General features: G+C 39.7%; 3 protein-coding genes across 3 annotated transcripts; 1 reads left to right on the plus strand and 2 right to left on the minus strand.

Annotated features, from left to right (window-relative positions):
- Window positions 1–520: 520 nt before the first annotated feature.
- LOC308437498 (large ribosomal subunit protein eL29-like) lies at window positions 521–988 on the plus strand (the record flags this gene model as incomplete). The annotated part of the gene is made up of 1 exon (XM_080938575.1): window positions 521–988. Exon 1 carries the CDS (start codon window positions 542–544, stop codon window positions 986–988), a length of 447 nt encoding a protein of 148 aa, XP_080794701.1. The 5' UTR covers window positions 521–541.
- Window positions 989–14,154: 13,166 nt separating this feature from the next.
- LRRC69 (leucine rich repeat containing 69) lies at window positions 14,155–95,507 on the minus strand (the record flags this gene model as incomplete). The annotated part of the gene is made up of 8 exons (XM_080938635.1): window positions 95,319–95,507; window positions 83,850–83,976; window positions 82,612–82,684; window positions 80,509–80,704; window positions 76,784–76,855; window positions 35,696–35,797; window positions 31,301–31,480; window positions 14,155–14,265 (listed from the first exon to the last, which is right to left on the minus strand). The coding sequence occupies exons 1-8, from the start codon at window positions 95,499–95,501 to the stop codon at window positions 14,155–14,157; spliced, it is 1,044 nt and encodes a 347-aa protein (XP_080794761.1). The 5' UTR covers window positions 95,502–95,507.
- Window positions 95,508–107,867: 12,360 nt separating this feature from the next.
- OTUD6B (OTU deubiquitinase 6B) lies at window positions 107,868–122,952 on the minus strand. Its single transcript, XM_080938711.1, has 7 exons — window positions 122,789–122,952; window positions 122,041–122,192; window positions 119,755–119,835; window positions 114,957–115,269; window positions 113,118–113,179; window positions 110,767–110,873; window positions 107,868–110,020 (listed from the first exon to the last, which is right to left on the minus strand). Exons 1-7 carry the CDS (start codon window positions 122,868–122,870, stop codon window positions 109,936–109,938), a joined length of 882 nt encoding a protein of 293 aa, XP_080794837.1. The 5' UTR covers window positions 122,871–122,952; the 3' UTR covers window positions 107,868–109,935.
- Window positions 122,953–144,179: the final 21,227 nt, after the last annotated feature.

The following is a 144,179-nucleotide window of genomic DNA, read 5'->3' on the forward strand; positions in this document are numbered from 1 at the left end:
TGCAATCAGTCATAAATAAAAACAAACATTTAAAGCTAAATCTCCTAATTTGACTTTGAAACTTGATGGTCCTGTACCCTTTGGGTCAAGATAAATTTAAAAACAATACGGAGAGCTAATGCTTAGATAAGAATTTCAATAACTATTTACTTGTGCCAATATTTTTCTTCATTTTTATAATTACTAAATCATCAAATAATGATCATAGAATAAATTTCTGAAACATCAGAGAAGTATTGAATAAGAAAATGTGTTCTGTGTTTATGCTGCTAATTTCAATTTTCACATGCTATCCTTATTCCTTTTGTAAAATTTTTTTTCTTTGCATAACTTAGGCCCCATGTTCCACTTTGTGTGTATCTAGTAATACATCCAAAGGTTACAGCATCAGCAACCTTCTTGCTCAGAGATATGCTTCTCTCTAGGAATGGACAATCTAGTCACCAAGATTTTTTTTACAACTTTATTTTTAAAAAAACAGAGATACAGTCTTTCTCTTCCGGTTCCAGGGGCAGCGGGAGCCGCGGGTTACCGTGCAGACATGGCCAAGTCCAAGAACCACACCACCCACAACCAGTCCCGCAAATGGCACAGGAATGGCATCAAGAAACCCCGGTCACAAAGATACGAATCTCTTAAGGGGGTTGATCCCAAGTTCCTGAGGAACATGCGTTTTGCCAAGAAGCACAACAAGAAAGGCCTGAAGAAGATGCAGGCCAACAATGCAAAGGCAGTGAGCGCACGCGCAGAGGTCATCAGGGCCCTAGTGAAACCTGAGGTCATCAAGCCCAAGAAGCCAAAGGGCCCCAGCCGCAAACTCAGCCGTTTGGCTTTCATCGCTCACCCCAAGCTTGGGAAGAGGATTCGAAGCTACATGGCCAAGGGTCGTAGGCTCTGCCAACCAAAGCCCAAGGTTCAAACCAAGGCAGAGGCCAAAGCTTCAGCTCAGGCTCCCAAAGGTGCCCAGGCCCCGGTGAAGGCTCCGTAGAAAAGGCCCCTGCCAAAGTGAAGACAGACGGACAGACTGCCATGACACACCCACCTATACACTATTGCAGATGACCAGTGTCCTATGCTGTTTTTACAAATAAACTTGAAACAAGAAAAAAAAAAAACAGAGATACATGTACAGATTTTTTAAAGTATTTTGGCATAAAACTATATGAATATATTTTTGTCAGTACTTGATTTTATTAAAGGTTTGATAGTGTGCATTGAAATCTACCAAGACTTTTATTACTATAAATACCATTGCGGGAAGGTCTTGGTGTAAGTTTTAAACCCATATAAAGGATTCCTTCCTTATAAATAAATTGCTTGAGCCCCAGTGCCAACGAACCACTCTGAATGATGTCATTTTGAGGCAGCTACTTATCTCATGATCCAAAGAGGTTTTTCTGGATCAAATTTTACATGAGTCCAAATCTACAACAAATCCATCTTTTGTGTAGTCTTACCTTCTACCTCTGTACATTGAGTTAAAGGTTCAGGATGTCTAAGCTTTCTGGACTAATTGGTTACTTAGTAAATGGATGTAGCACTACAGTTAGACTTTGCTGAAGCCCTAAAATCAAAAAATATATATATTTATTTTTTCTTTGAGCTTGTTTTTACTTGGTGATTTCGAGTCCACAATTGTCAACATAAATCAGATATGAACTAATTCTCCAAACGATACTTAAAACAATAACCAGGACACTCATCCTTGTCTACAGAAGCCAAACTTCTGTAGTGACACGAAAGTGATATAAAAAGGAATGAACACAGTTATAGTGGTTGTTTAAATTCACAGGGCGGGGCAGGCTGGAAAGAGGCATTAGCAGTTACAAACATGCACTGCTCTCCCAAAGGAACCAGCTGTTCTCCAGAACACACTCGAAGCTTCTGACCTCCACAAGCACCTACGTGGACATGAACTTACACAAGCACATACACATCTACATAAAATTAAAACAATAATCGGTGAATAAAGCTTTAAAATATAGACATTTTAAGTTCGATAAAAACTCAATACATTCAAGGAATTTTAGATCTTGAACAAAGATTTTATTCATTTCCATCAGTGAAATAGAAAATAGGTAAAGCACCAGATGTTTTAGTCCCCTTATTAATAAATGGCACAACTGAAATTTACTCTAGCAATTTCAAAGTTTGCATTGCATGTGAGGGGCAATATTTATTGCCATACCCCATGTCTTTCCTGGTAGTGAAAATTCATCTGCTCAGGCTATAAATCAACCTGCAAGAAACATCTCTGTTTGTTTGTGTCAGAAAGAGCATACAGAAAAGAAATATTTGAAGTGTTATGTTATGGAGCCAGACTACCAACTAGTACAGCTTTGGCAAGCAAAGCTAAAACTAAATGCCAACTTCTCAAGGTCGTTGAAAGAAACATTGAGATAAGAGGGCACCAAGGACAATGCCTGGCATACAGGAGTGGCACTGATAAATTCTGTTAGCTATCACAAATTTCTTTCACTGTTTGCTAAGGTAATTTGAATCATGTCTAAGATTTTCAGCGGTTTCAAAATGCAACTTTCATGTGCCTTTAAACATTAATACGTAAACATATAATACCATAAATGTCTTATTTACCGTTATTATTCAATTAGAAAGAAGTCCTTTCTTCAGCTAGGGTGAACAATCTTACCTAGCTTGTAATTTTCTGTAAACTTATCTAACTTAGTCCCCGAAGTTAATGCCGTCCCAAATATATTTCCATCTGAGTTAATGCAGATAAATTTGCTCTTAAGCTGGGAAACAAAAATACATGATGCTAGATAAATTCTAAAACAATCACTCATGTTCAGTTTAAAAGATCTGCATGAACACATTAAAGGTGTCTGGCACAGGAATTAGTGGGAATGGCCACAGGGGAGTGGTGTGAATTTACAGTTATTGTGCTGAGTGTTTTAATTTAAACAATTGCCCGCGCAGAAACAGTCTCTTCCATCTTGTCTATAAATCACTTTTAACGAATGATGAGTCTCTATCCAATCTGGGGGAAATGGCAGTCTAGTGTACTTTGAGACTTTTGTCAACACGAGGAAAACATGAATTGCTCACTAGGCCATTGTTCACACATCTGCCAATCCTTCTGGATGCCAACGGAGAATCTTATTGGCCATCTCCTACCCTTTGCTCAAAGAAAGATTTCAACTGAACTAATAGTATTACTCCAGATATTTCCTAGACTATGAATATTCTTATACTTTAAACTATTGTTCCTTTTTTTTTTTTCTTGTCTCAAGTTTATTTGTTAAAAACAGCATAGGACACTGCTCATCTGCACTAGTGTGTGGGTGGGTGTCACAGCAGTCCGTCTGTCTTCACACTGGCAGGAGCCTTCTCTATGGAGCGTCACAGGGGCCTGAGCAACCCTTAGGAGCCTGAGTTGAAGCCGAAGCCTGGGCGTTAGCTAGCGCTTTAGCCTCTGCCTAGGTTTGAACCTTGGGCTTTGGTTGGCAGAGCCTACGACCGTTGGCCATGGAGCTTCGAATCCTCTTCCCAAGCTTGGGGTGATCATTGAAAGCCAGATGACTGAATTTATGGCTGGGGCCCTTTGGCATCTTGGGCTTGATGGCCTGAGGTGTCACAGGGGCCTTGATGGCCTCTGCGCGTGCGCTCACTGCCTTTGCATTGCTGGCCTGCATCTTCTTTGGCCTTTCTTGTGCTTCTTGGCAAACACGTTCCTCAGGAACTTGGGGTCAACCCCCTTAAGAAATTCGTATCTTCGTGACTGGGGTTTCTTGATGCTGTTTCTGTGCCGTCTGTGAAACTGTTTGTGTGGTTCTTGGACTTGGCCGTGTCTGCACGGTAACCCGAAGCTCCCACGGTGCCTGGGACCCGAAGCTATTGCTCTGATTGACTGCTTTATAAGTATCCAGAATGATCAGAATGTTTTATAAAACATAAGCTATCTATGAACTTCTATGGACTACCCAAGTCTACAGAAGTCCCAAATATGAGGAGGCATCATAGTTTCGGAAATTTAACACAGTGGGGATCTGATGAGTAATTAGAACCTAGGGCTAAAAGCATCCATTCCAAACTGACCCTCAAAGAAGTGATACTTGAAATTAAGATTATGGAATAATGTAAGCACTAACTTTCCTACGTTCCAGTCCATACATTCAATTTTTAAAAAATGCTCCAAAATGAGAATAGAATAAAAGCGACTCTATCAGAATACTCAATAAAGCTATTTCAGAATATGCTGGCCCACTCTGGATATGAGATAAGGAAAACCCTTTCAGACTCAACCCCCATTCCCAGGAGCACTGTCAAGTGTCACTAGGGTGGTGGCAGTTTATCAAGTGTGTGTGTGTGTAATCTGGGAAGGAATGCCTATTCCTAACATGAGAACGTTCCTTTAATTCATTTATTTTTTTTCAGTCCTAGGTTGATCATGTCAAGAAAACAAGATAAGAAAAAATGGAATATATTTCCTTTCCTGTTAATCTCTAGGTCTCTTGAAGACACATATTTATTCATTTGATAATACATCAGATTGAAAGCCAAAAGGAGTAGAGAAGTTCATGAACGGAGACTCAGTCTCGTAGCAAAATATTTGCAATCAGAGAATTTTAATGAGGAATGTTTCCATATGGCTTGGTTTTTGATGACACTGTTATGAGGGAAACTAGAACCCTGACAGTCATTCACAAGAAAGGGGTGATGAAGCCCCGAGGAGTATTACCAAGAGAAAGGATATTAATAAGGGCTTTGCTATGGAATATTTTCAAAACGGGAGGGAGTAGAAAAGCTGGATGATTAAAGAATTTAACAGCTTTCAAGGGATCCTTAGGAAAGCGGTTATACAGTGTAACGGGTAAAGAAAATAGACCTCTTTTGGCTGAAGAGAGCATGACTGTAATGAAGCTGGAAGATTTTTAAGACAGACGTCTATAATTGTTATTTCAGATACAAAGAAAACAGGGAGAACATGGCAGGCACTTGTGTGATGGGAGAGCGATGCTGGGGATACAAGAGGAAGGGCAAAGATGGAGCTGCGACAGGGTCTTGTTGGTGGAATGCTCGAATGGACAAGGAGAAACAATAAAGAGCAGAGGGAGGCCGAGAAGGAAAAAAAAAATAAGTGAATTGTCTTAAACTTCCTAGATTAATTAGAAGATAGTTAAGGTTACAATAGAAAATACATGGTCTTTTTCAGTCATGTAAATTACACAATGCCTAGTGGGATTTGAATTTTAAAAACACAAAGAATAAGTTTGTTTCAGAGATGTCTCGTGAACTTTTGAAATGTATATATACAAAATCAAAACAAGAACAACACTCCCCCGGGGCAAAAATAGTCAAATGCATCGTTGTTTATCTGAAAGTCAAACATTTGTACCGAACATGCTGTTTTGAGAAGTCATTTATCTGAAACACAAATTTAATTGTGCCTTCTTATATAATAAACTGGACTTGGAACAGAATTGCAAAGTACGGGTTCTTTACTAACCACAAGCAGGCTTTGGGACAACTTCTGCCAATGACATAATATCAATGAAGGTTTGAGTTCTAACTCTGCTGAATCCTTTGTGATGATCAGCAACTTTGGCAGAATAAATCCAAACCTGTAAAAGGATTCTTTTTGAAGCAACAGTGTCACCTAGTGGCTACATAGCCAATACTGAACAGCTAAAATCACCTGGATAAAGGTGATTTTTCACTCTGAATGTAGCCATGAGGACTGCATATTTTTCAGAGTTTTTACCAACTATATTATACTCTGGAAACTGGCAGAAAGGGTGGGAGGCATGGGCAAAGCTGGAAACAGGAAACTTGAGGTTTTCCTCAATTGCCAGCTTCAATCTTTCCCTTCTATTTAGATTCCCAGTTTCTATTTTCTTCCTCACGCTGTCAAGAGACTCTGTGATTTTGAGGAGGGTGGAATCCTGAATGTAAATGAAGATAAGTATCCTAATTCATAACTTGAAATATCCTAGTACAAATCTTGTGTCTGTGTTCACTTAAGACCAATGTCTGCATCTCAGTATTTTATCGGGGCTTCTGTCCTGAAGACTTCTCAGTGAAGAGAATTTTGTGTTTTCCAAAAAGAATAGATGGAGCAGAGGTTTTGTACTTTCAGAAATATAAGAAGTGGACATTCTGAAACAGCCTCTGGACGAGACATTCCTCAGACTCAACTTCAATGTGTTTCTAAATATTCTAAGTGAGAACCCCAGGGACTAGTGATCGGCAGACAGTTGAGTAAACATTGCATGGACCTAACTACATGTCAGCTCTGGTATGCCTCGAGACTTATTAATCAATGGCTAGAGAAGTATTTCCTGAGTGTGCTTGTGAAAATAGAAATATATCAAAAATGGGCCAGTTTAAAAGGCCATACATTCCTTTTAAAGTGTCAGTGCTTTTTTTTTTTTTTTTTTACGTACATTTTAAAATTCTCAGTGATTTTTCAGTTGCTGCCTATTTCTGTGTCTTGAAGCCCTTTTGTGTTTTTGTTTTCCATCCCAGGCTTCCCTTCACCTAAATCTTACACAAGTTCTGTGTAGTTGACACTGTTTCGAAATATCCCTTGACGCTGAGAATTCTATGTTCCCTCTTTTGTTTTCTCCAGACAGGAGGGAGTGAGGAGTTGAATGTGGTTACTTTATTAGAGAAGGCATGCTAGATTTCTGAAGTCAGCCTTGAACATGTGCAAGGATATATCTCTACTAGTATTTCTTCCCATTTCTTGAAGGCCTCTTTTCCTCTAGATGTACATGTTTGAGGCTTAAGGAACTCTACTAAGGCTAAGCACAGGAAACAGAGATGCAATCCCTCCGTATAGATGCTCCAAGACCTTTAATGGAGCTCTTAATGCCCAAAGAAGCTGTGAGAAACCAGCACATAGGCTCATGCTGTGCCTGTTTGCAAGGTACCAGTGAGCATGAACACGAAAACAAAGAGCAGGCAATGTTAGGCGGTGCCTCCTGAGCTTGTCTGTGGATCAAATAAGGGCTCTCATGATGAGCTTCGAGCTAAGTAGGTGAGGAAACTGAGCAGCTATACAAAGAGTACTTAGCAATTCATGTCTAGTCGTTGAATGGAAGGATGCTTCCAAACATAATCGCTTCTATAAGTATCTGAAAAGACAAATCAGACTTCTTGTTCAGGTTTACCTGTTTCATTTAAAAGCATTTAATGTCTCAACACTTAACATCTCCATGTCCCTGTGAATGGACCAGGTACTTTATGAATCTGAAAGAGAGGTAAAAATGTGTGACCATCATGTGTGAATCTATATCTCAGCACATCTACAGAGTATAACAGAGAAGTTTCGGACTGTTCACACGCACAAGAACATGCATACATGAAGAAGTCATAATCCTAACACAGAAACCAATCACTGAAGATTTCTGAAGCCCATCCTAAAAAACAGAGGCCAAAAGGAAATCCTGACAAACACTCCACACTGCAAGGGTTAGATGGCATTTTTTAGGAGAAAAGGAACAATTACCAGAACTTTTGGAGTACTGCAGATTGTACTGATGGGGACAAAGTTAAAGTAAGTGAAATATGAAAAGAAAATTCAAGCTTCACAGTAAATCAGCATTAAATCTATTTTCTTTATATGCCTTTTAATGTATGTAAATAAGGTGTTTCTAAAACATCAGAGTTTGGGATATCCTCGGCTGATGGGAAAGAGAAGGGCTGGGAAGGAAAGAGGAGCACATGCCCGCTTGGAAGACTGGGTGCTCTCACAGCACTTCTGAGGCAATGGTGGGTGAACGAACCACGGCACACTGGGAACTCACTGAGAAAGGCCAGGTATATTTGAAATATAACACGTGGGAATAAAAGAAATAGAGGTTTTGCTTTGCTATTTATGTAGGCTGTGACTGGGAGGAAAGTTAATTTGCCTTTGGAAATCTCAGAAACACATTAGCATAAAAGGAGAGAAGACCTTAGGTTTCAGGGCAGTCTCCAGCACACCCTACAGGGAAATCCCTACTATCCCTTCCTACTCTCTCTTTAGCAGCCAAGTAATTCACTTCCTTTTCCCTTTATGATTCCTGTTCTCCCCTTCTGGGCTCATCTTGTGTTGAATTATTGCAAGAACCAGTCTGGTGAATCCTAACTAGGCTGAAATAAATTAGCCTCTGTTTGATGGTTTCTTCTTCATTAGAGTCCCACAAGGATACCAAAAAAGAAATTCTAATTAAATAAAATCAGTCAAGACTGAGGAAATATCTTGCAAACCACAGGCCCTCTCCACTAACTTGGAATCATTCACAATATTCCTTAGTTCTCCCTGTGAACATTAGGCAGCATTCTTGGCTAGATCCACCAATCCTTAATTTGTTGGTAATGACCAGCTTTCTTGGAATCGCACACTAAAGAGTCCCAAGAGATCACCTCATTCAATCATTAGTATTCTCTAAATGATTTTTTTTAAAGAACATTTCATTCAGAATGAAGCTTCTCTGGGAGCCTTCTGGTCCAGGGAGTGCCTGCATCTTTTGCATCAGAAGCATGTGCACATCTCCCTAGCAGATGCCGTAGCTTCACAGAACAGGTCAAACAAACATATCTGGCAGCATCTCACTGGTTTCTCTCCTCTCACTTCCTCAAGCGTTCTGGTACTCTGTTGTCTAGACTGTGCCACCTTGATCTCTTAATCGATTCTCAAGTTTAGCAAAACATGCTCAAGCAGACTTACTGGCATGTGGCACGTGCATAGAAAATCCAAAGTACCAAGCAGGAAGGATGATCCTCTGTGTCATAAACAACATGACATCGTGAAAAAGAACTTTTAAAAACTTTTTGTGAAAGAGCATAGTTTGTAGAGAGCAGCAGTGCAATACTTGCTATGACTTTCATAACAGATTAAATTCCCATAATTATCTATATGGAAACACAATGGATCATAACTCTGGCTCCTAATACGAACTGTCATATTCGAGAAAATGAAAAAAGAAATATTGTGGACACATTCATTTGGTTAGAAATAATTAACCCCTGAAAACAAACTTATTAAAAAGCATTTAGTTCTATAAGTATCTGCATCACAAAGATGTTACTTTTCCCATTGTCCAACTCCTAAAATGCATTTAGAAAAAAAAAAACAAATTAATTGAAGTCAATTCATTTGCCCTAGTGAGTAATTTTAGTCTGATAATAATTTCTCACCTTGGAAATAGTAGATAATTCTGTTATAGAGTATAACATAGCAGATAAAGATTGACTATGCCCAATCTTGTTTTTAAAAAATGATGCAAAGCCCCAATACCATGTGACTAAGAAATTTTAATTAGCTTGGAGAAGTCTGTGGTGTTGGTACGAGATGCTTCTCTAGTCCCCAGTTCCTGCCTAGCAGTGAAAAAGAAAAAGAATTAGGGTAGCCTTCTATAACCGAGAGCCCTGTGGCCTGAGAAGGCTCTTAATGTTCCTGTGGTGAGTTTGAGGAGCAAACTGCCCTGGGACTTTCTCAGAACCAAGAAACAAACAGTTATTTAGCAAGACCAAGCAACTTCTGGCCATTTATTTTTCTCACAGAAAAATAATCTAGACAAGGGCCATACAAAATGTATTTTAAGAAGGCATACCAAAGATATTTGCAGTATTATTTTATGGCTTTTAGAAGCTTTATGAATGGATAAAAATCTATCTTTATTAAAACTTCCTTTGTTTAAAACGAAATCTCCAGTTTCATAAATATATTAGTTCACAAGATAATGTTTTAACCCAGAATTTTCCAAACAGCTAATTCCTTTAATGATTTATTGCTTTAATTATAAAAAAAATATCTTCATCAAATTAATTGAGTCTTTGACCTCTAAATCATCTTATACCATTTTGTAAACTTGTCAGAAATATTGAACATAACTAGCAATTTTGAGCAATTGATGCAGTCACAGCCTAAGGATGCTGAGGCAGGGTAAGGAAAGGGTGGAGAGAGGAAGAAATAGGGTCAGGATAGGAAAGCAATGATATGAAAAGGAAAGGATTGACCAGTTAACTAAAGAAAACTCATGTCAGATTATGTACACAAATATGTACACAAAATGATAATCAGAGGTGGTACTGAAATTATGTCTAGTGACGACAGACCTCTACACAATTCAATAACGATTCTAAAATACACTTCTGTTTAAGGCTACTGTCTCAAAACACAGGTGATAAGAGTTTAAAACAAACAATGAAGGAGACTTCCTTCTCATTTTTATTCTCCTTCTAAGATAAATATGACTGAAAATGGAAATCCTAGAAACCATCCAAGAAGACAATCAAAGGGAAAAACACATCTAGATAATTTGCAATACTTTCATGTTCCAGTTTCTTCAACTTTAGGTAAATGATGGTCATAACTGTTAGAAAAGAAAAACAGTTTGCAGTGTTTCAAACCCCAGCAGCTTTTCAGATGTACTACAACTGTCACGAAGACACATCATCATCACACGCATCACACTCATGTAGAGAAAGAAGTTCCTGATTTAACTAGGGATTCAGAGTCCTGGGTGGCCCCGTGGAGTAGCCTCAGATGCATCTTTTCCAAATGTTGTTCCCCTGGTGACAGGTGATACCTGACTATGTGTCCACCAGCACTTGATATCTGGATAGCCAAACAATGATGACAGAGCTATGCCAAAACAATGTCTGTTATTTGATGCTTTCCAGTAGATTCTGGGCCGGGCTGTTAGCCTTCTATATCCTCAATCAACTAATTGCTACTTTCAATGTCTATAGGGCTTTCTGCTTTATTCCTTCCAGATTGGTGGTAACTATTCTCATATAAGTATTATTCTAATCATTCTCTATCTTTCCAATCCTATTTTATTTAGCATATTGTTTGCAAACTGTTCCTCATTTGCCTCTACTAGAGAGAAATCTGTATGACAACAAAGACCTTCCTCCCCCCACTCATCTTGTTCACTGTTACAGATTTAGTACAGACAACTACTGTACCCAGGAGATGGCAGCCACTCAGCAAATAATCAATACATGAATAGGAAACGAAGAGTCCGTAAAGAACTTCCATTCTTTTTTTTTTTTTTTTTTTTTTTTTTTTTTTTTTTGCTGTTTGCTTCTCAGTTTTTTTTTTTTCCATTCTTTTTTATGTATGCTGAAATTTGAAAATATGGAGATAAGGGTCAAGGGTGAAGACAAAGACTGAGTTGCTCACCGATGGTCTTGGTGTGGTGAGTGAAAGTGACTGAATGGGTCGAATCATTCATTAAACAGAACGTGCCTGGAGAGGAGAGAATGACCCCTGCCTAAGAGTCTCACAGAATGCCAGTTTGTTTGTTTGTTTGTTAATCAAGAGCAAAAAAAAAAAAAAAGAATTCCATTAAATGAATAGGGAAAATAGATTACCCTAAGGCCGTAACTCCAGGAAAACAGATACCTAATGGGGATGAAATCTGCAGAAAGGAGCAGCCTCCGAGAGAAGTAGGGTAATCAGAAGGAAGTAGGCGATGACCTTGGAACAGTGGTTGCTGTGGGATGGTGAAGAGAAGCCAGACTACAGTGACCTTCACCTGTGAATTAAACATGGTAGCAAGGGTAGAGAGGAGAAGGCCAGGTCCACCTATACGTCACAAGAACTGAAAGAAAATACCTGGACTGCCCATTGAAGTGTCGAGATGGATGGGTGGGTAGACTTTTCTATTCAGGAACAAGATGAGGGGTGGATTATAGTTGAAGTCATAGGACTCAAAGGGTAAACAAACCATGTTTATACAATATAAACTGGATAAAGAGTACTTCCCTAATCAAATATAAGTTACCGAGATAATTTTTCTCTCAATGGGCATACATGCTGTGTTTCACTGACTCGCGCTTAGCGAGCTCTGTGTTGTACTCAGTTGTTCAGTTGTTGTTGGGCTTTTTTTTTTTTTTAAGGTACTTGTTTAGTGGAGCCTTTTTAAAGTTATCTTGAAGTAACTGTTTAAGTGGAACCTAGTACTTATTCTTTGGAACTAGGAGCCTTTGCTGAGCTCCATAGATCTCGCTTGGCAATTATGCCAAAGGTAACTTTGATGCATAAAGAAGTGTCCGGAATCGAACCTATAATGTCCTTACAAGGACAGCAATAGTGGAACAAGGAAAGAAGAAGAGGCTCCACTCGGCCCTCCAGCAAGAGGTCCATCAAATAGTCATGTGCAGTAATGCATCTGGAGCAGAGTTTAAAAGTAAAATTATGATTACATTTCTTACAAACTAGATCCCTCTGAATTTTGAACACAGAGACAAATCACGCAGAAGGATGCAGCCACAGAAACTACCCAGCAATACTCACAGTTTCTGCTTCAGTGGTCCTACGGTAAGGCCAGATCATTGTCTGAATTGCTCTAAGTGAATATCACATTTATAGTCTCATAAGTTCTTTTCCTAGTTTTCTCTGATTCCTCAAAGGAAATTATCCACATTTTCACTTCAGGAATTTTCCTCACACTACTCAATTACTCTTGAGCAAAGATTTTTTTTTTTTTTTTAAGAAATGTATTTTTCACAATTGCCTTGTAATATAGCGTGAGGTCAGGGATAGTGATTCCTGCAGATGTTTTGTTGTTGAGAATGGATTTTGCTATTCTAGGTCTTTTGTTATTCCAGATGAAATTGCACATTGCTCTTTCCAACTCTATGAAGAATTGGGTTGGAATTTTGATGGGGATTGCATTGAATCTGTAGATTGCTTTTGGTAAGATGGTCATTTTTATAATTTTTATCCTTCCAATCCATGAGCATGGGAGATCTTTCCATTTTCTGAGATCTTCCTCAATTTCCTTCTTTAGAGATTTGAAGTTCTTGTCATACAGGTCCTTCACTTGCTTAGTTAGAGTCACACCAAGGTATTTCTTAGTTTTTGTGACTATTGTGAAGGGTATCTTTTCCCTAATTTCTTTCTCCACATGTTTGTCCTTTGAGTAGAGGAAGGCTACTGATTTGTTTTAGTTAATTTTATATCCAGCCACTTTGCAGAACTTGTTTATCAGATGTAGAAGTTCTCTGGTGGACATAGTACTACCTGAAGACCCAGTTATTCCACTTATGGGTATATACCCCAGAGATGCTCCAACATACAACAAAGACACATGCACCACAATGTTCATAGAAGCCCTATTTATAACAGTCAGAAGCTGGAAAGATGTCCTTCAGTAGATGAATGGATACAAAAATTGTGGTATATTTACACAATGGAGTACTACTCAGCTGTCAGAAACAATGACTTTATGAAATTCCTAAGAAAATGGATGCATCTACAGAATATCATCCTGAGTGAGGTAACCCAGTCACAAAAGAACAGACATGATATGCAGTCACTGATAATAGAATACTAACCCCAGAAAGCTCTGAACACCCCAGAAACAACTCACAGACTGTGTGAAGTTCAAGAAAAAAGAAAATGAAAAACCATTATGCTTAATCCTTACACAGCAAGAAAACTGACTATTTTCAGGTTATATCTTGTTTTACAGGTACTTTATGCTCATTGTAACTAGTAAGATTTTAATGCATACTATCAAACCTTTAAAAAAATCAAGTACTGACAAAAATGTATTCGCATACTTTTATGCATAAATGCTTAAAATTTGTACATTTATCATTGTTTTTTAAAATAAAGTTTTAAAAAATCTTTTAAAAAGGAAATGTATTTTTCATAACTCTGTAAAGAATAATGGTATTGGGAATTACTGCCCTTGACTTTCCAGCCTTCTCCTCATTTTTAAGCTGAATGAAGATACTATCTTATCAACAGATGCTAGTGAAATCAAGTGAAATCTTATAAATACAATATAACTACATAGCTCAAATGAGTATTTATCTTTGAGCTGTGACATGTTCATTAATGAAACATGCTTCTCTATTAAATTCATCTTCAATTTTTAAAAAGAAAAAAAGGTAGGAACTCATAAAGGGATGGAAAAGATCAACATTCATGTGTCATCCAGATTAATGTTGTCACATTTTTATGTGTGTTCTTAAGCCAAAAAGAGGGGGGGAAGTATCTAAAAACAGAACCATCTAGATGTAGACTGCAGTACTTATAGTTTGAATTCTATAATTGAATGACTCGTCTTCCTTTGCTTAATAAATTGAAAGCAACTAGATAGAGAACGGCATAAGTGAGGCATGAGCTGACCTGGAGCAGAGCAGACAACTGGACCACTGGGGTTCTGAAGGACTATCTCACCTGCTTTACTCCTGAGCAATTCCAAAGAGATCAGGATCACGCTGTTCAAAGCATCGATAGGAGCAGACTAGTGTCTGGAGAGGAATCAGCTGGAGGTTTCTACTTATCTTCCAGTTCTAAAAGGGAAGGTTAAAGGTCAAATTAAGAGAGTGCCAAGCAGTTAGGCGTAGGATTATTTTGGTTTGTGTTTGAGAAATCCAGGATGTTCTTGAACTCGTGAGTCTATCACATCTACTTCCTAAATTTTAGGATCCCAGGCAACCATCTCTAAGCTTGGTTTGCTAGCACTTTCTCAGAAGTTTCAGAACATTGACTTCTAAAGAACACATGATTCCACTTATAGCTAATTTGTTCTTTCACCACACACAAATAAACAAGCTTAACCAAATGGCAAAGGCATATTTAACACTAAACAAAACTTAAATGATAAAAATTTATATGTGCTTTTATCCAAACACTGGAGCGTAGTTTGGCCATCTGATACTAGGGATGTCTGTGAAAATCATACATGCTACAGGAACTTGGTTGCTATTTGAAAAAAGGTTTTAATTATCAACCAACAAATGCCTGATGAATAGCTTCTTGATTGTGCCTGTGTTCTATATTATTCCTAAATGGCAATTCCTAATATTGTTTGTTCATTTTCTGTAATAGTCATTAAAATCATCACTGTGTGGATCTCAATCAAGCAAGTCAATATATGGCTTAGGGTATTACACTTCAGAGATCTCTAGTGATACTTCTCAGTGCACAAAATATGTAGTTAGATTTCTGCCAGCCAATTTAATGTACATACCTTAAACAGTCTGAGCCTCAACATTTGCAAGGCCTCCTTTGATCCCCTCCATGTCAAAAAGTGTGGGAGTAAGACCCTTAAAGTCAACATAGCACTCACTGAAGAAATCCAAAGCAGAGACATATGACTTGAGGTTTAATTGGTCAATAATACACTACTTTTGTCAAAAAAAAAAAATCCTCTGGGCAACATCATTCCCAACCACAAGAGATATCTGATCTCTGTTCTGCTCACTTTTCTACCAAAGTTTGAAATCCTATTTAGATGTTTGAAAGATTACCATCCACACTCAAGAAAACAACCTTGTTTTTGACCGTGTATAAGTGAGAAATACAATGGTCATTGTGCTATCATCCCTACCAGAACAGTGACTAGGAAGTGATATCCTAACAATACATTATTTTGGACATAGAAGGCTAATATTTTCCCACAAATCTGTTAATCAATCAGTAGGTATTTCCCCGAACTCCCTGAAGAACATCTTTGGTTTACCTTTCATGTGTTCATTTCCTCATCTAATTTTTTGGGGGGACAAGTAGTTCTTCCATCTCCAATCTTCATACACATACATACATACATACATACATACATATACACATACACTGGGAGAGAGCCATCCATTCCACTACTAAGCCAGCATGAATCAATGACCTAATAGTCTAGCATAATAACACAGAACAAAACAACAATGTCAGAGAACATCAACTCTGGGCTTGGAGACCCCTGAAAGAGCAGCACTCCCTCTTCTGAAGGGTACTGGTTAGGAAGTTCCTACACAAAAAGAAAGACAAGAGGAAGAATACGCAAAAGAAATAAAAATTTTAAATGACAGATTACAACCAAAAGATCCTAATCTAGGCATATTCAGTCAGACCCACACAACAAGAATACAGATAAGTTATAAGTGATCTAAACATTGGATGCATTAGGCAAAGTGCCAAGAATATAAAAAACATATAGCAAATAACCTCTGCCTCCAAGAATTTTCTCAGGATTTAGTTGGAAAGATAAGAAATAGACACAAAATAACTAGAAGTATATGGCTAAGCCAAGTAGTGGGCTCTCTAAAGCCACAGAAAAGGGAGATACCATGCCAGGCTATGGATGAATCAAGAGTCTACAGTATAGAGAAAAGGTAAACTGGATTCAGAGGAAGACTTAGCATGTAGTTAACTGCAGGAGAGACAACAGGATAATTCTAAGGGTAAACTTCAAAACAAAAACTCAAAAACAAATGTACTTAGCAGATTTGGGAAACAAAACAAGGAAAGTAACAAATGAATCATAAAACATTGCAACATGAGCTCCCCATTATAAATACACTGCATCAAAAATAGAAGGAATTATTTTTTTTTCATGTTGATAGATGCATAGAAGGTTTTAAGTGATTCTGGGATGACTAATATCACTTTAGATGATATAAGCTTAATGCTGAAAGGATGGTGTGAGATCTAATGGCAAAAATCAAAACTCAACGTGCCTTTCATAAAGTAGACAGTCCTCTGGTCTAAAGGAGTTATTTTCTGCTCCATTATGGTATACTCAAAATAAGTCATTCCATGTCTTATTAGCATGTATTTGAGGCACAAAATAAAGCCATGAACCAAGAGACAATCAAGAAACAGCATAAATCAAGAAAGCTATATTGCGGTCTAACTAACATGGTTTGCTCAAATTTTTCCATGAGATGAAAATTTTATACTAAAAACTTCTCACGGTGTTTCCTCCTTCCACTGTGGCTTTTGTGCTTCCCTTCTGTCATTAAGAAACTGTGAGGGACCTGGAACAGCAGAGGTCCAGGGACACAGGGCTGGTGATATTGCACTGTGAGTGACCGGGGCACAGAGAGGGCTGGGCAGAGCTCACAGAGGACTTGCCTGTCCTCTCCACAGTAGGGCCAGACCTCTGATATAGGGACTCAGGATCCGCCCAGGAAGCCCCTGTGCACGGACCAAATGCTCAGGCCCTTTGCCACCTGGAACAGCAGAGATCCAGGGATTGATAAACCCTTAGCCAAACTAACTAGAGGGCAAAGAGGGAGTATCCAAATTAACAAAATCATAAATTAAAGTGGAGACATAACGACTGAAACTGAGGAAATTCAAGAAATCATCAGATCCTAATACAAAAGCCTATACTCAACAAAGCTGGAATATCTGGAGGAAATGGATGAATTCCTAGACAGATACACGATACTAAAGTTAAACCAGGACCAGGTAAACTCTCTAAATAATCCCATAACACCTAAAGAAACAGAAGCAGTCATCAAAAGCCTCCCAACCAAAAAAAGCTCAGGACCAGATGGGTTCAGTGCAGAATTTTATCAGACATTTATTGACGACCTAATACCAATGCTCTCCAAACTATTCCACAAAATAGAGTCAGATGGAACACTACCTAACTCATTCTTTGAAGTCACAATAACTCTCATTTCTAAAACACACAAAGACCCTACAGGGAAAGAGAACTTCAGACCAATCTCCCTTATGAACATTGATGCAAAAATACTCAGAGTGTGGTACACCTGGACCTTAAATCATTAATAATTCAAGGCCTAGGAATATACCTTTGTGGCAATTTTTGGTATTCAAAGATCATTATGTTTAATCTATGCACACCAAGAAAACTCTGACTCTTTCTGTTACGTTCTGTTCTAAATGTACTTTATGCTTATGGTAACTAGTGGTATTTCAGTACACGATATCAAACCTCTAAAAGAATTAAGTACTGACAAAAATATATTCATATAGTGTTATGCCAAATGCTTTTTAAAAATCTGTACATGTATCTCTCTTTTTTAAATAAAGTTGTAAGAAAAAAAGAAAGAAACTTCGAGGAGAGAATGTGGGTTGGCTTCTGACACAAGCAGAAATGCAGTTTCTTTTGCCTTCTCAGAGGAAGGCTTACTTATTGTTTAGTTGTTTGTAATAGAATTAATTGCTCATCTTTTTGCTGCTTATTACTCTAATTTCTATCTGTGATACAACACTTCTCAGGGATATGGACAGATTTCTGGAAATTATACTGAGGAAAAGAACTTGACATAATTCCCTGGTACTACAATTTTTCATATAAAATCATCTTCTATAACAAATAAAGTTCTCCAACATATCTGTAATAAATGCTCATTTAAATTCCTACCTGTCTGTTTTTACTGGTAGGACACATGCCATATAAAATGACCATGTTGCAAAGAAATGATGGTTCTCCTTCCTAGAAAGGGCCCCTCTTCCCACATGTGAATTAAGAGGCAATGGGAGGGGGTAGGAGGATGGGATTGGGGGAACAGGAATAACATCTGAAATGTAAATGCAGAGCATATCCAACAAAATATTTTTTAAAGAATGTTCTATGCTTTTATTTGAATATTCGCTAATAAACTAAACAGAAATTTATCCCTCAGTCCAGAAGTTTGGAAACTATAACCTAGAAATGAAGTCTTGATTCTTCATAAACAGTCATGTGAATGTCTGTTTCTCTTGGTTTCTCTACTTAAGAAATCTTAACAATTATTGCCCTATAAATGACAATCAGAAAAAAAAGACACTTCTCAAAGCATAGCAGAGAATAGTCAGATTTAGTTTTTGCTTTACTTCTTCCCTTTTTTCTTTTCCTTCTTTTCTTTCTTTCTTCCTTTCTTTTCTTCCTTCCTTTCCTTCCCTCCCTCCCTCTTTCCTTCTTTCCATCTTTCCCTCCCTCCCTAATTCTCTTTTTCCCTCCCCCCCCCTCTTTCTTGTAGTGCAATAAAGCAGAAGACAATAGCTACATGAATGTATATGGTTGCATTTTAATAAAACTTTATGAGAAAAAAAGCCAAGTTGTACGGCCTTGACTCTGACCTGACACACTGTTGAAATGTTTTTTAATCTTATTGTGGTTCCTGTCTTAATAAAAGGAAGAAACCCCATTATCCAGGGAGAATTGCAAGATGTAAGGAAAGCTGAGACTTTATAATAGAATACCAGACCACTTGGGTGGGGGAACACACTCATGGAGGCAAGGGGGTGGGCAAAGGAGATGGACGTTTGTGGAGGAGAAAGTGGGAAGGGGAATAACATTTGAAATATAAATAAAATAACCAGTAAAAAAGTTTACTGAACCAATGTATCTTAATTTGTCAATATGATAGAAATAACTTGAACATTGTACTGGCTGGTTGGTGGCTAGCTGATTAAAATTGAAACATAAAACATCACCATATAATGAAGAATAAAGTGCCAAACTCTACAACTTATCCTACCAAGTTGAAACCTTTGTTCTGCATACAGGAGTATCCAGAGGGGAAAGGTAAGTAGCACTATTACCTAGCAACACATAAGACCTTAAACAGAGACCTGCCTGTAAGATGTATTAGAACAACAGCAGAACAGATGTTACGAGGGTAACCCTATGTCAGCAGGTATGTGAACAATATTCCAGGGCAGGTCCCACGCCCAGGAGCAGGTGGCCAACACAAGATTAGTTTCATATTGTGTGCATGTGCATGTGCATGTGTGATATTTCATCGTGTTTTGTCTTGGAATTTGTCATAGTTATCTTTTATTGTTTTTATTTTATTTATTTTAGAGAGAGAAAGAACATGAAGTTGGGTAGCCGGGGAGGTGGAGAGGATCTTGGAGGAGATGAGGGAAGTGATAAGTGATATTTTATGAAAAAGAATTTAACTAGAAGACAATTAAAAGTAAATAAATAAAACACTAAACAAAATATGCTGTTTTGCCAAGCCAAAATCAGAGAAAAGTTTATGATTAGATACGATTTTATTTTGAAAGAAAATAATTATTTTTATAGAATTATAATTCCTTTTATTTAACTTTTAAAATTACTCACCTTGGCTTTTTTTTGAAAAACTTTATTTTAAGAAACAAAGATAAATGTACAAATTTTAATCATTTTTTCATAAAAGTATACGAATACATTTTTGCCAGTACTTGGTTTTTTTAAAGGTTTGATAGTGTGCATTAAGATCTTACTAGTTACAATGAGCATATAGTACATGGAAAACAGGATGTAACCTGAAATTAGTCAAAGTTTTCTTGGTTTGTAAAGACTAAGGATAATGGTTTTTCATTTTCTTTTTCTTTTTCTTTCTTTTTTTTTTTTTTTTTTTTTGGCCTTTGTTTTTTCTTAAACGTCATAAAGTCTGTGACTTGTTTCTGGGGTGTTCAGAGCTTTCTGGGGTTAGTATCCAATTATCAGTGACTGCATATTATGTCTGTTCTTTTGTGACTGGGTTATCTCTCTCAGGATAATATTCTCTAGATGCAACCATTTTCTTAAGAATTTCATAAAGTCATTGTTTCTGGTGGCTGAGTAGTACTCCATTGTGTAAATGTACCACAATTTTTGTATCCATTCATCTACTGAAGGACATCTGGGTTCTTTCCAGCTTCTGGCTATTATAAATAGAGCTGCTATGAACATTGTGGTGCATGTGTCTTTGTTGTATGTTGGAGCTTCTCTGGGGTAAATGCCCAGAAGTGGAATAACTGGGTCTTCAGGTAGTATTATGTCCAATTTTCTGAGGAATCGCCAGACTGATTTCCAGAGTGGTTCTACCAGTTTACAACCCCACCAACAGTGGAGAAGTGTTCCTTTTTCTCCACATCCTTGCCAGAATCTGCTGTCATCTGAATTCTTGGCCAATCTGACTGGTGTGAGGTGGAATCTCAGGGTTGTTTTGATTTGCATTTCCCTGATGACTAATGATGTCAAGCACTTCCTTAGATGCTTCTCAGCCATTCGATATTCCTCAATTGAGAACATTTTGTTTAGCTCTGTACCCCATTTTTTAATAGGGTTGTTTGATTCTCTGGTGTCTAGCTTCTTCAGTTCTTTGTATACCTTGGATATTAGGCTTCTATCAGATGTGGGGTTGGTAAAGATCTTTTCCCACTCTGTTGATTGCCGTTTTGTTTTCTTGACAGTGTCCTTAGCCTTACAGAAACTTTGCAATCTCATTAAGTCCCATTTGTCAATCTTTGACCTTCGAGCACAAGCCATTGATGTTCTGTTCAGGAAATTTTCTCCTGTGCCTATGTGTTCTAAGGTTTTCCCTACTTTCTCATCTAATAGTTTCAGTGTACCTGGTTTAATGTGGAGATCTTTGATCCACTTGCACTTGAGCTTTGTACAAGGAGATAAGAAAGGGTCTATTTTCATTCTTCTAAATGCTGAGTGCTAGTTGGACCAATACCATTTGTTGAATAGCGTGTCCTTTTTCCCTTGAATGTTTATAGTTCCTTTGTCAAAAATCAGGTGACCATATATGTGAGGGCTCATTTCTGGATCTTCTATTCCGTTGATCCACATGCCTATCTCTGTACCAGTACCATGCAGTTTTTAGCACAATTGCCTTGAAATATAGCTTGAGGTCAGGGATAGTGATTCCTACAGATGTTTTCTTGTTGTTGAGGATGGATTTCGCTATTCTAGGTCTTTTGTTATTCTAGATGAAATTGCACATTGCTCTTTCCAACTCTATGAATAACTGGGTTGGTATTTTGATGGGGATTGCATTAAATCTGTAGATTGCTTTTGGTAGGATGGCTATTTTTACAATGTTGATCCTTCCAATCCATGAGCATGGGAGATCTTTCCATTTTCTGAGATCTTCCTCAATTTCCTTCTTTAGAGGTTTGAAGTTCTTGTCATACAGGTCCTTCACTTTCTTAGTTAGAGTCACACCAAGGTATTTCATATTGTTTGTGACTATTGTGAAGGGTATCTTTTCCCTAATTTCTTTCTGACAACAGGCACTTCCTATTTATTGACTTGCCAGAGAGCTTGGGAATACCTCATCTACATATTTGGCGGTGTGGTCCTGCTTCTGTCTTGAGCCTGACCTCTAGAGGAGGGACTTAGGGCATGGATGATTTGGCTAGAACCTACCTGGAGGAGGGACTGGGGACCTACATGACTCAAACCTCTCTACAGGGAGCTATAGGGGTTGTATTTACTTGAGAGGAGCCTGATCTTCCAGGAGACTAGAAAACTGCCTGCTGTCCCTTAGGGTACCTGGGGCTTCAAGTTATCTCAACTGGGAATCAGGCAACCCCATCACCGCCCATTGCCCCACAAGTATAATCTTACCTGATAGTTTTCATTATTGTTATAATTGTTCATAGTTTATTATTGAAAAAGAAAGAGCCTTTTGTTAGGCTAAAAGGGAGAAATGTAGAGAGAATATTTTGTATACTGTATGGAAGCATCACCCGTCAATAAAAAGCTGATTGACTAATGAGCTAGGCAGGAAATAGGAGGTGGGAGTTCTGGTAGAGAGAGAGGAATTCTGGGATAGATTCAGGCACAGGAAAGTCTCACAGGACTCAGGGGAGACAGATGCATGAAATTGAGAAGAGGTAACTATCTATGTTTCATATTCATAGAATAGAATAAACAGGTTAAGTCAGTTACAAGATAGTCCGAAGAACATAATTAACTCTCAGAGTCATTATTTTCAGAACTCAAGCATGCATGTAAAAGCCTACAGTTACACAACACTGATCTTGTGTTCCAAATTAACAGGATTTGCAAAAGCCATAAAATCTCATTCTCCCCACAAAATCCACATACTTTAGAGCTAAAAGATGTGTTGCTTTAATCCTTTAATTGATTAGATGAGGAAACCAGTCCAGATATTGAAAAAGCAAATAACTTGGGAAACATTTATTGCTACAATCCACAAAGGATTAGAATCCAAGACTACTAAATTGTAAATATGTGTTAGTCATAATATGTCTCCAAGCATACAAACACCAAACTCAGACACTATTGCAGATGCCAAGAAGTGTTTGCTGACAGGAGCCTGGTATAGCTGTCTCCGGAGAGGCTCTGTCAGAGCCTGACATATACAGATGTGGACACTCACAGCCAACCACTAGACTAAGCACAGGGAACCCCTATGGAGTAGTTAGGGAAACAACTGAAGGAGCTGAAGGGGTTTTAAAATCCCATAGGAAGAACAACAATATCAACCAGCCAGACCCCACCCCCAAAGATCCCAGGGACTAACCCACCAACCAAAGAATATACATAAAGGGATCCATGGCTCAAGTTCCATATGTAGCAGAGGATGGACTTATCTGGCGTCAATGGCAGGAGAGGCCCTTGGTCCTGTGAAGGTTTGATACCCCAGTATAGGGGAATGCCAGGCAGTGAGGTGAGAGTAGGTGGGTGGGTGGGTGGGGAAACACCCTAAGAGAAGAAGGGGGATGAGATAGGTGGGTTGCAGAGGGGAAATCAGGAAAGGGGATAACATTTGAAATGTGAATAAATGAAATATCCAATTTTTAAAAAGGACTGTTTATCCCTAAAGTTCCCTTTTTCCTTCCCATAAACCCTCAAGACACCACAACACACATGCCGTCTCACCCCCATCTTTCCTCAGCCCTTCAGTTGTTCTAGTTAAAAAGCAGTTCTCTTCCTGGAGTAAAATATCCAAGCATTGTTCACTAACAAGTAATTTTGACCACCTATTCACAGTAGTCTAATGGCATAAGACTTGGGGGAATGTACAGATGAAGGCTATTAAAATGCATTATCCCTTCACAAGACAATCATTTTATGGCTTTCTTAGCACCTTTTCTCTTCAGCTTCAATTAACCCAGCACACACTGCCAAACAATCCTAAAACATAGCATATGCACTGACTTGTAGTTACCTACACACCAGACTTAGTTCATTCTTCTTACTCTGTTCTTCTTCGACAGGTTTATATAATTTTGCACCAATGATTCACAATGCTTCCTCCTCCCAAATCTACAAATTAACCCTGGTCATTTATCTGAATTCTACCTATTTTAAGAAAAGACGCCCAGAACACTTTCCAGGGCAGACATTATGCAATCAATGACTTTACCATCCACATTGACCCTTTTGCTTGATTGATCTCTGGCCCTCGTGTAACATTATCCTTTAGTAGTGGGGCCTTTGACACCTTTAGCTTAAACTCAGCCCTTAAGCCATTGGGAACTTAGCGGGTCCCCTGTAAAGCTTCATTACATATGGCACCAGGAACTTCCTGCTTAAAGTATGTTCTCAAATATTTATGGAGTGACTAAAAATAATCCTAAAATCTGAGATGCACAGTCAGAACGCTAACCCTTCTAAACCAGTATCGACTGGACCAGCATTTGGGATGCTCTAAAATCAACTACCCCATCCAGGAACCATCAACATATGCCAAGAATAGGTCTGCTTTCCTGATATTTTATTCCAGATATGAAGAATGTTCATTTCTATTCTCAAAATTATCTTTCTTTAATAACATTCTGAATGGTTGTTCTGCTTTAAGATATTCTGGACTGTTATAAGGCAAGAAACTGAATAGGAATGCCTTTAACTTTCTTGGGGGAGATTCAAAGTTTACAGTAACGTACACCTTTGAATAAACTAAAGTTGATTACAATTTCAGACCTTTACAAGAAACAAATCAAAGATTCCAATTTAATTATAATTCTATGCCACCAGTTTAAGAACTAAAGGGAGAAGTCTCTAGAAGGGAAAGGACATTGAGAGTTCTCAGAGGGGGAGAGATCGAAGCACATATATGCTGTGATTGTCTTCTGCTGTTTTGTGACTAAAGTAATATGGAACATGCATTATCATTTCAATCTTCTGAACAATAAATACTTATTTCACGACCATTTAGAATTTGAAACGGGATGCCTTCTGATCTTCTCTCTGTCTAATGTACATTAAATCGACCAACCACTGCACAAATGTATTAAGACCCACATTCGTTTTCACAGATGACTAGCTGAAATAATCAGCTTCATAAATGAAAGTTAGCGGTGTCTTAACAGTAATAACTCTTTACAGCAAAGTAAGATTTTACTCTATAAGTAATGGGTAAAATTATTAAACATAATACTATATTATGTCTCGTTCCTGGCAGGTTGTCATAAAAAGGAATTAAGGTTAAAATTTTTCATTTACTTTCGTAAAGTAGATGAACGTTTTCACTCATTTATCCTGAGGCCTCCTCACACTAATCTTTTCTGAGGATAGTTTTAATGACATTACATCACTCAGTGCCGTGCTGAGAGTGTATTGAGAGTGTATGCTCCAAGCCGACCCTTGCCTAAACTCTTCGACTTTAAAGGAATCTTGGGAAATGTTATGCTCAACTAACAAAACTATTCAAAATGAAAACCCTCATATGAATATTTTGGGCACAGGATCACTCAAGAACTTGGAAAGAACTTTACAAGAATGTTTAAGTTACTTGAGCAAATGTGGCCCAAGTTACCAGCAACTAGATGGGACTAATGCTGTTATTGTTTCAAAGATTCCTACTGAGATAGCAAATGAAACTGAGGCTAACAACTCAGATAATTACAACATTTTGGGGAAAAATCAGAGTCAATTGTCAAGTGACACTTTTCATCCATTGCTTTCAGCTGGCCCTCTCACTTGTTCAGAAGGCAAGTAGAACACAGTATTACATTCACCTGAACAGAAAGAAGCCACTTCAATTTGAAATCTGGGGTTTGTTTGGGTTTTCTTTGTCTGTTTTATGTCTGGAATAAAGACTTACTTTTTTTTCCATCCAATGTCTCCCTCTTTTTGATGCAAACCCTGCTTGAAGCAGAACATTCGGTGTAGCATAACAGCAGCCAGACACTAGCATTATGAAACATGTTCCCCAGACAGAATGAAGTATTTCCTATGAAGGACAGCACTCTCCAAGATTAGTTCCTGAGTAGATAACTAAATAATTGAGGGGCTGGAGAGATGGCTCATTGGTTAAGAGCACCGACTGCTCTTCCAGAGGTCCTGAGTTCAATTCCCAGTAACCACGTGGTAGCTCACAACCATCTGTTATGAGATCTGATGCCCTTTCTCCTGGTGTGTCTGACGATATCTACAGTGTATTCATATACATTAAATAAATATTTTTAATTAAATAATTGAGTTTCTAATAAAAAAAAGGGAGGCTTCTAGGCAAACAAGTTTATATAAAATATTAGCCCACTTACATGGAAAAGCAGCATAAACTTGGAGGCTGTCTGAGAGCAATTGTTTACCATTGTTGCTGTGAAGAGACACTGTGACCACAACAACTCTTATGGAGAAGAACGTTTATTGGGGATGGCTTACTTTTAATGGGTTTAGTCCATCTTTGTCATGGAGAGGAGCATGACCGCAAACCAGCAGACATGATGCTGAGAAGCAGCTAAGAGTTCTGCATTTGGACTGGCAGGCAGCAGGAAGAGAGACATTGGACCTGGCTTGAGCATTTGAAACTCCCAAGATCAAACAAGTGACACACTTCCTCCAACAAGGCCATACCTAATCCCCCAAGTCTATACTTCCTAATCCCTGTCACCTAGTACCAGTCCCTAATGACTTAAGTAGTCAAATACATAAACCTATGTGGGCCAGTCCTACTCAAACCACCACACTCACCAATTTATGGCGATAACATCATTATCAACCCCGGGTACTTAAACACTCTTCTACTAGTAGTATTATTGGTACAGCACTAATAATACATGTTCCAATTGTCCATCTGTCCAGACGCATTCAAATGTCAATTTGATTTTCAAATTTAATCTTAAATCCCCTAAAATTTTGTGTATAATGATCAACTAGTTCATAATAAACATACACCTTTTCACTGTTAGATACTTACTAATCGCATGAGTTTATTTTTTTTATATATTTTGTTGTGACAGTTCTTGAGAACACACACCAGACAAGAGCTCTTTCACTGAGCCACATTACCCCCACCCAACGTCCAAACTTTTAATACGATTAAAATCAGTGTTTGTTTTATAACAAAACAATTTTCTTTTCCAGTTTTCTCAAAATGTCTACTCCCATACCTTTTATCTATCAACCCATCTGGATATCTAAGTATGCAATGCCGGGTTTCAGCTTGGCATGGTGATGCACGGAGCAGACTGTAACAGGAAGATGGCAGGGACTCTGAGATCACCCTGGATTATATGGCAACTATATAAGGCCAGCTAGAGCTACACGGTAAGGTCTGTCTCAAACAAACCAACACCAGCAGCAACAACACCAAGAATTCTAGGTTTTGACGTTATTTCCCCATTTTACTCTAAAAACATCATTTTGTATTTGCTTGGCTACCTGTTCATAAATCCATTGTTAGTTCTTTATGATTATTTTTCTCCTTCATAATTATCTCTTCTCATCTACTCTGGCTATCCATAATTTTACCAAAATATGATTGCATGTGGATTTGTACTTTTTTATTTGACTAGTCAACTAGTAAGTACACCATGTCTTTTTTAGCTATTTGAATATTTTCTGCCATCAGCCAGAACCAAAGTCTCAAGTTTACTTTTTAATTACTATATTTTTAACCTACATTATATGCTTATGCCTCTCTGTTATTGTTCTGTAATAGCTTACAGTACCCTTGGGCATATATACCCTAGGGAAAATGAATTCTAACAGCTCTTCTAACATCTTCATTAAATTATATAAATGTCAAATCTTTATTTTCCCAGTCATTCTTTCCTCTTCATTTTCTGTGATATCCAACATTAGCCTAATGTGTGTTTATGCATGTGAGGATCCTATGAAATTATCTAATTTATCTGTCATAAATACCCATGGCTCTATGTCCACAGAGGAAAATCCTTCTTTCAAGAGCTAGGGCTGTTCCTTTGTAGGAGAATGACCCTTCAGTGTATGGGTTGATATGGGACTAGCCAACTCTGTGTGACATCATCCCCAGGGCAGGCGGTTCTGGACCTTATAAGAATCACGGTCCAGCTGAGCTGCCATTCAGGAAGCAACCAAAGATGTGTGCGTTTGTCTCTGTTCTTCACTATGTGATGTGCAAAGCGACTGAAGTTCCTGCTTTGACATCCCAAGTGATGACTGCAATGGGAAGTATAAGACAAATAAGCCCCGTGTTCCTTATGTTAATATTTTTCAGAGCATTTGAGCAAAAGAAATGAAAATGCAATGATGTGGTAAGAGAACAGCCAGATGAAACCTGTGCAGTGCACAGCTGCGCTCTCAGTGGCAAAATGTGCTTCGCTATCTGCTTCTGTCTCTGACTTTTTTCCTCTCCCATTTCTTTTTTACTGAGCCCTGCCTTTGCCCATCCCATTACAGGATAGGAAGTATGGCTGCTGAGTCAAGCCTCGGATACACCAAACTCGAATTTCCAGCATTCTGCAGTCTTAGAAAATAAACTGCTGCTCTCCAAGCCCAGGCTTGTGGAGTAGTTTTGTGTTGGTTTGTTTGTTTGTTTTTCAGCAGCTGTGTTGAACTAGTACAACAGCTTGCAAAATTAAGTTCAAGCTTTATACACAACAGCCTGCGTATCTCATGCTACTTCTGTGTCTTCCATAGTTTAGCTGTGTGTTCCCAGTTCTGAGTGAGCTAATCATTTGTACAGTTTCGCCTGTATTGTTGCCCTACTGCTCATCTCCAATGCCTCTTTATTTGTTTTGTACAACTTAAGCTGAGATTAATCTTTATTATGGTATTAATTCTCCATGTCCCAAACACAAACGCCATACTAGGGCTCCAAAATCGGAAGAAGAACTTTAATTGTAACGTCATCTCCTCACAGAACACGCTGTTCTTATACTCACTACAAGGATTTAACCGTCCTGTCTTGCCTGTGACGTCATCCCATCACTAAGCACCTACTAGGCTAAGCCATACTTGCATGGTCTGTTGAAGCCTTGGCCACAGCTCTGTGAGATGAGAGTCATTACTGTTGCCTTTGAACAAACAAGGAAGCATATCCTTAAAGAGGAAATTAAGGTAACCTAGTAAGTTTTGAGGCCCATCATCGAATCTATATTGTGAATTTCTGATATTCCTGGGAATATGTGATTTCTATCCAGACCATAATTCTACCTTGCCAACAGCTGATGGGATTTTACAGAGAGAGAATATATGGGATCCTATGGGCTTGAGAAAGTAAATAAATGGCTCTTCAGCATGATTGTATTAAAGTCGATTAAAGAAATGAAGACTGGCTAGGTTAGACTATCTTCATCACTTCAGGCCGAATATAAGGAATAATGACACATGAGTTTCTCTCCCAGTTCTCCAGCTGGAAACTTTGAGAACTTGGCAAAGTTACCTAAGTTATTTAAACTTACGATTTCTCATCAGTGCCCCGGGGTGTTTTAGATATTAACTAACTACGGTTTTCCAGGTGACAGCACAGAGTTGGCACTGGTTATTTTTATTAGCTGGCAGTTTCTCCAAAAAAAAAAAAATTTCAAAATGAAATTAACAGTTCATCAGATGATTTTGCAAAGGAATCTGTCCAAGTGAAAAATTGAACGGGGCAAGTTGTCCCAGGTGTAGCGAACTTGGACAGAGAGAAGCCGGCTGTTTGGGCAACTTTTGCTAAATAATTTGGCACCTTTTACTCTTTATAGTTCCTTCGACTGCAGTGATTCATTCCAGACAATGCTCTGAGCTCTTCCAAATAGATGAATGCTTTGAGGATTTGTCTCTGATTAACCATTTCCTTTGTTTTTCCTAATCACAAGTGGATATACCTACTACAAGTGGAATTTGTTTTCAGATGGACCAAAAGGGAAAATATTGTCCAATTTTCTCCAAATTATTCCCCAAATGGCCATTTGAACCTTGTAGGAAATTTCATGATGGTCACAGTATCGATATCTTAGAGACAATGTATGTAAAAAAGGAGATCTTGCTGCATTATATGTCTATCCGTACAAGCCTAGGGAATGACACTTCTAGTGTGTGTCTTCTAATCCCTATCAGTACAGTCAACATAACCCCCACAGGCATGGCCAGAGGCTAAACAATTCCTCACTGGCGTGTCTGGAAGCTTGTCTTCTGGGTTACCCCAGATCCAAACTGACTACTAATACTAAAAGGGCAACAGTAGTGGAGCAAAAAAAATACTCCACAATTCAAAAAAAAAAAAAAAAAAAATACAGTGGTCCTGTCAAGTAACTTGACATTAGAGCCCCTGGCCTCCAGAGACACAAGACGATAAGATTCTGTTGTTCAAATTACTCACTGGTAATGTCTCATAAGTCCCAACACACTCTAAACATACATTATTCTTTTTCTGTTATAATGTGACATGATTTATACTTGCATATGTGTTCATTTGTTTTTGTGTTCTGCTCCCTTCACCAGAGATGCATCTGCCATCTATGCAACATTATCATCAAGTTCCATACTCTGTTGTCCCAGGAATGACTGACTTGCTCACCAATGCCAGACTAGAAGTTACCGTGTCAAGAACAAATGCCAACACCGTTAGAACAGGTGTAGGCAAGCCGAGGTTCTCCAGGCCCTGCCTGGTCCACTCTGTCCTCAGGACATGTGACCTATAGATGCTTTAATATTTTTAAGTGACTGAAAAAAAGAAATACATTTCACAACCTGGGAACACTATATGAAATTTAAAGGTAAGTTTCACACTCGTTTATATATTGCCTACAGATGCCTTCCTGCTACAAAACAGTTAAGTTTTCTAAGTTGTGAAGAAGACCACATTGCCTAGCTCAAATATTACTTGGTCATCTGAAGTGAAGAGAAATCTTCTAAACACTTGTGTAAAATTTACATCACAAACTATGTGAACTGCCCAATGAAAACTGCTCCAAGTCACATGGTCCAGGAATAGAGTCCTTTGAAAATTCTGAGTGATTTTTTTTTTTTCAGCATTCCCAGAAAACAAGGCGAGAGTTGTGTGACCTCAGCTTCTTCAAAACACAGAAGTGTTCTTGGAGTGTATTTTTCATACTCCTCCAAGGTATAGAAGACAGTATTGAGTTTACTTCAGATTACCTTACTATTTGTTGTCATTAAACTACCCTTTACCTGCCTCATTGGAAAAACATGTTTTGCCTCATGCAGATTGTCCTTGTAACTGTCCACAGCGTGGACTCATGAGAGCTTTACTCAGGTGACCTTTCCTAACACTCAGAGGGTATATGGTCCAATGCCCTGAATAATATTGACTGTGGCATGAGACTTTAGTCTGCCTCATTGATCAGCTCCATTCTCCCATGTCCCACTGCCCCTAGAGCAGTGACAGTTAAGCATGGAAAGATGTTTTTACATTTCTGTTGAAACTCAAGCCAAACTAGTGAATTTTTAACCCATGCATCTAACGTACTGAATAACAAAAGGTCTGTGCTGCCATGGCCTGTGTTCGTGGAATTTTGATAAAGTATATGTGCTGTGATAAAGACCTTAAACACAAATGGAAGAAGGAATAATGGCTATTACACAGTTTTCTGAATGTGTTTTTCCTAAATCCTAGCAATGAAGTCTATCCTTGGGTACAAATATCATTAGTAAGGACAAACACAGGAGGCCTATGTCCATTTTCACACGAAAAGCACACTGTTTACCTTGGATGGAGAAACAAAGTAAACGCATTCCAGCCACTCAGATAAAAAAGGTTGTCTGCATATTGCACATTTCTTCGCATTGGAGAGTTTATCCTTGACCTCTGGGTAATACTCTATGCCATTCATAATCAAAGGGTTGTTTTCTTCTAACTGACAGAGGACAAATCTTGCTGCTATTTCCTAAATTAAAAAAAAAACATAGTTCTTCAAATTAATTTAAATTCTATACATTACATTAATTTTCATTTCATTAGTTCAAACTCATGTTTAATTCTTTGTTTAATAGTCAAAGATTACACAGCACTATATAATGACATATAAATGGCTTGCATGTGGCTGTCATTGCAAAAAAAAATAATGTCTTTCACATCTATAAGAAAAGTGGATACCTTCTACCATACTTTTGTCTCTTAAATATCAACCTCCAAGTCACAATAAATTTACATTATATGTTTAATAAAATTAGATGTTATTTTACTCAGGTTTTTAAACTCTTGTACAGTAAGCAGGGGCCACCCAGACATTAAAAACATTGAGTCATTTTTACTAGGCTGTAAATCATTCCTATCCTAACCATAGTTCACGACCCAATCAAATCTGTGTTGCTTAAGTCTGTGAGCTAATCTCTACTGTAAATCTTTGTTAAGCTTCACCCTGCTGATCTACAGGAAATTTGACTAATTCCAGTGAGATCACTAAGTGATCAAAAGGTAATGAAGAAAAAGAAGTTGCCTTGCATCAGTACCTCAACATCAACTCAAGTAAAACACAGCATGTGATATATAAACTTTAGTCTCCACTGACCTAGCAAAGGAAGCAGGCATTTGCCTCACTCCCCAAGCGTGCCCCAATCTAGTATGTCAACATGGCAACAAGAAGGCTTGTGTTTGTGAAGCAATGTGTGTTTATATGACATGCAAGTCCTGTATAAATATTACACAGACTCTGCTTGAAATCTAAACAATATTGAGGACAATTTATTTGGGACAAATTTTCCTGCCCAGAATGAAGGGTTTTCTAATTGTCCATATCAGGCTCTGTACATCATTATTGGGAATCTATACACACCAATATGTATAAAAATCTCCCTCTCATTCATGCAAATTTAAGTCTTTAGAAATCTCAAGAACATAGACTTCCTACGTATTTCTGTAGGCCTGCTCCTTGCTATGCCCATGCTTCCCAGACAACAAGTGTCTTGGAAGACTACTATCACAGAGCAAAGCATCCTGAGCATGTGCAGAACCTTCGGAGTGGGGAAATGGCCAAGGTAAACAGAGAGAACAAATCCGAAAGCACCAATACTCTCAGGGGTTCCACCTTCAGATGCTTCTCTGGAACAGTTTGTAATTCAAGTTAAAATGTTTGTTTTAGAGGTATGTTATTAGGCAATTAGACACATTGGGTGGCAACTTCAGTATGGAGGAAAAACTCATAGACAAGAATCCATTGTCCAAACAGAAGCAAAAATAAATTCTATGGAATACAGAGCCATAAATTAAGCCATACAATTGCTTTTGGACCCAAACATGTTTGTTGATTTCAATTATAATCTCCTTGAATTCAATTAGAGTCTCCTTGAAGCCAACATATTACTTTTGAAGACTAATGTATGTCATGGAAAATTAAAGTTTTTACTTAGAAATGTGGATAAACACCAAGAAAGATACTACTGATATAACCAATAATGCCTTTCAGAACACTTTTCAGAGTTTACATTTTGTAAAATATTCTTAAAATAGAGCATGTAGTTATGATGTCATTGCAGTGGTATTTTAAATCTAAGAAATCTTTTACAGATAAATAAGCTGTTTATTTTGAATCACTTATATGCTACTTTGTTAGAATATTTTATGTAGGTCATATGGTATTCTAATTTCTAATCCACTATAGATTGAAAGTAAACTCAGGTCCATTCCTAAATTTTATTACATATGATTATTTGAAATTAATTATCAACAAATTATATCTATATAAGAATTGTAAAAAGAACAGAAATGACTGTGTAATGAGCTGCTACTGATTGAAAATGAGGCAGAGCACAGAGCCAGGGTTCTGGGTACATCGTGTGCAGAGTTTCCTACACTGGTTCAATAACTTATTGACTGTATGGCCTTGTTTGGATAAGCTTTTAAGTCATCTGGTCCCAAGTATTTCAAGCACAAAATGAGAGTTTTTCTAATGCTATGACAGGGTTTATAGAGCTGAGATAATACTAGCAAGGCATTTGGCCTACGTCTGCCAATGCACTGAATTACTGGCATCAAATTCTAGTGAATAAGTTTCTGGGGTGAGGAAGGTCCTTAAAACCCTTTGCTGATGCTGCCAGCACTCTATCACTGAGCTATATACCCAACCTTTGCTTTATTTTTTAATTTTTGACAGTCTAAGTCATCCAAGCTAGCTTAGAAGTCATTCCATTCCTCAGTCAGACCTTGAACCAATGTAGCTAGGATCACAAATCTAAACAACTAAGTGTATCCTTTATAAATTCTCTACTGAGGCAAAGACAGTTTGGCCCATTGAAACACAAAGTAGTTGAACTGCTAACCAACAACATTAACCAAATGTCTACTAGAAATGATCTAGAAATATATAGTCAGTTTGAGTTATCATTCTGGGAAATTTTCATAGAAGTACTTTCAAAACCACCTAAATCATTTATATATTATAAGTTAAACTAGTAACTTATACTACATAACTATCATATATATATATTCATGTATACATTTGTTGATAATATATACACAAAATTATGTCTGTGCTCCACATTACAATTTTGAAAATCAAAAGAAAGAAATGCTGTTCTATTAGTATTAGACTTCTCTGAAATATAGCTACCATATCAGACTAAATATTTAGCCTGCTTCCTCCACAACCAAGAATCTCATGTCTTCTATCCCGAGAGTCTTCTGCAACTTCTCTCTCGGTAACAATGTAGTGTGCGGCCTAAACTTCAATTGTAGAATCTAAGTATCAATACCTAATCCCTAAAACAATCTTTGTGACTTCACAAAGTTAGACTTTCTGGTTCTTAGTTTCTTTATCTATAAAAGGTACAATAAAGATACCTACCTACCTTTTGATGGTTATCAAACAACTACCTTGTCCATAAGCTCAGTACCTGTCCAGAGAAACCTTATAATAAGTAGCTAGAATCATTACTCTGATATGCTTGATGCAGGAGGGGAAAAAAAGAACAAGTTGAGGAGGCTTAAATGTAATGTGACAGTTTTAAATTATTTTAATCAACTTAAATTTCAAGTACAAGTTTTCTATACAAGAGCAGAAAATAGTGGCATTTAAGAAAATAATCTTTATGAAATAGAATTTGAAAAGAGCCGATATCTTCAAAGAAGCCAGTTGTTTTCCCCTACAGTTTTACTCATGGAGATAATGTAGACACGAGAGAAATCTCCTATGAATATGGTCAGTTTAGTCTCTGTTGCAGGATATTTGATCACACTGGAAACCTCAAGATTGTGCCAAAAAATTTAGATCATTTTAATGATCTAAACATCTAACAATGAGAATACAGGTAAAATACAATGATGTAGCAAAATAGCATACATTCACTTTAAAAGATATGTTAATGTTTTTAATCTGACTTAAAAGATATTCACCAAAAAAGGACTAAAAAACATGAGTCTCTAAGTAACATATAAAGTATTAATTTATCTTAACATATGTTCTAAATACACAAGAGAGTCACGGAAGAGAAGAATAATGCCTAGCCAACTAGGTTTCTCAGTTCTTTTACCCACTGACATTGTCTGGCTTTTCCCTATTCCTATACATGCATCTATATTGCTTTCATGGTAAGAAAACAATTTTAAAAGCAGTAAAACTAATCTCTATCTGAAACAATCTTGTATGCCCAGTGTTAAGTCGAAACAAAACCGGTAAATGAAAATTCATGCTAGAGACTCGTGGTCAACTGTGGGAGGACCTGTGCTCTTTATCTTGGCTGGGAGCAAAGGAGTCTTGCATATGCCTCCCTCATCCTTCCTTTGGTATCATTAACTAGCTTTGCCGATCTGAATGGTGAGTTCCAGATCATATCTATACTCTCATCAGGAAAGGCGACAAGTAAAAGGAAGCTGAAGCAATAATGACTCCACGAGCAGAAAAAAAAAAAAAAATTAGAATGCTAAAGAAAAAATAAATTCTTTTCTTTTCATCCAACAAAACTTTTCCACGTCTCTGCGTTGTTGAGTCATTTTGGAAATCTCACAGGTTACTCTGAATTCTGTGAGCAACTCAAAAAAAAAAGTCCATGGAGGATCTGCATACCCAATGAACCAGTGTTACACATTTATAGACTTTTCCAGAATGCTTTACATCATAAAACAAGTGTTTAGTAGGAAGGTGCGTGCTTATGAGCTAAACTTTCACCCGTAGAGTCCAGAGGTCTTTTGGTTGTGGAGCAATAATTGGCCTCTTCAGGAAGAGTGGGTTTCCCTCACAGTAGAATTCCCTCAGCCTTAGATCCTGAAACTGGTAAAAAAAAAAAAAAAAAAGAAAAGGTCTTTTGCAAATGAGACAGTAGACTTTACTTTCTTAAGGTTCATTATAATTAGGATGTACATTCCACACTAGTATCTGATGAGTAGAAGACATTCTATTTGTTTAAAAAAAATTAAGAGTTTTAAAGGCATTGATTATATCCCCCATGTTGAATAGGGGGATGCTTACATTCACAGAAAGAGTCAACAACAAAATGAGGATTACTGAATCAGAGCCTGGAAACATTTGTAGTATGTGTTAGAAAACCAAGCATGATGAAAACAATTCTCAAACAGAGTAAAAATAAAATATTAGCTAATGCCTCGGCATCAGTTTTTGCTTAATGAAGACAAGAGGAACCTAAAATCTCATTATGAACTCTTGTGAAGATAAACAACAACAGAAGGAAGTAGCTGTGGCTCAGTCCTGCAGTGACTGCCAGGCATGGGCAAGACCTTGTGACAGGGCCTTGGAGTTACAAAATAAAACAGCGGAAAGCCGTGGGGGAGCAGAGTGTTTACAGGGATAATCTATAAAGAAAAATCCAAATCCTACAGGAATGCACCAGTGAAATAGACAATAAGAAAATCATTGTGTTCATAGTCTGTCTAGTTTGCCTTCACTAGAACCTGTAATGTAAACAGCCACTTCTCAGAAATGAAATCATTAAGGGAGTTGTGGTGAGGGGGGGGTTGGTAGGGGAGGGGGGACAGGAAAGAAGAGCAGATCTTCAGAGGGACTCTAGTAACTAGAAAGGCAAAGCAGGGGTGGGAGAAAAGAGGAGCAAAGAGAAGTGTGGGTTTATGTTAAGGTGATATATGATAACACAGGAGAGAGGTCGGCAGGGAAAGGTCTAGGAAAGCAGAAGAGGAAGTGGCTGGTGGAGATTCATGGAGGGAGAAGATGGAAACTGACTTGTATGTTTCTCTCAGTGTATCTCTATCTTGATGAGGTTATGATTATTTCTGAGTGTTTCTATGGGTCTGATTTTTCTCATATAGGTGGGCAGTTTATATCTTTGTCCATTGGTTGTAAGCTTATCATGTAGAGGGTTTGTGGATTGAGAATTTGACATATAAACCTGTCAATGGATGTGGTTTCATGTTTGTACCGGGCAGCGGAGGAAAGTAAGTGAAAAAAAAAACACACGGGGGTGGTCATATCCACCTGAGACAGAAGCAGCAGGGACGGTGGAGTGAACCATGCATGAGTGCTTAGACGTGGCATGGAGTGCCAAGTTAGAGATCTCTACACTGCCATATGGTGCCTCAGGTGCCGGCACTGGAGCGGGATAAAAGGTTTACTCAATTTAGTATTTACCTTAACAGAGAAGGGTGCTGAGCTAAGCGAAATTGACTGCAAGAGAGGAAAGAGGAGAGGGGAGCCAGGGTCAACACTGGTCCTGATTCTAAAGCATAAGCACCCCTGCCTCAGCCAAATCAATTCACTGACTGTAAAGGTGAAAAGGAAAATCAACTTTCATGAACCAGAATAAGCTGGCTCAGTCACACCACAGCATTTCATGAAATTTATGTAAAGAACAAAAGATTTATGTCATTTCAAGCCAAGGATTTGAAAGATAGCAATGATTTGTTAAATTAAAAATAGAGTGATTTAATACAACTTTCTGGGGAATTATGTTATTAAATTTTGAATGTTACAGTAAAGTTTATATAATCTATTTAAAATTTTTAGATGAAGAACTCCAGGCCTCTTTCTGTCACACTGAATCCTGGCCACACCAAAGACATTCCAACCTCTCTATTCAGTTTTAAGTATTATCCATTGCAAAGGAGCTACTTTGAGAGTTCGAGCCAATGTCACTTATAAGTTGGTGCTGGGTATGAGAAAATAGAATGTATTTCCATAATTTTCTACACAATCATTGTTTTGTTATTTCTTTCTGTCCTAGTAAACAGCAATTCACACATGTACCTAAACTCATAGTCATTTTTTAAAAGGAATTGTAGGTAAAGTACTTGCATAGAAGCATGAGGACCTGAGTTTTGAGTCTCAGTACCTACACAAAAAAAGCAAGCACAAAATTAAACACCTGTAGTCTTAGAACAGGGAAAACGGAGATGGTAAAATTCCTTGAGCTACCAGACAAGCAAGTCTAGATTGTGTTGGTAAGCTCCAAATTCAGTGAGAGATCCTCTCTCAAAAGATAAGGTGTGGAACCATCCCATAAAGACACTTGTTAAACTGTTTATAGCAGCTGTATTTGTAATAGCCAGAAACTGGAAACAATCTAGATGTCCTTCAGTTGATGAATGGATAAAGAAAATGAAGTATAGCTACACAATGGAATACTATCCATTATTAAAAACAAAGACTGTGAATTTTGTAGGCAAAGAGACAGATCTTGAGTGAGGTAACCTAGTCCCAAAAGGACATGTATGACAGGCATCTAGCATGGCTGTCTTCTGAGAGCTCCCTCCAGAAGCTGACTCATACAGATGCAGATACTCACAGCCAAATAGTGGATGTAGCTTGGGAACTCTTATGGAAGAGTTAGAGGCAGGGTTAGCGGACAGGAACTCCAGAGGAAGACAAACACAGTCAACTAACCTGGACCCTTGGGGTTCTCAGAGTCTGAACCACCAACCAAAGAACATACACAGGCTGGACCTAGGCCTCCCCACACGTATGTAGCAGATGTGCAGCTTGGTCTTTATGTAGGTACCAAACAACTGGAACAGGGGCTATCCCAAAAGCTGTTGCCTGTATGTGGATATATTCTTCTAGCTGGGCTACCTTGTCTGGCCTCAGTAGGAGAGATTGCGCCAGGCCTTGGGAGACTTGAAGTGCCAGGGTGAAGGAATACCCAGGGAGGCCCCCACCGCTCAAAGGAGAAGAGAAGGGAAGATAGGAGGAGGGGTTGTGGGAGGGGATGAGCAGGAAAGGCAGTGAGAAGGATGCAAAGTGAATAAGTAAAAAATAATAATAAAATAAAAAAATAAATACATCTATGTAGATTGCCCTAAAGCTGTTTGTATTTTAATGTTAATTCCACTTCCCCAAGAAGGGTTGCCTAGTTAAGTACTCCTAAGGTGACTTCATCTGAACCTTCCCATTCTAAGTAGTAAAATAAAGGAAAGCCAGTGACTGGGCAGGGAGAGGGAGAGAGAAGAGGTCTGAGGAAGGCAGAGGACAAGGGGAGGTCGTGGCAACATGGAGGTTCCCAAGGACCAGCTAGACCCAGGTGGGACTGATTGATGTTAAATAGCTATAAACATTAAGGATTTTATAGGTCTAATATATAGAAGGGCAGTATGTATCTTTATCTATTTAATGCAATCTTGTTGTGTAGAGGGCTTATGGGTTGAAAGTTGAATATATAAACCTGTATGAAAAGCTATTGGGCTGTAGAGTTGTGTTTGTGTTGAGTTTGTGGGTAAACAAACACTCAGGACAGAGGCAGAGAACAGATGGTAGAAAGCCACCAGGGAAGGAAGTTGCACGGACAGGGTTGGGTCATGAGGGTGGCTCGGGCCGAGCGACAGAGGTGCACTCGGCTCCGTATCAGGGTCTGGCCTCAGGGCCGATAGAGAAACAAACCTATTTATTCTTTAATATTTACTGCAGCACATCTACCAAAAAAAAAAAAAAAAAAAACAGTTCAGGGGCTATTTATTCACTGAGTTTGTCACTATACTTCTATCAAACAGACTATCCAATTTATCATCTCATTATATATAACAGATAAACCCCTCTGAGATCCTCCTGCCTCTGCCCGCCAAGTGCTGGAATTAAAAGTGTGCAGCACCATACTTGGAAGGAAGAAATTACATAAGTGGAAAGAAAATTAATACACATGTCAAGTAGGATACTTTTATTAAACTAGAGTCACACAATCTCTCCCCACACACTAAGTATTCTTCAAAATAAACTCCTTGAGAGCCTCATTATTTATGCATTATTAGGTGTCCTCAGCTAGCTTCTTAAGAGAACTAATTATTTGGCAGCCATAGTTACTCCATCAGGAAAGTCAACTACCTTTTGCTGTATGGACGAAATATATAACAGCTTCTCAGTGTCTCCCTTTGTGCCTATTCAAACCACCAGTGCTATAAGTTTAGCCAACACTGATAGAGAGTTTTATTCCTCCCCAACCTATGCTGGGTTTGCCCACGTCCTTTAACTCAACAAAGACTATGCAGCAGACAAGTAGTCAGGAAACACAAAGACAAGCCGCTGTTAAACATCCTACAATACCACACAACTCTGGACAAAGAATTACTAAGCCAGAAATATCCATGGTGCTCAAGCTGATCAATGCAATTTGAAGTCATCAGAAGAGAAATATATCCACATACAGGCAACAGCTTTTGGGATAGCCCCTATTCCAGTTGTTTGGTTGTTGTTTTTTGTTTGTTTTTTTTTTTTTTAAGAGAGAGTTCACACCAGCTCGGTCTTAACTGTTATTCCTCAAGTTTTATGTTGCGACTCAAATATACGCCATCTGAGACTAGAACAGCCATCTGTGTTCCCCTACCTTCGCCGCGTGTCCGTGCCCTTTGTATAAATCTATAAAGAGCAGGGACAGTCACCACTGAAAACTATTTCAGCCTTTGTTACCTTTAAGACCCGGGTCTTGGCGGTGCGGGCAGGTGGAAGAGGCCGCCCACGGCCTCACCGTTCAGGAGGGCGGCCGCTGGGATGTGGTAGAGGGATGGGAGAGAAAGAAGCAGAGTGCACTGTGAAAAGGGGCAGAACTGCAGGCCACCTGCGTCCATGCTGAAGGCCACATCTGTGTCAGAGGCCTACAGCGGCAGGGGGTCTGTGTTGATACCCATGGCCCATGGTACTGTCAAAGGTCATGCAAATGTCCGTGGTCTGGGCTTGCCCCTGAAGCCATGTGGATGTCCAAGGACCTTGCTGAGCTGCCCCTGCCCTTCACCAGCCACTGAACAACGGCACCATTGGTGAAGAACTCAGCTACCACCCAGACCCAGATCCAGGGCTCCGAGTCGGTCCACCCCAACATCTATCCCATCTATGAATTGCTGGAGCACAGAAAGGGGCTGGTTCTGCAGATCCAAAGCTACAGGGTCTCCATGACTCAGGGCAACAGCAGTCTATACAAACGGAGTCTCAGTGAGGGTCCAGTATTGATAGTGTAGCACTCACCAGAGGCCCTGAGCGAGACCAATGACTCCTTGCAATGGAGTTTTGCAAGTGAAGGTGTCTGGGCAAAGGGGTATACTGTGAGACACACGGTGATATGCAGCAGGTCCCCAGTGAGATGGTTTAGGTTCTCTGGCCTTTTTTTGTTTTGTTTTTCTTTTTGTGAGGAGGTCATTGGGCTGGAGGGTAGATATGGAAGAACAAGAAACTGAGTGGGATCGGGTGCATAATGTGAAATTCACAAAGAATCAATGAAAAAAAAAAAACCAACTATGTCTTAAGTAACTCCACACTGTGAACTCTAAATTCAGTAAATACAGAGTCATTACTGACTATGAGGTAATTTATTACGGATGCTCAGTAGATAACTGATAAAGAAACGAGCAGCATAGAAATGCAGCTCTACCCAGACTTTCTCCACTTGCAGTGTCCTTTGTCAGACTGGATAAATTCATACCAGGATTTACACAAAGCAACATGCTGCAGCAGCACCTTGCTAAAGTTCATTCCAGCATAGCCTAAAACCACAGGGAGCTCAGCAAGGGGCATATGGGGAAACAGTGTTTAACGTAAACAAGAGAGGCTGAGGTCTCCGGAGGACTCAAAGATACGAAATCTACATTAAATTACTATGCACTCCTGAGACCATCTCCAAGCTCAAGAGGCCAACTTGTAATAAGAACTGGGCTTTCTAAATAGACTCAGTTGGGAGGAGATAAAACTTAAGTACAAGAGCTCTGACATCCAAAAAATTATATTTAAAAAAATATATACTTCTTCTTTTAAATATGAATAAGATTTGGCAGCCACTGGGAAATCAAACACAGAATGGTAAACCTGGTATATATAATGAAAATTGCAGAGTGATTTGTCTGAGGACATAATTTGTAGATAAGAATGCAAAAAAAAAAAAATTATACTGGAAACCCTTCTCACACCCTCCATAAGTAGTAGAAGGGAAAAGAAGCAGAGCGTGATCTAAAATCTTAATTCTTCATATCTGACAAATATATGCCCCAAGAAATGATCCTTAGTGAGAACAGACAAGGCTAAGAGCCAAACCTGGCAGAAAGGAGAAACTTGGATGTTCAGCCTTTAAACACATACAGAGAGCATGGAGAAGACGCTTTTTTCAGACCAGAGAGGTGGTGCTCAAAGTATCTAAGCTTAGTTCCTCCCGACCTTCAATATTCTCAGCCTTGAGGAGCACTGTGTAATTTAATGTAGACGACTTACCAATACTGCCTCTGAGTTCATGTGATGCCTCAGATGCGCCACAGTTTCTCCAGTAACCTCTCTAAACATCAGTGATTGAAGGGCTTGCTGGCCTCCCCACCCTGTCCCCATCTTTGCTTTACAGCCCACTTCTTCTGCCCTTTGAGCTGAGAACTGGTAACTCAGGTTCTCTCTGTCCTATCAATGCCAACTTACAGCGGGGTGACATCTTTACAAAGACGTTCAGATCCTGTCCCTCCTGGCCCAGAACTATCTGGCAGCTACTTACATCACCAGAAATGAAATTCTTCACTATGACTTTCTGGCTATTGCTAAGTGTACCTTGTACTGTATCTCAGCCCTAATCTCCTTGTGCTTGCTTTTACGGCTCTATTCTCTCTCCCTCGACTGGGGTAAGATTGGTTCCTTTTTTCCCTAAGCATTTCTCTCCTTTATGACTCTTTAGCCCCAAAGTTATCCACTCCCTTAAGATGAGAGTATATGGAATAACGTCTTGGTGCTTTGCCAGAGGAGGTCTCTTTTTATCCCCAAATGGGAAAACCAAACAAAATCTCAAAAATAATCTGGAGAAGCAACCAAGGAAAATCACTCACAACATAGAGCAGCTGGAAGAGAATACATCAAGAAATGGATGATGATACCTTCTCTTCCTTGTCAAAATGCAAAGACCAAAATTAGAGCTCTCTCTTCCATATTGAGGGGAAATCAAAAAGGATTAGAGAAACCTCTTTGAAAAAAAAATGAAGTTACTCATACTATGAGTAACAAACACTGGGAATGAGAGCAGATGTTTATAAGTAAAACGTACCCCTCGGATTTGAAGAGAGTGTTTATGTATTTACAACAGGCGCTTGTCTACTTGTATATCTAAATCTTCTGTCTCTCTGGCTTTCACTTCACCTGCCTTGAAATCCTAATTATGAGTCCACATGGCACTCAGCCTTCCCTGTCTCCAGCAACAGGTATCGTTTTCAGATCTGTAGCCCAGAGCTCACCGATTGCCCATATATTCCTTATCGCCACCTTCCAGACACCCTCAGTGGCCTCTGGAACACTTACTGCAACCAACATGCCCACTAAGCAACACTCACTTCAACAACCTTTCCCAACTTGAATTCTTTTCCCAACTCTGACCTAGCTCTCCTCAGAGCCACATTGCCCTTCACTTGGTCTTTACTCAGGACAATTTCATCCACACAAACAACTGTCTTGCGGAAATGGCTACCGCTCTACATCTCGTAGCCTACTATGCACTCGGTCCTTCAGAAAGTGTTCACCACCAGACCAGTCTAAGGGAGAAAACATGGCCTTTTAGTGTTGGTCTTCTTATGGCGCTTTCTCTTTCATCTCAGAGCAATCTCACACAGCGAGTTAATTCTGACAGTGGAGTTTTATTGTTTGGTCCTTATGTTGTGGCTTTATGTTAGCTGGGAACTGAACTCTGGTACTTTACAGATGATAGGCGGCACCCTCCCTCGGAACTGCGCCATCGACCCCACAGTTCCTTACACAATATTACATTTTCCTAAATTTATTGCTTTTATAATAAAGAAAACTGAAGTTCGTTCCTTCTTTTTGTTTTGTAGATTTTTTTTATTCCTCTCTCATATATTACATCCCTACTGCAGTTTCCCCTCCCTCCCCTTATCCCAGTATCTCCCCTTCAACTCCCCTCTCTCCCAGAACTATTCATCTCTGCATCCCTTCAGAAAAGAGGAGGCTTCCCAGGTACATCAACCAAACACAACATAACAAGCTACACTAAGACCATCACATTCCATCACATCAAGGCTGGACAAGGCAACCCAATAGGAGGAAAAGGGTCCCATGAGTCAGGGAAAGGTCCCTGTTCCTTCTGTTAAGACGCCTTCTATCTACTTATCCATAACATGGACCTACGTCAGACCCCACAGACCCCCTGGCCTCTGCGAGCCCCATGAGTCCCACTCAACTGATTCTGTGAGCAGGTTTTCATGATATCCCAGACCCCTCATTCCGGGCTCCTTCCTCCCCTCCTTCAGAAGACTTTTGAACTCTATCTAATACTTGGCTGTGGTCCTATGCATCTGCTCCCATCAGTGCTGGATAAAGTCTCTCTGGTCTCTTTAATGATGATTCCCGTGGGCTCTGTAACCAAAACACTCTGCAGGCAAGACAAACTGCAGGTCGAAGGTTCTGTGGCTGTGTTGGTGTCTCAATCCCTCCACTTGAGGCCTTGGCTGGGCCAGTTCAGGCTCCGTGTCTCCCATTACTATGAGTCTTTGCTTCTATAGATCCTACAGTTTCTATTACATCCGGTTTCCATTTCATCTCAAAATGATCCCCAATTCTAGTCTCCCCCAGTATTTTTCTCCCTCCCGCCCCCAACCTGATCCCTCAGGCTCCCAAATCCACACATCCCTAATCCACCAGAGAAATCTATTCTATTTCCCTTTCCCAGGGAGATTCAGGTATCCTCCCTTAAACTCTCCTTGTTACATACCCTTTTTGGGTCTGTGGATTGAAGCATGATGATTGTCTTTTACTTTATAGCTACTATCCACTTATAAGTGAGTACATACCATGTTTGTTATTCTAGATCTAGGTTGCCTCATTCCGGATATTTTCTAGTTCCATCAATTTATCTGCAAATTTCATGGTGTCATTGTTTTTTTTTTTTTTTTTTTTTTTTTTTTTGACATCTGAATAATACTTCATTGTATAAATGTACCACATTTTTCTTTATCCATATGGTCGCTTCCAATTTCCAGCTATCATAAATAAAGCGACTACGACCATAATTGAACAAGTGTCCTAATACATAATGGAGCATCCTTTGGGTATACAGCCAGAATTGGTTGGTATAGCTGGGTCTTCAGGTACAGTGATTCCCAGTTTTCTGAGAAACTGCCATATCTGTTTACCAAGTATCTGTACACTGTGTAATCCCAGGTTGCCACCATACCATCAGTGGAGTTGTGTTCTCTTTGCCCACATCCTCACCATCATGAGCTATCACTTGTGTTTTTTACTTTAGCCATTCTAACAACTATAAGATGGAATCTCATTAGTTTTTATTTGCATTTTATGGGTGGCTAGAGATGTTGACATTTTCTTAAGTGTTTCTTGGTTAATTGAGATCCCTCTGCTGAGATTCTGTTTAGATCTCCCATGCTCATAGATCAGTAAGATTAACATAGCAAAAAAAAAAAAAAAAAATGGCCATTTTACCACCTACAAATTCAATGCACCCTCCCATAAACTTTCCAATACAGTTCTTTACAGACCTTGAAAGAACTATATTCAACTTCACATAAAAAAAAACAGAATATCTAAAGCAATCCTATACCATAAAAGAACTTCCACAGGTATCACCATCCATGATTTCAAGCTGTACTCTAGTACAAAGTTACAGTAATAAAAATTGCATGGCATTGGCATAAAATAGACAAGTTGATCAAAGGAGTTAAAATAAAGACTTGGATGTAAATCTACACATCTATGGACACCTGGTTTTTTATAGAGAAGCCAGAAACATACAATGGGAAAAAAGTGAATATTCAACAAATGGTACGGTACTAACATGTCTACATGTAGAAGAATGTATTATCCTGCACAAAACTTAAGTCCAAGAAGATCAAATACCTCAATATAAAGCCTGGTACACAGAGGCTGATAGAAGGGAAAGTGTGGAATAGACATTAATACATCGGCACAGGAAACAACTTCCTGAACAGACCAATTGTGTAGGCACTAAGAACAACAACCAATACATGGGACCTCATGAAACTGAAAAGCTTCTGTAAGGGAAAGGACATTGTAACTAGGACAGAACAGCAGCCCACGAAATGGGAAAGGACTTTCATGAATTCTACGTCTGACAGAGGGCTAATATCCAAAATGTAGAAAGAACTCAATAAATTTGAGATCAACGAACTAAATCTCATTTAAAGAAGGAGTACAGATTCTTTTTATATTGGAAAGCAGACCAAAAATTAGCTCCTGGGTGTGAAAAATAAATAACATGTACTCTGTAAACATCAACTCTCATATTTTTTGGTTTCATTTGTTTTTGTTTGGGGTGGAGGGTTGTTTCATTTTTGTTTTGTTTATGAAAAGCCATCAGTCTTCCCCACCTTTGAACCTGGAGAGTAAAGCCAGACCCCTAGTCAGGGCCTCCACTAAATTCCTTGAAAGCCTGTATTCTTTCTGCCTCTCTTAAGGTAGTTGCACATTTAAATTTCCCTTGGGGACCCTCACAATTAATTTGACACATGGTTCCACTTACTTCTTTCTTCTACCTGTCTCCCTTTTTAGTCATTACATTATCCAGGCACTATAAATGTCTCTACATACTCTGCTTGAGTGTGTCAGACCCTTAACTTCTAAGTGATGAAATAGCCATACTTCAGCTATATTCGCTTTCTCTATTCACGTGTTCTGACCTACACAGATAGAGCAACATGCACATCTTTTCACATAGTTTACATGTCTAGTATGTCACTATACTGGCTGGTTTTGTGTCAACATGACACAAGCTAGAGTTATCACAGAGAAAGGAGCCTCCGTTGAGGAAGTGCCTCCATGAGATCCAGCTGTAAGGCATTTTCTCAACTAGTGATCAAGGCGGAGGGCCCAGCACATTGTGGGTGGTGCCATCCCTGGGCTCATTGACCTGAGTTCTATAAAAAAGCAAGCTGAGCAAGCCAGGGGAAGCAAGCCAGTAACATCCCTCCATGGTCTCTGCTTCAGCTCCTGCTTCCTGACCTGCTTGGGTTCCAGTCCTGACTTCCTCTGGCGATGAGCAGCAATGTGGCTGATTAAATCCTTTCCTTCCCAACTTGCTTCTTGGTCATGATGCTTTATGCAGGAATAGAAACCCTGACTGAGACAGTCACCTTCACCTGCAGTTTTGTTTTTGGTATGTATACATAAGACAGGCCTATTAATTATCTCTCTATGTTTATTCTATAAAACTGACTTTACTAAGGGTGACATATACCATTTCAAATCTGTCTCCTTTGGTATTAGACATTTATATTCTACTTTTTAATGGCTTCATTCTGCACATAGCTTGATCAGCAAAGACTCTTTAGTGATATACTCTGTTTGCTAAAACTATTTTGTTTCTGAATAATTTATATTAAAAATAAAACTAAAATTGTTTTTCTCCAGCTGTTTAATCATAAATTGCTTAGTCTTCAATCCTAATTCATTCTGTTCAGCATTAATGAATCACTATAAAAACTCATCGAAATGATCATATTCAGATTATATCACGAAGACTGAAAATCTTCCTTCTCATACTTGTAATGAGCTCACATTTATAACATGGTGGTAAATGACCAGTTTCAAGCCTGGTCCTTACGGTATTTTCTTTTCTTTCTTTTTATCATCTTCCTGCTTTTCACACAATGATGTTTTGCTCTTCCTCTTTTTTTCCATTCTTCATCATTTCTACAATATTATTCTCTAATATAAAACTCTTTGGTCTCTCTGGTGATTAGAAAACACCAGCACAAAATATCTACAAGCTGTGGGCATCCTTATCTTATATTGAACTCAGAAATACATTCTCTGAATTTGTACTGGACACACACACACACACACACACACACACACCTCCCATATCTTTTCTGAGTTGTGCTGTCAGTCTATAAAGCTCACGAATCAGGAAAGAACATGTTCTGTGCTGGTAGAGCATTGCGGAGAGTTTGCAGAATGTCAGTTCTTTCCTACTCTGACTTTAAGAGATTCTCAGAAGTTCTAACTATCCTCCCTTGACTACAGACTAGGCTTCGGGATTCCCTTCTAATGAATAAAATATAGCACAAAAGCACATATAATTTCAGAAATTAAACCACCACAATGTCTTATGGTCCTCTTGTTCTTACATCACTTGCTCTGAAGAAAGCCAATTGCCATGAAGTGGGGATGTTTAGGCAGTCCACATGGGAATGAATCTGGGTTTTGTGCTACAGCCTTGTGAGTGCACCATCATGGAAATAGAGCCTCTAGGCTTAGGCAAGCCTTGAGATGACTGAAGTCCCTGAGAACTTGGTTCCAGCTCATGGGAAACCTTAACTTAAAAACACAGCTAACTCCGCTCAACTTTGTAAGCAACAGGTCTTGTGTAAAATAATGTACCAGGGATGCTTTTAGTAGATACGTCTTCTGGCACATGGTCACAAAGTTATAGGTAACTAATATATAGCATCTATTTTACTAAGCAAACCAAGAAATGTCCTGATAACTCCTAGCATCTACTAAGAACAATACTCTAAGCAAAAAAAAAAAAAAAAAAAAAAAAAAAAAAGAAAGAAAGAAAAGAAAAGAAAAGAAAATCAGCATAAAGTAGAATGATCTAAGGCTGAATTCTGTTCTAGAACTCACCAAACACATTGCACTGTAATGGACTATATTCTAAGTTTTATTCTCATACACACAGATAAGTATATCTCCCATCTGTCATTAAAGAAGGTTTCTTTATAGCAAGGGAAGATCTGGACACAGTGTAGAGATCAATGGGTCATGGAGAGCCCAGCTTCAATAGATACGTCAACATCATAGCCTCTACCATTTATGGTTCAAGGAACATTTCAAAAGAGGGGACAAGAAAAAACAGAATACCAGGAAGTGTGTTGTAAAACAGTCTCTCTTAGAAATGATTGCATAAACAAGACCAGAAAAAAATAGCAATATGTATGTGCATGCTAACCAGAAAGAGGGCAATTTTTGTGGAGTCCCATTCGTAGCCAAAGAACTGCAAATAACTATTGACTGATAAAAATGAGAATAGGCCTCTTTCAAGGATGAAACCCTTTATTGGTTACCCAATATAAAGTGGCCAGCCCTGAACCCACAACAAAACAACAAAAACAGTCTCAGCATGTTATGCTCAGATATCTGTGGATACATATGTATGTGTTTAATAATAGTAATCTATGAAAAACAGCTATCAATTTGAATGTGGTTGACACATGGGAAGGAATGAAGGGAGGAAAAAGAAGTTATGCAATTCCATTTTAACAAAAGCTATAAAATAATAGAGTTTAGAAATTTTACTTTAAATTTTAAATTATAAAATTTCTAATTCTTCATGATTAACTCCAGATGTATCCAAAGTTGAGCATATGATATTTTCAAAACATGTTGGCCAAAAAAATAGTTAGCAAAATAAATTATCAATAAAAGGCAGTGAATGTGTAGAGTCGAAAGATCAAACCAGATGACAAATTGTATCCCTAAGGAAAGCATGTTCACTAGACAAGAAGCAGAATGCAGACAGAGAAGAGGGTAGTGATTACACACAGTACGGGTGGCACAGTTGAGCTTTGGAGCAACATCTTGGAGTGAGCTAGACCCAAGTTCTAATCCCAGATTCTTAATCCTCACTAGCTTCCCTTTACAGGCGCAGAATGTAAGGTCTGTATGGGCACAAGCTTTAAGTCTACATGGGAATATACTTCCTCTGAATCTTAAAAACAAAAGAAGAGCTTTAGTAGGGTTTCTTTTATGAATGTGGGTGCTTTTTTATTTGGAGCATATATGTTAAGGATTGAGAGTTCCTCCTGACAGATTTCCCCGGTAATGAGTAAAAAGTGTCCTTCCTTATCTTTTTTGATAACTTTTGGTTGGAAATTTACTTTATTCGATATTAGAATAGCCACTCCAGCTTGCTTCTTGGGGCTGTTTGCTTGGAAGTTTCTTTCCCACACTTTTACTCTGAGATACTGTCTGTCTTTGTCTCTGAGATGAGTTTCCTGTATGCAGCAAAAGGCTGGATTTTGTTTATGTATCCAGTCTGATAGCCTATGTCTCTTTATTGGGGAGTTGAGTCCATTTATGTTAATAGATATCAAGGAATAGTTGTTTCTGTTTCCTGCTATTATTGCTTTTGTGGGCTTAGTTGTGTCTGTGTCTTTTTCTTCTTTTGGTTTTCTTGTTTAATTTTCTTGTTTTCAGTAGGCTGTATTTTCCCTCATTGTATTGGGTTTTCCACCTAAAATTCGTTGTAGTGCTGGGTTTGTGGTCAGATATTGCATGGTACTGGTACAGAAATAGGCATGTGGATCAATGGAATAGAATAGAAGATCCAGAAATGAACCCTCATGTATATGATCACCTGATTTTTGACAAAGGAGCCGTAAACATTCAATGGAAAAAGGACAGCCTATTCAACAAATGGTGCTGGTCCAACTGGCACTCAGCATGCAAAAGAATGAAAATAGACCCTTTCTTATCTCCTTGTACAAAGCTCAAGTGTAAGTGGATCAAAGATCTCCACATTAAACCAGATACACTGAAACTATTAGATGAGAAAGTAGGGAAAACCTTAGAACACATAGGCATGGGAGAAATTTTTCTGAACAAAACACCAATGGCTCAAGCTCTAAGGTCAAAGATTAACAAATAGGACTTAATGAGATTGCAAAGTTTCTGTAAGGCTAAGGACATTGTAAAGAAAACAAAACGGCAGCCAACAGAATGGGAAAAGATCTTTACCAACTCCACATCAGATAGAGGCCTAATATCCAAGGTATACAAAGAACTCAAAAAGCTAGACACCAGAGAATCAAATAACCCTATTAAAAAATGGGGTACAGAGCTAAACAAAACGTTCTCAGTTGAGGAATATCGAATGGCCGAGAAACACCTGAGGAAGTGCTCGACATCCTTAGCCATCAGGGAAATGCAAATCAAAACAACCCTGAGATTCCACCTCACACCAGTCAGATTGGCCAAGATCCAAAACTCAGATGACAACAGATGCTGGCGAGGTTTCGGAGAAAGAGGAACACTTCTCCACTGTTGGTAGGGTTGCAAACTAATACAACCACTCTGGAAATCAGTCTGGCGATACCTCAGAAAACTGGATATAGTACTACCTGAAGACCCAGCTATTCCACTTCTGGGCATATACCCCCAGAGACACTTTAGTACACAACAAAGATATATGCACCACAATGTTCATAGCAGCTCTATTTATAATAGCCAGAAGCTGGAAAGAACCCAGATGTCCTTCAGTAGATGAATGGATACAAAATTTGTGGTACATTTACACAATGGAATACTACTCAGCCACCAGAAACAATGACTTAACCAAATTCTTAAGAAAATGGCTGCATCTAGAGAATATCATCCTGAGTGAGATAACCCAGTAACAAAAGGACAGACACAATATGCAGTCACTGATAGTGGGATGCTAACCCCAGAGGCTCGCACTGCCCCAGAAACAACTCACAGACTGTATGAAGTCCAAGAAAAAAAGAAAACAAAACAAAAAAAAAAAAAATAGTCATGCTCAATCCTTACCCACCAAGAACACATTGACAAATTCCAGGTTGTACCCTGTATTACATGTACTGTCTGCTCATTGTAAAAAAAAAAAAAAAAAAAAAAAAAAAAAAATCTTTACACACCAAGAAAACTTTGACTATTTCCAGGTTGCATCTTGTTTTACATGTACTTTATGCTCATTGTTACTGGTGGGATCTTTATCACACCATCAAACCTTTAAAAAAAAAAAAAAAGTACTGACAAAATGTATTGTATAATTTTATGCAAAAAATGCTTAAAATCTGTACATTTATTTTTGTTTTGTAAAATAAAGTTGTTAAAAAAACAAAAACAAAAGAAGAAAAAATATCCTAGGAAGTGAAAATTGTGCTCTTTTAAAGTTATCTAAAACTGCAGTTATCTCTAACCCCAGACATCACATCCCAGTACTACTTCTGGATGGTTCCTAGAGGTCACAGTTAGGAAAAGTCTATTGAGAAACCTGGGTCTGGGTTTACATTAAATAATGTGAAATGGCTTACCTATCCAATCTCAAATGTCTGAAAACATTTCTCCCATAACTTTTCTAAACATTCCTTAAAACATCAAAATGACATCCAAGGGAATCATTTATAAACATTTTTTTCAGAGATTTATCTAAATTCTTAGCATCCATCCAATTCATAGTCTTCTCACGAAAATGGCAAAGGAACAAAAAGTTAGTTCTCTACTTACCAAAATATTCACCTTAATTTTATAGACAGATGGTCCATGGCAAAATAGTGATTAAAATGAAGAAATTTTCCAACTTACAATGATATAAAAGTTCACCCTCATAACTACTCTGTTTTTCATTTTTAGGAGAGTATTAAATCAATTATATGATTTACTTTAAATTCTAAAATGGGATTTGTGAGATATAATTTGACCAACTGTAGACTTAAATTTATGTTTTGAATACATTTATGGTAGGCTATTCAAGGATACAGTGTTTGATAGTTTAGGGTAAGAAGTGCAGTTTTGACTTCTGCTGCTTGATCTCATGATGTGACCGCATTATAAGATGAGCAACATCTGTATTAACTCTGTAGTCAGCAAAATCAGAAACTGTTTTTTGTTGTTGCACTGACCTTCAGTCTCATCCTCCAATCAGACAGAAAGCAATCTAAGTTAATTACGGAGAATAAAATCATCCAGATAGAGCAAGTTAATGGCTCTCAGAGATGTTTGGTATAAATAGCCCAGGGAGAGGAGGGACCATCGCTTCTGTAACCTTTCAACTTGCAAACAAAAATAAAATAAGTCTCTAGTCCTGAACTCTTTTCAACCCACTTTACTCTTTCAGCCCTCCAATTCCATAGCCTTTTTGTCCCACCACAGAAATGGAATGAATTTATGGAAAAATAAAGGGGGGAGCAGAGAATCTTTCATGTTCAAAGATGGCAAAGCCTACAATGTTGGCAAATAGGTGGAAATTCAAAGAGAGAGTAACACGTGATTTTTAACCCGTGATTTTTCTGCTAGAAACTACAGACTATTTCATTTGTTCTTATTTCTATATTTTCCGATTTGGTAAAGAAAACTTAAATCAGTGTTTTATAAACATGACTAACAAGCCTACATATGACCCTAATTGCTTTTCGTTTAAATTAAATGAATTTAATAAAATACATTTAAATAACACAAGGAATTATCTTAAGACTTGATTCGTTTAAGAGTATCTAAACACAAATAAATGGTTCCTGCCACAGTTGTGCCAAATAAAATTGAAAAGTCAATAGAGTGTTTGTCTGAGATAATCTCTATGTCACAAGCACAATGGAAGAGAAGAATAATTGGTGGTCATAGTTTAATGTACCACCATTGTCACAAATAATTTAATAGAATACCAAAGTAATTTTCTCACAACTTGGTAATGCCTACCCATTTTATAACTTTTAAATAAACTGGTATTCTTATAGTATATGCACATGTTCATATAGTATATATCCACGTTCATATGGTATATATTCATGTAGGTTCATATATATATATATATACATATATATGTATATATGTATATATATATATATTAGCTATTCATAACTGTCCTTTATGACGTTAGAAAGTTTGTTCTTGATTAATGTATACTGTATGTATAAATTAGGTATTTAAGATCTGGTGATCCCTCTCCCCAAAATACCTGGCATTTAAAAAGATGGCCTCATAATTAATCAAAAATAAGCCAAGTTAATAACACAATTTAGTACTGCAAATAAAATACTTAACCTTATTTAGTGTAATGGCTAATTTTCTATGATGATTTGATTGGGCCATGAGGTACTTATCTATTAATGATGAAAGTGCAAACTCATACAGCCACTACAAAAATCGGTGTGGTGATTCTTTAGGAAATGGGAACCAATTTACCAGCTATACCTCTCCTGGGAATACATCCAAAGGATGCTTCATCCTGCCACAGAGACATTCATTCAACTATGTGTACTGCTGCTCTACTCAGAATAGCCAAAATTTTGAAACAACCTAGGTATCCCTCAACAGATGAATGGATAGAGAAAATGTAATGTTTACATAATGGAATGTTACTCAGCTGTTGAAAACAATAGTATCATTAAATTTGCAGGTAATTAATTGGAACTAGAAAGAAATAAATGATTCTGTATGAGGTGATGCAGACCCTGAAAGACAACTATGGTATGCATTCAGTTATATGTGGCTATTAGTTGTTAAGTCAATAACCAAGCTACAGTCCACAAAGGTTGGATATAGATTAAGGGACTTGGGGGAAGGATGGATAGATCTTGTTAGGAAAGGATAATAGAATATGACCCGGGGACCAGGGAGGGACCTGGAGCAGGAGTGTCAAGTGGGAGAGGAGAGGGAGATGATGCAGGAGACATGGGGAGAAACAGCTAAAATTAATGCTACTTGAGGGATAGTATGAAAATCCCATAAAGTAGAAGTTTCATTTTAAAAGATATGTACATGAATGGTATCTAAATGAAGTCAACAAATAATGGAGAAGACAGACTTCCAACCAAACATCACTTATCACCAAATAAAACTTCCAGTACCAGGGTGGGTTCCATCTAATTGAGCGGTTGGCCAAAGGGGTCTCATGGAAACTCCCAAACAACCTATGCTGTTGCCAAGACTATATAGGTTACTCTCTACAAACTGATAGCAAGGACCATTGCTGAAAAGAACACCTGCTTAACTTACTGAACATAAAAAAATGGAGCTCATTGCCTACATAGAGCCTTGACTAGCTCCTACATGCTAGTTTCCTTTGTACATGAAGGGACTCTGCAAACTACCAAAGGAGAGAAATTAACACCATCCCAGCCACAAAGCCTTTGACTTATTGTGGTGTCCTGCCTGCATGACATGCAAGTTGACAGTGGCATAAAACTTATAGGCAAAAAACCTGCTAATACCCGATTTGACTGAAAGCCCATCATACACAATAGAACCCACACCCAACCCTCCTTGGGTGACCAAGAATCTAAGATTAGCTAGCCCACAGATCTAGGGAAAGAACAATAATATAATACTGGCCTAAAAAAGAAGAAAGAAAATAGAATGTAGTGACAAAATGACTCCTAATGACCTTCTGCTATACTCACAGGTCAGTGCTTTGCTCAGACAAGATCAGAGACGCGTCCTCCTGCACCAGGTAGGAACAAATATGTTTACCCACAACCAGATAATATACAGAAAGTGGAAGACCTTGAACACTCATCCCTGAATGAGATGACTCTGACTAATCCCCTCCCTTGAACCCTGGGGAAGAGGAGATAGAAAAAAAACGTAAGAGCCAGAGGGGATGGAGGACAGCAAAAAAAAAAAAAAATAAATAAGGCTTTCTAAATCGCCATGATCAATTTACATGTGATTACAGAGATTGGGACAGTATGCACAGGACCTGCATGGGTCTGCACCAAATGAGGTCCTAGAACTTAAAGGAGAAGTAGTCACACGCTCCATTCCTAACCTAGAAGCTACTTGCAAGCGAAAACTTAGTTTCTATTATTTTCTCTTTCGACCTCACATGTCTGTAGCACATATATTATGGCTTCCAGTTTAATAGTTTTATTGGATTCCTAGTTATACAAACAAGTGAGGTTCTGCATGTATATCTGTTTCTTGGGCTCTTTCCTTTGTTTGTTTTATCCTATTACAATGTATTTGTTTCTGCTTTGTCTTATTTTATTATTATTCCTTTGAATTTTGTTTTCTAAGGAGAGTCATAAAGGAAGTGGATTAGAGGGATGGGGAGGAGCTTGGAGAAGTAGGGGAGGGGAAGCTATATTAGGATATATTATGTGAAGGGGAAAGCTATTTTCAATAAAATGAAAAAGAAAAAGACGGAAACTAAACTAGCATCTAAAGGAATGTAGCCTAATAACATTGAGAAGCTTCTGCATGGCAAAGGACACCATCACTCAGACAGTACAGCAGCCTGCAGGATGAGAAAAGGTTTTCCCAACTACACATCTGATAAAGAGCTAATATCTAAAATATATAAAAAATTTAAAAAACCTGACCATTCAGAAAACAAACACCGAATGAACAAGTGGGATACAGATCTAAACAGATAGTTATTGAAAGAAGAAACAAATGGTTGAAAAACACTGAAAGAAATACTCAGCATCTTTAGCTATCAAGGATATCAGAACAACTTTGAAATTTCATCTGGTAAGGTCAGAATTGCCAACAGCCAAAAAAATAAAGGAGGGAAGGAAGAAAGGAGGGAGAGAGGGAGGGAGGGAGGGAGGGAGGGGAGAGAGAGAGAGAGAGAGAGAGAGAGAGAGAGAGAGAGAGAGAGAGAGAGAGAGAGAGAAAGAAAGAAAGAAAGAAAGAAAGAAAGAAAGAAAGAAAGAAAGAAAGAGGAAAAAGAAAGAAAAGAAAAAGATGAGGATGCAGATTAAAAGAAATTACATGGCCAGAGCACTCTGTACCCAGACCCCTCTGAGAGAGAGCCTGTTTCACAGGTGAGGCCACCATGCCTGTTCAAATTCCTAGCCCAAAAGAAACCGGCCCAGAGCCTTCAGGACACAGGAACTGAGAAGAAGTCTAGGACAGGATTTTTCTAGTTTCCACCTGTGCCCAGAGCTGACCTTGAGTTACGGCTCTCTATATCCAGAACCCGATGGAAGAGAGCCAGTCTCAGAGGAGTGCTGACACACCTGAGAGCACAGGTGAGACCACCACTTCTGCTCTGAGAAACCTGCCTGGAGCCTTCAGGACACAGGTGTTTGGGACAAAATCCTTCCGATTTCAGTCTGCACTTTGTGTTGACCCTGTGCCACAACTCTCTGTACACAAACCCTGCTGGGAGAGAGCTGGTCTCCCAGTAGTGCTGACACAGGCTTACAGGAGGGCTGAGCCACTGTCAGAATCAGCAAGACCAGCTACCACCAGAGATAAGCAAACGACAAGAGGCAAGTCTAAGAAGCTAAGCAACAGAAACTAAGACTACTTAGCACGATCACAACTTCCCCACACCACAAGTCCTAGATACTCCAACACATTGGAAAAGCAAGACTCTGATTTAAAATCGCAACTTCTGATGATAGTAGAGGAACTTAAGGTCATAAAGAACTCCCTTAAAGAAATACAGAACAACACAGGTAAATAGGTAGAAGCTCTTAAGAAGGAAATACAAAAAAAAAAAAAAAAAAAAAAAAAAAAAAAAAGAAAAGAAAAGAAAAGAAAAAAAGAAAACCACAAAAATCCATTAAAGAATTATAGGAAATCAAAAACTAACAGGTGAAATAATTGAACAAAACCATTCAAGAGCTAAAAATGGAAATAGAAACAGTAAAAATTCACAAAGGGAGACAGCCTTGGAAATATAAAACCTAGGAAAGAGATCAGAAGTCTTAAACACAAGATTCACCAATAGGATACAAGAGATGAAAGAGAGAATCTCAGGAGCAGAAGACAACAAAGAAAACATAGACACCACAGTCAAAGAAAATATAAAATGCAAAAAGCTCCTAACCCAAAACATCCAGGAAATCCAGGATAAAATGAGAGGTTCAAACCTGAGGATGATAGGTATAGAAGAGAGCCAAGATTTCCAACTTAAAGGGCCAGTAAATATCATCAACAAAATTATAAAGAAAACTTCTCTAACCCAATGAAAGAGATGCCCATAAACATACAAGAAGCCTACAGAACTCCAAATAGGTTGGACCAGAAAAGAAATTCCTCATGTCACATAATAGTCAAAACAGCAAATACAAAAAACAAACAAACAAACAAACAAAAAATATTAAAAGCAGTAAGGGGAAAAGGTGAGGTAACATACAAAGGCATATCTAACAGAATTACACCAGACTTCTCAACAGAAGCTATGAAAACTGGGCAGATGTCATAAACATACCAAAAGAACACAAATGCCAGCCCAGGGTACTATATCCGGAAAAACTCTCAATTAACATAGATGGAAAAAACAATATATTCCATGACAAAACCAAATTTACACAATATCTTTTCACAAATCCAGACTTCAAAGGATATTAGGTGAAAAACTCCAAAACAAAGAGGAAAACTACACTCTAGGAAAAGCAAGAAAGTAATCTTCTTTAAACTAAGCCAAAAGAAGACAGCCACACAACAATAATTCTACCTCTAACAAGATTAACTAGAGGGCCCAGAGAGAGTACTTAAATTAACAAAATTAGAAATAAAAGGGGAGACATAACAGAGACTGAGGAAATTCAAGAAATTATCAGATCTTACTACAAAAGCCTATACTCAACAAAACTCAGAAATCTAGAGAAGGTGGACACATTCATAGACAGATACCAGGTATCTTCCTACAGAGACACTTGCTCAGCCATGTTCATTGCCACTCTAGTCATAAGAGCTTGAAATTAAAAACCATCTAGCCATTCATTATCTGTCACTAAAAAAAATAAAATCATGAAATTTGCAGGTAAAAGAATGGATCTAGAAAAAAAAAATCATCCTGTGTGAGGTAGCTGACCCAGAAAAACAAATATAGTATATATTCACTTATAGCTGGAACTTAAGTTGATAGGTCTTTGAGAAGCAAGCTACAACCGTATTACCAGAAGGTTAAGCAATGAGTAAGGAACTAACTAGTAAGTAGGGATTGGTCCTCCTAGAAAGGGTACTAAAATAGATACTTATGGATGTACAAGAGATTGGAGGGGTCAGAGATGGGACTGGAAAGATGAACCAGTAAAGGACAGGTAATAGATGGTAATGAAGGAAATGTGAGGAGGGACAGCTAAAGTTAAAGGCTATTTAAGAGGCAGTAATGGAAACCCAATCCAGGAGAAGCTTTCTATGTAAGATAGATATGTGAAATGGATCTAAATAAAATTGCCAAATACTGGGGAGAGGGAGACGTAACTACACGTCTCTCTTCATCCAATTATTCCAACTCCAGGCATGGCTTCCATCTAGTAAAGTTGTTAGCCAACAGAGTCCTATGAGAATTCCCCAAACAACCAGGCTATTGCCAAAGTTATGGGCTGCTCTCCAGAAACTAACAGCAAGATCCCATGGCAGAAGAAACACCAAGCAGACAAGGCCTTCTAAGCAGAATCACTGCACATGTGATCCAGTAGAGTCTGTGGCAGTGTGCACAAGTCCTATACCAGATAGGCTTCCATCACTAAGAGAAGTGGATATGAGCCCCCATCCCTGACTCAAAAGCTACCCACAATTGATAACCACTCACAACTGAAAAGTTAGCTTTCTTCAATGTAGTCACATCGGGGAAACAAGCCACTCTTGAAGGTAGACCTCATGCTAAGTAAGTAGATGGCCAACACAAAATGAACTCAATGGCATCTTAGAAGATTCTTTGTCTTGCGTTTTGCCAGGGCTTTTTTATTTTTGATTATTATGTTTAACCTATAGGACCTTTGTTGGTTTTATGAAATTTCTGTGTGAATGAATTTGTAAATCTCTGCATCACCCTCTGTTTCTTATGCTTTTTCTTTAAATATCCTCCTAGTTTGTTTGTTTTGTCCTGTTCCAGTTTGAGTTCATTATATATATGATTGATTTTTAATATTATTTCATTTTTATGTGTGTGTATGATATGTATGTGTATATGTATGGGCAACGCTTGTGTGAAGGAGCACACAGATGTCAGAAGAAGACATCAGATGCCCTGGTAATGGAGTTACAGACAGTTGAGAGCTGCTATGTGGGTGCCGGAACTGAACCAAGGTACTCTAAAAGAATAGCAAGTAATCGCAACTACTAAATCTCTCCCCAGCAACATACCATACAATTCTGTATTCATTCCTGTTTAAACTTGGTTAGAGCCCATTATCCTATAAGCAAGGAGCCAAAAGAGACCGTGATTAGCACTTTCCATATGTGAAAGCTCTCCTCCAAATCACTCCGAAGAACCTTTATAATGTGTGCATTTTTATGACTTCTCCATTAAAAACACATAAGGTTACTCCCTTTCCCTTAATCTAGCAAAGATTTCCTTTCCTTCCTCTTAGAAAGTCATCTTTTCAAGTTCTGGTAGCCAGTTGCATAGTCAGAACCTTTCACCTGGAGGAGGGCACCATACTCCTAGACACTCTTCCCACACACAGGACTTTCCACACATCAAAGCAGTGTTCCTCTCCCTCTGCTCTGGAGCAGCTGAAGCTAAAACTGGCCAGTTCCATCCTAAAACTTGCCCAATCTAGGCAATGATTCACAACAGAGAAATAGGGAAAATATTCAAAGGTTTTACAAAAGCTGTTTCTGGTTTGAGGGCTGGTGGTGGATCTTGCCTCTTCCATTTTTCTGAGCCTGACAGGAAATTAAAACTTGAGTGGCCAGATTCACAAAGGAAGGGAGAGCAGGGAGGGAAGGAATGTCAGTTTGCAGCTTCTAAATTGGCTTTCAACCATACAAGCCCCAATATGGTTTTAAATAAAGCCCCTTAAAAGCAAAGAACTTTTAACTTCTCTCAGTGACCTTTCTTGTTCTTTGTTCAAACTATGTGTTGCAAAGGATCCTTGAATATCAACTGAAGGTACTCACATCTCAAATTCGATTAAAAAGAAAAAGATTTTTTGAGCCTGACTCAAAGTAATTTGAATTGTTTACATTTTTGAGATTAATATAATTAGAACATTTCATCTTCCCTTTTCTAACCCCAAAACCTACCATATATTCTTCCTTGCCATTTTTTTTAATTTGGTGTGTCTGTGTGTGTGTACATATATAAGTACAACCTCGTCCATATGTATACTGTTACTTGTATACATGTTTTCAGGTCTGACCATAAAAACACTTCATTTAGTGTTTCAGCTAACTTTATGTGGAACAGTGGTCTGCAGAGACTGGTGGGTTAAAAGATAAAGGCTAGAGACATATCCATTCCTTCCACACAACCTTTGTGTGTGTGTCACTTAAAGTACCTAAGTCTGTTTCTATGAATAGAATAACATTCACTTCATGGAACTTTATAGGTCAAATGAAGAATGTGTAAAGTACTTGCTAATCTTTACATCTCTCCAGTAAAAGAAGGTAATCAACCAACCCACAGCCCAGAGTCTAGCATATAAAAATTGTGGGTTTCTTTTCCTCAGCAGGAACACCTTGTTGGAATCAACAGTTTTTTCCTTCTTTTTTTATTATTGTTGTGATCTTATTTCCAATTTTTTATGTTCAAATTTAATCCCAAATTTTCTAGTATTAAGAGGGGTGACGCTTTGAGAAGTAAATGACCTTGAGGGTCTTTTCTCATAAATGCCCTTTACAAGTGGTCCATGAGAGCATACATATCTTTTTGCCACATAAGGACCAATCTAGACAGCATCATCTTTAAAGAACGGTGAGTCCTCTCCAGTCTCAAATCTTTTGGCAACCTGATCCCAGATATCTTAAATTTACAAACAGTTTCTGTTGCTTACCAAGCATCCTCAGGAGGTATTTTGTTAAAGCAGGTTGAACACACTATAAACATTGACTTCCCCAACTCGCCTCTGCCAGACAGAGGTGAAAGTAATCCCCTACACTTCAGATGTCTGAGTCAAAGGTGCTTCCAGCTTCAAGATGGAAAGACTGAGTAGTCTCCCTCCCCATTACAGATCCTACGCATGGTTCCATGATGCATCACAGTGAATAATTAGATGCTTAAAGACACAGAGAGATTCTCAGGGGACTAGGGGTAGACACTCAAGCAAAGGATGACGCATCCATCAAAGTGAATGTGGAAGTAGGGGAAGAATTACTATCTGGAATCAGCTGAGGAAATTCAATCCAGAAAGGTAATAATAGAGCCTTCAGAGATGATGATGGAGTCACCCTGCATAGTGCCACCACTGTACCTTCAGTAGAAGCAGCAGTGTGGAGTCACAGTACACAAAGGGTAGAGGGCTCACACTCAACTGAGGTTCCCTTTTCCCAGATGTGTCAAGTTGATTATGTGTAACTGAGAACGGCATTGTGCCGCCCATTTAACCAGGCAGGAAAAGTAAAATGAAGTAAATGTATACAAACATCATAACTGAAATTAATAACAAAACTATGAGAAAAAATCTAGAAGCTGCTAGGAAAAGAAAAACAGACATGCTTTGATCCCGAGGAGGGCAATATGCCCATGTCTGAGCCTGCACCAAGCAAATGGGCATACCTCTCAGCAGCAGCAATGAATGCTGGGAAACAGTAGATCGAATTTGAAATGCTGAAGGAGAGGAAAGTGATCATGTTAATGTGGATTGTACACACAGAGAAAATTATTCCTCGGGAACAAATATAGGATTTAAGTTAAAATTGGAGTAATATAAACTCGTTGCAAAGGAAAGGCAAGAAGATGTTTTGACCTGGAAATAAATAGGATTCCTCTCAAAGGTTAAGGATAGGGGAAGAAATTGTAGCAATAGAAAGGATTAATCCAAAAAATCCCACCTATGTGTGTCACAAAGTAGTAAAGTCTTAAAATACCAAAGTAGTTACAATACTCAAAAAATATTCATAAATGAGCATGGGGAAAATAAATTTGAAGTTCTTTCACTCCCTGGAAGTATAAATTAATGACCCCATAAAGCAGGCAAATGTTTAACTTTTAGGCAATTATAACAATAACACATGAAACTTTAGTATTAAAATTATTAAAATGGAATTATAAAAATGTCCAGATTTAAACAAAAAAGGGGGGGTGAGAAAGGAACACAGATAAAGTAGAAGAAAGTAGAAATCCATAGGAAGATGCTGAGTTGGCCCCAATTAATTCAGCAATACATCAAGGTAAACTAAATGCTACAACTTAAAGATGGGACTTTATACTGGATGTTTTTAAATGAACTCATATAGCATATGTAATATGTATGTAAACTGTAGGGCTATAGAAAAGTTGAAAGGAATGAAAACAGGTATTGATGTGTTTATAAAAAAGACGAAGAGATGATATGTTCTATGAAAGTGTGGTGAGGTGTGGGGAGAAGAGAGATGCCTCCAGCAGACCCATGATGAGGCATCCCTTCCCCCGAGGGACCAGCCACATGACAGTGTAGTATAGAATAGTTTATTCAGGGCATGGGGAAGGGAGTTAAGAGGTAGTAGAGGCAGAGAGAGAGAAAGAGAGAGGAGTGGAGAAGTAGGGGTCAGCCATGAGCACATGGAGAGAGAGGGAGGAAGGGAATAGGGAGAGAAGGGACAAATGGGAGCGAGGGAAAAAGAAGCAAGAGAGTGAGGAGGGGGCAAGCAGCCCCTTTTATAGTGCCAGGCATACCTGACTGTTGCCAGGTAACTGTGGAGTGGAGCTTAAACAGAATGCTAACTAGTATATCATGCAAACATGAACTAAAACAAAACTACTACAGTCCTGGAAAAAGCCAAAAAAATCAAACTGTGTGGCTATGACTCAAGATAAGTGAGCACGGGCTGAGATAAGAACCTTATCTACCACCACTGATGACACTTCTGTACTCTGCAAACTATTTGGCAATCACACCATTTCTAATAAATAGATTTATTAATTTCTAGAATGAAAGCTTGGAGAATAGAAATAATTAAGTAACAAATCCCATGGACTCAGGTTTCTCAACTTCAACATGGCTATTCCAGCCAGGTAACCTGCTGGGAACAGTCCGATGTCCTACACAGTGGTTAGCAACATTTCTGGCCTCTAGCCTGGGATACCAACAGTATTGTTCCTCTGTGCAAAAAAAAAAAAAAAAAAAAAAAAAATGTCTCTAACCAGGTGTTATGGCCTACTATGTGTCAGGTACTGTTCTAGTGTTGGAAATACATCACTGCAAAAAACAAAATATGCTTGTAATCATTAAGTTTTCTTGAGGGGGTGCTGGTAGATAGGAGAGAGATCTTATCACCTAAGGAAGAGTAATGCGATTTAAAGGAGAACCACTTACTGAATACTTTGGGGGATTTTTTTTCCCATTATTTTATGATAGGTAGGGGACCAAACTCATGAACATATAAATGTGAGAAAGCATCTACAGTTGGTCTGTATACCTCCAATTCCCAGTGCTTTTAAATACTTGAAGATACTTTTTAATTTATGACCAGGGTTGGTCTCCTAAACATACTAACCCTGATTTTCTTTTTTTTTTAATTAATTATTTTATTTATTTACATTTCAAACGGTGCCTTTCTGTTCCCTTGCCCAGACTTCCCCCATACTACCCCTCTTCCCTTTGCCTGAGAGGGTGCCCCACCCCAGCATCTCCCTTCTCTGGGGCATCAAGTCTCTACAGGACAAAGCACACCCTCTCCTACTGAAACCAGACAAGGCAGTCAGTCCTCTGCTACATATGTCCCAAGTTGCCTCAGAACAGCCCATGGTCTCTTTGGTTGGTGGCCCAGTCTCTGGGAGCTCCCAGGGTTCAGGCTAGCTGACACTATTGGTATTCCTATGGGGTTACAATCCCCTTCATTTCTTCAATCCTTCCCCTAACTCCTCCATAGGGGCCCCCAATCTCAGTCCAGTGGTTGGCTATAAGTATCTGCATCAGTCTCAGTCAGCTTCCGGTAGAGCCTCTCAGAGGTCAGCCATGTTAAGTTCCTGTCTGCCAGTTCAACAGAGCATCAGTAATAGTGCCAGGGTTTGATGCCCACCAATAGAATGGATCCCAAGTTGGACCAGTCACTGGTCAGCCATTGCTTCAGTCTCTGCTTCATTTTTGTCCCTATATTTCTTTTAGAGAGGAACAATTTTAGGTAAAAAATTTTAAAGGCAGGTTGGTGTCCCCACCCCTCCACTGGGGTCCCTGTCTAACTACTGAAGGTGAATTGTTCAGGTTGCATCTCCCCATTATTGGGTATTTTGGCTAAGGTCATCCTCATTGAATCCTGGGAGCCTCTCATATCCCAGTTCTCTGGAACTTTCTAGAGGTTCTCCACATACTACTCCACAACCCACCCCTGGCAGCTACATATTTTCATTCATTCTCCTGGCCCGCTGGGCTTCTTGCTTGTCTTCCACAAGATATGTAATCCTGGCCTCCTTTTCCCCTCCCCTTCCCTTTCCAACTCATATCCCTTCATCTGCCTCCCATGAATATTTTGTTCCCCCTTCTAAGTAAGATTGAAGAGGAGGAGGAGGAGGAAGAGGAGGAGAAGGAGGAGGAGGGAGGAGGAGGGGAGAGGGGAGGAGGAGGAGGAGGAAGAGGAAAAAGAAACAGTTCTATTCTAAGTAGAGTCCTCTGTCCTCATCCCTCAATGAAAAGATACAAGTCATTTAAATGTTAAAATCTCCATTTTTTGAGACAAGTGAGGTGTCTTTTCACTCTCCTGAGTCATGTCACTACAACCTAATAAGAAAACTCATATTCTGAAGTGTTTAACTAAAGGTAGATAAACACAGGCCTTCAAACACCATGTCCCATGGAACAGGATCCTTTCACAGATTTCCATTTTATAGTCATCCAGCATCAACCTGTCTTTAATTCCTATAAAATCACATATAGATAGAAGACGTCAGAACCCAGATCTTAAGTTTAGCTAAGGAGAGAAAAACAGTTTTACCACCAGACTTAATTTTAAACTCAAATTTTAAACCTGAGTTTTAACAAAACTATCATGACCTCTGGAGTAATGTTTTATGAATTTTCTCTATGCTTTCATCTCAAAAAGGGCTATCTCATGAAATTTTAGAATTGGACTAGTAAAAGAAGCAACAGCATGTAATTCGGCACACTCCTTTCCTCCAGCCCCCACACAAGAAACAGCAGAACATGAGCTCAGCCTCATAAAAGCAGAGACAGGGAAAGCATCCAGTCCAGCATTGGAGTTCACTAGCCCATGTTAGCTAAGCTTACATCACTCACATAAAACCAGATCCCACAAGGGCTTTGCATTAGTAAAGCATTGGCTCACAGCCCATGTCTGTTACAGGTCACAGAATGTTGTTTTAAATGTATATCTCCTAATAAATTCAGCCATGGAAGGAAGCCCTGACAACTGAAGAAAATATATGTTATTTTCAAATCAATGTTAAATTTTAGAAAGGCATTTAAAGACTTTCAAGGCCAGTATATATCTTTTTTAATATTTGAGAGGCAAAAATAGACAGACTGTGTCTTAGTCAGGATTTATATTCCTGCACAAAACACCATGACCAAGAGACAAGTAGAAACATCATTACCAAGAAGCAAGTTGGGAAGGAAAGGGTTTGTTCAGTGTACACTTCCACATTGTTGTTCATCACCAAAGGAAGTCAGGACTGGAACTCACATAGGACAGGAACTTGGAGGCAGGAGCTAATGCAGAGGCCACGGGGGAAGGTTGCTTACTAGCTTGCTTCCCCTGGCTTGCTCAGATTGCTCCTTTATCTGTGATAACTCCAGCTTGTATCAAGTTGACATAAAACCAGACAGTATGGATGGATGGATGGATGGATGGATGGATGGATGGATGGATGGATGGATGGATGGATGGGTGAGCAGATGGAAAGACAGACAGATGATAGATACCAAATACCATATGGATCCCAAAAATTACTATTGCAGAGACAAAGAGGCAGAATAGATAGAGAACAAGGTACAGGGCTGGAGTGTCTCACAGCCCAGAGCAAACTGAATCTTTAATACAAACCACCATATCATGGACCTATTTAGAGGCATTCTTGCCCACAACTTTATGGATATTTCCTTGTATATCATTCTTTCGAACTGAGGCTATTTTTTTTTTTAATTATTTCTAAAAAAGCTTATAAACTTCAGATAGTAGTTTGGATCTGAGGTAAACACTTCAATTTCATTCTCTGAATGAGTCTCTCTCCCATAACTCAGTTGTGTTTCCTAGGTGACTTAGACATGTTTGATCAGGGACATAGTAATATTTGTAATGTAATAGCTATTCTCCAAGCATTCCAGGTCACAGTTCCTTATAAAACTACAAACTGAAATTAAGTGCTCTTCCTAGAAATGCATGTGCATTCATGAATATTTGTTTACGGCTGTTCCTATATGGAAGTTACTCTAATGAAGATATGTAAGCTCATTTTGAAATAAGGATCCTACAAAAAATAAAATGTTACATGTTGAAGATTGCTTAGCAGGTAAAGAGCTTGGAGCACAAAGATGAGAACCAGAGGCAGGACCCCCAGTACCCACCTCTGCCTGTAATCCCACCATGTAAAAGGTGGAGAACAGTGCCCTTCAGAACATGCTGACTGGCTAATCTAGCCAAATTTTGTGTGGTCTCCTGGTTCAAATGAAACAACTTGACTCAGTGCATAAGATTAAGCTAACAGAGAAAGGCATCTGACTTCAATCTCTGGTCTCCTACCACATCTACACACAAATGCACACATGTGTGTACTCATATACAAATGCACTAAGTAATAAGCCATCTTTATTCTATATAAAGCACAAAGTATAAAATGGCTAAAGACATTGGAAACGTTCATGAAACATTTAGGCTTTATGAATCAGTCAAGCATCAGGTGGAGATTAAAGTATATATTTCATCTACCAATCAAGACAGAATCTGGGATCCAGGACAACTCAACAAGATATTCTCAGACTAGAAGAGATGAAAAGCAGCCAGCATCGGCCATGCATAGGGAAGTCACTTTTTAAAACAGAAAATGACATCAGGATAACTAGCTGCCAACGGTCTGAGAAGGGCAGAGGAAGAGAACTCAGTGACACAGGGCTCTATTTTCAGAGACAGTCTTCCATTTAGAAACCAAGTGTTCTACTGGAGAGTGGAAAGTGACTTAGAGAAGCAGAACTAAAGTTACAGATCTGAGAATCAGAGCTCTTTCAGAGGTTTAATTGACCGCTTCTGTTTTAGCACATAGCTGAATTAATTAGATCAGAGGAATACAAATGCATCTTCAGGGAAACTTATTGTTCAGGCATCAGTAAAGGAGTCTAAGATGTGGTATGTGCTGCTGAGGTTGTACACACCACAGTGCCCCTTGGGTACATATCTGTGGAGGCCCTAGTCAATGTAAACTGGGCTCAGCTAAATTTTCATTGTGGTCTATGTTGCCAAGGATTGAACCTAGACCATGGATTTGCTAGGCGAGCTCTCTGTCACCAAGCCACAGCCCAGCACCTAATCATCTGCTTCTGAAAGTCTGCAAACACATCCCTACAAACAGGATGAGGTGAGTGACAGACAGTTTAAACCAATCCTTAAAAGAAAGCCTAAAGAAAGAGTAGCTGTCTGGGAAGCATGAAAACCTGGGGTCAACCAGACAGTACCCCAAAAGGGAAAAGAACATTTACTACATAGCATATATCAGTGCACTAATAAAAGTTTTATAGATAGTATCTCAATTATTCAGTATTTTTTTTCTGACCACCAACTGAATGCCAAGCACCTTCCAAAGAGTATCTTAATATAAGTGTTCTTAATAATACCAGTGCATAGAGGGAAAAGATTAATATTACAGTTAACACATTATGGTGTCTAAGGGCCGAACACCAATAACTATTAAGCTGGGGTGGGGGAAATTATGTCTGGGAACAGTGGATTCAAACCTCTTCACTGTTTACATGATTTGTGTATCTGAAAAAATAGTTTCCTGTCCTTTGTTTTTTATACTGTAAAAGAAGAAATGCTCTTGCCATCCCTGAATTTGATTTCTAACACTAAAGAATTCTTGAAGGAAACCAAGGAGCATGGATGAAATGGAAAGGATGCTGGACTGGTGGTATAACAGGAGGGATGAGGAATGGTCCACACAGTATCTGTCTCAGGACAGTGCTATAGCCTACAGCTCTTTCTCTCTCCTCTCTGTCCCAGGCCCTCTTTCTCTCCCCCTCCTTCCCTCCTTCCCTCCCTCCCTCCCTCCCCCTCCCTCCCATAAATATTAAATAAAATACATGCCTTCAAACCTCTGGCAACTTAACCCTGACACAGACTGTTTGTGGAAGCCTCAGATGTGAATGAACATTAAGTCAAAAATTTGACATTGAAATCAAGCAGCAACTGTGGGAAGTGTACTATTGGCTGTGACTCCATCTCCTTAAGCACATTTCTTGAGGGAGTACTCTTAGCAAAGCACTTTCTCATGTGCTGTCACATGGATATGTAGCCATTTAAATCTTTAAGATAAATCGTCCACATTCAAAAGTGCATCCAGTTAATGTAAATGGGGAATTCTTTAAAGATAAAACTCTTAAATAAATAACATGGTAAAGATTTGGCTTTCCCAAAAATTCTCCAGAGTCATTTAGTGTTCAATTCACATAGTAAAATCTCTGGTCTATTTTTAAATTGGGTAAAAGTAACAATGGGTAATCATCCATTATATCAGTGGCATGGAATCCCTGCATATATTTACAATGTATGCAGCTGAGGGGAATAAGGTTAACTCGACCGGTCAACATGCCAACCTCAGCTTCTGAAATCCCAGTATTCCCTGTATCCCTCTGTTCTCATACTGAAACCCTGTTTCTAGGTATATTCAGGAACTAGACTGTTCAAACAATGCTCCTTCAGCATTCACTGGACTTAGAATCTGACCCCCCAGTGTAAGAAATGTTATTTGTGTAACAACACCCCCTGCCTCTCACTGATAAGACAAAGAACGGATTTTTCAGAGGCTCTGTACTAAGATGGTTGAAGCCTGGGCTTCTGGCAAAGTCTTGAGTGCCAGGTCTAGATCTACATTGCTCTGTAATTCGGGTCTGTGGTTCTTCAAGTATGGTCCCCACACTTGCAGCATCAGCAACACCTGAGAACTTAATAGAAATGCACATTCTTGGACTCCACAGCCATCTGACTCAGAAACTCTGGGAGTGAAGCCCAGCATTCTGGGTTTTAACAAGCTTTTCAAAGAGAGATCATTCTACTGTGTACTAAAGATGGAGGGCAATTTCTTCAACTAGCTAATTACTTCTCGGGTGTCTCAATACATTTAGGCCTAAATAAGTCTGCCTCTCCAGGGGATTGTGCAACAGCAAACAGATTTTACTACATGAAACACTGCTTCAAAAACTTGTAAATTGCTAAACAACTATACAGTACAGATGCAAAGAAATAATTTCTTGTGCTATTTCTAGATTTTAAATGTCATGATATTGCAGGTGATTAGAAAGACTGCTAATAGAGTCTAACAAGAGTGTTGCTTTAAAGTACAAAGCTTGCTCCTGGTTCTCCAATATTCAAAGATGAGGTTTTGTTCTAAATTTCACATCAAAGACAGACCTCATGATGCTTCCTGGTGACAGTCATTACAACTTTTTGTCAGCCAGGCATGGTAGCACATGCCTTTAACCCCACCACTCAGCAGGGAGAGGCAGGTAGATCAAGTGAGTTGAGTTGAGGTGAGTTCAAGGCCAGCCTGGTCTACAGCTCCATCTCCAGAATGGCCAGAGCTGTTACACAGAGAAACCCTGCCTCAAAAGACGTTTGTGTCACTTTGGTTAGGCCAACTTCTATTTCAAATCACTGAAGTCTGCCTAGAGAAGAGCTAGTAAAAGATGATGCATATAAAAAGGTCTTTTAAAACTATTTCAAAAGCACTAAAAATCTAAGGAATTCACTTTTCTCCCTGTTGAAAGAACATAGCCACTACTGCTTTAGAGACTGAGTTTTCTATTCCCTTTAAAATATGTAAAGACATATTGGTAACTCACGATGCTAGCAAACCCCACTAATAGCTTATCCAAAGTTCTCAATAGCAAGAAACAAAAACATTTTTCCTTCCCCATTCTCAAAAATTATAAGTGCATCTGGCCACTTTTTACCTTCATATTTTGGAGAGATAATGAATTACTACCTACCTGGCCCCTTTTCTTTCCAAGCCCATGGCCCCTTCTTTAATGTTCCTACTTTTTAAATATCTGTATTTCTTGCTTTTGTGAGATCCTAGATGACATTTCCACACAAGCAATATCCATCACTGTATATTTGTCTTACTCGAATATTCTGATGGTAGAAATTCCATCTTAAATCTTCTTTCTGAAGACCAGCAATACTGTTCTGTGAGCAACACACTTGTTTGCCAAGCCTGATAACCTGAGTTAGATTCTAGGAGCTCACGTAGCTGACACAGAGCGTCAACTCCCAAAAGTTGTCGCGTGGTCCTCATCACACACGTGTGATGGTTCACACACAAACACTAAATAAAATAACCAACTAGTTGGTTCATTCAATTCACAAAAGGGTTTTAATTATGTGCACTTGTGCAAGGACATACACCTTCGCTAGCAGAAGCTAAGGTGCTGGTAATATCAGAGCTGCCTAACAAGGGTGCTGGGAACCCTCTGATGGTCGGAGTTCCTCCAGTATTCAAAAGCAACCCTTGAGAGGGAGTGGTCAGAGGAGGCACTCAACAAATGTTAGCTGAACAGATCTCTCTTCACACAGTACAGTTCAATCTGCTCCAGGTCCAAACTAAGTTTTACCCTTTATCAAAGAATACTGGGCTGAATAGTGGCTATCCACCCCAAAACTACCATGTCTCAGAATTATGAATATATAATTAAGTAGGATGGAGTCATAGTAAATCATGGTAGATGAAAGTCCAAGAACTTGTATCTTTCTAAGAGACAAAAAAATAGACATGTGATCTTCAGTTCAGTTATAGCAAGCACAGAAAACTACTAACCCAGCCATTAACATAACTGCCACTGTCCCTCACACTGTCCACTCACTGTAACTCATGGGTTACATCTTAGAAATCTCACTCTGTCAGAGAGAGTTTAAAATAAAGGATACCCTTTTTCCTCAAAGGCCTGCTCATCCCAATCTATTTAATAAATGAAAGTATATAAAAAGGTAAATGTGATTTTAAAAAGAGCCAATCTAAATATCTGAAATATATTGCTTGAAGGAGAGTATTCAATACATGTTAAGTGAAAAAGATTTTCTAAAGTTTAATTTTGATTTTATTCCAAAGTGAATATGTAAAAATTAAGTACTGATGGAAAAATTACATTGTCTCTGAAAAATAAACTTAAAGGCACCTTATACTTTCTAGTTTACAATCATATACACTTTCACAATATTTCTTTTATATTAAAATTATGTTTTATATATAACGTATTGTTATATTTTATAATATCATTACATCATTTTTCCTTCCCTATCCCTCCTCCAAACACACGCTTATACCCCCTCTTGCTCTCTCTCAAATTCATGGCGTCTGTTTTCAATAATTGTTGCTACATACATATGTGGATATACCTTTTGTACAACGAATGCTTCTTTCTTTTATTACTTTACTCTTTGTTTTTTTGGTTTTTTGTTTTTTTTTTTTTTTTTTTTTTTTTTTGGTTTTGGTTTTGTTTTACAAGATCTCCTGCACCCCAGGCTGGCCAGAATCTGATCTCAAATGTTTGATTGTCCTGGTTCCAGGAGCATGACAGGCGTGTGCAGCCACACGGGTTTAGGAAGTGCTGGTGCTCAAACAGGGTTTTATGCATGCTAAACAAGAATGTCACCGGCTGTCCTAGAGCCTCCGTCCTAATTACTTCTATTACCAGAAAAATGTTAAGCCAGTTATGGTGGCACCCACTTGTAATCAGGTTTCCCATTAACATACATTCTTATGTGTACTATAACTCCTGATTTAAAATGCTGGTGTTTCAGGTGGGAGGGACTGGAAAGATGGCTCGGCAGCCAAAAGCGCTTGTTCTCGCAGAGAACCCAGGATCAATTCCCAGCTGCCACATGGCTGCTCACAGATGTTTCTAACTGTAGTTCTAGATCCAATGCCCTTTTCTGACCCCTGCAAACACCAGATATGTGAAGGCTTCACAAAAGTCACGTAATCAAAATACTCATAGGCAAAACAATAAGTAAGCCTTTAAAAAATCAGCTTCAAATATTTAAAAGCTACCTCAATAGAAATTATGCCTTATTACAAAATAACATTTTCTAAGTTACACACCAAAGTTTAGACCGTAAAACTCAAATAAAAATCATTTTTAAGAGAACAGAAATGGTAGAGTATGATGCTGCTCGCCTTTTATGTCAGCACTCAGGAAGCAGAGGCAGGTGGATCTTGGGGAGTTTGAGGCCAGCCTGGTCTACAATGGGAGTTCCAGGACACCCAGTGCTATTACACAGACAAACCCTGTCTCACAAGCATGGCAGTGAAATAAACTATTACATCTATACCCCAGAATGTAATTCCCACGCTGGAGGCCATAGTGTGCCTCACAGAAACGCAGCCTTCACTTTGCTCTTCTACTTTCTATGGCTCACAATACTTTACAGTAAGAACAGGCTGTAAAACATCCTTCAGAAACAACACTGTGACTGCGTTACCAAACACTACTTGAATATTACCAAGTAGTTGACATACAATTCGCAATCAAATTAATTCCCATTCTTTTGACACTCTCTAAAGGTATTTTATAAATCGTTTATGAACTTGATATGCTCAGGAGGTTGGTGGTTTTAAGTGGCAACTCAATTTGTCTGAAATCATAGCTTAGGAAATAAAAACTTTGGGATTTAAACTAATGGATGTATGATTCCAAACAAAGTTGGTGTCCTTCATCGTTAAAGTCTGTGTCTTCATTGTTAAAGCCTATGTTCTTCATCGTTAAAGTCTGTGGTCTGCATTGTTGATGTTCATACCCCTTCCTTTGAAACTGAACTCTGTAACACTTAGATACTTACAGAGTAGAACTACAGAGTCAGCAATTCATCTCTGCATTGGCCATGTGTTCTCTCAGTTTGCCCTTCTCTCAACTCTGGAAAATGGATTTCACGCCAATAATTTGCAAAATGCCTTTACTGTTTTAGAAGAAGTATCATTTTTTTTTAATTTCGAGGTAAAAAAAAATTTAGGAACACAGCTCAGATGAGTTTGTATACTAATTTCGTTCATAAGGTTCGAAGAGTTTTCTGAACGTGAACCTGGCATAGATCATATCAAAGGCATGCTAAAATTATTGGAATCAGGGGGTATTTAAATATAACTGTTTTAGAGAAAACTATAAGTGATTGGCATTACCAAGGTGGGTGCTAAGTGGATTGAAGATCATTATTTAGATCTACTCGTTTTATTATATCATATTAAGTTGAAATTCAAGTTATGTCTGAGAGTAAAGTCAACATACTAACATCAAAATAGACTTGAAAAAGATCATTGCTTTCATGGTCTGTGCTCCAGGGGTACCAGGGTATAGGTGGCCTTGGAAGGGTGTTCTGGAGAGTAAGGTTTTATCACACTGTGCACAGATTTAAATCAAACCCACCATATGAATATAAAACCATAGACTCTTTACAAAGTCTTGCTGTAAACACCTATTCTTTCCTATAATTTGAAATATAAAATTTTTAACAGTATAGTAAATCTTTTAAAAACTTGAATGTGTGATGATTGCTATTTACTGCCAGTTGCTAGGATGTAAAATCATCTCTAAGGCAAGCTTTGGGGCATGCCTGAGTGGAATTACTTAGGCTGGTTAGCCTGTGTACATTTTTGTGAGGAACTATTTGGATTTAGTTAAGATTGCTGAGAAAACTCACTCTGAATGTAGGCAGAACCATTTCATGGGCTAGGTCCCAGGATACATAAGAGAACTGAGCCCTAGCACTCAATATGGACCTATACAACCAGTGCTTCACCTGCTTGATGTCTTAGCTTCCCCACCACGATGAAATCTGCCCTTGAACTGTGAGCCAGAACAAGCCCTTTCTTAAGATGCTTCTGTCAGACAGTGAGGTAAGAAAAATAAAAGAATAAGACAAAGACCTGAAGAGAAGAAAATAAGACAGAAAAGGACTAATAATGTGGTAATGCTACTTCTGAGGCTATATCTAGAGAAACTGAAAGTGAAAACTCAAACTTGTCCAACAAAGTTTTGCAACAGCATAGCTCACAATAAGCAAAAACATGAAACACCCCAAGTGTCGATTCACCAAACAATGGATAAGGAAAAGGTACACATGCCCAGGTCAAAGAAAAAAAAAAATCCAATTCTTGAGAACAGGGATGAACTTGAGTGACATTGTGCTAAGCAAAATAAGCCAGTCACAAAAGGACAAAGGTCAGCTAATGTTCTCTGTGGAGTGCACAATGTAATGAAATAAATAAAGACAGAACATAGAATGGTAGTTTCAAAAAAAAAGAAAGGAAGGAAGGAAGAAAGAAAGAAGAAACACCTTATTTTAAAATGCTGTGATACAGACCACATGAAGCTCAAGAAGGAAGCCCAAAGTGCAGATGCTTCAGTCCTTCTTAGAAGGAGGAACAAAGATATTCACAGGAGGAAATACGAAGACAAAGTCTGCAGCAGAGACTGAAGGAAAGGCCATCCAAAGACTGTCCTACCTGGGGATCCAGCCCATATATAGCCACCAACCCAAACACTATTGCTGATGCCAAAGAAGGGCATGCTCACAGGAGCCTGATATAGCTGCCTCCTGAGAGGATCTTCAGAGCATGACAAACACAGAGGCGGATGCTCACAACCAACCATAGAACTGAGAACGGGGTCCCTAATGGAGAAATTAGAGAAAGGATTGAAGGAGTTGAAGGGGTTTGCAACCCCACAAGAACAACAATACCAACCAACCAGAGCTTTCAGGGACTAGACCACCATCCAAAGAGTACATATGGATGGACCCATGGCTCCAGCTGCATAGGTAGTAAAGGATGGCCTTGTTGGGTATCAATGGGAAGAGAATTCCTTGATCCTGCCAAGGGTTGATGCCCCAATGTAGGGAAATGTCAGGGAAGGAAGGCAGGAGGGGTGAGAGGGGGGGCACCCTCATAGAAGCAGGCAGAAGGGGATGGGATGGTGGTTTATGGAGGGGAAACCGGGAAAGGGGATAACATTTGAAATGTAAATAAAATATATCCAAAAAATAAAAATAAAATGCTGTAACAGATGCTCACAAGAGAATTGGAAATTTATCTAATTGAGAATGTGTCTAATGACACCATTTCAGTTGGTAAGGTAACAAAATAAGTTCTAGGGGCAGGTGGTGGTGATAGATCGTATCAAAGTACTTGGTGTCAAGAATGTTCTCCTAAAAATAAAGCTTTTAGAGAATGGTGAAACATGCCTTTAATCCCAGAACTCAGGAGGCAGAAGAAGGTGGATCTCTGTGAGTTTGAGGCTAGATTAGTCTGCAAAGCAATTCCAAGACAGCCAGGGCTAGTATAAAAAGAAATCTTGTCTGAAAATACCAAAAAACCAACCCTTTTATGATGTATATTTTACCACAATTGAAATATTGCATATATTTTCATGAAGCATATTTTGAACCCATTATTTCACATTTCCATCCTTTCTGGTATAAAATTATTTTCTTAGATTAAAATGTCAAAATTTTACATTTTGTGTCAATCAGTAAGTATAAAATTAATGGGTCCACAGGTATTCACTGAACACTTTCTGGATGAATGGACTTGTAATTATTTGCTTGAATGTTCCAACATGCTCACTTGGATATAAAAATACAATATGAAAAACAGCTATTACTTTCCCCAAAGTAACATGTTGCCAAAATGAACTGTCTCTGTTATTTGAAATAAGCATGGTCAAAATTCACTTCCAAATGGAAAAGAAACTGTGTTTTCATAGCTAATGGCTCAAAAACAACGAGCAAAGGGGTCACTTCTGGATTAACTCTGTGGGATAAAGTCTTATGCCCGAGAAGGGAGTCTTTTCAAACAAGTCAGAGGTGACCAAAAGCAGTGTTCAATAACCAAAAAATTTAATCATAACTGATAAATTAAATATTTATGCTAAGAGTCCATTTGGTTCAAACAAGTTCAGCAGGCACAGAACACAAGGGAACGGGTGCAAAATAATGGGTTTTTAAATTCTAAAACAAAGCAAACCTTTGAGCCATTGTACAAATGAAGGTCCCAATTACTACAGCATTTGCTGCTGGCTGCTTGTACTTTCTATTCCCAATAGTATAAAAGGTTGATTTTTAACTACAATAACAATTGACAGTACTTACACCTGCTGGAAATATCTGGATAACATTTCCAGCTATGTCCAGGACTTTTAGTTTTTTAAGCTGACAAACTTCCTGTGTCAGAAAACAAAGAGAGAGAGTTTTTTAATATAAAATTGTAAGTATTGACTTGGTTCAGAGTGGAGAGAGGTGTCTCTCAATCAAAAGTCTTCCCCCCAAAAATCTCTGTGGATAGCCTAATAACTATAAATCCTTATTTCTTCTATGTACTCCAGAGCAACATAATATATTCCCAGTTAACCATTTCTAAGTCACAACCCATCTCTTGCTGTTACTATGTGTAATAATATGCAACTTCCTAAGCACTTTTGTATTTTACTTTCTCCACTTCCTACCAAACATAAATGATATATGCATATGATCGTTAAGTGGATTAACTGAGTTGTAAATTCAAACAGCCTAATATTCACTGTACTTTTAGACATCATCTATTACTAAAATAGAAACCTGGAGAAACAAAAAAACATATAATCTTGGAATGTTTTCTGTAATGATAAATTGAGCAGAATTTAATGTACATCTATCTTTTGCTTAGCACTATCATAACACAACCCTTTCTTCAAAAAATAAATAAAACCCAGAACTACATGGTCAATGCAACTGTGTATTACCATAGTAACCAGGTGGTTGCTAGGGAACATCTTATTTCTAGTATTTCTATTAAGAAGCAAGTGTGAACTAGGGTTTTAAAACCTGGAAATGTCAAAACCAACTGAAATTGAAAAGTGAGAGGATGATTTATTAAATGACTTCAAGTATTGTAGAAATGCTTCTGAAATGCTACTATTATTTTGGTGGCAGAGTTTCTCCCTAGGGAAATGCTGTATCTCTTTAGCCACAGCTGGTGGTCTCCATCTTTTATCACGTGTTGCATTTTCTGGAAGCAGATGATGAGTTTGCAATGCTGATTTCCATCTTTGTAAAAGCCAGGTCAAGAAGTAGATGTGGACATAAAGTGTTCCAGGAAGAGAGCTCAGTAACTGGGATAGAACTGTAGAAAGAGTAGACTGTTAAAACAATAAAAAAGAACCAGAGAAGATAGACAAAGGAGACATCAGGATACAGAAATTCTTTTATATTGGTTAGATTATTATAATATATGTGTTTATATTAATGCATTGCTTGCATGCATGTCTGTAAACCACATGTGTGCACACTGTACAAAGAAGCCAGAAGAGTACATTAGATTCCCTGTGACTGGAGTCATGGGTGGTCATGAACTATGTGTGGGCAGAAAATTGAACCTGGATCCTCTGTAAGTGCTCTAAACCACTAAGCCATCTCTCCAGTCCCTAAATGTGAGTCTTCATTCTTCCTGTTTAACAGGCAGAAAGACTAATTTATCCACATCAATCCATCAACCTCATCCTATTTACCTAGCCTAAGTCTTAAGCCTGTCACCAGGCAAATCACTAGATCCAGTATAAAGGAATATTCTAACTTGGCTCGAAGACCTGAGTAGTGGAATTGGACAAGACAAATCAAAGGTCCGAGACTCACAGAGAAAGGGAACTTACAAGGCTATAATACAGATCCAGTATGAAAACAAAAGGAAATGGAAGCCAGACAGAGAAAAGCCAACATAGCCAACTATACCATAGGCTCAAAGCTAAATACTGTTGGCATTACTTATGACTATGGAAAATATCAATTACATTGAAATATTCGATAAATTTCATTTGACCACTATGACCAGGGCAAATGCCAAGGCATTGACTTGGAAAACTCTAACAAAGTTAAGAAGCATGGCTGCATAATTTATCCATACTTTCAATATGTAAATATATTGTAAATTTCAAGAAGAGGAGATAAGTTGGTCTTCTATAACAGAACTATAAACTAAATGTCTAACAAATATAGCAATGTATTCTCAACTTCACAGAATGTAGAAGTCTAAGCATGATAAGGCTATAATGTGCCCTCTTCTGGGTTAGAAACTGCCAACTTCTTGTGGATTTATGTTAAGGCGATATGTGATTGGACAGAATAGAGTTAGGCGGAGAAAGGTGGAGGAGCTGAAGTGGACTCAGGAGGCAGAGAGGAGATTCTGGGAGAAATCGTAATGAAGCTGAAGAAAGAGATCTAGATCCAGGTGGACCTAATTGACAATACATAGAAATGAATGTTTTTAAGGGATTGTATAGGTCTTTTTATCTCATATAGAAAGGCAGTTTGTATCTTTGTCATTTGGATGTAAGTTTATTGTATAGAGGGTTTGTGAATTGAGAAATTAATATATAAACCTGCTTGAAAGGCTACCAAGCTTTAGGATCATGTTTGTGCCAGGTGGTGGAGTAAAGAAACATGCCGGAGCAGTCATATCCATTCGGGTCGGAACCAACAGGGCAGGTGGAGTAAACCACCTGGGAAGGGAGCCACCTGGAGAGTGCACCTTGCAGACTGAGTAATGGAGTCCACACTGAAGCAGTATCCGTGGAATGAGACCGAGGAGGAGGGGGGCCATAAAAGGCTAAGCCAATTCTTTTTAATATTTACTGCAACAACTTCTTGCTATACACCACATGACAGGAAAAGCCCTTTGTCCCTATGAAGCCTCTTTAAGGTGTTTTGTTCTGTTTTGGTTTGATTTGCTTTGGCTTAGCTTGGCTTTGTTTTGGATTACTTGTTTAAGACAGGGTCTCGTGTATGCCAACCAGGCCAACCTCAACCTTGTCATGTAACTAAGGATACTTTATCATTTTTCGGATCTTGTGTGTTGGGATTGTAGAATTTCACTAGCATGCCTAGTTTTGACTCTCTTTAATAAGAGTAACAGTTACTTTCATAAGGAACCAACCCTCAAGATGCTGCCACCTCCTGTTACATCACACTAAGGTTGTGAATCATTGCATACATGAGGATCTTGGACCATATAAAGCCCCAAGGGACTGTGCTGGACTAATGCTCATAGTAGACTGCTTTGGGAAGCAAGTGATGGATCAGCCTATATGCTGTCATTTTCCCTCCAGTTCTTCATTGTGTGCCTTCTATGAATTCTGAAGTTCTTTGTTGGGATTTGAAATGCTGATACCATTATGACCAGCTCACAGACCTAGCTCACAGACCTTGCTACCTCAAGTAGCAAGAAACATCCGTCTGTATTTGAGCATATGATTCAAATGTATTTCCTAAGTAGTAGATGTCGCAATATCAATCTCCATCTCCCGGATCTGCTTCATAAAAGAAAGCTCTTAAAACTAAAGAGAAGCTTTCTGTACAAACCCCAAAGGGGTCTCCTGCTACTGCTGTTTACCTTCTTCTTACTCATTCACATATTCAAATCCAAAGTGGTTATTCTTAGACTTCAACTATCACAAAAGCAGTGAGCGTTTTATGTTAAGACTATAGTTTTATGTTAAGACTACTCCAGGAGCTCCAAGTCTGTCTTGTACTCAAAGGGCTCTTTTTCTATCCCCAGGACTTCTTCAGAAAAATTAAAATTAGAGTCTATTGGAAGATGAACATAAAATATAGACAGAAAATATGCATTCATAGACATGTATAGACATACATATAATTTATAATGTATTAGAGAGTGACTGATACCTTTTTGTTCATCAAAATGAATGAACATTGAAGTACTTAATTATTTATAATGCAGGCTGAAATGAATACAGTATAGGCTAGCTTATAACCACCTCTAATATGTTGAACACATTCTTCTCCAACAGCAATGAAAACAAAAGCAATGACCCTTTTTTCTTTACCTCTGGCAACTCCTCAATGTTGTTCCTGACCAGAAAAAGCCGCTTAAGATTCTGTAATAACTTAATCTCTTCAGGGATGCACATGATCTGATTGCAGTTAAGATGCAGTTCAGAGAGATGCTCAAGGGAACAAAGCTCTTTGGGAATCATGGTGAGCTTGTTATGGTTGACACTTAAGTAATTAAGACTCCTTAACCTAAAACAATAAACAAGGAAAGCATGTGACTTATTGCCCTGTACAAAGCTCAAGTCCAAGTGCATCAAGGACCGCCACATAAAATCAGACACACTCAAACTAATAGAAGAGAAAGTGGGGAAGAGCGTCAAACACATGGGAACTGGGGAAATTTTCCTGGACAGAACACCAATGGCTTATGCTCTGAGATCAAGAATAGACAAATGGGACCTATTAAAATTGTAAAGTTTCTGTACTGCAAAGGACGCTGTCATTAGGAATAAAACAGCAACCAACAGATTGGAAAAAGATCTTTGCCAATCCTACTTCCAGTAGAGGGCTAGTATCCAATAGATACTTCTCCAGGATTGGAGATGGACAATTAGCTTGTATCTATGGCCTGGTCAGAATACAGCCTAGAGCTAGCTATAAAAACAACAGGGACCTGCTTGTGACCCTACCTTTCCTAATGAAAGCTTTCCTTTCATCTTCTTGTGTATCCCCTTATGTCTATATGTTTCCTTAAACAGCACACACCCCACTCCAAACACAGAAAGCTTCTCAAAGCGTAAAGCCGTATCATCACTATGAGTGGTGTAAAGTTCAGCTACACAAAATTCTCCCATTAAAAGGCAAAGGGAGCAAGACCTAGGGCAGTTAACTAACTGATCCCAGGCTATATATATCCGGAACCTGTTCCACACAATCTCTTCAACAGGTCCTTTTCTGTTCACCACATCGTCATTCATTCTTAAGCCAACTGACTGATAAATCAAACGTGGAAAGGCAAGCAAAGCTACTACTAGTGTTTTCATTGTCATTAGTATTTCTCTTCCGGAGAAATTAGACTGCTTCACTTTTTTATTTCTTCTTCCACTTAAAATACTATAAAAGCATGTGGAAAGACGTATAGACAAGTGAATTGGGACAGAGAAGGCTCTCTGAAGGAATGGTCCTGTGCTGAGGACAGTTTCACATTCTCTTTGTAATTCATATGTTTCTGTTCAATCGGCAATAAAGAGTCCCCGAAGGAGACTGAACAGAGCTTTCTCCATCTGTCAGACAAACAGCTCAAAGACCGTGTACTGCCTCAGAAGGACGAGGCTGTCAGTCTGCTCCACTCTAATGATAGCCTGTCTGCACAGATGTGCAGGGTAAGGGAAAACAACATATTTTGGCTGTGGCTAATGATAATAAAATGTGCCGTTTTTTATTTAATGAAAATAACATCATAATTTTAAATCCTTTGCTTTTATATGACCTTTTCCCCATACAGCTCAAAATGGTTTATGACACTAGTGGAATAAAATTTAATGTCCCCAATCTGGCTGAGCAAGCTCCAAGAACCCCTGGGCTAGCATATCAACAGTGTCAGATTTAGGACCTTATGTTTCAAACCCAAACTTTTACTCTTACATTGCCTGCTGTTCCTCATTTCTTTCAAGTTGTTGAGGAATCATCTGCTTAAGCTTAGTGACTGAGGGAGGGAAGGCCTTGTTGGTCAAATGTTTGTTCTGAACACAAGAGGATCTGGATGTGACCTCCTCTAGTCTGGCATGGTGGCACGTGTCTCTAAGCCTAGAGCTAGGGGTCAGAGACAGATCCCTGAGACTTGCTGCTACCCAGTCAAGCCCAAAGTGTGAGTCCGGGTCTAGTGTGAGACTGTGTCAATAAATAAAGTGGAAAGTGACTGAGGAAGTCATCCTAATGTAACCGTGCGGTCTCTCCACATACCATACACGTCTATACACGTGTCCATAGTACACACAAAAGAGGAAAACAATCGGTGGCTTGTCTCACACTTCTGTTATCTGTAACCACCCTAACTTCTTGATGCTAGGCCTAAAATCCATCAGATGAATGGGATGGAGTTTGGAAAGGGAGAGGAATGTAATCTTTAGCCAAGCCTCACTATAAATCAGAATTACCTGCCAATTTCTTGAGGAAGACTGGTAAGCTGGTTGTCGTTCAGATTAAGCAGAATCAAGTCTCGAAGACCTTCTGTTAGGAAATAATTTGTCACTTTAGCTATCTGGTGGGAAATAAGTTTTAGTCTTTTCTCTACACCTCTGAGTTCCTTGTGGATGCTTGCTGAAGACAGATACTCTAGTAAACTAGTTAAGGCAAAAAAGGAAAATGTGCTACATAGTTACAAAGCCGAGGACAAAGAAGAGAGCCGAGCTGGCCACAAGTTAGACCTAAGAACTAGCAGGCAGAGCCAGAAATGGAGTTGTCTTTCTCATCCAAGTTTCTACTCAGCCTCTCTGACTTGGTCTTGTCACCCAGCCTTTATTTCTTTTGATTGGTTCCCTTCCTTTGAGACCTCAGTCTCTACTTTCCACTCATGTGAAGCTACCTCACCATCACTGCAAAGACATGGACAAGTTCTTAATCAAGACTCCCCCACTAAGCCCTGACATCCCTAGGCTTCAGTATCCAGGGCTACCACAGTGCAAAGAGCCCCTGGAAACTGTTGCAAAGTAGGAAGGAAACCTGGTTTTGGCTTAATCTTTATTTTAAACAAAGGCTGCTTTTCTCCACTGCTACAATTTGAAAATCATGGCATCCAAATCAAAATATTCAAAAGGCCAACCGAACAAAAGCAGTTTGTTCATGAACTACATATCTCGTGGGTCTGTTTTGTCTCATCTCATGTAATATTTGAAAACCACTTTAGTCTATCACAATTCTAAAGAAAGAAAGTTGATGGTTGACTTAGCTTTGGAATAGTTGTGTGACCTTGGTGAATCTGTTCTGCTCAGTGGGGCTATGTTTATAATACACAGAGAGTTGAAGAAGGAGGTATGGAGGATTTATTTGATCAAAGCACATTCTATGCATGTGTGAAATTTTCAATGAGTATTTTTTTAATTAAAAACGCCAGTTATGGTGGCTCATGCCTTTAGTCACAGCAGTCAGGAGACAGAGACAGGTGGATATTTGGGAGTTCAAGACCCTCCTGGTCTACAAAGCAAGTTCCAGACTGCCAGGACTCTTACACAGAGAAACATGTCTTGAAAGTCCAAAATAAAATAAAATAGGTTAAAAACATAAGTGTTACTTCAGAAACTCCTTAATCTCAGCACAATAAAATTCCTTTTCATTTTGTGCCACATTACTAGATACTATAAGTTAAATACAATGCTATAGTCCATAATTAACTTACCAAAGACCCCGGTAGCAATTCTGCAAATCTTGTTTCCAAACAAGTGAAGATTCTTCAGGGAAGTAAGGTATTTTATCTCTTCAGGAACTTCTTGTAAAAGGTTGTTTCCCAGATTTAGCAATGTCAACTGTAAACATATAGAGATATGTGTACAGTATCTGCCTCCACATTGGACAAGCGGTAAGTCAAGACCTTTGATGACATCTATATAACCTAAGAAAACATAGATATTATCTCTATCCATTTTCTTAAGCTAGCACATAATGTGTTCAGTTATGGAATTTTATACATGTATGTCATAGTAATTAGTTCTCATTCCTCCTCCTTCCCACAGTCCTCTCATGTCTTCTCTATCCCTCTTTTGCTGTCTCTATCTGCAGCACATATTCCCTTCTGCTTCTGTATTACATGCAAAGCGTACCCATATCCACTGGAAATGGTGAGAGTCATGAAGCCAGCACTGCATTATGACATCATTCCAGCAAGGCTAAGCCAAATGCCACAACTGCTATCCTTCTATCTCTCCCTTTAGGGTTTGGGACTCTGTGAGTTACACTCTTGGGGACATTCTGCATTGTGACACCTTTTATATCTTTTGCTGAGAAAAAAAAAATGATATCTGAGTCTTTTTAGGAAAAATCCTTCTAAGTTTATCTAGTCACTATTTGGAAGTCTTCCTTGTGCCCTGGAAATGAGTAAACACAGATGAGCACATAGCTGGATGAGGCCATGACCCCAGGGATCTGCTTGGGGGTATCTGACCCTGAGCAAACGCGAACAGCATAATTGGTGCAAGGTAGACAGAGACGACTGAAAAACTAACTGGACGAGAGAGTCAGTTACAGATTCAGATTACAGGCTTAGAGCCCTCTGAAAATGTAGTTGAAAAATAAGAGGTGATACAGGGTACACTCCTGGAAGAATAAAACTAGTTAATAAGATAGATTAACTAAAATAACCTTTTCCTCCTTTATAACGTGGATGATGTAACAGAGTAAAAGAAGCTAGGTATTAGTATTTGGTATTCATAAAGGGACTGTTTCGGACATTCTCTGTTTGGTGTGCTTTCAAACTGCAAACTCTGCCAGCCTACAAGCAGGCTGTGATGTAGCAAAGGTGTTTGCTTTGGAGGAGACGGTCTTCAGATTACCTTGGAATGGTAGGGCTGATAATAAGAGTAAAATCTGTTCCATTTATATTTTCTAATCGTAACTACACTTGTAACCCTGGACATATAATAAGAAGTCAAACACATTATCTGTACCATTTGGATAATCATTGGTCTGTCTTTGTTCTGTCAAATTTGTATAACTAAAGAAGCGCCTCAGTGCTAGGGATAGTCAGTCAGAGAGCTTGTCCCAGCAATCCTGACTATCCTGCCTGACTCCCTCCCACCCCTTGACTACTCCTCTCCAGGCCCCTGTGTCAGCAAAGCTCCCCTCCCCGTACCTCCCACTCCTGGGAAGCCCTACTTCCACACACATGTGTTTTATTATCGACTCCCAACCTCACTTGTTCCCTCCTTACAGCTCCATCTTCTCTTGTGGTCTCCTCTGCCTCTCCCTCTCTCTGTTTCTGTGTGTGTGTGAGTGTGTGTGTGTGTGTGTGTGTGTGTGTGTGTGTGTCTGTCTGTCTGTCTGTCTCTCCTTTCTCTCTCTCTCTCTCTCTCTCTCTCTCTCTCTCTCTCTCTCTCTCTCTCTCTCACACACACACACACACACATGAAACCTAGATTCTGCCTATGAGATAAAAGGTGTGATTTGTCATTTCTTAGACGGGCTCATTTTACTTGATGATTTCCAGTTTCACTCCTGTTTCTGAAAGGGTCATGAATATGAAATAAAACTTCATTGTGTATATAACATGTATCTTTTTTTAAATTTATTTTTCTCTCACACATTACATTCCAACTGCAATTTTTTTTCCTTTCTCCACTCCTCCCAGACTTTCCTCCACTCTCCCCCCCCCACCCCCACCTCCCCTCTTTCCCAGATTGGCTCCTCCTCCTTTCCCTTCAGAAAAGGGCAGACCTCCCAGGAATACCAGCCAAACATGGCATATCATGTTGCACTAAGGCTAGGCACATCCCTTCATGTTAAGGCTGGATAAGGCACCACAGTAAAAGAAAAAGTCTTCTAAAAGCAGACAAAGGAGTCAGAGACAGCCCCCACTCCCACTTTTAGGTGTCCCACAAAAACTACACAACCACAATATATATGTAATATATATGCAGAAGACCTAAGTCAGACCTACACAGCTTCCCTGATTGTCACTTCAGTCTCTGTGAACCCCTGTGAACACTGGTTAGTTGAATCTATGGGCTGTTTTCTTGGTGGCACATTTGTTTTGCCCATTCATTAGTTGATGACACGCAGCGATCACCATGGGTGTGAAATCCCTCTGTGCTGTGTGCACTTACAATCTTGCAGGGATATATCAAGTAGTAATAATACCGTTAAGACATATGCTATTTATCTTTTTACCTTTAACACACTCCATATGCACTTCCATAATGACTACACCATTTTATACTCCCAATAGGGAATCAGTATCTTCCCCACCCCCACAACGTCTTTGCTAGCATTTGGTCTTATTTGTTTGCTTGGTGATAGCCATTCGAGTGATGTAAGCTAACTTCCAAAGCAGCTTTAATGTCCATACTTTTTGAAGACTTTCCAAATAGTTATCATCCATTTGTGTCTTTTCTTTTAAGAAGTGTCTGCTCCTCCGTGTTTCAGAGACAGCTGCATCTTCTCATGCCTCCTCCCTTAGATAAGATGGTGAAGGTCGGTGTGAACATATTTGGCTGTATTGGGTGCCTGGTTACCAGGGCTGCCTTCAGCTCTGTATCTGGCAAAGTGGAGATTGTTGCCACCAACAACCCCTTCATTAACTTCAACTACATGGTCTACAAGTTTCAGTATGACTCTCTACTCATGGCAAATTCAATGGCACAGTCAAGGCTGAGAATGGGAAGGTTGTCATCAACGGGAAACCCATCACCATCTTCCAGGAGCCAGATCCCTCTAACATCAAATGGGGTGATGCTGGTGCTGAGAATGTTATGGAGTCTACTGGCGTCTTCACCACCATGGAGAAGGCCGGGGCCACTTGAAGGGTGGGGGGCCAAAAGGATCAACATCTTTACCCCTTTGGTCAATGCGCCCACATTTGTGATGGGTATGAACCATGAGAAATATGACACCTCATTCAAGATTGTCAGCAATGCATCCTGCACCACCAACTGCTTAGCCCCCCTGGTTAAGGTCATCCATGACAACTTTGGCATTGTGGAAGGGCTTATGACCCAGGCCATGTCATCATTGCCACTCAGAAGACTGTGGCTGGCCTCTCTGGAAAGCTATAGTGTGATGGCCGTGGGACAGACCAGAACGGGTGTTGCCAAGGCTGTGGGCAAGGTCATCCCATAACTGAACAGAAAAGCTCACTGGCCTTCTACTCCCAATGTATCTGTTGTGCATCTGACAAGCCACCTGGAGAAACCTGCCGAGTATGATGACATTAATAATGTAGTGAAGCAGGCAGCTGACGACCCACTAAAGGGCATCCTGGACTACACTGAGGACAAGATTGTCTCCTGGGACTTCAACAGCAATTCCCACTCTTCCACCTTTGATGGCATTGCTCTCAATGACAACTTTGTGAAGCTCATTTCCTGGTATGACAATGAATATGGCTACAGCAACAGGATGGTAGACCTCATGGCCTACATGGCCTCCAAAGAGTAAGGAGGACCACCCTGGACCACCCACTCCCCCCAGCAAAGACACTGAGAGCAAGAGAAAGGCCCTCAGTTGCTGGGGTGTCCCTTTCCCAACTTGGCAACAAACACCGAGCATCTTCCTCACCTAACCCTAACCCTAACCACAACCAAGGAAAGAGAAACTAGTTCAAAGAGTAGAAATCAGCCCTGGACTTAGCAACACAAAAGTCACTAAAGAATGTGACAGCCAGAGAGGGGGAACAAGGGGGACCAGGGAAGAAAGGCTGCAGGGAGGGACTGTGGAGAAAAGAAAGGAGCAAGGACAATGACTTTTAAGATAATTTTGTTATTACAAGAAACAAAGGCCAATGAGATGGTTCTGACTAAAGGCACTGGCTGGGCTTATGTAGCCTGGGCTGGCCAATAAAAATGTAGACCAGGCTGGTCTCAGTGCAGTAGAAGTGTGAGCCACCATGCCTGCCCAAAAAGAAGTCTTTCGTTACTTTTAAACTTGCAACCAACTCAACGCCAGGCAGCAACAACCATCCTCTGTCACCACGCAAATATGCTCAGGTTCAGCATAAGTTACTGAAATGAGATTAAAAAACTCCAAACATTGAGGCAAGAGTTGAATTGTGGTTGAGAAATCATAGAACCCACCTAGGAGGTTCATCAGTCCATTTGTATCTCTTCATTTGTATTGGTCACTTCCTTCTATTTGCATTATTTGGATTCTTGGCTTTCTGGAACGTTAGAAGGGTTGCTGCGTATGAATAAGGAACTTAAGAACTCTCATGATCTGGTGCTGGGAGGTGAGACAGACAAGTTAAAGTTTTCATTTCTTTCGGTATTAAGTACTATGAAGAAACCAGGGAAATGAGATGCTCAGCCAATTGGGAGTTGAACTGGGGTCACGGAGGAAGGTCTCTTTGTAAAAGGATTGTTTGAGGTGAAAGTTTGGGGGTTCCTTGAAAAAGATGATACTAGAGGGGATTCTATACTGCACCACGATCACATATGGTTCCTAAAGAAGGCATTCTAAGCATACATCGGGCAATTTTAATTTCTTTGGCTCGCATTACTTCAATAATTATCTCCAAAAAGAAGTTCTCCTGGTACTCTCTAAAGCAATCTGATATGCTGCCAAACCAAACACTACTAGTTTTATATATTTCATGGCTCATCATGTAGAAATTAGTGCAGCCAGCAATAGAAAGAGCTTGGGTAAACCTAGGCTACCATAAACCCAAGTAAGCATTTCATTTCTTCCTGATGAACACAGCATGCAACAGTTAATGTTTTTGTTTTAATTCAATGTGGAAGGGTGCACATGTCACAGAGTCATTGTGAAAGTCAGAGAACAACTTTCTGGAGTCCCTTCTCTACTTCTCTGCTTGGATCCCTGGGACCCAACGTGGGTTATCAGGTCTGGTGGCAAGCACCTTCACTTACTGACCTCTGATCACTGCTGATCCCACTGGCTCTACAGTTATTTTTTATGGTTAAGCTATAGCCCTCTGTACCTCTTTCCAGTTCTTCCCACAGTACCCAGAAACAACAGTTTTATTCCCACTCCATTTACATAATAATTAAATTTGGAGAGCTGTCATCACAACTCCCCACATTTGATCTGTCTTTCCCTTAACTATTGGTTTTCCTTAGGTCATAGTTTCCAGATTGTTGGTAGCAGGAACTGGCTTTCACCTCCGAACCCAGCAGCAACATCATTCATAAGGGACAGGGACCCATGCATCTGTTGCCATGGCAATGGCCGTACATTCCCAGCATCCATTCAGTTCAGCCCCCACCTTTACGTGAGAGTGATTACATCGCAGTTTAAATAAAAGGCAGACCCTTCCTGCCCCCTTCACTTTTTCCTTCCTTCTCTTTTTCCCCCTTTTGTCTCCATTGTCCTCCATTGTCCTCTTCCATGTAGAACTGTATTGGCCTGGTGTGGTCTGACCAGATGCACAACACAGATCCCCTGCCCACACTGGCCACTTTATAATAGCTGTGAATGCTCCTCTCAAGGATCCGGGTGCTTAGGGTGACACGGACAATGAGTTCGTAGCACAAATGCTGGAGATGTGCAGAGGCTTGGGCAGATGAGTATGCTCTCATTTCCGTAGTCTAAATATTGTCTTTCCTTGGCAACGGTGGCAAGCACCTTCACACCCTGAGCCGTCTCGCTGCCCCATGTGTTATTCTTTAAGGCTAAGCTATAGCCCTCTGGACCTCTTACCCAGTTCTTCCCGCAGCACCCAGAAACAACAGTCCTATTCCCACTCGGCTTACATAATATTTAAAATGTTTAGAGAATTGTTACCACGCTCCCCAAATTCGATCCATCTTTCCCTTAACTATTAGGACATAGTTTTTGTTCTGTTTTCTTTCTTAATTTAAATGAGGCACAGCACCTCCCCCTCCCCTGTCCAAGAATAACAATAACAAACCTACATTAACTGTCACGCATATTACCCACATCCTGAGCTTGTGCAACGAGTTCCTTTCTTAACCTAAATGGAGGAATTTACATTTATCCCTGTAAAAACGACATCTTGTTGGTTTTGGCTCCTAAGATATCTCCAGTGGACAGCACTTAGACCAAATTCTAAAACGTGGTGATAACCATGAACAAAGTAGGTTGGCTTTCCCTTCCCTGCTTTTGACAATATAAACTATCATTATGATAACCCTGCAGTGGCCAAACTTCAGGGTCACCTAGAACTTTTGTCAGTAATCAAATCCTAGCATCAAAGTTTCTAGTAGGTAAAAGCCTCATTATCCATTCTAGCCACCTTGTTAGTCCTTAGTTATGGCCTGCCTCTCAGATTGCTCAGCTGAATAAATACCAAATGTGCTGCTAACATTGTTTAAATCCCTCTTCCTAATCCTACTCAATTATGTCTAAACAACTATTTAAACAGTCAATCCATGAAAGTTTTCTTGCCAATAAAATCCTGTTTCCAAATACAGAGACCCAGAGCCAGATAATATGGATAAGAAAGCAGGCTGAGCAAGCCAGGGGGAGCAATCCAATAAATAACATCCCTCCATAGCCTCTGCAGCAGTTCCTGCTTCCTGGCCTGCTTGGGTTCCAGTCCTGACTTCCTTTGGTGATGAGCAGCAATGTGGAAGTGTGAGCTGAATAAACCCTTTCCTCCCCAACTTGCTTCTTGTCATGATGTTTGGCAGGAATAGAAACCCTGACTAAGACACACAGCATCTGGTTGTTAATATGCGACATGTCTCTCGCTGCCCACTCATTTCAGTTAGTATGTCTGTAGAGTCCAGGTGTTGTCGAGATGGCAGGACTCCCGTTCTAAGGCTGGATGTCATTTCACTGTAAATGCATAAACACACCTTCCCTTTATTCATACACTGACTGTGTCTTGGATGCCATGAATAATGCTACACAAGAAACACGTGGTGCAGATGCTTCTCATCATTCATACTACCCTTTCTGTGCACACACCCAGAGTAGGACGGTTGGATCATAAACTGGATTAATTTTTATTTTGAGAAAGCTCTACAGTGTTTTCCACAATAGCTCTACACTGTATACAATGACTGCCCCCTTCACACCCTCACCGACACTTGTCACATTTCACTGAACAGTGGTCATTGTAACATATGTAAGTGACACCTCATTTTGGCTTTGGTTTGCGTTTCATTGCTAATTGGTAACGTTCAGCATGCTTTCATGGACATGCTTACCCAGTGTGTCTTTTAAGAGAGTTCAATTCAAAACCTTTACTGGAAGATTATACGGTACCATATTATATGCTTAATTAAACAGAAATTTCTATTATAATCACAACCTTGAAAAAAATAACATTATACAAAATAAAAATATTTCTGCAAATACATCTGTCCAAAAACTGGTTCAAATTAGATGGGCACCAAACCTTTCTCTTAGTTCTTTTTACTAAGCCAAGGATTATTTTATCAGTATAATTAAAACAACAAAAAAAAAAACCTTCCATATTTTGCTGGAAGTTATATATAGAAATATGTAACTGGATGTGCATATGTGCACGCAACAACAATGAAAACAGAAGTCATGGATTTGGAAAGAGAGAAGGCAGGTAAGGAAGGAAAACTCAAAAGGAGGAAAGGCGAGAAATGACAACTATGACTTCAAAAACAGAAGGGAAACACGACTTCCCCTTACCTCAACCGCTTTGGGTCGTTTCCTGTGGTGTAATTACTCCTTTTCAATGTTCTTCACACAAGTGTACTAGTCTCCGGCTAATCATCCGTACATCTGCTGGTGAGTGCCAGAGACCAAGTGTTTTTCTTCACATTAGTTGGCAAGAGCCTGGTAACTGGCCCAGACTCACAACAGATCCACGGAGGCCTCCTTCCCCCGACCCCAGCCCTGCCTTCGCCTCTCCTCCCCTCCTTCCCTCCCCTTACCCTCCTTTCTCCTCTATCCTCCCATCCCCTTGCTTTTCTTTCCTCCCTCCCTCCACTTTCATCTGCACCTTCTACTGAACATGTAAAGAACGAGAGCAGAATTTACCAGCTGAACTTTACTGATTCTCTGACATTTTCCTGCACACTTTGCTTCTGTAACTTTTCATACAGAGTAGAAATGGGTGTTATTTCCCAACCTTGAACCTCTACATAAGAACCACTGCTATCTTATGAACAGCAAAACTACATAAAGCCATTAGGCTGAAACACTTAGAAAACACACTAAAGATACATCAAAAGAATTTCAATTCAGTTGAGTTCAAAACAGTATGATTTCTTCTTAAACACCAAGCACTGAGCTGAGCCAGACGAAATAGAAGGGAGTTACAGAAGTCTAAATATACAGTCTCTTCTAATATAATAAGAAAACAAAAGAGAGCCATAAAAAGAAGATAAAGTCGTGTTATCGATCTTTGGAGTGTTTTTCCTAAGGAAGAATATTTTGTAGCATGTGACATTTAATTGTACAATTATTAGTCAACTAACAATTATTTGTCAACTGTACAGACTTTTTTCTTTTATTATTTATTTATTTACATTCCAAATATTGCCCCCCCTCCCTGAGTTCTTTACCCCTTCCCACCTCCCCTTTGCTTCTGAGAGGATGCTCCCCCACCTACCCAGCCATTCCTATCAGCATCCTCCTTCCCTGGGGCATCTAGTTGCCACAGGATTAAGCACACCCTCTCCCATGTCCTTCAGAGCCAGACAAGGCGATTCTTTGGTACACATGTGCTGGGGGCCACGGACCAGCCCGTGTTTACTCTTTGATTGGTGGCTTAGTCTCTGGTGCTAAGGTCCTGCTTAGGTCCTGTTGTTCTTTCTATGGGGTTACAATCCCCATTAGCTGCTCAACCCTTCCTCTAACTCTTCCATAAAAGTCCCCAAAATCAGCCCAGTGGTTTACTGTAAGTATCTGAATTTGTCTCAGTCAGCTGCTGGTAGAGGCTCTCGGAGGACAGCCATGCTAGGCTCCGATCAGCAAGCACAGCACAGCATCACTAATAGTGTCAGGATTCGGTGCCTGCTCATGGGCTGGATCCAAACTTGGGCTGGTCACTAGATGGTCTTTCCTTCAGTCTCTGCTCCATGTTTGTCTCTGCGTTTCTTTTAGACAGGAACTACTTCTGGATCAAAAAGTTTGAAGATGGGTGTGTGGGGGATGTAAAACCAGGCCAGGAAGTTTGGTACGGTAGAACGAGTCGAGACTCAGTGGGCATACACCTGAGGCTTAGGTGCTTCCCAGCTCCCTGCCAGACTCCTGACTTGGAATACATAACATGCTTCTCACATGAAAGAGATGTGACCACAGTATTTATAGGCCCAGAATTCTCCACGCTAATGAGGTACCTAGAGGCCCAGATGGCTTAGCCAATAAGCTTCCCATCCCAGACATTTCTCTCTACAAAAGGTATTTAATCTCAGGCCTACCCTGAGAAAAGGCGTATGATACATTATGCATCTATTTTCCACCATGAACAACCTATAAACTGTTTGGAACCATGGACTGTCTGTTTTCATCATGGCCCACAGTGGTCTACAGAGCTGCAGCCTAATCTCCCATAGAAGGCTCTCAGCTCTCCGAGCCACAACCTCCACCAAGCCTGCCATTGTCAATCACCGCATGAGACAAGCTGGAACTCCCCTTCTCCCCACCTCCAGCCCTGGGCTAGACAATGTCCTTAGCCCACGGGCCCCCATTCCATTTTCCACTCTTCCCCGACTCCCAGGGGTGCCTGGATGTAGTCTGAGAAGCCCTACAACCCTAGCCTCATCACAGGCCAGAGACCCCTGAAGCAGCTCCAGCTTTTCCCACATCTCAGGTTGCGTTTTCGCATACCCACCTCCACCCCAGTATGGTGCCTTGGGGCTTCACTACAGCCCAGCACCCACACAGCAGCATGGGATAAGCACCCTCATTCCGACTCCCCCGCAGGATGAGGTGGGTGGCCCCTTGCCCAACTGGGGGCCATGTCTATCTCCGGGAGGTGATCTGTCCAGGTTCTGTCTCCCCACTGTAGGGCATGTTGGTGCCTGCAGTGTACACAGTGGGGGGCAGAGGGAGGCTGTGGCTACTGAAATATCTTAACTGTGTCATCACGCTGAGCTGAAAAGGTAGCTGTGCAGAAACTAAGCTCGCCATATAGGAATTTGAAAGACAGTGACTAAAGTGGACAGGACAAAGGAAGAATACGTTGAGAACAATTATCACGGAAGTGAAGACTAGAACCAGAAGTGTCAATAAAAGATCATTTGAGTATATGCTTTTAAACAAGGAGTTTTCTTATAACAACAATATACAAATAGAAACAAATTCAAACAGGAAAACCAATCACTTCACGGTTTTCAGCGAGAGCTCAAATTCTCTTTTACTCAGAAATTCATTTGTCTTTTAGGGAATTGTAAGTTCCTGTCTTACGGCGGTTACTACACCATTTGAAGTTACTATTAAATACTACTGAATATTTCATAAAGGGTAAAGAAGGCCAAGTGAAGACGACATTTACTCTGTAACTTTCAGTAAGTTGCAGTGACCGAGTTGTCTAAAGGTTCTTTTGGTATCTACTGTGAAGAAATCAACAGAAGGAAACTGCTGCCTTGTGCCCACTTAACCTCAAGATTTTTAGCAGCTGCAGTCACATTATCAGGCAGAAACATTTAACATAAGCATCTGGGACTCATTCCTGTCAAGTGCTTCTCTTTAAGCTGGGTATTCTTAATTTTAAACATTAACCATCTCCTAAAGGCTGTTCTAGGGGGAGAAATTCCTTTCCTTTCCTATTCCTATCAACCCTCCTCTCCGCTTGAAGTTCCAGCCAGTTCTAGGAAATGAAAAAGTAACTCCCTCCTCAACACCCTAAATGTGTCTTAATTCCGTATGTAAAGACTTCGGGACAGTCCCCCAGGGAGGTGGGCACAGTCTTGCTTGAATCCTCAAAGCCTACTTCCAGATGTGAGGCCCCAAGGTAGAAAGACTACTAGACTCAGGCTTCCAACCTCTTTCCAGATGACAGCCTGAAGGAAGATGAGCAAAGATCTCATCCTGATTCCAGATGTGGGCCAAAGGGCACAGGAGTAAATTGCAACATCTTTTCCTGCCATGTGTAATGCCCTAAGCGAGACCAGCTACTCATCCCTCTCCAACAACAGCACTCCATATTGTCTCCAGAGAGCTAAGTCTCCAGAGATTAAAGTGTTACTACTCCATCACTCACGACTTTTATCTATTTTCTATCCTCAACCCCAGAAGCTCTGAGGCTCCTCACCTGGGTCAAGGTCCTTAGCTCAGGGCATACTTTGGAGATGTGATTATTCTGAAGGTCTAGTGTCCTCAGATTAGGCAGTTTGTCCAGTGATGAGGGCATCTTGGTCATCTTCTTCCCATTCAAGGTAAGGATCTTAGTGTTCTTTCCACCCTTCAGTGCTGTTAGCAATAATCTCTCAGCCATGATTTTTGAAGAGGTAACCATTTATGGAGGAAGAGTTATTATATATCTTTAGGGTATGCAATTGCAGAATTGTTGTGTCATAGACACAAACCCTCTCCCCATTATGAGGAAGTTAGGAGGTATTAGATGATTTTCTAAGTAGAGAGAGGAAGACAGGGCTTCTGTAAGTAACCAGGCTTGCCCATGCCAGACACATGAACGTTATACCTACTAAAATCATATCAGGCCACTGGGTCAGCGTTGGGAGTCTTACACCAGTTTGAGATGAGGAAGGCTAAACTTTTGAAAAATAAAGTAATGTAAAGTAGACTGAAACATTTCCTAATACTGAAGCCTTAGAGTTCATGACAACATTTTATAAAAGGAGGAAAAAACTCATTAATCATACTTGGAGTGGGTGAGACATCAGCTCAGTCTAAAAACTAATGAAGGAGAATGAATCAAGAATGTATTACATTCTTCTAATACAAACTGCATGTCAGTGTGTTCAAACAGTTCAAAGTTTTCATTCATACAGAAATTGGAGCTAATAAATGAATTTTAAAAGGTCTTAGACAATTCACCATCTCTCCAAGTTCTAATGAAATACAGGAGCCCGCTCTGTTGGGAGGGTGAAAACTAGTAACCCACTAATCAGTTTTAGCCACTTACAACCAAAAGCATCATGTGGGATAAAAAGTACCAGACGGGATGCAGGAAAGAGTGCAGATGAAATCTCATACAGAAAAGTAACCGTGCATCTAACAATGGCTGTAGGCTAACCAACACATAAAGAAACAGGAGACCCAGAGAGCAGGCTGAAGTTACCCTAAGCAACAGATTCAGCCAAATCTCAACATGGGAAACTCTACCACTGGGGTTCCCAACTCTCCTAATGTGGCTTTAATACAGTTCCCTATGTTGTGGTAACCCCCACCCATACAACTGTTTTCATTTCTACTATATAACTACAATCTTGCCATGGTTATGAATTGTAATGTAAACATTTTTGGAGACAGAGGATTGCCAAAGGGGTAGTGACCCACGGATTGAGAACCACTGCTCCATAGGGAAACGTAAAATGACATTTCAGCAATCGCATGAAAATGAAAACTGTTCTGCAAATGAGCATCAAATAATAGCAAAATACAATGTGGGCATCTGGACAGAATCTTGATCTCAATCAACACAGCAATCATCCAGGGAAATGTACTGATGGGCTGCTTATGATCATAGTGGTCCTCAATTCTGCTCATATAAAGCAATATGGCATTGACAATAGGAATTGTTTTACATGAATCCAACACTTAGAAATGCTTAGGGAAACTGGAGGAAGTAGAAGAAGCAGTAAGAAAGACACAATGTTGATAATTATTGACATTATTGACACTGAGTAAATTTTTTTATTTAATTTTTATTGGATATTCTCTGTATTTGCATTTCGAATGTTATCCCTTTCCCCCCACTCCCATCCCCACCCCCCCATCTCTTGCTTCCATGAAGGTGCTCCCTCTCCCAATCACCCTCTCCACCTCAGTGCCTTGGCATCCCCTACACTGGGAAAAACAAGCCTTCACTGGACCAAAGGCTTCTCCTCCCACTGATGCCAGACAATGCCATCCTCTGCTACATATGCAACTGGAGCCATGGGTCTCTCCATGGCACACAGGGATTCTTAATACTAGTCTTACTGTTTCGGGGATATGTTGACAATGGCAGAAGAGGAAGCTGTAGCCAGCGACCTTTGATCATTAGAACCCCATCTATACCTACATATGAGGAAGCTTAGAGGCACTTGGGTTAGACATACTGCAAGCTTAGATTATGATTGCCAAATATTTAAATACTATATATTATAAATGGTACTGAACCTACCAAGTTTTCAAAACACAATTCTAGTGCAAGAACTGACTATAAAGGAGTAAATGAGAAAGTTAAAGGGCTCTGCTCTTAAAGAAATTACAATCCAGTGGTAGAAAACAAATCACGATAATGATGTAAAGCTATCTTGTCTAGCGGATGAGGAGAGTTGCTATGGGTAAAACGAGAACCAGGAAAGAGAAATAATGAAGAAGATAATAGTTTAAGGGAAATAGGAAAAAGGGTCACTGGGAAGTGCTATTGAAGAAGTTTCCAACATGAAAACAGTGGGTACCATAGTTCTCAGATAGGAACAGTAACCTCACAACAGTATAGTGCACATCCCTGTCATTAGACAAGCTCATCACTAGTGTGACTCCCAGTTGCTGGTGTAGATAAAACCATTTCCAGCTACACAGGAACTGCCTTTATTTCTTCCAATCCTAGTTGTATAAGAAAAACTATTAAGACTCTAATCAAAATGTCTACAGGGCTTTATTCTTAAAAAGGCTTATTCTTAGGGCTCAGAGAGAAGGCTCAGTGACCAGGACTCAAGTTTGGTTCCCCAAACCCACGTCCTGGAGCTCATGACCACCTACAACTTCGGCTTTCTATAATCCAACATGCTCTTCTGAACTCTGAGGTCATCTGCACTTATGTGTGCATGTACTCACACACAAACACACAAACAAAACTAAAATTTAGAAAAACTATGCTCTGGCTTTTCATGAGACTGTATACATCTGTCCTCTGGAGACAGGCTGGTTAAAGTACTTGCTGTACAAGTATAAGTTCCAAAGTTCAGATCTCCCAGGAAACTCAGGGGGAGCTCTCCTGCAAATCCTACTCTGGAAAGGCAGAGACTTGGATCCCCACAGCATTTTACCTAGCTAGGAAACTGTACCTTCAAGATTCCAGCCATTTGGTTGGGATCTTTGATCTTCCTGTATTCTAAACAAAACCTACGTATCATCAGCTTTGTCGTGCATTTTCTTTACAGTTTCTTAGATTTGCTCTGTCTGGAAGCCATTCCCACTTAGAACATCATTTGCTATCTGGAGAGACTAGGTGTAATAGCATTTTCCACAGAAACAGAACGGACCGGATGATGCATGGGATTTATTAGAGTGGCTTACAGCCTGTATTCTGACTATTCCAACAATGGCTGTCTTCCAACATGAAGTCCAAGAATCCAGTGCTTGTTCAGTAGGTCCATCACGAGACTGGATGTCTTCAGTATATGCCGGAATCCTTTAGAAATAGGCTCTAATACAAGAGATGAGATGACCTTGACAGTGAGATTGAGGTCAAGCAGGCTAAGAATAAAAGTTCCTTCTTCCATATCATGTGTGTAGGCTACCACCAGAAGGTATGGCATAGACGTAAGGTGAATCCACCTCCATTGATCCAATCAAGAAAACTCCCTCCAAGTGTACCCAGCAGCTTGGGTTTTAGCTAATTCCAGATGTAGTCAATTTGAAGGTCAAGTGTAGCCATTAGTTTACTCTTCAAACTCGCAAGGGCATGTTCCCTTATATTTAAATGTTCTTTTTGATCATCTCTCATCTTTTACTACCGTCCTGACAGCATTCTTGACAAAATATTCAGGAACCCTTGGCTAGAGCATGCATTGGTGACATATGCTCATTTCTTACCGCACAGCAAAAAGCTGCATTAAATTTTCTGCAACACAGAAGCTACCTTTTTTTAGATTGGTATTTTCCTCAGCTCTTTAACCCTTCACCGATAGCTTCCTAGTATGACATACGCCTCCCATTAATATTCTATACAGAACTTGTATAAGTTAACACTGGAGGCCCACTCCCAAAACGCACCTAGGTATTTTTCTTATAGCAGCGGGAGAATTTAAGCAAGAAAATGAGCCCAGAAGTAGGCACTGTGCAGAAAATGGGATTTGTTTTGTAAATTTAAACTCGTGTGAGTTAGAAGCCCCTGGAGCCTATGCTGTGTCTGCCCTAAGATGCTGGAGGTGTGACAGAAGTTAAGAGGAAATACAAGATCAGCGTGAATAGACTGTAACTAAGCCAGCAAAACTGCAACAGCATGTTGTGCCTCATCAGGCAGGCTGCTCCAGGGAAACAACCAGTCAACTGTGTGTAATACATATGGGGATGTATAGATCAGCTTATACATGAGGGGCAAGGCAGTCTAAACAATTACTGTCTTCAAGATGAAGAGGAAGAGGCCAGGTAGCCATTTAGTATATGGAGAAGGACAGTCTGGAAATGGCAGCCTGGAAGCTCTGTGGAGCACTGCTGGTATAGAGTTCACACAGGAAGGTCAAGAAAATTGTGGAGTCTGACGGCAGAAGGGAGTAACAGCAAAAGAAGCAACAGCCGTATGAACGCAGACCGGAGCTGTGAACGCAGACGCGTCCTTTTCCTGGGCCCTCACCCTTGGAAGTGCCGCCATGCTGAAAGCAGGTGTTGGCCCTCATCAATGCTCTGTAGAAACATCTTCACAGATGTGTTCAGCAGCATGCATGTAAGGTGATTCTAAACGCCGTGAACCATAATGCCCTTGCAATAACTGTTTCCCAGGCTGTAACGAAGGAAGACTTCTAAATTTTGTGTAATGTCTCATAGCCAGAAGTGCCCTGAAACTACAAGGATTCTACGCAAAAACCCTAGCTATGCTACGTTTATTCAGCACAAACCCACCGTGCTGTCACGTTCCTACCTGTCCGCTTCAACTCCCATTGCTAATGACTGGACCCACAGCTTCTCACCGGGACTGCTTTATGTTTGCACCACGGTCTCGGATTGAAACACTACTGTCCTGACACATCTGTCTTCTCTCACTCCTTATCTTGTGTAATGCTGAAGACTGAACTCAGGGCTGCAAACATACCGGGTAAGCATTCTACCACTGGGTATCTCCAGCATTAACTACATTTCTGTACTACAATATACATCTGCTGTAAACTAGTCCACGGCCCCCCACTGCCTACCCTTTGTGTTCTTATTTCTCCCTTGCTATTGCATACTTAGAATATCCCCAAGAGTGGGCAACAAGTGCCCACACGTCTAATGTCATATACACAAGAGGCCATTCCTTTTAGGTCCCTCAGGAAACCATCTGCAAGAACATCAGGCACACTTAACCCTTTGCTCACTTGCTCAAGCTATTCATCTTGCCCGTGGAAGCTTTGCACTAAGAATGAGTGGTTTCCGTAAAGCAGACTTTAACTTCCACTTAACATTTTGTATCTTCTATTTTCTGTGTGTGTGTGTGTGTGTGTGTGTGTGTGTGTGTGTGTGTGTGTTTTAAGATTTATTTATTTTACGTGAGTACACTGTAGCTGTCTTCAGACACACCAGAAGAGGGCATCAGATCCCAATATAGATTAGCCACCATGTGGTCGATATGGTTGCTGGGAATCGAACTCAGGACCTCTGGAAGAGCAGTCAGCGCTCTTAACTGCTGAGCCATCTCTCCAGCCCCTGTTTTGTGTTCTGATTTCTCCCTTGCTATTGTATACTAAGCCACACTTGAACGACAACCTCTAACAGCATAACTGACAGAGCAGGCACCCAACAGCTGTCCATCAAGCTTGGGGGAACAATCAGAAATGAGGGTCCAACAATTTTAAACATCAAGAGACTACCCAGGCGATACCCAAAATACATAGCCCAGGGCTGTTGCTTCCACCCTCCATGAGGCAGCTTCTGTACTGTTTTAGAGACAGGGAGGGATGAAGATGGGCAGTCAGGTTATAACTATCTGGTAAAACTGTGACTGCAATTGATGTTTTGCGGGCACATTAGATGACCACGTGTGGTAGGAAGGGAGAGGGTAGGAAGTATTGGAAGATGTCTGACAAGATGGAGCAGTTGTGAAAGTCCAGGTTTACAGACATTAGAAACCTAGACCATGGAATGAAGAGAAGACATGACTTTGCTTTTTCACAGTTTTGAATTTGGACCTGTATTTTAGACCCAGCCCTATGTGTGGGCAGCTTCAAATGAGTGGGTTGCCCAACGGCCTGCTGCACAGCCCCGTGGAATGCTGGCATCGGGAGCTTTCCCAGCAAGAAGTCAAACGGTTTGGCAAGAAAACTGAAAAATCATCAGCTTTTTGAAACACCAGCCTGTGAACCCAGTACAGAACCAAGACGCTGCTAATCCAGACCAGAGGTAATGGCTTACTCTGTGAACTTCGAGTCAGTCAATCTGGCGCTATCTCCTTTCTCAGCAGTAAAACAACAAGAGGGACTAAGTCTATTCCACAGAGACGCATGGGAAATAGCTCACTAATGATTATAAATGACTCTGGAAGTACAAAGTGCTAGGAGAATGCTCAATACATGTCCTAGGATGTCAAGGATCTTAAAGTGAAAACAGCCACTTATTTCGCTGATAAAGGGAAGGCTTGTTGCACTGACTAAAATACTGTGATAGAAAAGTACCTGGATAATCCTGAATGCGACAAACGTTCACAGGCCCCTGTGACAGATTCTTGAAAGCCAGGAAAAATGCATGAAAACCCAGGAATTCATAAATACAGATTATGAAAGAAACCAATGCATTTACTCGACTTGCTTTGGCAAGCTTATTTTGTGATTAAAGTGTGCTCTGGGACTTGGATAAAAGTTTTCAAACTTGCAGATACTTCAAATGCTCAAAACTGCCATAGTAATTCTCTGTCCTAGAATAAATGGCACTGGGTTCTCTGGGTTCACTTTTTAAAGCAAATATGGAAATAGAAAGTTTGATATTAGGGCCTTGCATAGCCACAGGCCTGCCTTCCGTTGAGAGTCTGACTGAGGACTAGCCATGTGGCATGTATGAAGAACTCTTCAAGCCTCTTCCCCTCATCGTTACAGCAGGGATGAAAACGCCAAACCCTGCACTGAGAAGTGGACAAACCCATGCACGTACACTATTGAGCACAGCTCGAGTGGTCTGTAAACGTTCTATTCGCTTTTGTGCAATCTCATATACACACATAATCAAGATCGCCACTGTTACTTGAACACTGGGATCTAAGTGCTACTCTGCTGACACGGGTTAGCACATGCACACCACGGGCAGCGCCTGCCTCCCTGTCGCCATCGATGGGACAACATCCTCTTCTTATCCCTCTTTTGCTTAATGGGCTCTTACTGAGGCTGGCCTTGAACTCACAGAGATCCACCTGGCTCTGCCTCCCAAGTGCTGGGATTAAAGGTGTGCACCAGGCTTGGCTATCCACTCTCTCCTCCACCACTACTTTACTATTTTTATTAGATATCTCAGTACCTAAGTAGACCTTCTCACAGGAGTTCAAGTGAAGGGCTAAAGAATGACCTGTCAAAAAGGGTACACAAAAAAACCTGACGTGGGTTACAAGATTGGATTTCTATGAGCAGTTCATAAAATTTATTAGACCATGTGACTGATGGAAAGATACAGAATTAGCCACTCTTAATGCTAAGTAAGGTCATTTTTAAAAGCTACTTTCTCAAATACAACTGGCATAATTACATCAACAAGGAACTTTTGGTTCCTCTGATAGAGAATATAACCTTTCAGCAACTTCACAACCTTTCGGCAAATTCACAAAAGCATCACAGAAACGTACCCTCTTATAAGTAAGTTTTGTTCTTTTGCCAATGGGATCTGATTCCAGAGAAACAATTTAATGACCATCTATTGAGATGAACTGCTCTAAAATCTGTTTAAAAAAAAAAAAAAAAAAAAAAAAAAAACTACCAACAGATACGCACATATTCTCTACCAAATACTAAAAACAGAAGGAAACAGCCAATAAAGGGGCGGAGGTAAAAGACAGAACACTGAGATAAAACCAAGACCAATCAATTCCTAAACATCTATGAAGGCCAAAGATGGGGAATAAACAAAAAAAGCACAGGAAGGAAGGAATGGCTTCCAGTAACGCAAAGACCGTGGCTTGGACTCTGGGCATGTCTGGAGACAAGAAACACAGGTTACAGACACTAAGCAAACAGCTGCTACCAGCTTCCCAGGGAGCCCGGCCACGAAAACCTGGCTTGGCATCAACAACTCTTTGGAGATTTTTTTCCTTGAAAAGATAAAAACAAGAATTTAATTACTACATGGACCAGTAGTATGTATGTAACAAACAATATGTAACTGGCTGTAGTGAGCACACTGACTTTCAGACACTTAAAAGTTGTATGAGGAAGAGTCATGGACGATACCCTGAAAATGTCCAGAACAGGGCTGGGAACAAAATAGACCCCATGGAGTTAGAGGCAGCAGAGAGCTGAGTTACAGAGGCAGAGAATCTCAGGGAGGGAGGGAGCCGCAGGGCTTAAGGCAACAGTGACGCCCACTGAAACCAAAACGTACCTGGTAGTTTTTAGAAGCGTTTCTGCGTGTGGTGGGAGTTACATCTAGACCAGTGAGCAATGTGCAAAGCCCAAAAGCCACACAGCCAAACCACTGGTTTTGTAAGTGTGTAATTGTGTCACATTCAGCAGTCATTAAAACAAGCATCGCCAGTCATTAAAACATGCATCGTGGCATGCAGCAAGTATTTCTCAGAAGCACGTGACTTTTCATCATGAACTCAAGAAAAGGTGTGTTCCCAATTTGTGCTGATTGGTTCAGAATGGCCACCATTATTGGAGAACTCACTTAAGAACACGATCATAACCAGAACTGTAAACCTTGCTAAGTCAACCAAACTACTAAACAAGCTACAAGAAAACTTGAGATGTTGGAGAAGAAACAAAACAGAACGGCTGTGACTTTCACCTTCTCCCACTCTGGTGGTCTCAACCTGGCCGCCAGAGGCAGGAGTGTAAAGCCTTCTCTGCCCTTGGCACTTCACAGTTGATTTATAAACTGTCTGGAGAGTTGAGTTTTCCAAGAGATTAATGACTTACTATGGTTCAGCCGCCTCTTCCCAAAGATCAAAAACAAAGATCATTCATAGAACTATTCTTATAAGCATAAATCACAGAAAATGCTAAAGTGCTAGCTAAAATTACCTCACATTTCCTCTTCCTTCTTTTGGAATGCTAGTTCCCCAGGAAGCCTTTTAGGCTCTAAAATTCTTTTATCTTTCAGCTATGCACGTGTGTGCACGCACACTGCGTGAGGACACATGTACCTGAGTACGGCTGCCTTTGGAGGCCAGAAGAGAACACAAGGCCCCTTGACCTAGAGTTACAGGCAGTGGTGAGCTACGGATGCTGGGAAGGAAGCTGGGTCCCCTCGAGAACACTGAATTCTTAGGCACTGAACCATCTCTAACCACACCTAAGTTTTCATTACACTTCTTGTGATACTGTCAGCCTGCTGGAACCTAGAATTACCTAGGACAAACCTCTGACCATGCTTCTAAGGTCACTTCTAGACTGGACTGGGGTGGGAAAAACCACCTTCAGCAGGTTAGGGTGGGCTTTGACAGAAAGCAAAGAAAGTCCAGCAATAGCACCCATCTTCCGATGAACCAAACTCTCCAACTGTGATGAGAAAAACGAGAGCCCACCGTCAACCTGTAAACTGAAGGGCAGTCTAGAGACGCTCCTTTGTTGGGAGATCACAACAGTGGGGACTGAAGAACACAAGATTCAAAACAACCTACTTTTCAACATGGTCATCTTATCTCTTAATGAACTCATAATCTGGAGTCAGTACTCATCCCATGGTGGTACTGTGCTGCCTGAAACTACAAAGATGGGGGATACACCAGGGAAGTCACAAGAGACCTTGATTTAGCACATCAATACTTCCCCAGCCTTCTGGAAAAGCAACTATGTGTTTCCGTAAGTCACGCCAGCTAGCCCTGCTAACTATGCTAAAACTAAGTAACTATAAAGTTTGTGTGGCATACGTGAAGTCAGTTTTCTCCTGCCTTGTGAGCTACAAGCTCATGTCTTCAGTCTTGGGGGCAAACACTTTCACCCAGAGGCATTATAGCTTAATTGCACTGGCTCCTATAAACCTTCCATGAGCAGTTTATCAAATAGCTTTTAATAATTATTTAATCTATACACTCTTTATATTTTGAAGATTCATTAAAGTCGAGCATTATCTTCATTGATAATACATTGATGTAACCGTGACATGCTATAGGCTGAGGCATATTTGAAATTTTGAATATTGGGTCCTTCCGAATTATGGACTGTTTTAGTCTTGTGTCCAAGTATGGAACTTATATAGGCTTCTTATCCCATAGACCTTCCATAATCCAAGTTAATTTTCTAATCTTTTCAAATTTCTGTGCAGGAAACATAAGGTCTATTTCCATTTATAGCATCTGTGCTCTAAGTTCTACATTGTGAAACTTCAGATTTGTGATTTTCAGACTAGAAATGCCTTATTTAACAATTTCAAGTCTCTCCTCTCAAATGATATACGACAATGACACTTGGCAAGCATTTACTGAGCACCAATTAAGCTACAACTTTTTTTTTAGGACTTATTTTATGTGAGCACACCACCATCGCTGTCTTCAGCCACACAAGAGGGCATCGGATCCCATTACAAATGGCTGTGAGCCACCATGTGGTTGCTGAGAATTAAACTCAGACTCTGAAAGAGGAGCTGAGCCATCTCTCTAGCCCAAACTAAATAACAGTTAACAAGAAGAACTGCAGGCTTTGTGCTGGAGAGATGGCTCAGAGGTTAAGAGCATTGACTGTCCTTCCAAAAGCCCTGAGTTCAATTCCCAGCAAGCACATGGTGGCTCACAAACATCTGTAATAGGAAATGGGATCCAATGCCCTTTTCTGGTATGTCTGACAGTTACAGTGTACTCATGTAAATAAAATAAATCTTAAAAGAACACAAGAATGGCTGAGAAGCGCCTAAAGAAATCGTTAGTCATAAGGGAAATGACCCTGAGATTATTGCTGATGACATTACATTGCAAGCTGGAACAACCACTTTGGAATAGTTCTACCTGAGGACCCAGCTATACCACTCCTGGGCATATACCCAAAAGACGCTTCAAAACAGCCTTATTTATAATTGCCAGTAGCTGGAAACAACCCAGATGTCCCTAAACAAAAGAATGGATACAGAAAATGTGGTACATTATTCAATGAAGTACTACACAGCTATTTAAAATGATGATTTGGTGCATTTTGCAGGAAAATGGAAGGTACTAGAAAATATCGTCCTGAGTGAGATAATCCAGACTCAAAAGGACATACATGGAATATACTCACTGATAAATTAGCCCAAAAGCTCAGAATACCCATGATACAACTCACGGGCCATATAAAGCTTAACAAGAAGGAAGGTCAAAATGTGAATGCTTCAATCCCACTTAGAAGGGAAAACAAAATAATCACAGGAGGCAGAGGGAGAAAGGGACCTGGGTGGAGAGGGGAGGGGGAAGGAAAGGTTCGGGAAAGGACTGAAGGAGCCAGAAGAACAATTCAATTAATGGACCCCTCAGATCTCCCAAGGAGTAAACCAGAGTATACATGAGTGGGCCTATGGCTTCCACTGCATGTGTAGCAGATATGGACTACCTTTTCTGTCATCAGTGGGAGGGGAGGTCCTGTGGAGGCTTGATGCCCCAGAGAAGGATGCTAACGGGTGAAGTGTTCATGAAGGGAGAATGGGAAGGGAGAAAATTAAGAATATTTTTTAAAAAGAAAAGAAAAACAAACGCAAGCAACTTGCTCTCAGTGTGTAGGCACTCGAGTCACACTTAACCAGCCTAGCCTGGGGTGAGGGTCCAGAGACAAGTGCCTAAGAAGGGTCCATGTGACTGGGGAAAGTAGATGAAAGGTGAAGCTCTGAATAAAGCTCGGCAGTTTCCAGTGAGAGGGGTAGGTGTTCAGTGAGGGTGCTGAGAGGGGAGAGTGATTAAAGCATAGGGTGGGCAGTCAGTGTGATCGATAACAGTGAGGATATCAGTAAAGAGAGTCAGAGAAAACAGGGGTGGATTCAAAGGAAAAAACTTATGCTACCAGAGTTTAAAGCCAAGAAAGATTTTGAATAAGATAAATTAAATAGAGAAAAAAAAAAAAAAAACCATTTGCTCAACTAAAGTTAAAAACTAAAGCTAAAGTTATGAAATTCCATTCAACAATGAACTGATTTTGCTCCCACTGGCTCGTGACAATTGGACCAAGCCACTAATTGTGGGCAGGTGCCAATTTGCAGACACCAGTTGGCACAGATGCCCTTTCACTGATGCCCTTCTTTAAAAAACAAAAGAGCCAACCAAACCAAAGAACCTCATAAATCTTACACAATGTTTTTAGAACTTACTGATCCAAAATAAACATCCATTGATCAACGTAGTCCTAAGCTTCCACCTTATTTCTAAAAGCAGTAGCTTAACTGGCCACTACTTTATTATCTCTCTTTACTTTGGGCATAATAATAATATGTTCCTGTATTTATTCAAAGGCCCTTAACTGTAAGAATCTATGATTGCAACATTCTCAATATGTGAACAAAATAAATAAAAGCTGGATAAAGCTCAAAAGCAAAAATGAGTTCTACTGGTAAATTCTGAAACTGTTAAAAAAATGAAAATTTGAACATACACATTGATTCCTTTATCATTTATTCTTGTGGTAAACATCAGATAACATGAGCAAAGCTATCTTGTTCACAATAGTTACACATTCTTTGTTTTACTTTTTACAGGCTATAAATATATGTAAGTAGATAAAATTCTTGGCTAAAGACACATTCCAAAATTTTGACATAAATGTTTCCAATCAGGACTGAAGAAAGCTTGTTGAAGTTCCATCAGACCAGCAGCAGCAAACCTAATTTGCATATATGCTCTTAAATTCACATCTACCATTTTTAAAAGACTTTTCCTTTCATAGCCAAAATGGTAGAAGTGGGCCATACATTTTATTCATAAATATACTGGCCATTTAAAAATAAAACATATAAACAGAAATTTGAAATACATAGTTATGTACATTTGAATTCTTGTCAAAACAACCAAACATTAATGAGTTATTACAGAATCTTAGTTGAAGACAGAATTTTCAATAACTCATGTTTTGTTACACCTTAAGGCTGATAATGTAACATGAACATAACATTACGTAAAAATAAGTTCAAAGCATGTATTTTACAACTTCATGCTTTTATAAATTTCAGAATAAAAAAGGATCAAAAGTTACAAAGCAGACACCCTTCAGAATACAGTGTGGAGCAGGCAGAACATGTCTTAATCAGCTGGAATGACCTCAGAACGTCCTTGCTGTTGACCAGTCCCTGCTAGCCTGCCACACCGCTGCCTGCTTTTAACATCACAGGTCCATTATTTACTCACAGACAGTATACACAGATCAAAAGCCCACATATTATAAGCATGATGTTCAATCTTAGTTATATTTCTAACTTGGAAAAAAAAATTAACAACAAAAGTTTTATTTCCATAAATTATTGTGTTTTGTTGGTGCTAGAATGGGCAAGGGCTCTACTAAAGCTGTGCCCCATCCGTGGAACCTGTTACACAAGAACAGCAAACACACTTGTGTGCGGGCACAACTCTCTTACAAAGAACACTGTTCTAAGAGATTTAAAATGAGTAACATGAGTCATTCCACATAAAACTCTTCTGTACTGATTTCACCACACAGCTCTGTGCTTCTCAACAGCAGCCTTCAACTTTTCCTATATATAAAATAATCAAATATTTGTGTGGAAAAAATGTGACACATTATGTAAGGAAATAAGTTGTAGCTTCGATTTTCATTGAACCCAGAAAGTGAGCACACGAGAGCTCTTGCTAGGACAGCCGGGAGGACTTGGGCAGGAATGCGGCCATGGCCTCCTTCAGCACCACCTTCCCCAGGCCAGCAGTGACAGACCACTGATGCCTCTCAGCAGGAAAGTTCTAGAGAACGTGGGGCAGCTGAGTAGTGTGGAAAATGTAAACTTTCTCAGTTGTGAAGAGAAATAAGGCTCGACTCTAACTCCAGCCTCTGGCTGAAACACCAGCAATGCAAGAGCTACAGACTTTTAAAGCTACACATGCATAAAAGGGAATCTCCAATTTGTTAGAAAGATTCAAAGCGGACACAATAAATACCTATTTACCACTGATTGTTTCATTTCTTTAAACTATACTGATTCTCATGTCAGTATTCAAAAATTCTTAACTACCGAAGTAGTTTCTTCTTAGCAGCAGAGATATACTGCATAAAAAGCAGCACACTGCTGACCCTAGCAACACGGAAGTCACCGGATCGTGCACTTTATAAGCATTGGTAAACCTGCTGTCACTATGGTATGTTCCTATGATGACAGAGACTTTTAAGACTATGATCTCCAGACTTTTAAGAAAAATTAAATTGAAATCCTTACTTTTGGAACATAAAGCTGTGGGGCCAAAATTTAAAACAAAATTTATTCCAAGTCAGAATGTGCAGAACTAAAACTAGTGGGAAGAGTAACACCTTGGCTATGAATGATATTCCCCTCAATAGACTAAGTTGTAAGAATGCCACTGAGAGCACTAGTTAAAGTTAGTCCAATGTACTTCTTAAAAGCCTGTTAGTAAGCTTATTCATAAAACTCATCGAAGGTAGCTGTGTTTTTCAGTAGCATTTACAACGATCTAGCTCTTGGTAGATTGGCACACTCCATAGAACAGTGTAACGTTCTTTAAACTAGCTGCAATTTTCAGTAGCTGAGTTCACCAACCGTGTAACAGAATTATAATGTTCTCCTAAGCCATACGCATGCCTCATGTATCTGAAATAAAAAGAATGAAATTACTTTTTGGTGAGTTATTTACTATGTTTAAGTATATGCAGTATACAGACATATAATTTTATATAACTATAATAATCTGAATGTCCTAGTCCACGGAGATCTCATGAATGGAACATGATGAGCATCTTCATTAAGAGGTCAGCATTATGTGACAAGTTCTGGAAGCAAGCAGTCCAGTCACTAGAAGCACAAAGGCTAAGACGTCGAAGGCTCAATGAGCTCAAAGTTTCACTAAAGTTCAGACTATTAATGGTAAAAATAGCTAACACACACACACACACACACACACACACACACACACACACAAACACACACACGAGAAAAATCTAGAGAAATAATCTCTCCAAACTCAGTATGAAAGGCCAATTCTCAATCATGCAAATACACTACTCACAGCATGAAGGGTGACCACAGATTTTATGCTAGTTAAAACTTAGTGCTGTTAATGCCAACTGGGGCGACACACAATACTAATCCCAAAATTTCACAGCCTTTTGAAGAACTTTATTCTTAACTCATAAAAAAGCCTCAATAGTCTAAGCAATTATGTAATCACAGTCAGATGCTTTCTAGTTCTATGATTGCCTTTAACAGGAGCAGAATTAATTCAGCTGCTTACAGCATTGTGATTAGTCAGTATATTCAACCTGATACCTTTTCACATGCCTTTTTGTGTTAATTATGAAAAAAAAAAAAAAAAACAGTAAAATCTCCTAGGTACTTACACTAGTACTAACGGATTCCTTGGATACTCTTCACCAACTATAATAGGAGGAGCATCTGCCTGTAGTATCTCGATTGGTGTTTGTAAGATGTGAGACAGAGCTCTTAGCTACAGGGGGAAAAATGGATTAGCAAGAAAAACAAAATACAAATCTTACTCAAATCACAACCTATTGAAGTACATGCATAGAATGGCAACCAGTTAGAGGAGAGACTTGCTCTGTTCGTATTAGCACCAAGAGCTCAGGTAAGCGGACACCTAGGCTTTTGTGAAGTGCTGAAAGAATAAACTAATAAGTGACTGCATCCAAGGCAGGAGCTGTCTTGGACATGCAGTAGTGTAAAGAATACAATGTCAAGCTGGGCAGACCGCTTATTACAATCTCTGAAGCTGAAACCGTTCCAGTTTTCATAATGGTGCCATTTTTTTTTAAGAACCAGTGGCTACGCATCAGACCAAATTGTTACCAGCCAAAGGACAGGGAATAGTAGATCGAGCAAAGCACGAGGCTCCCTTTTAAAGGCGTCTCAGATGATGCTGGTGCAGTATCAAGAACCACAGTTCTGTAACTTTCAGCAAACACAAGAAAATCTAGGACCTATGTTTAACTGAGGAGCCTAAGTCTGGAACCTGAATTCCTAACTAAATCAACTCCATCAGCACTAACCTTCCAACATCCTCATGTTAAAAATTACTTCAAGAATATGGGATGGATTCTATGCTACACAAAAGAAATAATAAAATAAATAAAATCCCATATTCTGTTTTGAAAAATGTTCTTCTGAAACACATTCTAACTTTTTAAAACTAGCACAGAGTAGTATGCAAAGCCGTAGCAATGTCCTCAAAACGCCATATGATAGGGCCAGCGGGCTGGCATAGCAGGCTAAGGTCCTGACCACCAACCCCAAAACTTACATTTGATCCATATGGTAGAAAGAATATCAGCTCTGGAAAGCTATCCCTGACTACCAGAAGTGCACTGGGGCTCTCTTGTGACCACACACCCAAGAGCTCGTGCACACAACTGTATAATATTGTCTTTTGGCTTTGGTTTGATCACCAATATACATTTATCTGACTTCTGAAAACGTGTACTTTAAAGAAATTCACAAGCAATAAATGAGCCAATATCCTTCCAAAGATGGTTTTTAAAAGTGTCTCAAGTCCTCTCAATGTAGCAGAATTAAGCATGTAAACCACCGTACCACTCTGAACCTTTACATTAAAGGTTCTTCAGTCTCTACCCTGTCATTCCTAGCGGAACAGTTGCTGTGTCTGGAGTCGGGAGAGAAAACATGGGGATGGCTCCCTCTGGTGGAGAGGTCCAACTACAACACTGTGCTAAAAAAATGGCACTTTTTAACATTTACTTCTTCCCATCTTCATTCAGAAGCAGACCACCAAAGACATCACCTTTGGAGAATACGACAGTGCTACAGTCATTCTTCTGACATCTGAGTTCTCAGACTCACACTGAGCACATACTACAAGGGGTCTTACTGAGTCATCTGAAAACTAGAGGATATGAAGCTGGAGAATCCTCTGGGGCACAGAAGTCAGAACATAGCCTAGGCTTTGCCTTCTCACCCTTTCTCCCAACACCTCAGACTGCCTGTCCCCACCAGGCTTCAACAGATGTTTTCATGTAATTAAGCAAGGTTAACAGTACATTTTAAAAATTAGTGCTAAAAGAAATTATGTTGTTTCTATATGACTGAATGCATTGTTTTCTCATGAAATCCACTATCAAGTAGGAATTCAATAAATAATTGCAGCAAATGTCTTAAGTTTTATACAAGATACAATTTTTTATCTTGCATAGCCTAGGCTGGTGTTAACTACTCCTCTGGCCTCAGTCTCCCTAGCGATGGGATTACAGGCACGTTAAGTCCAACCCTGGTTCATCTCTATTTCTGACATAAAGGAGGAGTTATTTCTGCAACAGTAGCTCAGGCCAGCATCCAAGGCATCTCACCAGCCTGGATTATAGGTGTGCACCACCACACCAAATAATCTTCATTTTATTGTCTTCATTTTTTTAAATGCAGAAAAACCAAGCAGATTGGCATTTCGAATGACAACACAGATGCAATACCAGCTTCTGTTAAGTCATAAATCCAACTCTGGGTTATTTAAGATGAAATCATACATCACTTACTCAAGGGGTCATGGTTTAATCACATACACAAGATTGTATAGCTCCCTATTTCTTTGTCAGGAGAGAAACGGCAAATACAGAAAGAAAAAGATATCTTTAAAGTGAACTGGGCTTAGCTAGAAAAACACATAGAAACTACAAGTGGGATTCAGAAATGATTTAATCCCCATAATCACTGTGAATCACCTTACCTCTAGCTGACCGCCCCACGCAGCTGTGTTCACAATATCATCACAGTACTTCCCAAACTCTTCTGTAAGAAACAGATCAGAACAACTTCTGAAATCACGTTACACAATCTCTTTTGTAGCTCCCACCATTCCTGATCAAGAACATCTCCCTTCTGTATCACCTCCTTTTAGAAGTACACTAAATACACCCACCCCACCTTTCCACCACCTTTCTCTGGAAAAGCAAAGCATTTCTGCTTCTGACCATCTGTCCACCTGAGACACAAAGACCTATGTAATTAACTGCTTTCTTCATTATCTAAAGCAACAACTCCTAAGTGTCAAATATTCACTATCCTGACAAGTGTTCTAAAGCCAAAACTGCATGCAAAATGCTGCACAAGGTTAAAATGTGTAGCCATGTTATATTTAGGCTTACTGTAAGAGCCTATAAAGAGTCAAAGTACAAATGAGCTTAATCTCCCTCCCCAGGGCAGCAGCACATAGTTTCTCTGCTTGTCATTTTATGTATCTTTACATGATCTGCACCAATGTCAGTTTTAGCCAAGGAAGAAATTTTACTGAATGGGCCCTGACAAGTAGAAGGCCTAATCTCTGAACTTACAATATACAGCACATATACACTGTTAAATGAAGCACATTAAAAAGGGCTAAATAAGAGATGATGCATGCTGCTTTCAGAGAAGCTGGAAAGGAGTTAAACTCCCAGCAACCACACAAAAGCTCACATCTATTTGTAACCCTCTCCTGGTTCCCAAGGACTAAGACATGGTACATACATACAGATGCAGGCAAAATAACCATATACATAAACAATAAAATGGGGCCAAACATCCTTCCTGTCCAAGGAAAGGAAGAAAAGCTAAAACTAAAAGACAATGTGTGTTAATCTCTTTTGCTATTAAGTCTACATTGTTCAAAATAGTCCCTAATGCCTTCAATAAAAATTGGCTGAATGAACAAAATCCTGTTTCTTTGACGAACCATAAATGACATATTCTACCTTAGCAGAGTGAGTAAATGACCACAAAGTCACACTTGCGGCGGTCTATCTAGAGCCCTAAGGCATGCCTCGCTCACAATGAGCAACTCGGCACCAGTGCTAATTCTGCCCATCCTGCCATGCTCTACCTCCTTCCGTGGGGGGCAGATGGCATTACAGGAGTCAGATTATGCCATCCCTTCCCCAAGTGACCCTCTCAGTAGCCTTAGCTGAGATCTTCCCTCCATTTCTTCCCTCTGGGCAGCACAGAAGCCCTTCTAGATTCTGACTTATTCTTATTCTTAAGTGGTGCAGTTTTTTTTTTACTTCGTCATAAAAAATGTACCTTAATTATTAATTTATTTAAACAGAGAATATAGTTCACAGGATTTACAAAATCAAATTTTAAAGTAACTAGTAACCTTCCTAGCTACACTTTATTGAAAGTAACATTAGAGTTCCCTGAGTATGATTAGGTTAGTTTTCATAATCATATTCTGTTCATGGTCTCAGTGCCGTCCACACACACGCTTACAAAGACTGATCAAAATGTCACCTTACTCTTAACTCTGTTAAACATAAGCACACATCTTTCAATAATGACTAACCCTACTCCTCTCTTATTTTCATGACTTATATACAGCAACTAATATATTTTATTTTAGCTACATTATTAAGTACTTAAGAGGTAAAGCAAAATATATCTACATCTATTCAAATTAAAAAAAAAAACAAAATCTGTCTAAATGTTAACAATCTTTCACCTTCATTAAGAAAGCTCTTCCTTGCTACACACAGGAAGCACTTCATCTGAAACCCAGACACACTGACAAACGTAGTGAAGGAAGCTAAGCTACCTGCAGTGTACATATCTCCTGTACTGGGGTTTGTTAAGAACGGCAGGAAGTCATCTGAGTGGCTCTGCATGTACTCCGCAGTCTGCCTCCTTAGGGTAGCCACAGTCAGAGCACCATCTTGTTCTCTCAGCTGATCCTCAAGTGCTCCGTACATACAATGACCATCAGATGGAATATGCTTAATTTCCAATTCTCTGGCTGCCAATATTTGAGCAAGTTTTTCACTCTCGAGATGTCTGGCTCCAGATAAGTTCTCAATTTCAGCCTCAGCTATCCTCTCTTCCCGCTCCTTTTCCAATGCAGCCTTCTTCTCCTAAGACAAGAAGATAGGACAGTTAATGATAATAATTAGAATTATGTCACATTCGATGAGAATGGAGACATTAGTCTGCCTTTTTTGCCATTTCCTTCTCCCACAAATGCTGCCATTTTGATCATCTCAAGGTTTGTAGGAATAACTACCACCCTTAGCAGACAATTTTCTCATCTGACTGCTCTGTTCAGAGCCCCTCCCTCTGTACTAACATATAAAGAAGCCTAGACCAGGTACAGTGGCCTAGGTCTCCAAGTACACCTGGGAAACTGATACAAAAGAATTGCATGCCCAAGGACAGCTTGAGCTGCAGTATTCTAGTCTAGCCTGGCCTGCAATGTGAGGGTTTGTTTCACAGAAGAAGAAAAAAAAGGAGTGCCTGGGAAGGGTGGAGGGATATCTTCTTTAAAAATCTGCCAATTTGTTTGCTTATTTGAGGCAGAGCCTTGCTATGGTAGCTGAGGCTAGCCTATGCTCTCCAACCTCCCACCTCAGACTTCCAAATGTTGGGATTAATGACATTTGCAACCACACCTGTCCTCATAAGGACCATTTTAAAACATGTGAACAACTTGACTGGCTGATTTCAAAGTACTGATTCAGTGATCCAGTCCCCATACTGGTACAATGCCAGGTGGATCTTTGTGAGTTCAAGATAAGCCTGGTCTACAAAGTGAGTTTCTGAACAGCCAGGACTACAGGGTAAGAGCCTATCTCAAAAAAAAATTCAAGATTCAGTTCTCCTTAGACTTAAAGTACATGAACATATTTAGTCTCAAACTACTCCAAGGTTGTATCACTCCACTACAGTGGATTTACTATGTTAAAACCAGAAAGATACTGGCAGATACTATTTTTAATCTATTTTTTTAAGGTGGATACAACACCTAATAAATAGATTTTAAAAAACTTGCTGGCAAACAATTCAAGTATTACAGTTATACTAAAATCCCTCTAAATCACATGATCCCCTATAACTCTCTAAAGCTCTGAGTAAATATTCTCCCAGATTTTCTTTCAATTAATTGTAATAAACATAATACAGTTACAGAAAATGTGACATATCCTTTGTAGTAAAATGGCATTTTCATATAGTATAATAAACAATTATATTCCTTAGTTAAATAAGAAAATAAAAATGCGTGAGATTTCCCCATAGCTGTATATGAAGCATTGTTGGGATTCAATGAAGTCAACATGAGATCTGTTAATGAATACCATGGAAAATTTGGAAACAAAGGAAAACATTCCCATATGTGAACTACTATGAACCATAAGCCAGAGAACATTCTTGTTTCACAGCTAAAACAATCCACAGAACTAGCATACAAGAGAAGTTTCAAGTGGCTGGCTAAAGAAAGGTCTGTCATTAATTTGTTCATCCTAACATAGTACTAAAAAGTAGAGGGCTCAACAGCATTTGTAGTTGGTTCTTTCCGGATGGCAGAACAGTCTATTTGGAGGGTTGTCACCAAGCCTTTTACAACCTTCTAATCTCAACCACAAATGTGTCTAAGCACTTGGAGGAAAATTATCTTTCACCCTCAGAGGAAAAAAAAAAACTCACTAAATTTTGCAATTTTTTAAAAATTAATTTTCTTGTATAGTATCAGTATTTGCCCCTTTATGTCTGTGTAACAAATGCATGAGGTTCCCGAAACCCAGAAAGGGTGTGTATGTATGTGTGCCCGTGAGATCCCCAGAACTAAAGTTACAGAGGACTGACAGCCACCATGTTCAACTGGGAAGCAAACCAGGTCTTATGGAAGAGTACCTGGTACTCCTAACCGCTACATCATATTTCCAGCATCTGAAAATCTTGGTTTAGTAAGTTATAGAAGGGAGGAAAAATGGTAAAGAAATTGTAAGGAAAGGTAAGGCCCTCCGTGTTCTAATTTCAACTCCCTGGGGCAGAAGAAGTAAATGGGAAAGTACAATTCAATAAACTGAATGAATGACATGAGAGAACTTCAAATGTTCTTTCGTGAGTTTAAATGGCTGAATTCAACAAAAGCAGTAAGTTCTCCAAGAAAACATAAACCAGCTGTAACCATAAGAAAAGCAGCATGATTTACATCACTGGTATCTACAACTGTGGATCTGGGTATAAAATCTTAAAACACAAGATGGCACTATTACTTTATAAAAGACTAAAGACCATTTCAGCGGGGAAAGGAAGAATAAGCACCTTAGACATCATCTAATCCAAAACCCCTCATTTTCCTCTTCTGAGGAAACAGCAGGCAGAAAGATTTCCAAAGGCCATACAGCTGGTTAGAGCAGAGCAGGGACCAGGGACAACACAGAGCTCCTTCTATGCAGGCACCTGAATCAGAATAAAGGTTGGAGCAGATGGCAGCTGAAGTTAATGTCACACACTTTTTTATGTCCAATCTCCCAAGCCCTGTAAGTCTCTAGAAGACCAACTTCTACCACCACCTTATTTTACTTAATGATCTACTTTGGAATTAAAAGCAACTGGGTTTGCTTCCAGTAAATGGGGGTGTGAAGCCCATCGGATCCTTGTCTCTGTGGGAGTTTCCTACCTTAGGCACCATTCTACACAGACAGTAGTAGACAGAATGGCAATCAGGTCTAGAATAGGTGGAAGGCAGGAGCATGGAACTCGTAAACACTCTACTAGCAAAACTAGTCATGATGATTTGAGCACTAGTCTAGGGTTGTGTTAAATTCCTTCTCGTTGAGATAACCAAGTCTCATCTTTCTCATTTATAAAATAAAGAAACCACACCTCATTCTACTTCTCAAATTCTCTGTTTTGGAAGTCAATCATTTTATTTCTACCTTAGTTCTGTTTTGTTTTCCCAAAATTCAAAGAATCCTCAGGCTAGACAGACAGTAACTTTACCCACTGAGCCTTCTTCTTAAGCACAATTTCCTGAGTTTAATGCTCCCATGTTTCTCCAGTTTAAAATTAAGATCCCATACGAGCCTTATAATAAATCACCATAAATATGTCATGTTTTTCTCCAGAGTTGTCTTACTACCACTAACCACCAGTGGTTAACTGGCTTTTTAATCCTTAGTGCTTTTGCAAAAATAAGTTCTAAATAATTTAATGTCCAATTTGCCTATGTTGGATCCAGGTTCCATTCTGGTAAGCATTATGAACATTTAGTGTTCTCTACTACAAAAGCTTACTAGATTAACACAGTAATCTGGGAATGATTTTCTCTGCCAAGTGAAAATAAGTGACTGCTTTATCAGTCACCTGTAAATCATACTAAATTTCTAAGAGTTTAGTTGGGAAATGTATTAAATTCAGGTTGGAAAGAAGTAACAATATTTTTTAAAGGATAGGTATAGGTACACAGTAGCTTCGTTTTTAGAATCAAATAGGCTACCATTAGATGCTGCAACACGATAAATATAATTATTTATTAATACTTCAGTTCTCCAGGCCTTATATTTATGGTGCTGGACAGCTAATTATTTAATACCCCTAACAGTCCTCATAAATATTATTTTCCCTTACCTCTTATTGAAACTGAATGGCAAGTCATGAGAGTACATGAAATTCAAACCATACCTGGGGCTGGGGAGCAGCCTAAGGCCCTGTCTGACCCTCAAAAGCACAATTTAAAAGGGGAGAAACACCCATTCTGCCAGACCTTGATCTTCCATGCTCTGCTATACTACGTACTAAAAACACTCTGAAATATATTTACACTTAGAGCTGAGAGAACTTCAACAATTAGTGAACTAGTATTCAGAACCAAATACTGAATTTTAAACTTCCTTTTCTAAGGTGGAATGGCTTACCTACCTCCTGCCATTTTCATTATGCTAAGATCATTAATTCATCATTTCCAATAAATCTAATGCTCTATCTCATTTCACATTTGTTTTTTCCACATTATTTCTCCAGCATACAATACCTTGTCTAAACATTTATCTTTACTTCAAATTATACCAATCCTCAACACTGAAGTTCCCTTCTCTGCATTTTCAATGTCATTAACCATTATATATTAGCCATTATATAAACACCAACATAACTTTCTGAGAACTCTGGATCTGTGTTTTCTTGTATTTCTAAGTTCAAGTCTTCACTTCAGCCTGAGCACTAGTTTTTAAACAGGGTTTTTGCGTTAGTCATAATATGACCCCACTCTTTAAAATTTCTAAATTAAGTCTATAATAAAGTACTTATCTAAGAAGGAAACAGTCCTTAGCCTCCCTGATTACTATAATTGCAAACAAAGTATCTTATTTTTTATTTCTTATATCTATTAATTTCCATACAAGGCCGGGAATTAAAGTCCTACTTCACAAGATTGTCAGGACATGAGATTTCAATATAAGTAGCTTAGACTATTATCTGACATATGGTAAGGACTTGTGAGTTCCAGTCTCCTGACAAGAAACTCCAATTGTTTTCTATTTATCTTTTTATATAATACCTAAGAAAGTATTAAGCACACAACAGCATTAGCTTATATACATGTGATATGACTTTCATACCCGTCTCTTTTGTGCTTTTGAAATCCGAGGTGGTTGATTCTCAATTACCAAGTTTGAAATGTTAACAGCAACAGAATCTATCTGAAAAAACAAAAGCATTTAAAAAAAAAAAAGGAAGACAAAAGAGAGAAATGTTTTAATTTATTGAAAGTGTTAGGCTACTAAATTGTTACTGAAAATTAAAAATGTATCCAACCCTGTACTTCCACTTTGAGCAGCAACATTAGACACAGAATTAGATAGCACACTTGTGTCACCTTTCTGTACTTCCACGAATCTGCAAACACTAGGCTCATCCTGCATACCTTCTGTCCTTCCCGAACCTAGTCCATTGCTCTAAATACTTTCATTTAAGGACAGTCTTTCCTACCCTAGGATGCTCACCTAGAAAATCCTTTGTGCTCATTACTACCTTCATATCCTAAAGTTGACAAGTCACTTCCCATGTTTACTAGCCTGAGCTTAATGAGCACTAATTCTTCAGGTTAAAACTGAGCAGTTTCTATCTTCTAGCTACAAACTGGTAACTTTACTAACAATTACAACACTTAGATCCAAATGTTAACACTGTTTAAAAAAGTTAGCCTTCGACTTGAATACTTATAATTACTGTTACTTAGTAATCATTAATATAACTCAATATATAATTAATATAAAGTCAAACTAGTTTAGTATGATAAATATATAAAATAACCCAAAGTATCTGAGACAAACACACAAGTCTCCAAAGATTATATTATATCCCTGGTGATAAACTATTAAAATTTCCTAATCAACTCTATGAATCTTATGGGGTTTTTTATTTTCTTTCTTTTTTCTACCACCTCCCCCTTTGAATTCTGATAAAAACTAACAGTCATATTAACAAAAACAGAAGAATTTGGGGAGAGGCCAAACACAAAACAAGTTTAATTAATGACAGAACAGTTCAAGGCAGAATGGAGAATTTGCATCTTAGCAGGAAAGTAACAAAGGACTATGACCCAAACTTTTCTTTCTCTGGAAACCTATGAAGAAAACCTTCAAAATGAAGGCCTACAGAGCAAACAAAACACCCTGCTACTAGAATACAGGGGGAAAACAACCAGAAACACAATTACCACAATGTTATCAACATTTCTGAACAGAACAGCACACATTGTTGTGTGTGTGTCTATGTGTGAGAGAGAGTGAGTTGAGTGTGTGTGGGAGAGAGAGAAAGAATATGAATATGTGTGCATATACATACATGCCACAACAGCATGTAGAGGTCAGAGGACAGCTTGTAAGTTAATCCCTTTGATCCAGGTAGGCTGGGTCCTAGGGATAGACCTCGGGTGATCAAGTCTAACAGCAATCACCTTACCTGGTGAAGAATCCTCGCAGGTCTATAGATAGAAGTTTTCTTGCCACTTTCTTTTCTATTGCTGCTATTGGACTTTGAGAATGGGGTTTTGCAATGAAGCCCAGGCTAGCCTCAAACTCACAACCTCCCTGCTTCTGCCTCCTGAGTGCTGGGACTATAGGCATGTACCACCAAGCCAGGCTGGTGATAAAAGTATTTTAATAGTAAGAAAGGCCAGGAACAGGATGACTGAGAAATGAAATTAAAGGCTTTGATACTATATTTAATACTTTGTGTAAATGGACACACAGAAACTGTTCCCATGTCAACAGAACAAAAACGAATCAAAACTTATGGAAGATGAGACCTCACACGAAACTAAGAAATTCCCCTCACCAGTTAACTCAGGCTGTAGAATGTATGACCCTCCACACCTACAACTATGCAACAATTCACAGGGGATAAAGGTGGGGCTGGTTTTGAATTCTAGCTTTTGTCACCTCAATAACTAAGACAAGACAAAAGTTCTTAATCTCTTTAAGCTGGCTTCCTACTGGAAATGTGTGATCACCTACATTACTTTATAGCTAGTACCTTACAGTGCTACTCTGAACAAAGCGGGCGTTCACATAGGCAAAAAAAAAAAAAAAAAAAAAAAAAAAAAAAAAAAACAGCCATAAATCTGCTTACAAAAATATTGAAGAAATGTAAAGCTAGGGGTCGTGAATGCCTGTAATCCCAGCACTCTGAAATCAAAGCAGTAGGTTCTGAAGTTCAAGGTCATCTCCAAATCCACATAGGTGTCAGCGTGCACAAGGCACTCTGTTTCACAAACCCGTGAAATGTGATGTGTGACTGTATAACTTGATTTCAGAACCAACTGTGAACATGTAGTGGATAAGCAGTGAACACACTCAGACAGTTGTTTCCACGGGTTCAGAGACAAGCTTTGCTCCCCATACCTTACTGTCCTTTAAAGTCAGCTTCAGCTGCTCCAGTTCTTCCCTGTGTTTTTGCTCCATTTCTCTCTCCAATTTAGCAACATCTTCCGTGAGTTGCTTCCTCCTCTTTTTGTCGTTTTTGGGAACAGCATTCTTCATTCCCTGGATTTTAGCTAAAAAGGCATCAAAACCCCCATGTCCGAGCCCGGGAAGAAAAACGAAAAGCAGTAAGAGGGTGGGGAAAAGCATAATTATAGAATGTAATGCAATTATAGAAGCAATTAATCATGACACAACAATCAGCTATGGAGAAAGGCCCGGATGAGGCTTGGGACCCAAGGTAAACACAACCTTGAATGTGTCTGGTTTGACAGGACAAAACCAAGGTTCAAAAAATTAGATAAAATGTCAGCCCTTTTCTGTGACCGTCAAGACAAGGGGAAGCAATTCAGACCACAGCTCTAAGGCCGGGTGTCGGGATTAGGACGGGAATGCAAAGGGAGGCAGAGGAGGTCAAGGACTTTGGCCTCCAGGCACATCAAGCAGCAGCACGTGCTTGGGGTCCACGGCAGGCCGCTCACGGGGACACCTCCGAGGACTGCAAATAAGGGGGCCGAGGGAATGGGGAAAGCTGGGCTGGCCAAAAGTTATCTGACGGGAAGCCTAGGCGAATCCATGGCATGTGCCCCTCCAGGTTCCAGAGGGCACACGCCAGGCTCCCAGCCCTGGGTGTAGACGACTTTTCCATTCCCAGCCCCATTCCTGTCACCTTGCAGCTCCTTCTTCTCCTTCCGATGCCTTCTCACCAGCTGCTCCTCCTCATCAAGCTCCTCAGCCATGACCTCCTCCATGACGACCAGCACACGCGCTGGAGGAGCTCCACACCTCAAGAGGGCCAGCGCCTCCCACCCTTCAACCCTCACCCGGGGCGCCATTGGCCGCCGGGAAGGCCCAGCCCCGCCTCAAGGCGGCTCCGGATCCAGCTCTAACCACTGAAACCCGGAGATGCCGACATGGGCTAGGGCGCTTGCGCGCTCCGACCGCTCTGGGCGGTGAGCCGGAAGCTGGACTCCGCGACTGTGAGCGCACGCGGCTTCAGCACAAAGCTACGTGCCAGGCGATTGGCCCTGACGGGGCGCGCGAAGATGACGTCACGGACGTTCTTTTCCGCACAACTTTCGATTTGCGCTTCGGAACGCTGTGTATTAGTTTGTGCCCATTGCCAAGGCATATTGTAAAGTTTTTCTTTTCTTTCTTTATTTTAATGAAAGCGTGGGTTGTCTTCAATAAGGATCTTTACATTGCTTCGATCACACAGTAGAGAATTGTTTTTGTTTGTTTACAATGTGGTAAAAGGGGGAAAAGCTAAGTAATCTAAGAAATGCCTGCTCTTGAGTAGGTGATGATAGAGAAAGATATGAAAAGGACTAAGTGTCGTAAAGTTTATGTGCTAAGTTCAATGGTAAGAGTTGAATTCACGGATAACAGTGATATCGGGGTGTTTTGAATATTTGCGTCAAGGCTTAACAAATGTAAGTTATATGTGCCTCAAAACCAAACTAGTAAGTCAAACAAGAATTCTTACGGAATGGTGGAGGGCAGGTTGGGAGTGGAAGACCCAGACTGCTGGTCCAATATTTTTAGGGCTGATCGTGGTGGTGAGGGCCTTCCTTTAATCCCAGCACGTAGAAGTCAGGCAGGCAAATCTGTGAGTTTGAGGCCAGCCTGGCCTACATACTGAGTTCCAGGACAAGAGAATTACATAGGTGAGACCCTGTCTCAAAAATAATTAATGAACAAATAAATAAAATATTTCTATATGAATGCCCGGGACAGAACAAAACAAATGAAGTTGAAATAATAGTTCTGAAACAAACTGAAGGTTTATTTCCAGAGATGAATAATGAACTGGATCTGCAAGTGTGTAAACCTACAAGGGGTACATTTAAATCTTCGTGAGGAGAAAGCATCTAAATGCATACTGTTTTGGGTTTTTTGTTTGTTTGTTTGTTTGTTTGTTTGTTTTAATATCAGGGTTGGGTGCGCTGTATAAGTATTTAGACTGAGAAATCAAGTTACGATCTAAGAGTGTTTTTCTCACAATGCTAAATGCCAGAAAGCAATGCAATCAAATCATACAGAAAAGTAGTTTTTCTACAAGAGCTGTATACGCTGCCAAATTTAAGGCTAAAAATTTTTGGAGCTGTACTAATGTGTTTTGCATTATGATGTGGGCCTCGGGCAGTAGAGCCAGCTAGTGGAAGTTGGTTTGAATGAGAATGTATCCTCAAGGTGCAGATATTTGAATACATGGTCCCCAGTCGGTGGTGCTATATGGGTAGATATAGGAGGTATTGCATTGCTAGAGAAAATATGTCATTGGAGATGGGCTTTTTTTTCCAAAAATGTGCCATCCCAGTTTTCTTGGGGCTGTTATTGAAGTCTTGTTTTCCTGATTTCCGTTCTGTGATTGGAGGCCTAAGCCCTTAGAGTCAGCTCTTACCATCTGGCTCCACTCCACCATCAAGGACTCTAATCCTGTGAATGAAGGACCCTAGGGGCTTTCGCCAGCCTTACATCCACTGCCTCAGGTCAAGGCTAGGCCAAGTTCCATTCTCCATCCATAGTTCTTGGGAGGAGCATGAACACCTTTGTACTGACTGTTAGTCACCTGACCCTCTGATCCCATGACCTGCCACGTGCTTGCTAGCCAATAGATTCAAAGGCTTTTAAGCTTAGCCAATGAATTTAAATTATAACCTTGCTGATGTAACCTGTAGCCCTAAAAAGTATAAAAACTGCTTGTAAAACCCTTTTGGGGTCACCTCTCCTCTGGATGTAGGCTACCCAGTGTATTGGACTAATAAACCTCTTGCTTTTTGCGTTGATCACTGATCTCTTGTCTCATTCACGAGAGCCTCAAATAGATAAGACTCAGTTTGGGTCTTACATGGAAACCAAATATGCCAAATAAGTTGTTTATTTTGTAAGTTGGCTTCGTTGTGGTATTTTATCACAACAGAAAACTAAATAGCAACTGGAAGAAATTCCTAAATATTCATGGATTAAGAAAATATGTCAGTACACATGGGGGGGAACCCATGGCTCCAGCCACATATGTAGCAGAGGATGGCATTGTCTGGCATCAATGGGAGGAGAGGCCCTTGGTCCTGTGCCAGCTCATTTCCTCAGGGGAATACCAGGGTGTTGAGGTGGGAGTGGGTGAGTGGGATGGGGTGCATCCTCATAGAAGCAGAAGAAGGGGAGATAGGAGAGGGGGGAACCAGGAAAAGAGATAACTTTTGAAAAAAGAAAATATGTCAGCAAAGAACTATCTCTGAAATTTTTTGCTTAATGATATTGTGGTCTGTGAGTCACTCCACAAACCACATCCACATGAATATGGATCTCAGTCAGACAGGGATGGTTTATTGAACACACCCTAATACTGGTCAGCACAGGGACATAGTTCAGAACTATGACAATGGACATCTTTCTCTGTCAGCTTATAAAGGAGAAAAAAACCGACAAAACCCACAGTGAGTTCATACACAGGTGCAAGAAGTACTGCTCAGTGGTCAGTGCTCCATCTCAAGCTATTTTAGACACAACTGACCTTTGATTTCGTAGGTCCTGCAAAAGGCTTTGTGGAATTTCTTAAGATTAGCAAGCCTCACACAGACTATTCAGAGCATATAGAACAAAACAGGCTATGTGGTCAGCAGATCCTTGCTCTGAGCCAAGCCACTTCTCTGTCAATGACTGACAGGCATGTTACAGCAACAATATAAGATAGCTACCAGACAGGAAACAAAACGGCAATGCTGGAGGTAGACCATAGCAAGTGCTGTAATGGAGCTAACTGAGAATACCGACTGAAATGGCCAACATGGGGGGAAGTTTGCATGAAAAATTTTATGGTATGAATACTATTAAAAGGAATGAAGCTTGGATCTATGTACATAGTGTTGTGTTTTATAAAAAAGAAAAGAAGGAGCCAAGAATATGTTTGATAGATGAATATATGGCGAGTTGGAAGGCGTGCCTCTTCAGCCAGAAACTTGTGGAGAGAAGGGGGATGGGGAGAGAGGGAGAAGGGGCAGGGACAAAAGGAATGGAGAGAGTAGGATAGTAAGAGGTTAAAGAGGAGGGGGCAAACTACCCCTTTTATAGTGAGTTAGGCATACCAGGCTGTTGCCAGGTAACTGTGGGGTAGAGCCTAGGAGAAATGCTAACATATAGGTGTGGAGAGCTTCTGGAGCCCCTAGGCAAGGATTTGAAGTTGAGCAAGGACAACAAAGTAGGCTTCAGGCAGGATCTGACAATGGGCTAAGGAATATACCCAGAAGTAAGCTCAGGTGGCAATCTGATTTGGGGCTAGAATAAAGAAGTATGCGTAAGGCAAGAATTTAAGTTTGCAATAGAGTAAAGCCTAGGAACTTCTTCTTTTTTTTTAAAGGAATTATTTATTTTATGTTTGTGAGTACACTGTCACTGTTTTCAGACACACCTGAAGAGGGCATTGAATCTCATTACAGATGGTTGCGAGCCACCATGTGGTTGCTGGGACTTGAACTCAGGACCTCTGGAAGAGCAAGTCAGTGCTCTTAACCACTGAGCCATCTCTCCAGCTCCCTAAGAACTTCTAATATAAACATTATTTAAAACCAACAACATCATGGAATTGGGGGATAAAATCTTACTAAGCATCTACAAGCTTTTTTCTTTAATGCAGTGCCTTTTGTGTTGTGAGTACTCAGTAAAAGTTATTAAACATTAGTTTGCTCATATATATGTTTTTATTATTATAAACCAAACTATTGCAACCTCACCATTTTAATCAACCAAATACCCAACTATAAAACCACCAAAATCATAATCTAATCATTTAACTAGTACTGCATAGGTAAATAGAAACATTGCCAGTAGTTCAAATATAAACTGTAGTAATACACTGAAGATGATGTCACCTTTGTATTAGCTTGCAGTCAATCTGCAAGAGATTATTGTTAAGATGCAAGTATTGTTTGAATTAAACCTAAGATTGTTTTCTTTCAAGATCACATGTTGCTGATGCTGCCAATTAGTACCAAACTTGAAAGTAAATCAATGACAAGGATCTACACTCTGTAACCACTAGCCATGAAAATGAGACTCATTTGCTTAGCACCACATGATGAATAGCAAAACCAAGCTAATTTCAAGGCTTGTTTGTGCCTTTTTTCTGCATTATAGCACTTAGTAAAAAAAAAAAAAAAAAAAAAAATGTTGTAAAAACAAAGATTAAAAAGAAACCCAAGATAGATCTTGGGAGATTTTAAGTGATGAGTCAGAATTCATTAGATCACATAATCCAGAGCACAGTGAATTGTAGCAAAGAGGTAATGAGAAATAAGGGATTGCTGTTGGATGTCAAGGCTATTTCTTCTTGTAATACTTACTTCTTTTCTGGAGCAAGTGCAATAGTAAGGAAAAAGACTGACTAATCCAATTTTCATGTTTGTCTCTTACTCTCTGTGAAGTGTGTGATGTTCTTATTTCATTTTGCTGAAAAAAAATCTTTCTACTTAAATTGTAAAAATAAATATTGTGGTACCAAGGTTTGAAAATCTTATGAGTTCTCATAAGGTTACTTCACTAGTAGCTTTTTACCCAGACTCAAATTTGGTCATTAGTGGTCTTTGTTTCAAGTAGCATGGTAAATAGAATTAAGAATTAAAGCTCTAGAGAAAAAGGAGAAAACAAAACAATTTTATTACATTTATCTCATAAAAGCAAGCAACAAATTACAGTATTAAAATTTTAAAGACACATTAAACACAAGAATAAAGATTATGCCATTTTAAACTATCACCTTTATTTATAATCCCTTGTCTGGTTAATACTGTTCTTTTTTTTTTTTTTTTTTTTTTTTTTTTTTTTTTTTTTTTTTTTGAATATTTTCTTTACTTACATTTCAAATGTTATCCCCTTTCCTGGTTTCCACCTCTGGAATCTCTCTATCCCATCCCCTCTCCTCCTGCCTCTATGAGAGTGTTTCCCCACCCACCCAGCTACTCCCTCCCACCTTCCCCACCCTGGCATTCCCCTGCACTGGGACATCAAGCTTTCACAGGGCCAAGGGCTTCTCCTCCCATTGATGCCCAATAAAGCCATCCTCTGCTTCATATGCAGCTGCAGCCATTGGTCTCCCCATGTGTACTCTTTGGTTGGTGGTTTAGTCTCTGGGAGCTCTGGGGGATCTGGTTAGTTGATATTGTTGTTCTTCCTATGGGGTTGAAAACACCTTCTGCTCCTTCAGTCCTTTTTCTAACTCCTCCATTGGGGACCCCATGCTCAGTACAATGGTTGACTGTGAGCATCCGACTCTGGTTAATACTGTTCTTAATACATATTTCTTTAGATGGTCTTTATACTCCATCTTTGTAGAGTTACTATTCTAACTCTTTAATATTAAATAAAATACTACATTGCGATTCCCTGGGAATCCACCAGCCACACTGTCCAGAGAGGTTGGTAAATAGATAGAACTATACAAAATGTATCATCCAAAGTGAGTCAGTCCAGACCAGGAAGACAAATATGGCTGTATTCATTGTATGTGACTATTAGCTGTTAAGTTGATGATAACCAAGCTGTGAACTTCAGAACCACAGAAAGTACTTACAGTGTAAGGGACTAGGGAGGGCAAGTAGCTATCCCTAGGAAAAGGAAATAGAATACATGGTAATGGGTGGAGGATGGACTAGAATGGGAGGATCACGTGGGGAGGAATGAGGAGGGAAATATGGGAAGAGACAGACAAAATTAAGGACCACGTGAGAGGTGGTATGGAAAGCTAACACGGTAGAAACTTCCTAAAATGTAAGCATATACGAAGGGCATCTAAATGAAATAGCCAGATGACAGGAGGGACAGAGCCCCAACTGGACATCTCTTGCCACCAAATGAAGTTTCCAGTACCAGGAATTGGTTATATTGGGTAATCAGCCTAAGGGGTCTGTTGTGTGTAGTTTTAATAAGCGATCCACACTAAATCTCAACAACCCCTATGGCTAGCTTGCTGCCAAATCACTAGCACTTTCTCGGCCACCCACCCCTTGTAGCTAGCCTGCAAAAACCAGCTACCACTCACTCAAAGCCCCTGAGCCCCATAAATAAATAACACTAGAGACTTGTAATATACCAGCCAGGTTTATAATGGTAAATCTCCAACCTCAAATTGCCCTCGAAAAGAACACAAAACTCAATTGATATAAATACAAGCTGCACACTTAAATGGGGCAAATGCACCCAATATTACTCTATTTCCCATCTATGAAATCCCTAGCTACGTGCGGCTTGTCCATGCTCTGGTTCATCTTCCTTTTCCTTCATCTTCACTTCGTCCTCCATCTTTCTCAGTCTCTCTGTCTCTCCTTTCTCTTTCTCTCGACTAAAATTTTCAGCTCCGCCTTTCCTTCCACTGCCCAATCACAGGCTCTAATCTTATCGGAACAATTAAGATTTCACCTGAGTATGGGCACCCCCTTGAGGGAGCAGAAAATATAAACAGCAATCCAAAACTGGGGTACAAGGAATTCCTCAAACAACTGGGCTGTTCTTGAAACTATTGGTTGCTCTGCACAAACCAATGGAAAGTCCTCATTGTTGAAGATAACACCTGCACATCTCACTGAACATAGAGAAGTCAAGCTGGTGCCTCCCTAGAGCCATTGCTCTGACTTAAACTAGTGTTCTTGCTTCCTGAAGGTACTCTGCACACTCCGAAAGAGAAATGTAGAAAGCAACCAGATCCAAAACCTTTAATTTATACTGATATCCTGACTGTAAAATATACTAATGCAATCTTGGCACAAAACTTGTGGCAGTAACAAACCCACACGTTTGATTTAAGGCCCACTCCATGAAATTAAATTTATATGCTACTTGAGTGGCCAATCGTTCAGGGATATAGGGTAAAGCCATATACTGTTTTTAAAAGAATGTACCAATAAAATGACTCCTGCTGACATTCTTTTGTACTCAGAGATCAGGATCTTGCTAAACATCACCAAACAAGCATCCTCATGCTGTAGATGAGAACAAATTCAGAGACCCACAGCCATACAATAAGCCAGAGTGAGAGACTTTTGAACATCCCGTCTCCATCAGAGAACCCTGCAAAAGAAGAGATGGAAAGAGTGTAAGAGCCAGAGGGGATGGAGGACACCAAGGAAACAAGGTCCTGTAGACACAGCAGGACTGACACACATGAACTCACGAAGGTTGGGGCACCATGCACATAGCCTACATAGGTCTGCTTCAGGTGGGGTCTTAGAAGGGAAAGGAAGAATAGATACACACTCCAGTCGCTAACCCAGAAGCGATCTCCAACTGATAACCACTTGCAAATGAAAATTAGGTTTCTCCAAGGAAATCTCACTGGGGAAACAAACTACTCTTGGGGGTAGGCCAACCACCTAGTGTTAGAGGCTAACAGAACATTGATTTAATGTCATCGTTGGAGGTTCCTTGTCTCATAATGTCCTGTTGGGGATTTTTCTCTTCTAAATTTTATCAATTTTCATTTTAATTTTTCTTCTTTTTCCCCTCTTCTGGTTTTGTGTTTTTATAGATTTCTCAGTGTGAGAACAAGCAGTATATGTATGTATATCTGTTTCTTGTGCCTTTCTTGGGGTGATTTCCTTATGTTTGTTTCGTCCTATTCCAATGTGTTTGTTTTGGTTTATCTGATTATATTATTATCAATTAGAAGCCTATTTGGTTTTTTTTTTAAAGATTTATTTATTTATGAGAGTACACTGTAGCTGTCCTCAGACACACCAGAAGAGGGTCTTGGATCCCATTACAGATGGTTGTGAGCCACCATGTGGTTGCTGAGAATTGAACTCAGGACCTCTGGAAAATCAGTCAGTGCTCTTAACCACTGAGCCATCTCTCCAGCCCAGTAACATTACTCTTAAATAAAGTTTCTACATTCTTTTCTCTAATTTCAGTCCCCAGATTGATCACTGTACAAATCCATGTAAATTGATGTTACAGTAGAACTAGTAGCATTGCGGTCTCACCAGCTGAACTAATTTGCATTGGTTTGTCCTGTAAAAATAAATACCAAAACCTGGATGATTAAATAAAAAAAGAAATATATTGCCTCACAATTATTAATGCAAAAGTCCAAAATCAAGGTTTTGGCAAGGCTGTGTTCCCTCTGAAAACACTAGGTCCAACATGTACTGTTTATTTTATTAATCTTCAGTTTTTGTTTTTGTTTTTTTTTTTATTTTGTTGCATCTAGTTTCTTAGAGTAGAAGCGGTGGCTATTGATTTAGGATCGTTTGCTTTTCAAATAAATGGAGTTTCATGGGAATTTTTTAAAATTTAATTTTAAGTATTCCAGAAATGTTTATATGTGCTGTATTTTAATTTCTATTTTGTATTCTGTTAGATCTAATCAGAAAAGCCCTAAGCACCTTAAAGGCTGACTGACTAGGTCTAAGACAGGGGAGTGGCCTTGCCTCAGGCTGGACTCTGCCCAGGCAAAGACAACATTGCCCAGAAATCTTGAAAAGTGGGTTTCTGTTGTTTAGAAAAAGGGGTTGTTTACAAGAGTGTGATCAATTTAACCACTGAAAACAGTATCTCTTTCCCAGGAGAGCAGATCTCTTCCCAAATGGCTGTGTTATAGCCCTTATGACAGAAGTTCCCAAACATAAATTCATTCCTGTACTCCTTTAATTCAGGACAGTTTTGGGATGGTTAAGCGTCTGACAACAGGTGCTTTCTATTGGCTTGGCCTGAGGGCTTGGGAAGACCTCTCCTTCATATTTGGGTATGTGTTCCTGCTTCTGTCTTGAGCCTATATAACATGTGGTTACATCCTCACCTGCGGAGGAGGGTCTTGGGGCGTGACTGTTCTGTCTCGAGGCTTCCTGGAGGAGGGACTTGGGATGTGACCTAAACCACTCTACAGGGGCTTTGGAGGGCTATAGCTATGTGAGAGGGGCCTGATCTTCTGGAAGACTAGGAAGCTTTCTGCCATTCCTTAGGGTCCCCAAGGCTTCACTTATCACAACCAAGAAGCAGAGTAGCCTTCCCCGACAATTGCCCCACATTTCTCTATGTTCTGTAGCCAGAGCATGCAGTGTCTCCAGCAATGGAGGCTTAGTATCTGGTTCTGGTTTGCAACAAACCCAAGTGGAATAGCCTCGATCATTTCAGTTACAACAGTCTCTGTGGCCAAACATTTAGAGAAGGTAGCCCACCCTTGGCTCTGAGACTTTTATTAATAACCTTATGGTTTCTGGGAACATCATTTCTCAACCCACACAAGGTAACTTCTCATTTCTTCAACCGTTGTTTTAATACTTTCAGGCACAGGGCCTTGGGTAATTTTTCTTGTTCACCTTATTGCATATCATCTGTTCCTCACACATCCATAATGTTACCAAGAATTTTACAGCTGTGTCTGATCCTTGCACCCTGTGTACCTGGACTTTACATCCTTAAATTGTTGACATGTGCTTACATAGCACTGAGGTGCTTTCCTAAGTCTATAAAACAGGTTGAGTTCAGCCTCATATACTTGAAAAGAAACAATTTTGGGTACCTGGGAAAAGGCTTAGGATATAAAAGGATTTACTATGAATGCCTAGTGAGCTGTGTTCGATCCTCAGAACTCACTAAAAAGCTGGATGGGGTGGTGTGTGTCACTGATCCCAGTGAAGTGAAAGTCTGGGGCAGGAGGTTGAGGTGAAAGCTTGAAGACCACCAAGCTTGAAGTAGGCTGCACAGGCAGAAACAAGAAACACCCTCCCTCCATACCACAGAAGGTGAAATTGACTTCTAAAAGCTGACCTACAGAGACACACGCACAAACACATATGTGATAATAAATGAAGTCCCACAACCCTCCATTCCTTGAAAATTGCAGTTGGTCTCAGGTGTTACCAGATAAGGGAATTAAAAAGTTGTTAGCACCAACACCATGTGAATCTTATCACTACTGCTTTATAGTACATCTTGAGACCAGGGGTGATGACTCCCCTGGAAGCTCTTTTATTGTTGAGAATTTTGTTGGCTAACCTGTGGCTTTGTTGTGGTTTTTCCATATAAAGTTGAGAATTGCTCTCTCCATATCTTTCAAAATTGTGTTGGAACTTTGATGGGGATTGCATTGAATCTGTAGATTGCTTTTGGTAGGATGGCCATGTTCCCTATGTTAATCCTACCAATCCATGAACCCAGTACATGAGCATAACATTCCATCTTCTGAGGTCTTCAAATTCTTTTATTAGGGATTTGAAGTTCTTGTCGTACAGGCCGTTCACTTGTTGGTAGGAGTTACACCAAGATATTTTGTACTATTTGTGGCTATTGTGAAGGCTGTTTTTCCCTAATTTATTTCTCAGTCTGTTTATCATTTGTGTAAAGTAAGGCTGATTTGTTTGGGTTAATTTTGTAGACAGTCCTGCAGCCTTTTGTATTTTGATGCTAATTCCACTTCCCCAAGAAGTGCTGCCTAGTCACCTACTCAGGACTTCTCAAAAACCTTCCCACTTTAATTAGTAAAATAAAGGCGAGAGCTGGCCATTGGGCGGGGGGGGAAGGGAGGTGGAGAGAGAGGGTCAGAGGTGAGAAGGAGGAAAAGGGAGAATGAGAGGAAAGAGGAGGAACGAAAGAGAAGCTCCAAGATGGACATCGGGAAGGATGAATTAGATCCAGGTGGGCCTAATTGACATTAGATAGCTATAAACATTTTAAGGATCTTATAGATCTTTTATCTCATATAGAAGGGCAATTTGTATCTTTGTCCATTTGATGTAATCTCATTGTGTAGAGGGTTTGTGGGTTGAGAATTGAATATATAAACCTGTATGAAAAGCTATGAGCCTTAGAGTCATGTTTGTGCTGGGCATGTTGGCAATTTTTCTCAGGGTTGGAGGCAGTCTTGTGGGTGGAATGAAATTGGGGGTGGCTTGCATGGAGTGACAGAGTCCTTATTCCAGCTCCATACTAGAAGCAGCACCCATGGAGTGAGACCATGGGGACTGATAAAGAGAAAAGACTTTTTCATTTTTTAGTAATTACTGCAACATAATTTTATATCCTGCCACTTTGTTGAAGTTGTTTGTCAGCTATAGGAGTTCTATGGTAGAATTCTGGGGCCCACTTATGTATACTATCATATCATCAGCAAATTCTGATACTTTGACTTTTTCCTTTCCAATTTGTATTCCTGTGATATCCTTTTGTTGTCTAATTGCTCTCTTTAGAACTTTGAGTACTGTATTGCATAGATAGGAAAAGAGTGGGCAACCTTGTCTTGTAGATTTTTGTGGGATTGCTTCTAATTTCTCTCCATTTAATTTGATGTTGGCTGTTGGTTTGCTGTATATTTCTTTCATTATATTTAGGTATGTCCCATGAATTCCCAATCTCTCCAAGACTTTTTACGTGAAGGAGTGTTGTATTTTTTCAAAGGCTTTTTCAGCATCTAATGAGATGACCATGTGGCGTTTTTTTGTTCAGTTTTTTATTTAGGCTATTATGTTGATAGATTTCCATTTATTGAACCATCTCTGTATCACTGGGATGATGCCTATTGGATCTTGTTGAGTGATCGTTTTGATGTGTTTTTAAATTCAGTTTGCAAAAATTTTATTGAGTGTTTTTGTATCATAGATTAATAAGTGAGATTGGTCTGAAGTTCTCTTTCTTTGTTGGGTCTTTGTGTGGGTTAGGTATCAGAGTAACTGTGGCTTCATAGAATAAATTACATAGTGTTCCGTCTGTTTCTATTTCCTGGAATAGTTTCGGGAGTATTGGTATTAGCTCTTTGGAGGGCTGGTAAAATTCTTCACTAAAACTATCTGGCCCTGGGCTTTTTTTGGTTGGGAGACTTAATAACTACTTCTATTTCTTTAGCAGTCATGGGACTGTTTAGATGGTTTATCTCATTCTAATTTAACTTTGGTACCTGGTATCTGACTAGAAAATTGTCCATTTCATCCAGATTTTCAGTTTTGTTGAGTATAGGCTTTTATAGTAGGATCTGATGAGGTTTTTTAATTCCCTCAGTTTCTGTTGTTATGTCTTCCTTTCCATTTCCAATTTTTTTCATTTTAATACTGTCTCTGTGTTCTTTTGTTAGTTTGGCTAAGGGTTTATCTATCTTGTTTATTTTCTCAAAAAAAAAAAAAAAAAAAAAAAACTCTTGGTTGTTTTGATTCTTTATATTGTTCTTTGTTTCTAACTGGTTAATTTCCTTCCTGAGTTTGACTTTTTCCTGTTTGACTATTTCCTGCCCTCAGCTCTGGTGTGTTTGCTTCTTTCTGTTCTAGAGCTTCCAGCTATGCTGTTAAATTGCTTGTATAGGATCTCTCCAATTTCTTTATGAAGACACTTAGTGCTATGAACTTCCCTCTGAACACTGCTTTCATTGTGTCTCATAACTTTGGGTATGAAGTGTCCTCATTTTCATTGAATTAAAAACCACATATTATTGGCACAGAAACAGACAGGTCGATCAACACAACAGAATCAAAGACCCAAAAATAAACCCACACCTATGGTCACTTTGTCTTTGACAAAGAAGCCAAAACCATCCAATGGGGAAAAAAATAGCATTTTCAACAAATGGTGGTGGTTAAACTGGATGTCAGAATGTAGAAGAATGCAATCAATCCATTCTTATTTCCTTGTACAAAGTTCAATTCCAAGTGGATCAAGGACAGAAACACTGAATCTAATAGAAGAGAAAGTAGAGAAGATCCTCCATCACATGGGGCACAAGGAGAAATTTTCTGAACAGAAAAACGGTTCAGGCTCTAAGACCAACAATTGATAAACGGGACTTCATGAAACTGGAAAGCTTCTGTAAGGCAAAAAGCACCATCAATAGGACAAATTGGTAAACTACAGATTGGGAAAATATTTTCACTAACCCTACATCTGACAGGGCTAATATCTAAAATATATAAAGAACTCAAGAAGTTGTTCCCCCCCCCCCCCAAAAAAAAGAAAAGGTAGGGTACAGAGCTAAACAGAGAATTCACAACAGAAGAATCTCAAATAGCTGAGAAGCACTTAAGTGAACATTAAGGAAATGTTCAAAGTCCTCAGTCATCAGGGAAATGCAAATAAAAATGACCCTGAGAGTCCACCTCATACCAGTTGGTGTGGCTAAGATCAAAAACTCAAATGACAGCACATGCTGATGAGGATGTGGAATAAGAGGAACACGCCTCCATTCCTGGTGGGATTGCAAACTGGTAACAACCACTCTGGAAATCAATCTGGTGGTTCCTCAGAAAATTAGAAACAGTTCTACCTGAAGACCCAGCTACACCATTCCTGGGCACATACCCAAAGATGTCCCACCATACCACAGGACAGGTGCTTCAGCATGTTCCTAGTAGCCATATTTGTAATTAGCCAGAAGCTGGAAACAACCCAGATGTCTCTCAATTGATGAATGGATACAGAAAATGTGGTTCATTTGCACAATGGAATACTATTCGGCTATTAAAAATGAGGACAGCATGAATTTTGCAGGCAAAAATCATCCTGAGTGAGAAAACTCAGACTCAAAAGGACTTGCATGATATTAGCCAAAAAGTACAGAATACCTGGGATAAGCCTATAGACTATAAGAAGTGTAACAAGCAGAAAGGCACAAGTGAGGGTGTTTTAATTCCACTTAGAAAAGGAAAGGAAATAATCACAGGAGGCAGAGGGAGGGAGGAACCTGGGTAGGACAGGGGAAAGGAAGAGGGAAAGGGGGACAGGATCAGGTATGGTGTAAGGGTAGGGAGCAGGAGAGAAGCCCAGAGGGACAGGTGGAAGTGGGGGAACCTCTAGAAAGCACCGGAGACTGGGAAGGTGAGAGACTCTAAGGACTCAATGGGGGTGACCTTAGCCAAAATGCCCCACATTGGGGAAAGAGACCCACAATTCTGACCCAGAACTGTTCCTGTCTAAAACAAATTCAGGAACAAAAATTTGAGAAGAGACCGAAGGAAAGACTGTCCCTATGACTGGTCCAACTTGGGATTCATCTCAAAGGAGGGCACCAAGGCCTGACACTATTACTGATGCTATGATGTGCTTACAGAAGGGAGTCTGGCATGGCTGCCCTCTGCAAAGCCTATCAGCAGCTGACTGAGACAGAAGCAGATACTCATACCAACCATTTGACTGAAGTCAGGGATCCCTGTGGTTGAATTAGGGGAAGGTTTGAAGAAGCCAAATGGGAGGGTGTGTTCCCATAGGAAGACCTTGCTTTTTGGCCCTCTGTAGTTCTGTTTTGGGCTAACTGTTCTTGTTAACTGGACTATGTCAACTCAAGGCATGTGTGTGTGTGTGTGTGTGTGTGTGTGTGTGTGTGTGTGTGTGTGTGCTTAAAATCTCACCCTGAGGGGCTGGTGAGATTGCTCAGATGTTAGGAGCACTGACTGATCTTCTAGAGGTCCTAAGTTCAAATCCCAGCAACCACATGGTGACTCACAACCATCATCTGTTATGAGATCTGATGCCCTCTTCTGGTGTGTCTGAAGACAGCAACAATATTAAATAAATACATAAATCTTTAAAAAAACAAAGAACTCTCCCTGAGAAAGACCATTCTGCGATCTCAAATACACAGTGTAGTTAGTAGCTGACTAATAGACTTTCTTTTGGCTTAAACCCATATCTGAGCAGTTTTCTCTGGTGAATATACCACAACATTATTCTTCATTGATTACCTGCCCTCTGAGAGAACCCTGGGCTAAGCAAACATTTCCACAACCAGTAAGGTTTCCTGCAGGAGAAAAATGTACACCACTTACTGGGTGGTGAAGCAGAAGGGGAGGGAGCAGTTATAACTGCCCATCTCTGGAAGAAGCTTAGTCACCTCTACTCCTACTGTGTCATCAGTCACCCCTTTAATAATATTTGCTCAGGACTGAAGCCTTCCAGAGGCTGACATACTGAATTTGCCTTCTCTCTATTTTTTCTGAAGCATGTTGGAAATCTTCCTGCTTTTGCTTTCCTGTGACCTAGACAGGGTATTCTATCTGGGCTTTCTCTTTCTTGTCACCTTCCAATGGTATTAGCACTTTACAGATTTGATTATAAGCCAGCCTAATCCATTTAGGTCTATCAGCATCTCTCCTACCTCATAAAGATGGTGTCTCCGGCTGGGGCTCAGCTGTACCAGTTCTGAACTCAGTGCTGAAGCAACCCTTCCTAAGTCTCCTGTCAACAGTCCTGTCTGATCTAGTGACTGGCCATCAAGTGCCACATAGAACATAGTTACCAATGAGCCACCTGGATGACACAGAAACACACTGCAGTGCTAGGAAGGTTCAGACCAACTGATACACACACTTTAATTTGTCAAACCGCCTGAAGACTACATAGTGTGTTCCAGGTTTCCAGCTTTCATGAGCTGTCATTCATACTGGGTTAGTTGTTTGCTGATGCAGCTGACTCTGGGTCATTTGTTCTCCTGAATGCAACTCCTCATCCATAGTCCTGTAAGTAACCCCAATGAATCTTACTGGCTTGGCAAGTGAGACTTTTGTGGTGTCCTTATGCAGTTTCCTATTGGTGGTGAGTAGGCAATTGTTCACATATCCCAAGGAACAGTGTCACATAATAGGTCATCCTCATACTCACAAAGTAGACCTCGTCCATGCATGGTAACGCATATAAGCAGAAGGTAACTACCATGGCATTCTCCTCTTGAACCCTCTGCTTGAGACTCACAAGCTGTATTAGTCAGGGTTCTCTAGAGTCACAGAACTTACAGGTAGTAAGAGAATTTGTTGGTGACTTACAGTCTGTAGTCCAACTCCCTAACAATGGTCAGCAGCAGCTGTGAGTGGAAGTCCAAGAATCTAGCAGATGCTCAGTCCCACAAGGCAAACAAGTTAAGAGAGCAAGCTTCCTTCTTCCAACAGGTGTGTCCCAGATTAAAGGTGTGTACCACCACTCTTGGATCTGGGACTTGCTTTGTCCCAGATGACCTTGACCTCAGAGATCTCCTTGCCTTAGTGTCCTAAGACTCATTCCCTCTATGCCTCAAGATCAGGATGAAAGGTGAGCCTCCCAGTTCTGGATTGTGGTTCATTTCAGATATAGTCAAGTTGACAACTAGGAATAGCCACTAGACGAGCCTTGTTTACATATCTTTCAGCCACAGAAAGGACAATGCAGCTAGAAAGCTAGAAGGCATACCAGCCCATACCACAGGAGGAAAGACAACCATAAAAAGGTCCCAATGCAAATGTTCCACCTTCAGACAGCTTAGCTTTAATCATGTATCTCATCACACACTACAGTAACATAAATGTTTCTTCCAAACTTCCCTTCAGGTCTATCATGCTCATATTCTAGCACTAAGTGCTACATGGGATGGAGAGATTAACAAATGCTTAAATACTCAGACACCAGTGAAAAACCAAAGAAATAATTCTACCCAATCCCAGGTATGTGCACCAATAAGTTTAATTGGGGTTACTTATAGGAGCATACAGCAAGAGGTTATATATAGGCCCATGAGCTACTCTACGGAAGAAAGTATCTCTCCCAGTAACTGTTAACTGCTCAATAGCCTCGAGAATGGGTCTCATCATATCTCTCATCATGATAGGGTGTTACTGGGCTCAGTCTTGCAAGAATCTTGGTAGTCATGGCTGTTGAGAATTCAAAGGATGACAAGTATGCCATGCCCAGAGCACAGCCTTCTTGAGACCCAGTTTAAGACCTATTTGCAAAAGGTTATTTTTAGTGCGGAGAGTTCACACTAAAAATATTCCATACGCAGAGACTAGAATAAATGTTTTAAACATTAGGTAAACTTCTTTAGGGGACTGATGCCAATCCAGGAAATCGGAACCATGTCTTTTGTACTTGGTTCAGTAACTGCTGTAATTAATATTAATATTAAATGCTCATGTGTGGAAGCCTTGGTATTTCACTGGTAGCACAATTTGGGGAGGTGATGGCAACTTCAGAAGATGGGAGCTCCTTGTTAGTTTCCATGGTATGAGCTCCCTCTGAGGGCCTTATTTGGTTCATGGTCCAACTGCAGCCAGGGACTGTGTTTGTGGTTTGTGCTGTTGCCAGAAACCCCGTGGAACACATGATCCTTGCTCCCGCTGGGACAAGAAGCTACATTTGTTGTGATCTCTACAACAGCAGATGCACAGTTGAGAGGGAGGGACATGGAAGGCTTCTGTGACAACTCCTACCTCTATCCCAGATGCCATTCCCCTCCCCTCCAAAATAATGACCTAGACAGGAAACCACCAAAGAGAACTCTTTACGAGTGACGTGGAGATGCTGAACTGTGTCTCTCCACAACTGATAACTTCTGATAGGCATGTGGGAGAGGAAGGACTCAGTTCTACTAAAGTGGCAAGCCCCTAAGAGTTTGACCATGCTCCAGTGAGTATAAAGATAACAAGAGGGTAGAGGGTTAGACATGGAGGGACTGGGAAATGAGTGTGATCAGGATGTGCCTTATTTAGGGTTTTATTGCTCTGAAGGAACACCATAACCAAGGCAACTCTTATAAAGGCTAACATTTAATCAGGATTGGCTTACAGTTTCAGAGGTTTAGTCCATTTTCATCATGGCAGGAAACAGCAGCATGCAGACAGAAAGGGTACTAGGGAGCCAACCATTCTATACCTTGACCCAAAGGGAGACAGGAGATTGTCACACTGGGTATAACTTGAGCTTAGGAGACCTCAAAGCCCATCCCCACAGTGACACACTTTCTTCAGTAAGACCACTTCAGCAAGGTCAGCTTAAAGTGCCACTCCCTATGGGTCAAGTATTCAAAGACATCAGTCTATGGGGGGCATACCTATTCAAACTATCACTGTTCCTGATGTGAAATACCCAGAAAATTAATAAAAATGTCTTGTTGGGAAAAAAGAGAGAGAAAAGGAGAAGCAGAGTAGAAGAAGCAGGAGGAGGAGGAAGAAGAAGAAGAGGAAAAGGAGAAGGAGGAGGAGAAGAAGAAAAAGAAGGAGAAGAAGATGATGATGGGGCTTACTTAGCTGGAAGAGGTAGATTATTTATTAGTCAGAGGCTTTTGTGGGGATAGAATGTGATACTTTGTATCTATAATCGTGCCCCCCCTCATATTTTCTCTCCTCTCAGACCACCAGGAGATGAGTAACTTTGCTCCATCATACATTCCTGCTATCATGACATCTGTCTTTCCCAGAAGCCTATGACAATGGAGACACCTGTCCATGAACTCTAAAATCATAAAATCTCTAAAAATCCTGAGTCAAAGTAAAACCGGCTCCCTTTCTAAACTATTCTTTCTAGTCATCTAAAGGAACAACCCAAAGCTAAGTAACAAAATGACTTTAGTTAAGCTGTGACTAAGACTAAATAATAATAATAATAATAATAATAATAATAATAACAACAACAACAACAACAATAATAATAATAATAATAATAATAATAATAATAATGTTATGTGGGTGGTGGTACACACCTTTAATCCCTGCAGTGGATCCCTGAGTTCAAGGCTAGCCTAGACTATAGAGTGAGTTCCAGAATAGCCAGGGCTACACAGAGAAAACCTGTATCAAAAAAAAAAAAAAAAAAAAAAAAAAAAAAAGTTTGAAATGCATAAAAAAGAAAAACAACACCTTTGAGAAGAGAAAATAAAAAGTTAGCTAAGAGCCAAGACAAAGGATCTTATACAAATATCTTTGGGGGAGGATGAAGAGGAGTAACTCTGAGATTCCAAATAGGTATTCCTATAGAATTAAGAAGGTAACTAAGCCACTGTGTCAAGTCCAAATTTTAGGCTGTGGTGGCTCCAGCCGTGGCTGTTTTCACTACCGTTAAAATCGGAAACAAGTCCCAGCTTTCTCTGGCCATTCGCATCTTCTTGACCTACCTATCCGTGAAGCAGCAAGCTCTCTTCCGTGAAAAGTCAGTTCTCCCTCTCATTCTTGGATAGTTCAGATATTCTACTGTTCATCTTCAAACTGGTTGGAATCTGCCATGATCCTCAATGTCAACGCCATACGAAGATGTTATGAGATGAGAGATCCCGGGTTAGATGTCATGCTGAAGGACTAGGAGTTAGACAGATTCCCTGAAAGGTAGACAGGGGCAGCGGGACATAAGTAGGTCATTAAGAGGGTGCGAAGTCTCCAGATCTGACACAAAGGCCTGGCAGCTTTTTCTCCTGTAGATAGGGGCCCTGGCTGGCTCAACCAGTTCAAAGCTGGATCAGAATATGTTTACCCAACAGAAGTGGGTTAATCGGCAGTCCTGTCTTTCTTTAAACGTACCAACCTCTCTGAAGCAGACCCTTCAAAGACTTTAAAAGCCCCAGTCCTTAAGAAGAAAGAAGCTCCAGCTTCCAAGAAGCATCCCCTCTGCTCTGAGACGTTCCTTTCCTTGTACAGGTTGCCTCACCCAACAATGAGCCTTTCTTTAGCTGTCCTGCCTGGTCCTGTCTGCTGTGTTTGTGATTTTTCTTCTGCTACCTGTCCTGCTAGAGATTTTTTCCCCGATTTATTTCCTTAACTGGCAGAGGAAAATAAACTCGATCAAGACCCCAAGTCGGTGACAATGTGACTCAATAATACTGTTCTGCTCAGCTACTGCGCAGGACCTAAAAGAATTTTCTCTGCATTTCTAGTTAATGTTTTTCAGTCCTCATAGGTCTACATCATTGCTCCTTGTTTCTGAGTCCTATCTTTTTTGTATTTCTTACTTCATCTACCCTTCCATAATTTCTCTTCCATTTATAAAATAAACTCTTATTTTTCCCTGGGAAGTCAATGCCTCTCTGATGTCAGCACCCTAGTCTAAAATTTTTCTTGTGCTAGATTCACTTGTCTAAACAAAAAAATACATTTGTTTGTTTATGTGTTTCCTTTTTGAGACAGGGCTGTTCTGTGAAGCCCTGGCTATTCTAGAATATACTCTACAGACCAGCCTACACTCTTAACTGAGAGATCTGTTGGTCTCTGCGTACTGAATACTAGGTTTAAAATTGTGCACCACTACAACCGACAAAGCAGATACATTTTACATACACATTAAGATGAAGAACCTTCTCTCAAATCTGTTTTGGCGCCTGCTTTTGTTATTTAAAATTTTGTTCTATTTTCCATATCACTATATTTTTGAAAATGTAACTTCAATAACTATACATTTTACCCTTTAATGGGTGCTTCATGCTTTATTGACCTAATTTCAGAATGTCAGAAACTAAAACTATTTTAAATATTCTGCTATTAAGACGCTGAAAGGATTATCTTTCAAGAATTAAATAAAATGTAATTTTTCTTTGGTGTACCATTTCTATTAAGAAAGTGAAATTTAGGGCAGGTGGTGACACAGCCTTTAATTCCATCACTTGGGAGGCAGATGGAGGTGGATCTCTGAGTTTGAAGCCAGAGTACTCAAGAGAGTGAGTTCTAGGACACCTAGGGCTATACAAAGTAGCCTTGTCTGAAAAAACAAAGTGAAACTTCTGGGTCAAACTCTTGTATTTGTGGTAGTCGAGATCATAGAACTCTTTTAAAAATATTTTTTAAAGATTATTTATTTTATGTATATGAGTACACGGTCACTGTCTTCAGCCACAGCAGAAGAGGGCATCGGATCCCATTACAGATGGTTGTGAGCTACCATGTCATTACTGGGAATTGAACTCAGGTCCTCTAGAAAAAGAGTCAATGTTTTTAACCACCAAATCATCTCTCCAGTTCTTTTAAAAGATCTCAAAAGGCATTCATATAGTCTGTGTCTGTAAATCAACAAGGTTGTTTGTATCTAATTTTACATAAGTGAGATCGTTTCTGTCTCACTCTTTCACCTAATCACTTAGGAGGTTTTCAATATCGGCATCTGGAAATTAGTTTCGTTCTCTTTAAATCAGCACTTATCATGCTGCATAAATTATCTAACAAGTCCCAGGTGTTGACTTGGTTAGTCCTTTTTTATTGTCTAAATAATAACATATGGAAATAATAGGTAATACATGTGATAAAATGTAATCGATTAACAAAAATATCTCTCCCAAATTAGCAGGTTTAATTAGGCTCAGTTGTTTTGTTTTATATATTTATTTAGTGGTGTGTGTGTGTGTGTGTGTGTGTGTGTGTGTCCCTTCTTTCCTT

This window comes from Micromys minutus (genome assembly GCF_963924665.1).
Source record: "Micromys minutus genome assembly, chromosome: 26".
Lineage (NCBI taxonomy): Eukaryota > Metazoa > Chordata > Mammalia > Rodentia > Muridae > Micromys > Micromys minutus.

What these genes read in the sequence shown, in the direction of transcription:
- OTUD6B (XM_080938711.1), bottom strand. Translation starts at nt 122,870, where the DNA reads ATGGAGGAGGTCATGGCTGAGGAGCTTGATGAGGAGGAGCAGCTGGTG. An exon ending in CAAAAGCACAAAAGAGACGG is followed by an intron (nt 115,270 to 119,754) that starts GTATGAAAGTCA and finishes TTCTTGTCTTAG; the next exon opens with GAGAAGAAGGCTGCATTGGA. An exon ending in AGGAATCCGTTAGTACTAGT is followed by an intron (nt 110,021 to 110,766) that starts GTAAGTACCTAG and finishes TTTTTATTTCAG; the next exon opens with ATACATGAGGCATGCGTATG.